Below are 121320 nucleotides of genomic sequence, written 5' to 3' on the forward strand. Positions count from 1 at the left end.
ATATCATTGACAAAACCCCATGACCTGCCCTGGCAGCATGTCTGCATTGCTCAGAAAACTTCATATCTGACTGCAAAATTACTCCCAGTCTTTTTCATTTTCTACCACCTTAAGTGTAGTACCACACAGTTGGTACGTTTCTCTGGGGTTACTTCTATCCATACGCAGTACTTTGCATTTGTCAAGGTTAAACTTCAGTTGCCAGTTCTTAGCCCATCTGCCCAAGTTATCTAGATCCTGTTGCAGTAGCACACTGCCATTACTGTCATTAACAACCCTGCCAACCTTTGTATCATCTGCAAACTTCGACACTAAGCCTGATATACCTTCATCAATATCATTGATAAATATACAAAACAACAGAAGACCCAACACCGAACCCTGTGGGACTCCACTAATAACATAAGTTCACGAAGAGCAGCACCCACTGATTACCACCCTCTGTCTTCTCCCACTCAACCATCCTTTTATCAATTGTAGCAACTTACCCTTAATACCATTCTGCTCCAATTTGTACAATAGTCTTTCATGCGAAACAGTGTCAAAAGCTCTCCTGAAATCCTAATATATGATATCAAAATTATTTTTTGCATCCCGTTCCTTTGTAACCACATCATAATATCCTATCAAATTTGTCAGACAAGACTTTCCCTTAACAAACCCATGCTGTGTCTGAATTATTGCTGCAGTCTTGTCTAGAGGACCCTGCAATGCATCTTTAACCAGTGACTCTATTATTTTACCCGGAACAGAAGTTAAACTAATTGGTCTGTAATTACTCGTGTCACCCTTCGATCCCCCTTTGTGAATTGGGGATACATTTGCATATCTCCAGTCCGTGGGAACCTCCTCTGATGCTCTCACAATTATGGCTAAAGGTTTGCTTAGTTGATTTGCCGCCTCCTTTAATATAACTGGATATATCTCATCCACCCCAGGTGTCTTTCTTATGTTTAACTTCAACAATTTCTCCTCCACTTTGCTCTCAGTTATTACAAAATCAAGCACCCTGCTACAATTTGATACCCTTTTGCCATTTTCAAACCTTACTAACTCCTCATGTGTGAATGTAGATGCAAAATACTTATTCAGTTTGTTTGCGATCTGATCAGGATCATCAACAGTCGAACCACCGATATCAAGTGGACCAATCAGATTCATTCCCTTCCTTTTAGAGTTTATATAAGTAAAGAAATCCTTGATGTTTTTCTTAGCATCTTTTGCCAAAGATTTCTCGTAATCTGCCATCGCCTGCCTAACCTCTTTTGTGACCTGATTACAGACCAGCTTATATCTGCCATAGGCTTTTCAGTCGCTTGATAATCTACAAATGCATCCCATGCATTTTTCTTCTCTGTCACGAGTCTCATTAGGAATACTTAACTTAGAATTAGATTTTAATATCAGAACTTGGAAATCTACAGATATTGTTCTATGTGCTTTCCTACACTTGAAATTAAGTTAAATTCCGTTTATTAGCTCTCGGTCACGAGTTCCTACAATGCAGAGAGGCAACAAGTCCAGACATGCCAGTGGTTGCAGGTTTGTCCAAAAGGCATTCTGGACAAAGTGCCGGACCAGTGTGGTCGTATAGAGAAATACCATCAACAGGATGTCTCAAAAATATTGGTACAAACGTTTAAGGGAGGTAGGTAACATCTAAAGGAATGTGAATCGCATAGGAACCCATAACCGGAAACGTCACAGTAAGTCGGTACACGGCGTTGTTCATCAGTTCGCCAGAGGGAAGATGTCTGGTTTACTAATTCAAGCAGTAGTCACGGCACGAAGAGCATGCCATCGATATACGAACTGTGAGCTGCCAGACATGCACCTAGTGTATGGATTAGCAGAGGGGGAATGGACGAGCCGGTCAACAAATTTATGGAGAGCGCTTCCCAGACAGACATGTACCAGACCACCGTTTGTTTGCGCGTGTGAATCAAAATTTTGCGATTATGGGTCATTTAGACGTAACAGGAGTAGTGCGGGCAGACCACGTTCGACGCGAACTCCCGCCATGGAAGAAAGTGTGTTGTATGCCGTCCAGAATAATCCTACTACCAGCACACGTGCCGTTGCCTCTGCCTTAGGAGTGTCTCGTTGCAGTGTACAGCACGTCTGGTACGACGATTCCTTACACCCCTTTCATCTCCAAAGGGTTCAGTTACTGCTCCGCCAAGATCATCCTGTACGTGTGACTTTTGCGCAATAGTTTCTCCAAGAAAGTGTTCAAGTCTTGAATTTTCCAGCCTATGTTTTGTTCACGGATGAGGCTTATTTCACTCGGGAAGGCTTATTCAATCAGCACAATGCTCATGTGTGGGCTCACGACAACCCACACGGTGTGCGCCCCCAAGAGGGACAACATCGCTTCGCAATAAATGTGTGGGCAGGTATGGTCGGTGACTGCTTAGTCGGCCTATACCTGTTACCATCCCGCATGAACTCCGCTAAATATCAGATCTTTCTTGAACAATTTCTACCAGGGTTACTTGACGATGTTCCAGCAAATGTGAGATGCAACATTTGGTTTCAACATGACGGGGGCGCCTACCCATTATGGAAGGTGTGTTCGTGACCATTTGAACAGGTGTTTTGGGCGACGATGGATTGGCCATGTTGAACCCGTTGCCTGGCCCCCACGCTAACCTGATTTATCGGGCCTTGATTTCTTTCTGTGGGGAGTCCTCAAATCTATCATATATGAATCGCCTGTGGAGACGGAAATGGATCTCGTGGCGAGACTCGCTGCGCTGCTGCTACTGTCAAAGAAACTCCAGGTGTGTTCGACCATGTCCGCTAATCCAAGCTGCGTCGGTGTCACGCATGCATCGTGTCTCATGGTGGTACCTTCGAGCATCTGTTGTAACATCATGAGATGCAGCCATCTCCTACTCCATTGTTAATTTTATGTCAAATAAATGTTTGCCACTAATTACTGTCTTGTGTCATTTCTGCTTCTTGTGCCTCTGCTACTACTTTTCCTTGACGTTTCCGGTTATGGGTTCCTTTGCGATTCACATTCCTTCAGATGTTACCTACCTCCCCTAAACGTTTGTACCAATATTTTTGAGACACCCTGTATACAGTTCAGAAAACATGCTGACAATGCTGAGCTTCTCCCGGGACAACTGATGCAACAACTATAGGGGCTTACATTAAAGCCTAAAGACACATATTTAGAATAGAATTTAATTAATAGAAAAGACAAATTATTGACACCTGTTGTCTAAATTAAATACACATAACTGGTGTGACTTGGTTATTACTAAATTCTCAAGATTAGCTAATGCATGAGAAACCGCAGTTCATACATAAAGACCGGAGGTAACTGATGTGGTATGCGCTCCTCTATACTGTAAATTCAGGGTGAAATGAGAGGAAGGATGTAACGTTGTGGTTATATTTAGTTCGGTGATTCATTAGTACTGTATGAGTTTAGCCATCCTGAGTATATTTCTCGGCCGTTATGAGTCTATGACATTCTGAAAACAGAGGACTGCATGCGACAGTTTTGCATAGCATTTCATTGGGGATGTTGGCTACATGCTGTTTAATGCTTGCTTTCAAATCGACAAACGTCTGTATGCCGACACGGTTAACTGTCTTTCAGGTATCCCCATAGCCAGAAATCACAGGGATGGAGATCTGGTGATCGGGCTAGCCAGAACTACGGAGTCTCTAGAAATGGTGCGATCATTTCCGAATGTCGAACGGAGCAGTTCCTTCACTTGTCGAATAACGTGGGGAGGGGCACCATCTTGCATGAACACTACCGTCTTCAAGCATTGCCTTTCTTGCAGATGGGAACAATGTGATCTCTTAGAAGAGTGTACCGCATACCAGTTACCAAAGACCTTATGGGGGTGGCCATGAGGTGTAGACTCTTCAAAGAAAAATGGTCCGATTATAAACTTTGCTGTGAATCCACGCCATACTGTAACGTATGGACTTTGTAGTGGCCTTTCATGCAGAGCAGATGGATGAGAACTTCCCCATATTCGGCAGTTTTGTGCATTCATTTACAGCCCCATGAAGAGTGAAATGTGCCTCGTCAGACCTTTCGAGCCCATGTATCAAGTTCCACCCGAGCCAGAAATTGTAGAGCAAAATCTATTCGTTGTTGCTGATCACAAGGCTCTTGTGATCAGCAACAAGATTCTTGCACTACTTGAATCTTGTACAGGAACCAGAATAAAATTATTCAAAGCACTTTACGTACAGTAGACCAAGGAAGGTTCAAGTCTCTTGACTCACCTCTGGCAGGCACTACTGACTGGTAGTGTTTAGCATTCTGACCATTGCAACCGCTACTTCATCCACTATCTCCATTCCGATACATGGTCGTCCCTGCCTGGAATTAAGCCTAACTACTAGGTCGCTTCAAATTTCTTTATTAGTTTTCGAAACGCCACTGACGTCAAAGGTCCTTTACGCAAACCTTTAAGTTTCCGATATCCACATAGTGCTGCGTTAGCGTTTGTGTGTGTGTGTGGGGGGGGGGGGTTCTGTTTTTGTTTCCTCGTTTTTCAGACCTCCACCCTACTGAAGTCTGAAACAGCCCACAAATTGCAAATCTAACTGCGAATCACAGAAAATTCTAGATTCTAGGGTGTGTAAAGCGGGTGTTAGCAGAACATTAAAGACATGTTTTTCAATAAAAATCTCAAACCTTTAATGAACATTACATACATTTACATAAAAAACAAATACTGTAATTACATACAAGCATACCAAAAATCCATATATTTGAACAATACACCGATACAATACACGATCTCTCCCTCATCAACTATGCTCAAGGCCGTCCTCCTTCCTTTACAAATTATTAACATCAGTTTGTATAAGTTGTATCTTACTTATGAATCATCAATGATCACTCAATCATTCTCTTCCATTACCAATTTTTATCACTTACATCAGTAAAACTCATTTCAACTCTTATTGCTCTTTCTGTATATATATATATATATTTTTTTTTTTTTCTAACCTTTAATACATGTGAAGTGTATTGCAACTGATGTCCTCTTACCTCAGTAATGTTCACTGCAAATCACTCATTCTACCTTAGTTACTCTCTAGTTACCATCTTAGTCATCCCTCTTTACTCATGAGGTTTCTCTATTAATAAAATTTCTTTCTCTTTACACCTCATCTGATATGTTTTGTGTTGGACTGACCTAAACAATAACATTTATTACAATTTATCTCAACTTCAGTAACTAACTTACCTAATTCAATAGGAATGCTCTTTTTTAAAAGGACTACCACTCAATTCCTTACAGAGCTAGATTACGAATCCTTGAGTTGAGGATTCAAGAAAAAAAACAGGAACAGACTTATGTTCCAGATTTGCCGCTACTTCCACATTCCTTGCAGATTTTCTTTGGGCAGACAGGCTTACGTTAATTTCTGGGGCACTCTTGACACGAGACACCTTCTTGTGTAGACAATATATGCACAGTACATACTTGGCTCATTCTCTGTAGTTGGAAGTAGAACCCATGTGCAGTTCCTTCACGAGTTTCCTTTCACTCTTTACAAGGGCCTACATTACTAAGCTCTCCTATCTGTCCCCACACTAAAAAACCACAATACACTCTCCCACGTATCTTCAAGAACTCCCTCTACCACACTTAACTCTCCTTTCAAACCTTTTCTTCTCTGAAGTTTGGAATGCCTCCTCAGGACTTGCAACCAATCCTCATACTCTGCTTAATTTTCCATTCCTTTCTATTTGCTAAAACCTCAGACCACAGCTGTCTCCCTAGTGCACAAACCAACCCTTCTCTAGAAATTTATTTTTTTCACATGGCAGTATGGCCCTTTCATGTGTGCTGGTCACCTCCAAAGCACCCAGTTTCGTGTTGAGACCTTTTCGCTAAATATTTCGAACTCACCCAAATATCAGTCACCCTGATGCTGTTTTTTTTTTTTTGACACGAACACCCACTAATTTCCTGTTTACTTCCTAATGGTAGGAAGTAAACAGATGCTTCATAATTGTTTCATGGTCCTATTGTTTTTGCCCTCAGCAACCCTTTTCTCGCCCATTTGCAAATGGCATGCACTCCCTAGTCCTGGCGGCTGTGTCCCTGTTAGCTTTTATATCATTTGAAATTACTTGTTTCCTTTTAGCCACTATTTCAACACACATCTATAACTTTCCCATCCCCAAATCCAGTGTTTCTTCAAACTTTAACCTTATTTACATTAAAACTAAATATCCAATCTTAATACTTACTATTTTTAAACTTAATACTCCCTTTCCATCACCCTTGCTGGATTTATTCTAACTAAAATAAATATTTCTATTATATTTGTAAGATCTAGGTCTTACATGTTGCTATTATTCTGGTAGAACAGTTTTACTAAAAGAACATGTTCCTTTTTTGTAACATTTTCACAGCGCTCTCTAACCATTTTGATGCTAGGGTCTCCTGAATAGGGAAACTGATTTTATAAGCACCCGGTATACACACACAGGTATACCTGCTGGAATTTGATCAATAAGCACAGTATACTCTTTGCATTTGTAGCATTCACAGAGTATACCTTCTGCTAATTTTATGACTACAGCACTGGGAGAAGATATTCCAAATTATGATGGTGTTTGCACCCCAATCAGCTGACTTAAACCCAATAGTTTTTATGGGATCATCTAGAGCATCAAGGCTGTGAAGTCTGCCCATCTCCACAAAATTTATGAGAAACCTTGCAGATTACTTGGAATGTTAGTCGAGATGCTATAATAAAATTATTTGCCAGAATGCCACTTCTGCATAAGACAGTGATAAAATCTTGTGCAGGATATTTTAATGAACAACCAGTAGAATTGTTAATATTAATAATATCCAAATTTTTTGCTGTACATTTTTCAATGTAATCGTTGCTAATTTCAAAAAAATTAATAAAAAACTGTTTTCATGCACTGTCATTCCAAACTTTTAGGCAGGAATGTACGTCATACAGCCATTACAAAAACTATTTTCACAGCAGTTGTTTCCATTATATGGAAACAACTGCTGTCCATCCCTGTATGTGTTGCCCAAATTTTGTCTGGATTATCAATCATGCAACCAAAGTACGAAGAATGTCCATTTATTAATATTGTAGATTTTCATGCTATTTTTGTTGTAAATTATCCACATCTAGCAGAAATTATCAAGGTGATTCAGACACTTCGTTTCTGCTTAAACATTTTAATTATACAACGTGAATCAAAGTTTTGCTTAGCATTGTATTATTAAAACACAGAATTGAATATACAATAGATATGCAGATAAACTACATGCTTCCACTGAAACTGTATTTTCATTAGAGGTGAGAGGGAGACAAATGAGATTGAACATGTTAACCCATCCCAACATCTCTGCCATCTGTGAGCACATGCAAACAATTATTTCATGTAATACAACAGATCAGTGTAATATCTACATCTGAATCGTAGTAAGATGTATGAGGTGGAGGGGAGGGGTTAGCCCAATATAGATTGCAAAGGGCATACATTTACACATTCATTTAAAGGGAATGTGGCTGAAATTCAGGACATGCAGCAAAGATTAGGGGAATCCTGTCCTCCATGCACCATGGTCAAAAACTGAGTTCCAGAATTTCAGTGTGGATGAGACAGGGCTGAAGATGCACCCTGCAATGGGAGGCCTGTCAGTGAATCAACATGTGAAAGTGTGGATGCCATTTATGACTGATCATACAAGACAGCAGAATAAGATTGAAGCACATTGAGACAACATTGAACATCTCCCTCGAGCAAAGCTCATGATATTGTAATGAATGTTTTAGGAATAAGATTTCTTCAAGGTGGATTCCTAAAGTGCTGAATGCAGATCAGAAGGAAGAAAGCATAAGGTGTTGTTACAAGATTGTGAACCATTTTGAAACTAGCTTTTCAGGGAGGTATGTCAATATGGAAGAAATACGTGTGCACCAATTCAGTCCTGAAACAAAAGCTCTGCTCCCAATCCTACAAAGTTTCGTGTGCAGCAGTCAGCTGGGAAAATTAGGGCATCCATATTCTGAGATGCAGAAGGTAGTGATTATGGTTGACTTCCTGGAATGAGGTGCCACTATTAATGTCGAGTATTATACTAACCTACTGAACCATTTCTGTGAGAAATTCATGCTCAAGAGGCATGGAAAATTTGCCAGAGCAGTGATTTTGCATAAAGACAATGCACTGATGTACACAGCATTTGTGACTCAGGCAACACTATGTGACTGTGGGGTTGAGTTATTACAACCTCCACCCTACTCATCAGATTTGGCTTCAGACTATTTTCTATTTCAAAATCTCCAAAACGGACTTGAAAGGACAGAAATGTTAGTGTATTACAGTATCCAATCAGTTTGGTTATACAAGATCACCACTTAACAAATCCATGCTGTGCCAAAGTATAATTGCACTGCTATGCAGATGGTCCTGTATTGCTTCCTTTAACCAGGGATTGCACTATTTTCCCTGGAACAGAAGTTAAGCTAACAGGTATGTAATTATATGTCACATTTTGATCCTCCTTTGTGAAGTGGAAATACATTCCCACATCTTCAGTCCATAGGGACCTCCTCTGAATCTAAAGAGGCCCTCATAATTATGGCTAAGAATTTGCTTACTTACTTTGCTGCCTCCCTTCTTAATTGGATAGATCCCGTCCACCCCAGGAGCTTTTTTTTTTTTTTTATGTTTAGCTTCAACAATTTCTCTTCCACTTTCTCTCAGTTATCACATAATTATTTCTCCCTGTTATAATTTGATAAACTTCTGTCATCCTCTTACCTAAAGAATTCCTCATGTGTGAATGTAGATTCAAAATACCTATTCAGTTTGTAAGCAACCTGAACAGGATCATCAATAGTTAAACCATCAACATAAAAGTGGACCAATGTCATTCAATCTCCTCCTTCTATTGCCAATAAAAATAAAGTCTTTGTTGCTTTTCTTTGCCAGTGACTTCTTGTAATGTGCATTATCTTGCCCAACCTCCTTTGTGACATGATTACTGACTAGCACATATATATATATATACACCATAGGCTTCTGTATAACCTGATAATTTATAGGAATCCCATGCATTTTTTTTTATCTCTGACTGAAGTCTCATCAGGTCATCTGACAACCATTTAGGCTTAAGCCTTGCACAGTGTCTTTTAATCAATATGAGAAGCTTAGTAGCTTCTGATTACTTTCCTGAATGCTTCCCATTAGAAATAAGCAATGTTCTGAGGAATCACTGATCTTTAATCATGTGCCAATAAAAAAATGCAAATTTTATCATGAAGGGGGGGGGGGGAGTTGCAGCCCATTTAGGATTCACAATTGATTAGGATGAGCTGTATCCAGGCATGTTGAAGATGTGCATTGCATTGCATGCTGTGATGTTTGGTTTGTGCATTGCAGCTCTTCTGTAAAATCAGACTCTATGCAGCTCCCTAAATACAATCTTCCATTGCTGAATAACTCTCCTTCACACATCCTATGATGCGGAGATGGGGGAAACCCCTGGTGCCATCTGAAAACTAACACATCCTATGATTTTTTGTGAAATGCCTGCTCTTTGAAGACATTTTTGGAAAGTGGGAATCAGACTGAAGTTATTCTTAGCCAGAAATTGTCATGCATTCAGACTACTATGAGCAGGAACAGCTCTGATGTAATAACCAATTTCCAGCATGCCATTTGAAGTTTTTGTAGAAAGAGTGAGTGACAGTTTAACTCAGCAAAAAATTCTTAATGCCTGATTCCATCAGGATCAAAAGAACACAATCACTGGTCCCGTAATTCAAATATTCCTGTTCACACCATGTGTAACAAATTCTGGTCAAGAGAAACAAGGCCATTTTCCTTCACTCTATATTTTGCAGATCTAATTCTCTGTAATTTTTTTTTTTGTTATTTATACCATGATACTAAAGTTTGCACCAAAAGGGTGATCTCATCATGTTTAAGAAATACATTAAGTCACAGGATTTGCTGAAGGAATATCAAAAAATACAAGGCTCAAATGTATGTCCAACTATGGCAGAATTACTGCATTTGCTATATTAAGTCTGAAGTGACAACATTGAGGGGCACAGGACTGTGGGGTTTTAGGTGCATCAGTGATAAAGAACATATTGCAACATTGTATATTATATCTATATGACTGTGTGTTTGTGGGCTAATTTGCATGTTATATGCAGGCAGGCTGAAAAATCCAGAATAACTCATTAGAGGAATCCTACCCATTATTTCTAAGAATGGCTAATTACAACCTCAATTGAAGAGGGATTTAGAAAGTCCTCCAGTCACAGATAGGAATCAAACCCAAACAAGCCACAGCACAAAACCACTATACTGTCATGGAGGATGGGGAGAGGAGTGGAATGAGAGCATAGTATATGAGATGACAGTTTTTTTTTTTTTTTTTTTCAAAAAACACTCCAGGAACACATTTTGTGTAAAGAGTGAGGGAACAGCATTTAGGCCTAATCTTTACAGGAGAAAAAGAGTGCAAAATATGCAAAGAGCCCTCTAGCCACACAAATTATAAACAAAGCTTTTTTTTTTTTTATTGAATGGAACACTGGCGGCTGTGACCAGAGGTGTTTTGACGGGGTGTAAATGGAAAGTTACTTGTATTGAATGAAGGACAATCTGGCATAAGCAGTTAAAATATTGGAAATGAAAAATAGAACACCACCACATGAAGATACAGATGTGTATTGTTGCAAAAACTGCAGTTCCTGGTGGATTACAGTAGATGCTGACAGACAGCATAGCAAAATATATATATATATATAATAAGAGGTAAATAATTTCTTCAATACATTTATCAATGATATTGATGATCACTGATGATCAAGGATCTGGAAAAGTTGGGCAGATGGGCTGAGAAGTGGCAACTGAAGTTTAACATTGACAAATGCAAAGTATTTTATATGGGTAGCAGTAACCTCAGATAAATGTACCAACTGGGTGGTGTTACGCTCAGGGTAGTGGAGAATGAAAGAGACCTGGGGATAATTGTGCAGTCAGATATGAAGTTGTGAGCAGTGCAGACAGGCTGCCAGAGTAGGTCATGGGGCCTTGTCAATGATATACAGGAATTTTGCGAACAGGGATAAGGAGGTGATTATATATTGCCTTGTATAAGGCAATGGTCAGGCCACACCTTGAGTACTGCGTACAGGTCTGGAAACCTCATTTTAGGGATTTGAAGGATGTAGAGTTGCTAGAACGAGTACAGAGAAGGGCAACAAGGCTGGTGAGGGGAACAATGGGGGTGCTCTTACGAAGAAAGAGCTTAAGTTCTGCAAACTGCAGCTTCTGGAGACTAGGCACCTGCAAAGCGATCTGATTGAGGTATATAAGGCTTTGAATGGATCAAGTAGGCTCAATACTGATGGGATACTTCTGCTTGCTCAGATAAAGAACCTGAGGGAACATAGATTCAAACTGAAGAAAGACAGTTGTAGAACAGATGTGCAGAAATTTACCTTCAGCCAATGGATAGTTGATTGCTGGAACAGACTTCCATCTGTTGTGGCACGTGATAGCTTAAATAAATTCAAGGCAGAACTAGACAAACATTTGGAATTAATGGATCAGTGAAATGGGAAGGTTTTTTTTTTTTTTTTTTTTTGGCTGATGCTGTATAAGTTAGCTTTCTTGCATCATATGTCTCTACTAATGCTAATTGATAGGAAAATAAGAACAAACTAAAATAAAACACTAAAATAACACAATAAATGCTACAAAAAGTAGTTAATATAACGCCATAGCAAAAGTCATTCTATTCCCCATCCTTTTTCTACATATAGTATTATAACTATTCATAGCATTTATTGTGCTTATTTTATTTCAGTCTGTTTTACTTTCCTGTCCAAATGAATGGAAGAAATTATTTACCAATTATTGTAGTATTTTGTGTTGGGCTGCCTATCAACACAAGCTTTGCAACTCAACAGGAATGGCCTACTAGGTGCCACACAATAAATATATCTTTACCTTCGTACAGTGGTGTTACATTTTTTCTTATAAAAGAAAAAAATATATTTTTTTAAAAATTTATTTGCTCTGTGTGTGCATGTGTGTGTGTGTGCGCTCGCATGCACTTCACATCCTACATACTGAATGGTATTATCCTGAAGGCAGAATATTCAAAAAGCCAGTCATGTTTAAGATTTTGATAGATAGTGAACTGGTTCTCAAAATACAATTAGAGGAAATCAATTCACCATCAATGTATATACACACTTGAAAAAAATCATTTAGCAGCTTGCTTTTACACTATTCACTCAATATTTAAGGGAGTGAATCCTATTTAGTGTTACAGGTCTAATTTTATCATCAGTATTATAGGCCTAATGAATCTGATGAGTATAATGAGCAATTATGCAGAGAAATCGAGTGGACCAGTAATCAGAATGTCTTATAATGGAGGATTTTAACTTTCCAGATATTGACTGGAACTTGTGGATTGGTCACTTGCGAACTAGCAAGACTTTTGTGGATTTATTGGATGACTGTTTTCTACAGCAACATGTTTGAGAGGCAATCAGAGGGAGTAATACTCTTGATCTGATTATCAGTAGTGATTATTCATGCATTAAGAATTTGCAGATAAAGGAACTACTGGGTGACAGTGATCACAATGATGTGGGAATTACTTAAGGATGTAACTACCATCAAGGCTAAAGGGAAGGGTTTTTGCTTTTGTAAAGGTGACTATAGGGGTCTCAGACAGTTTTTAAATTCTGTATAGTGGGATCAACTGATCAGATTTTTAAATACTGTATAGTGGGATCAACTGATGAGTTATTCAATGAGGAGAGTGCCAGAAGTTTATCAAACTGTAATAGGGAGCAAAGTGGAGGAGAAATTGTTGAAGTTAAACATAAAAAAGGCACCTGGGGTGGATGGGATCTATCCAGTTATATTAAAGGAGGCAGCAAAGAAAGTAAGCAAATCCTTAGCAATAATTATGAGGGCTTCCTTGGACTCAGGGGACATCCCGATGGACCGGAGGTGTGCAAATGAATCATTAATTCACAAAGGGGGTTGAAAAGGTGAGCCAGGTAACTAGAGACCTGTTAGTTTAGCTTGTGTTCTGGGGAAAATAATGGAATCACTGGTTAAAGAAGCATTGCAGGATCATCTAGACAAGACTGCAGTAACAGTTAAGACACACCAAGGGTTTGTTAAAGAGGACCAATTTGATTATATACTATGATATGGCCACAAAGGAACTGAATCTCAAAAATAATTTTGATATCTATATACTTGGATTTCAGGAAAGCTTTTGATACTGTTGCATATGGAAGACTGCTGTGCAAATTGGAGAGGTATGGCATTAAGGGTAAGTTGCTACAATGGATAAAGGGATGGTTGAGTGGGAGACCACAGAGAGTGGTAATCAATGGACACTGCTCTTCGTGGACAAATGTTATTAGTGGAGTTTTCCAGGATTCGGTGTTTGGCCCATTGTTGTTTTGTATATTTATCAATGATATTGATAAAGGTATATCAGGTTTAATGTCCAAGTTTGCAGATGATACAAAGGTTGGTAGGGTTGTTAACAACAGTAAAGACAGTATGCTACTCCAACTGGATCTAGATAAGTTGGGAAAATGGGCTGAGAAGTGGCAACTGAAGTTTAACAGTGACAAATGCAAAGTAGTACATATGAGTAGCAATAACCTAAGAGAAACATACCAACTGTGTGGTACTACACTTAAGGAAGTGAAAAATGAAAAAGACCTGGGGGTAATTGTGCAGAGGGGCTAACAGGGCAGGGCATGGAGTCTTATCAATGATATACAGGAATTTTGCTAGCAGGGACAGGGAGGTGATTATCCCATTATACAAGGCAATGGTCAGGCCACACCTAGAGTACTGTGTACAGGTCTGAAGGCCTCATTTTAGAAGGATGAGGAGTTGCTAGAAAGAGTACAAAAAAGGGCAACAAGATTGGTTAGGGAAACTATGGGGTGCTCTTACCAAGAAAGCTTAAGTTCTGCAAATTGCAGCACCTGGAGAGTAGGCACCTAAGAGGTGATCTGATTGAAGTGTATAAGGCCTTGAATGGGTTGAGCAAGCTGAATTCATGAGATTCTTCCTCTTGCTCAGATTAAGAACCTGAGGGGGGGCACAGATTCAAATTGAGGAAAGACAGTTGTAGAATAGATGTGCAGAAATTTGCCTTTAGCCACCAGGTAGTTGATTGATGGAACAGACTTTTGAAGAACAGATATTTTGTTGTGGAAGTTGATAGCCTAAATAAAGTTAAGGCTGATGTGGACAGGCATTTGGAATGAATGGAGGGGGTGAAATGGGAGGGGTTTTTTTTTTTTTTGACTGATGCTGCATAAGCTTTCTTTCTTGCATCATATGCCTCTACTAATACTAATGCTATTTTTGGTGGCCAGCTAATTTTTGACCACTGTAAGGAAATGCTCCAATTTAAAAGATCACAACAGAAAACCACTGACCACAAAAATGTGTTCATTTGCTCACTGAGTGCATAATAGAGAAATATCATCAGCAGTCCAGCCCCAACCAGATCTTCAACTCCTAATTACTTACAGCAAGGAAATTAAGAAACTTATATTATGTATATTTCATCAGTACTTAAGGAGTAAAATAAAAATACAATTTTGTGAGTAAATAAAACTGTTACTAAAATTTTCATACTGTATTTAACATTGTATTTCATATTGTATTTAACATTGTTCATACAGCTTATTATACCCAAACCTCCCAAACAATTGATAAGCTGTATGAAGAGCATTAACTGGTAAGATATGTAAAAAAGAAAACATCAGTAGCCTGCTTTGCTGACAGCAGAACTTGTCAATATGTTACTTTCCCATATATGGGATGTGTTGTCAGTAAAATAAGGGATTGAGAAGTTCACAATTGAGAAAGATTGACAGAACTTAGTCTTCATATGACAAACTGAAATCAACAGAACTTGATTTTTTTTAATGGAACTTTATCAAAGTGATTTTATAGGCCATCACTTGGCAATTCTGTTGTGCCCAAGTTTCTCTATTACAAGCTTCTAATTTCAAAATTTAAACCAGTAACCAAAGGGGATAAAAGAATAAATATGAATAAAATATTTACAGTTAATAAATAAGTTAATCATCTAGATAAATAGGCACCCAATGCTACTGACATAGCAAGCCACTGACAGAGCCTCTATTTACATGGATTCTTTGGATTTTTACCAATCATGTTTTTTAAAATCTGGACAAAACTCAAAGCGGACAAATGCCAAGTCCAGAGGTTGCTGGTTTGGATATTTTACGTTGGTTCTTTGGATCAATGTAGTAAATTGTAATAATAATGCTGCTAAAAAATAATATTAGTACCCTTATTATGAGAAGAGGTTAAGTGTGCACATGTATGTATCTTGAGGAACAAATGTTCATATACTAATATTCAAGAATATTCAAATACAATACAGGAGTTCAAGATAGTTCACACTGCCACTACTACTATATTAATTATTATATTTCAGTGAGAAAAATTGTAATTATTTACACATTTGTTTACACACATTAAATTAATATGATACCAAAAAAAGTTTCTTTAGTTGACAGACTGTTTTTGTCCAAATAAGTACGCTTCATTTAAATAAAAACGTGGATAACAACGGTTTTATAACATTATAATACATAAATAAATTAATGAAAAAACATGTAATTGGTGGTATTTAAGATATATATACAGGAGTTTAAAGTTAACGAATTGCTTGAGACATGTGAAGTGGTGTAAGCATTAGTTCAAATGCGGTATCCTTAAGGTTGGCACCACGGAGATTTGCTTCATGTAAATCACTTCCAGATAAGTCACAATTCTGAAAAAAGAAAGTGAAACCATGAAAAATTTTCAAACCAGTTTTAAGCCATGTGCACACTAATTTATGATGCATATTTTTAGATTCATAGGATAAGATAAAACTAAAATGAATAAAAATATAATTACTCATATAGATAACTTCATAAGAGAAAATATGAATACAACGGTAAACTTCTCACTAGTTAAATATACCAAAACTGTGCTTAATTTGATAACTTGTATAAATCACAATGCAAAAAAAAAAAAAAAAAAAAAGTTTTGAATGTTTTCTAATCCTTTTAATTTTTAAAAAACACAAAGAAAAAAAAATAATGAAGTAATATTTCCAAAACAATATTAATCATAAAATCATTCAGAAGTGAAATATTTTTCTTAGTAAAGTTATAGTTTGTAGATAGTTATCTCTATTAAAAGGTTTTGGGCAGTGATAACTATCTACAAACTTTACTAAGAAAAAATGTGGATATGTCACTAAGACTATTGTAGAAAAAAATAACACTAATTTTACCCTGAAATTAAAGCAGCAAATTAATGAGGTAATCAGGTTTGTACTTGGCAAGATGTGATTCTGATACTTAAGTACCAAGCCACCCTACAATAAATTAAAAAAAGAATCATAAAAACAAAAACAAAGTAAAGTGTCACTGATACTTTACTTTGTTTGTGCAAATACACAATTGTCCACCTAGAGAGACAGCACTTTCACAAACAGAATAAACAAAATAAAACAAAGATAGAGAACCCACAAGCACTACTTCTTCAGTGAAAATTAGTGCTGGTGAATTCTAAAAGGATCATATTTCCAACTTTGACATTTTGTTTTCCACCGAAATGTCAAAGGATGTCCCTATATGATCCAAATACAAAATAGAAGGTAAGAAACAAGTAGTTGTTTGTTATTTTTTATTTTGTATCTGGACATTTATGGACATCTAAAAGAAGTGCTCTTCTTTAAAATATTGTTAGCAAGAGGTATTGTTTTACATGGTTGGAAAACAACTAGTATTAGGAGTGGGGGATACACAGATTAATTGTTTAATGGCAGCCATAAAAAGAAGTAAAACTGATTCTTGAAGCACTTCCATTGGAATATACAGCTGCCTGGAAAACAAGGTGTGGAGTGATTACAAGGCCTGCTGGATGTCCTAATGGGACAGGAAAATATATGGGCTGTAATAGAGTTACTAAGAGCACAAAGAAGCACACTTATACCTGCTTATACACAGTAAATAAATTTGATGACATTGGTTGTCTTGGTTATGTTGATGATGTTGATTAAGTCTTGAAACACAGATATTATAGGATTATCAGAAACTTTATGCTATTCAGACAGAGAGGACATAGAATTTGAATATGGTGAGTCAAACATATATACAGGAAGCACAGAGAGCAGAAGGGGAGAGGGAGTTATGCTTTTTGGTAACACTTTTTCTGCTGACTTTTCTAATGACCTTTTTGGCCTAAAATTGAAACCCATGGGATTGAGTTAATCTGAATTGAAAAGGGCAGAGACATTTTTGGGCTTTCTTCTTACTATGACTGAATTAATCAATCTCCGGTGAAGGTTACTGAACAAAAATATCCAGTTTTTCTTCTGTAAAACCAAAATAAAAAGTAGGGTGGTTCCCCCTCCATGTCATATTTGCGTGAGGAAGCAATGAATGTATCAAGAAGCAAATAGAATCTAAAACAGTAACACTGAATTGACAATGGGCTGCTAATGTAATACTGAGTCAATCTCTATGATGTAAACACTGGGAAAATAAAAATGAGAGTGGGAATATGTTACAGGCTGAATGCTTGTGATGAGTATAGTGAACAGACAAATAAATATAGTATACAGACAAAGAGACTGAACCAACAAATCAGAATGCCTCATGGGGAATTTTAACTTTCCAGATAGTGATTGGAACTTGTGGGTTGGTTGCTTACACAGCAGCAGAACACGTCTAGATTTTATATGCTAGCATGTCATAGAGAGCAACAAGAAAAGGCAATACTTTTGATCTGATTAAGAGCAGTGACTCTTCGTGCATTAAGAATTTTCAGGTAAAAGGAACCATCAAGTGGCAAGGTCACAGAGCAATGATTTCGGATGTAAAGATATAACTATTGTCAACAAAAACAGGGAAGGAATTTTGATTTCAATGCTCTTAATTTTTAAATTCTTTTCAGTGGGACCAACTGATGTTCACAAATGAAAATACTAAACAGGAGGTGTTCAGGGAAGTACTGAAGCCACTAAGTTTTTTATACAACTAAGAGATTTTGTTCAAAATTTAAACCAAAATATATGTCAGACAAACTGATGAATCTTAGTGGCAGTGAAAAAAAAATGCATTAGATGATTATAGAGGCCAGAAAAGCCTACAATAAGTATAAACTGGTTTAAAATCAAGTTACTAAGGGGGGGGGGGGTCGGGCATGTTAAGGCAGATTACAAGAAGTCTTTTTTTAAGGATGTGAAGAAAAGTGGCAAAGATATCTTTCCTTTTCTTATGCTAACACTAAAAGGAAAGGGAAGAACCACATTGGTCCTCTCGATATGAATGGAATAACTATAAAGATCCTGTTCAGGTTGATGAGAGTCTGAATAATTATTTTGCATTTATATTTACATGTAAAGAAATTTAAACACGTGGGGATGGATGTACACTTAATTCTAACTGAGAGCTAAATGATTTCATGCTGCTAGAGGGGGAGAGTAGAAATTTCTGAAGCTAAAGGTAACTAAAACACCTAATGCTGATGGAATCTAACAAATTATATTAAAAAAAGCAGCAAAAGAGGTAAGCAAACCCTAATCCTTAGGCATAAGTATGACCTTACATTCAGATTAGGTCCTACGAGACAGGAGATTAGGATATTCATGTAAGGTAGTAGTAGTAGTGGCATGTGATGCAAGAAAGCAAGTGTATGAGCTTAGGCAGCATCAGCCAAAAAAAAATTCACACAACCATTCCCTCTAAATGTTTGTCCAGTTTCTCCTTAAATTTATTTAACCTATCAACTTCCACAACGACAGATGGAAGTTTGTTCCAGCAATTAACCATGCGCTGGCTAAAGGCAAATTTCCACACATCTGTTCTACATCTGTCTTTTCTTAATTTGAATTTATGCCCTCTTAGGTTCGTAATCTGAACAAGTGGAAGAATCCCATAAGAATTCAGCATGCTCAACCCATTCAAGGCCTTACAACCTCAATCAGATCACCAGGCAGGTGCCTAGTCTCCAGCCACTGCAATTTGCAGAACTTAAGCCCCTCTTGGTAAGAGGAGCCCTTCATTCCCCTCTCCAATCTTGTTGCCCTTCTCTGTACATGCTGAAGCAAATCTACATCCTTCCTAAAATGAGGCCTCAAGACCTGTAAGCAGTACTTAAGGTGTGGCCTGACCATTGCCTTATACAGAGGGACAATCACCTCCTTTTCCCTGATAGCAAAATTCCTATATATCAATGACAAAACCCCATGACCTGCCCTGGCAGCATGTCTGCATTGCTCAGAAAACTTCATATCTGACTGCACAATTACTCCCAGGTCTTTTTCATTTTCTACCACCTTAAGTGTAGTACCCCACAGTTGGTACTTTTCTCTGGGGTTACTTCTACCCATATGCAGTACTTTGCATTTGTCAAGGTTAGTTGCCACTTCTCAGCCCATCTTCCCAAATTTTCTAGATCCTGTTGCAGTAGCACACTGCCATTACTGTCATTAACAACTCTGCCAACCTTTGTATTATCTGCACCCTTCAACACTAAGCCTGATATACCTTCATCAATATCATTGATAAATATACAAAACAACAGTGGACCAACACCAAATCCTGTGGGACTCCACTAATAACATTAGTCCATGAAGAGCAGCACCCATTGATTACCACCCTCTGTCTTCTCCCACTCAACCATCCTTTTATCCATTGTAGCAATTTACCCTTAATACCATTCTGCTCCAATTTGCACAGTAGTCTTCCATGCGCAACAGTGTCGAAAGCTTTCCTGAAATCCAAGTATATGATATCAAAATTATTTTTTGCATTCAGTTCATTTGTAACCACATCATAATAACCAATCAAAATTTGTCAGACAAGACTTTCCCTTAACAAACATTTCACCAATGCTGTGTCTGAATTATTGCTGCAGTCTTGTCTAGATGATCCTGCAATGCAACTTTAACCAGTGACTATTATTTTACCTGGAACAGAAGTTAAACTAACTGGTCTGTAATTACTCGTGTCACCCTTCGATCCCCCTTTGTGAATTGGGGATACATTTGCACATCTCCAGTCCATGGGAACCTCCCCTGATCTCTCATAATTATGGCTAAGGGTTTGCTTAGTTGATTTGTCACCTCCTTTAATATAACTGGATAGATCCCATCCACCCCAGGTGCCTTTCTTATGTTTAACTTCAACAATTGCTTCTCCACTTTGCTCTCAATTATTACAAAATCATTAAGCACCCTGATACAATTTTATAACCTTCTGTCATTTTCAAATCTTAATAACTCCTCCTGTGTGAATGTAGATGCAAAATACTCATTCAGTTTCTTTGCTGAATGAGTATTTTGCATCAACAACAGTCGATCATCAACAGTCAAACCATCGATATCAAGTGGACCAATCAGATTCATTCCCTTTCTTTTAGAGTTTATATAAGTAAAGAAATCCTTGCTGTTTTTCTTAGCATCCTTTGCCAAAGGTTTCTGGTAATCTGCCTTCGCCTGCCTAACCTCCTTTGTGACTTAATTAAAGACTAGCTTATATCTGCCATAGGCTTCTGTGTCGCCTGATAATTTATATGCATCCCATGCATTTTTCTTCTCTGTCACGAGTCTCATCAGTTCATTTGATAATCATTTAGGCCTAAACCTTGAACAATATTTCTTAATAGGTATGAAAGTTTTAGTAGCTTCCATGATTAATTCCTTGAATGCTTTCCACTTAGAATTTGCTGTTGGTAACATCATCAGTTGATACCACTGTACAGAATTTAAAAAAACTGTCTGAGACCACTGTACTCACCTTTATGGAAGCAAAAACCCTTTCCTTTGCCCCTGATGGTAATTATATCTTTAAGTAAATCTCACATCAGTACACTGTGATCACTGCCACCTAGTGGTTCCTTTATCTGCAAATTCTTAATACACAAATGATCACTGCTGATAACCAGATCAAGAGTATTACCCTCTCTGGTTGTGTCTCAAACATGATGCTGCAGAAAACAATTATCCAATAAATCCACTAAAGTCTTACTAGTGTGCGAGTGACCAATCTACAAGTTCCAGTCAATATCTGGGAAGTTAAAATCCCCTATTATAAGACATTCTGAAATACTAGTCCACTCTATTTTTCTGTACAATTGTGCATTGTACTCATTCAAGTCATTAGGCCTATAACACACTCCTACTCTTATTTTTGCTTTCGCAGTGCTTATGTCACACCAAACTGACTCAACAGTGCACTGCTGTTCATCTATATCAACTGGATGGACTTCTTTTGATTTTATGTTTTTCTTAATTAACAGCATAACATCTCCTTCCTTTCTATCCTGTCTATCCTTTCTGTACAGATTGTACTCTCCAATTCTGCATTCCTAATATCTGTGTGACACTACGTCTCTGATATCCCAACAATATCTGCCTTTGATGAATTGACCAACACTTCAAATTCATCAAATTTATTTACTATACTTCTAGCATTTGTATACGTGCACCCATTCTCATTCTTAGTTACCCTAACACATCCCATATACCCACCTGTTTCACGACTGCCATCAGTCCCTGAAACCCCCAGTACCCCTTGCTCTAGGCCGCTGCTTATTCTAATAGAAGTAATGCAAGAATCACCTTCACCTCTGCCTGCAGCTACTTTTAACCTTTCAGTCTGTGAATCCTCCAAGCTAGCAGTTTTCCAACCCACCTAACACTGCCTCAATAGCATCAGCAAATATGCTTGCACCCTTTCTATTTAAGTGTATCCCTTCCCTGTAGAAGCAGTCTCTCCTGTTAACAAGCACAGACCACACTGAAAAAAAATTCTATCCCTTGCCAAATTGATTGACAAGGCTCTCATCATTTACTTCCTCTTATCATGTCTGGGCAGAATTGCAGACACTTTCAAATTTAACCCTAACTCACAACTTTTTTGCAACATTGACCTGTACTTGTTAAGTAAATCTGCAGATCTCCTACTCTTAATGTCATTGGTGCAAATGTGTACAACAATATCACCTTTTGTGCCCTTAAAAGATGATATATGCTTTACAACATCATCAACTTTTGCCCCTGGCAGACATATCCTGGTCCTATTCCATCTATCCTTTTTACACAATATATTCCCCGTCTCCCTGACAACAGAGTCACCAACAATAACTAACTCCTGTGGGACCAGCACATTCTGCCTTGGAGATTACTGCTGTGTTGCCTGATGCCCACGAGTGAGCTCTGGCATTGAGTCCTGATAGATTAGATGATCTAGTTGATCCTGCAATGCTTCTTTAGCCAGTGATTCCATTATTTTCCCCAGAACACAAGTTAAACTAACATGTCTATAGTGATGTCCTACTAGATAATAGAATAGGATATATATGTATATATATATATATATATATACAGCAATACCCCACATAACACTGATAATTAGTACCAAAACTATTCCATGTAATGTGAAACTGTGCTAATTTAGGTATAATTATAATGACTTTTAACTGAATGCATACCAGAGAAACAGTCTATAAATAAACCTATAAACAATTTGCTTGATAGCCAATTAAAAGATTTTAAATAAAAAAAAATTGCAAAAATTTTTTTAATGAAAAGGTAACATCATGAGAGACGAGAAAAAAAGCTTTAAAAAAGGTGGTTCTTAATTTAGGTATTTCAATAATGAAGTCTGGTGAAGTTGTCTTTTCTTTTTCTTGGCGTTCAAGTCTTTGTAGCATCAAATCCCATCTTGTAAAATTTGCCATATCTTGATGGGTTCAACATTCGAATCTCCATTCATAATCGCCTCGCAGGCCATGTCAACCCCCCGAAAAACTTTCTCCAATCTTCTGTTGAAAATACTTTTTATGCCAATTCAGAATTGTTTTTCTCTTCTTCACATGCAGTTTGCTCATCAGTTTCGAGGAGTTGCACCATCTAAGTCACTTGCATGCAAGTCAATGCAGTCACACACACTGTGTCCAAAGTTTTGAATCTCAAGTCTTTTCCAATCTTCACAATGTCATTGGCAGTTGTCTGAACTTGCGATTCAAAACCAGTGAAATCATTTACCAAATGGGGCAAAACATGCTGCCAAAAGAATACATGTTGTTGGCAGTGATTTCTAGCCAAGATGCAGATATATTTTCGATCGTATTTAAAGGGGTAAAAAAAATGTGAAGTGAAAGGTTTGAAAAGCTGTCATGTCTTCTCAAAAACAAGATGAAATTAAGAATACTAAACACTGTTGCACGTTGCAGCTGACTGCCTGAGGGGAGCTATTGTCACATGTGCATGTGAGACAATAGAGTTGGCACCGCAGCATATTGTACCGTACCTAGGCTACGACAATGCAGCATATATATAGAGTATGTGTCTAGGCTATTGAATGAGTTTTAATAAGTACAGTAAATTTTTGACTTAAAAACTTAATTGAAAAGTGTGTTATAGTGAAACCCATGCTGTTTGAAGCCATGCTAAGCGAGGTATTGCTGTATAAAGAGAAAAGAGACTTAAAAGTATATCAGATGTGCAAATGGTTCTTCTATTCATTAAGGAGATCAAAGGGCACAGCAAGTAATTACAACAAGTAAGTATCTGCAAGTTTCATATCTGCAACAGAGAAAAATAATGGAGTGATTAACAAATTAATGCAGGATCATCTTAAAAGTAATGCATTTATATGGCAATCAGAGATTGGATTTGTTAAAAAGGGAGGTCTTTTCTGACCAATTTGATTAGCCTGATAAGGTTGCTGCCATGGCTAACTATGAAGCAGTCATAAAGGAATTGAATGTGAAAAATAATTTTGACATCATATACTTACATTTCAGTAAAGTCTATAATACCAGTACACTGCTGAACAACTGCTGTACAAATTGGGGCAAGTCACTGCTATGACTAAAGGGATGGTTGAGTGGCACAAGACAGAGTGATTATTAATGGTCACTACTCTTCATAGACTAATATTATGAGTGGGTTCCTCAGAGTTAGTGTGGTTTCCCTTAATTTTTCAATATTTATTAATGATATTAATGAAGGCATAAGGTTTAATACCTAATTCTGCTGATAATAGAAAGCTGGGTATAGTAGTCAAGTACAGTAATCAGGGTATACTACTCCAACAAGACCTGGATAAATTAGGCATATGGGCTGAAGGGCAGCAATTGAGGTTTAATAATAAATGCAAGATACTGCATTTCGATAGAATAATAAAACAACACAGAATAACAAACCATCTGTGTGGTATCACACACTCAAGGTTAAAAGTGAAAAAGACCTAGGGGTAACTGTACTGTACTGCCCAAGATGAATTTTTCTGAGCAGCACAAACTGGCTGCTAGGACAGCTCTTATGGGGGTTCTGTCAGAATCCCATAAGAACTGTCCTTAATATACAAGAATTTTGCCAACAGGGACAAGGAGGTGATTATTCTGTTGTACAAGAAAATGGTTAGGCTGCATCTTGAGTACTTTGTATTAGGTATGGAAGCCTCATTTTATTGAAATAGGTGCAGGTGGATTCATTGAAACAGGTGCAGAGAAGAGCAACACAATCAGTCAGGGAAACAAAAAAGAAGGGTACTCTTAGCAAGAAAGAGTTCAGTTTTGGAAATTAAATGGTCTAGAAACTTGGCACCTACTAGAAGACTTGATTAAAGTGTTTAAAACTTTAAATGGGTTAAGTAAATTAAATTCTGATAGCACATATACATAAGAGGACAAAAATTAAATTGGAAAAGGATAGTTGCAGGATAGTTGTCAGAAATCAGCTAGAGATTAATTGATTGCTGGAACAAATTTACATCTGGGGTTGTGGAAGTGGGTAGCCCAAATAAATTTAAAGGAGGATTGGACCAATATTTAAAAGGAATGGGCAAATGAAGCAGATAGCGTTTTTTTTTTTTTTTTTTTTTTTTTTTTTACGTGCATATGAACTTATTGTCTTCGCTGCCCGCTTGTCTGTCGGTAGGTAACAGAGAGACTCTCAGTGGACAAATTTTCAAGAAATGTTATGTTTAGGCATTTTAAAAGTATTTGTCAACCCACTCCAAATTTCATTCAAATTGGACTAATAGAAATCCAATAATTATTATTTCTTTTTTTCATACAATTTGTATGGAAAAAATAAATACATAGATTGTTATGTAAGACTCAAACACTATGTCACTAAGCAAGGTACAGCAATACCTCACTTAGCATGGCTTCAAACAGCACAGGTTTCACTATAACACGGTTTTCAGTTAAGTTTAAGTCGAAAATTTACTGTATGTATTAAAACTCATTCAATATCCTAGACATGTACTCTACAGATATTCTGCATTGTTGTAGCTAAGGTACATGTACATATATGCTTCAGTGCCAACTCTATTGTATCACATGCACCTGTGCCAATAGCTCCCCTCAGGCAGTCAGCGGCAATGTGCAAGTGTTCAGTATTTTTAATTCCATCCTGACGAGACGATGTGATAGCTTTTCAAACTTTTCATTTCACAATTTATTTTTTACTCCTTAAAATACAATCAAAAATATATTTGTCTTGGCTAGAAATCACTGCCAACAACATGTGTTCTGTTTGGCAGTATATTTTATCCCATTTGGCAAATGATTTCATTGGTTTTTAATCACAAATTCAGACAATTGCTAAAGACATTGTGAAGATTGGAAAATACTTGGGACACTGCCAAATGTATATGACTGTACTGACTCACATGCAAATGACTTAGATGATTCAACTCTCCTTGAAATTGACAAGCAAACTGAATATGAAGAGGAAACAGTTGTGAAGTGGATAATGCTTAAGTGGCACCAAAAGAATTTTAAACAGAAGAATTGGAGAAAGTTGAGTAGCTGACGAGGCTAGTAGGGGCCAGACGTGTTCAAAGCCGCTAAGTGGATTTTTATTATTTATTGATTTGAAATTATTGTTTTTCTAAAACTTTTGATTTTAATTTAGTAGTATAGCATTATTTTGTGATTTTCTGATTAATTTGGTGTACTTATTCTTTACTCGGCCTTGCAATTGCATAAAAGTATCGGTAAGGGTCATCATCATCATCAGCCATTTTCAATCCACTGCAGGATGAAGGCCTCTCCAGCAACTTTCCAGTTCCTTCTGTTTTGAGCACTGGCCATCCATTTACTACTCAAAAACTCATGAATTTCATCTATCCATCTCCGCCTTTGTCTTCCAGGTTTTCTTCTAGCTCCTCTTGGGTACCATTCTGTTATTTTCTTAGTCCATCTGTCATCATGTCTTCGAGCTATGTGTCCTGCCCAAGACCATTTTAGTCTTTAGTTTTGATAAGAATGTCCTTTACTTGAGTTTGCTGCCTAATCCATGTGTTTCTCTTCTTATCTAACAGTCTGATTCCCAATATAATTCGTTCCATTCTTCGCTGTGTAGTTCTTAGCTTCTCTTCCATTCTTTTGGTGAGTGCCCAAGTTTCACTTCCATAAGTCATGGTGGGGAGTATACATTGATTCATTATTTTACGTTTCAGACAAACTGGGATATTGCTCTTCAGTATGTGACTATATTTCCTGAATGCTATCCATCCAAAATTTATTCTTCTCTTGACTTCCAGCCATTTATCATTATTACAGCTAATAACTTGTCCCAGATAAGTATATGACTCCACCTTTTCAATTACTGCTCCTTCAATCATTATTTCCCTTTCTGTGGCATACTTGTTCATCATTACTTTTGTTTTAGCCATATTCATCTTTAGTCCAAAATCCTTACTAACTGTGCATAACTGATTAAGATTTTCCTCTAATTCTTTGGGATCGTGGCTTATGACCACAATGTCATCTGCAAATCGTAAATGGTTTAGGTACTCTCCGTTCACATTGACTCCTTTCTGCGACCAGTGTAATCTTCTGAAAGCTTCCTCAAGGGCAGCAGTAAACAGCTTCGGAGATATTGTGTCTCCTTGTCGAACTCCTTTCTCGATTTTAAATTTCCTACTGTCTTTGTCTAGTCTAATAAAGGATGTAGCACTCTCATATATTTTCTTCAAAATCATAATATATGGAGTATCTATGCCTTGTCTTTCTAGTGCCCGAAACATTGCCTTATGCTGTATGGAGTCAAATGCCTTTTCATAATCCACAAATGCCAGGCATAATGGTGTTTTATATTCATTTGCTTTCTCCATTAGCTGTGATATTACGTGAAGGTGATCCATAGTTGAGAATCCTGTCCTAAAGCCAGCTTGCTCTTTCGGTTGATTCTCATCAAGTATTCTTTCTAATCTGTTAGTAATGACCCTTGTGAACAACTTGTAGATTTGGGATAACAAGCTAATTGGTCTATAATTTCCAATTTCTGATTTATCTCCTTTCTTATGCAGCAAAACTATGATTGCATTATTCCACTGCTTAGGCATCACACCTTTTCGAATGCACTTTGTGAAGAGCCTTGCCAGTTTTTGTGTTATGTCTCTTCCTCCCAATTTTAACAATTCTACAGTAACTTCATCTTCCTCCGGGGCTTTCTGATTCTTCATTTTCTTCAATGCATGTTCTACCTCATCAGGAAGAATATGGGGTATGTCATATGTGTTGCTAATTTCCAATCCATCTTCCCCACTGCTGGCATCATTCCCTTGCTCCTTGTATAATTCTCTATAGTAGTCTTCTGCTATTTGAATTATGCCTTCTCTGCTGTTTATAAGTACACCATTGCTATTCTTCAGTTTCAGTATCATTTGTCTTTCTATATTACTGCTCATGGTTGCTGATTTAAATCCTTTGTTTTCCCTTAATGCTTGTTCTACTTTTCTTGTGTTAAATCTTCTTATGTCCTCTCTGAGTCTCTTTCTAATGGCTTTGCATAACTCAATATACTCAATTTTCTCCCTGTCAGTGTTTTTCTTGCTCTTCATTTGTCGTCTTTGGTTCATCATGACAAGTGTTTCTTGACTAATTTTTTCTTCTTTGGATTTCTGTTTCCCTATAGGTTTCTTGGGCTTTATCACTTTCAGAAAGTTGTAATATTCCTCGTCGATATCTTGGTCCTGAGCAGTCTGCAGAAGCTCAAACTTGTTCTTAAGTTCCAGTACATACTGCCTTTTCTCCTCCTCTGTTATTTCAAAGACCTTTGTATTATTTACTCGAGTCAGTTTTTTCCTTTACTACATCTATATCAAGTGTACATCTTACCATTCTGTGATCACTTCCAACTTTTTTTTTTTTTTTTTTTTTTTGATTTGGTAGTTGTTGGCGCATCGGCTTCTGTGGCCATATTGCACCTCCCAAGGTTTTTGCAGTACTTTGATCCAAGCCCGAGGCGGGAATCGAACCCGCGACCTTTGGGTTGCCGGGCAGGTACTTTACCCACTCGGCTAGCCCGGTCGGCATCACTTCCAACATTTACCTTATTCAGGACGGTAACATCATTCACAATATATATTCTGTTAGTGAGGATGAAGTCGATTTCATTAGTTGTTAATCCATTTGGACTCTTCCATGTCCACTTTCTGTTCACCCTTTTCTTGAAAAAAGTGTTCATTACTGACATTCCTTGAGATTCTGCAAATTCCACAAGTCTTTCACCTCTTTTATTTCTTTCACCAATTCCAAAATTTCCTATAGTTCCTCTTTCTGCACTGTTTTGCCTTTTTCCAACCTTAGCATTGAAGTCCCCCATAATAATAGTGTAGTGGGTTTTCTGCTCATCTAGAAGACTCTCAATTTCAGTGTACATTTCTTCAACCTCTTCATCATCATGGCTCGATGTTGGTGCATAAATCATTATAATCTTTAGCTTGTACCTCTTAGAAATCTTGAGTATTAATCTTGACACCATTGGTGATGTACTTTTGAATTCCAAAATGTTGTTTTTAAAATCTTTATGGACCAGAAACCCAACTCCACCTTCACTCCTTTCACTGTTTCCATTGGTGTACAGCAGATTTCCACTTGATAAACTTATAAGTGATTCATTTCTTCTTCTTGTTTCAGCCAATCGGTAAGGGTATCCACATGTTACAAGTCGCAACTCCGCTGAACGAGAAGTTTTTTTTTAGCCATATTTAGCCGCTTATTGAATAATTTTTACATCAAATTATTTTTTGTAAGTAGCTTATAGACCTAGTAAGGATCGTTAGTTTATTCTGAATTGAGACAGCGAGATTTGAAAGTTAATTAATACTTAAGTGTCCACAGATTACCGTTCGTAACTTACCGTCTTTGTCTTTGTCATACGATCGTTATATATCGAACCTAGATAGCGTTAGTATAGTATAGGTTATAATATTTTCAGTGATCGGTAAAATCTATTAAACCTGTTGAACTTCGTTGGCATTTAAATCGTACTTTTAACTAAATACATATACCGACTTATATTACAAACGTAACATAATTAATTAATACATAACTGATACGGAAGTTATATAAAGGGAACTCGGAGATAATTAATACTTGACACTAAAAAATATATATCCCGTTATAACTGTGTTGGGAGATAAGTTAGGGTTATAAACTGAAATTGAAATTTTATTTAAATTAAAAGAAATCATGACTCAGACCAGAGCAGCAAAACAAAAGGCTCAGGCTAATGGAAGTGCTGTGGCTCAGAGGAGAACCGAGGGGGGCAATTGCCTTCTGAATCACAGCCTTCTAAAATGCACAGCTTGCATAATGTTTGTCCCATTCAGGTACGGGATATGATATTGCCATGGGAGATGTCTTTGTGTGTGCGCGATACAAGGAGTGTATCGAAATCAGGCAACAACTCAGCATTCTTATGAGCCTATATGAGAGCTTGAAGGACAGGGTGGATGCCCTCGAAGGAACTAAATTGAGGGGCCCATCAATCTCTCAGCTGCCCACATCAACGCCAGAGCTTGCACTTGGTCGTCGCGCAACACAGCGGCAACCCCCAAGGCAGAATGCGCTGGTCCCAAAGGAACTAGTAATTGTTGGTGACTCTATTGTCAGGGAAACGGGGAACATGCTTTGTAAAAAGGATAGGTGGAACAGGACCAGGGTATGTCTGCCAGGGGCAAAGGTTGATGACGTTGTAGAGCAGATATCATCTTTTAAGGGCACAAAAGTTGATATAGTTGTACACATTGGCACTAATGATATCAAGAGTAGGAGACCGGCAGAATTGCTTAACAAGTACAGGTCACTGTTGAAAAAAAGCCGTGAAATACGGTTGAATTTGAAAGTGTCTGCAATTCTGCCCAGACATGATAGGAGGGAGTATATGATGAGAGCCTTGTCGATCAATTCGGCCCTGGAAAGATTGTGCAAGGCTCAAGGGGTAAAATTTTTTTCAGCCTGGACTGTACTTGTTAACCGGAGAGATTGCTTCTACAGGGATGGGATACACTTAAATAGAAAGGGTGCAAGAATATTTGCTGATGCTATCGAGGCAGTGTTAGGTGGGTCGGAAAACTGCTAGCTTGGGGGGAGACAAAGACGAATAGATTAACAGTAGCCACTGGCAGAGGTGAAAGAGATTCTTGCACTGCTTCTATTGGAATGAGCAGAAGCCTAAAAAACAAGATGCAGGATATTTCAGAGACTGCCGGGAGTCATTGCGGTACAAGTAAACACATGGGTTGTGTTAGGGTAGCTAAGAATAGAAATAGGTGCATGTATACTTGCGTGTACACCAATGATAGGAGTTTAGTAAATAAATTTGATGAATTTGAGGTATTGCTCAAAACATCAAAGGCAGATATTGTTGGGATATCAGAGACTTGGTGCCACACAGATATAAGGAATGCAGAACTGGAATTTGGGGAGTACAACGTCTACAGAAAGGATAGACTGGATAGGAAGGGAGGAGGGGTTATGCTATTAGTTAAGAAATACATAAAATCCAAGGAAGTGAAGCCAGTGGACATCGCTGGACAGTGCAGTGTCAAGTCAGTTTGGTGTGACATAAGCATTGGGAGATCAACATTGAGAGTAGGAGTGTGCTATAGGCCTAATGACTCTGATGAGTATAATAAGAAACTGTACAAGGAAATAGAGTGGGCCAGTAAATCAGAGAGTCTTATAATGGGAGATTTTAATTTCCCAGATATTGACTGGAATTTGGGGGCTGGTCATTCACACACTAGCAAGGCTTTTGTGGATTTATTGGATGATTGTTTTCTACATCAGCATGTTCAGGAGGCAACTAGAGGGAGGAATACTCTTGGTTTGATTATCAGCAGTGATTCTTCATGCATTAAGAATCTGCAGATAAATGAACCACTAGGTGGCAGTGATCACAGGGTGCTGAAGTGGGATTTACTCAAAGAGGTAACTACCATTAGGGGTAAAGGGAAGGGTTATTGCTTTCGTAAAGGCGACTATGATAGACTGAGACAGTATTTAAATTCTATACAGTGGGACCAACTGATGATGTTACCAGCAGCAAATGCAAAATGGGAAGCATTCAAAGAACTTATCTTGGAAGCTACTAGGCTTTACATACCAACTAAGAAATATTGTTCAAGGTTTCGGCCTAAATGGATGTCAGATGAACTGATGAGGCATATGGCAGAGAAGAAACATGCATGGGATTTATTCAAAGATTTACATACAAATTAACACATGACATAGAAGCCTATGATAGATACAAGTTGATCTGTAACCAAGTTACAAAGGAGGTTAGGCAGGCGAAGGCAGATTATGAGAAATCTTTGGCAAGGGATGCAAAGAAAAACAGCAAAGAGTTCTTTACTTATGTAAACTCTAGAAGGAAGGGGATGAATCAGATTGGTCCACTTGATATCGATGGGTCAACTGTTGATGATCCTGCTCAGGTAGCTAACAAACTAAATGAATATTTTGCATCGACATTCACACATGAGGAGTTATTTAGCAAGGGGAAAGCCAGAGGTGTATTCAACTCTAGCAGTAAGCTAGAGAATCTTGTAATAACTGAGAGTAAAGTGGAGGAGAAATTGTTGAAGATAAACACAAGAAAGGCACCCGGGGTGGATGGGATCTATCCAGTTATATTAAAGGAGGCAGCAAAGGAAGTAAGCAAACCCTTAGCCATAATTATGAGAGCTTCCTTGGACTCAGGGGAGGTACTCACAGACTGGAGATGTGCAAATGTCACCCCAATTCACAAAGGAGGATCAAAGGCTGACACAAGTAATTATAGACCTGTGAGTTTAACTTCTGTTCCAGGAAAATTAATGGAGGCACAGATTAAAGAAGCACTGCAGGATCATTTAGACAAGACTTCAGCTATAGCTCGGACACAGCATTGTTTTGTTAAGGGGAAGTCATGCCTGACCAATTTGATTGGATACTATGATGCAGTCACAAAGGAACTGGATGCAGGGAATAACTTTGATATTATATACTTGGATCTTAGAAAGGCTTTTGATACTGTTGCACATGGACGACTGCTGCACAAATTGGAGCAGTGTGGCATTGGAGGCAAATTGCTGCTGTGGATAAAGGGGTGGCTGAGGGGGTAAAGACAGAGAGTGGTAATCAATGGACACTGCTCATCGTGGACTAATGTTATTAGTGGAGTCCCTCAGGGTTCAGTGTTGGGTCCATTATTGTTTTCTGTATTCATAAATGATATTGATGAGGGTATATCAAGCTTAACGTCGAAGTTTGCAGACGATACAAAGGTAGGCAGGGTTGTCAAGGACACTACTGACACTATGCTGCTGCAACAGGATCTGGAAAGGTTGAGCAGATGGGCTGAGAGGTGGCAAATGAAGTTTAACATTGACAAATGTAAAGTACTACACATGGGAAACAGCAACCACAGAGCAACGTATCAACTCTGTGGTACTACACTGACAGTGGTAGAGAATGAAAGGGACCTGGGGGTGGTTGTGCAGGCAGATATGAAGTTCTCTGAGCAGTGCAGACGGGCTGCAAGAGTAGCTCATGGTGTATTGTCAATGATATATAGGAATTTTTCTAGCAGGGATAAGGAGGTGATTATTCCATTGTATAAGGCAATGGTCAGGCCACACCTAGAGTACTGTATACAGGTCTGGAGGTCTCATTTCAAGAAGGATGTAGAGCTGCTGGAACGAGTACAGAGAAGGGCAACAAGATTAGTGAATGGAACAAAGGGGTGCTCTTACGAAGAAAGGCTTAAGTTTTGCAAATTACAGTGTCTGGAGACTAGGCACCAGCGAGGTGATCTGATAGAGGTTTATAAGGCCTTGAATGGTTTGAGCATGCTCAATGCTGATGGGATTCTTCCTCTCACTCAGAATAATCACCTGAGAGGGCATAAATTCAAACTGAGGAAAGACAGATGTAGGATAGACGTGCGGAAATTTGCCTTTAGCCAGCGGGTGGTTGGTTGGTGGAACAGACTTACATCCCTTGTCGTGGAAGTTGATAGCCTAAATAAGTTTAAGGCTCAGCTGGACAGGTATTTTGAACGAACAGAGGAGGAGTGAAGTGGAAGTGGTTTTTTTTTTTTTTTTTTTTTGGCTGATGCTGCATAAGCTTGCTTTCTTGCATCAAATGCCTCTACTAATGCTAATGCTAAAGTTTTCTGAGGGACTGACATGGCCTGCGAAGCGATTATGAATGGAGATCTGAATGTTGAATTAACATCAAGATATGGCAAATTTTACAAGATGGGATTTGATGCTACAAAGACTGTACCCCGAGAAAAAGGAAAAAAAAACGACTTCACCAAACATTATTATTGAAATACCTAAATAAACAATAAAGCTGGTTTCTCATCTCTCATGATGTTACCTTTTCATTAATAAAATTTTTGTGATATTTTTTATTTCAAATCTTTTAATTGGCTATCAAGTGCAAAATTGTTTATAGATTTATTATAATTTGTTTATAGACTGTTTCTCTGGTACGTATTCAATTAAAACACCCATTATAATTATACCTCAATCAGCTTGTTTGTTATTTGGTTTTTAGGAGCATTAGCAACTAAGGCCATATTGCTCCGAGAATATGCGGTGGTCATTGCCTGACCTTTCTGCATCCTCCGTATTTGGTGGTTACGGGATCGAACACCGGTCTAATCAAGAAGCGTGTGTTACGAACTGATGCTCCCCTTCCCACCCGGCTACAGAGGCACCACCAAAGCACGGTTTCACATAACATGGAACAGTTTCGGTACCAATTATCAGTGCTATGTGGGGTATTGCTGTGTGTGTGTGTATATATATATATATAAAGAGAAAAGAGACTTAAAAGTACATCAGAAGAGTAATGACTATTATACATTAAGTAACTTTTTTTTTGGCAGATGCTGAATAAGCTTGCTTTCTTGAATCATTTGTCACTACTAATAATGATAATAACAAGTCTGTTAAAATGAATCATTTCGTTTTAATGAATATCACCAGATATTATTTCCATAGAATCATTATTTGTTTAAATAAATTCTGCCACACTCTTATAATGTACAGAGATAGGGATTTCTGGTTTATTTTACTTAAAAAACAACTTTAAAACCAATAATAAATAAAATGATTAAATATGTATACTATAAGGGTGAAAATATTTTGTTTACAGAGTATCATTTTGAAAGAATTATAAGATACCGTACATTGAGAATTATGGTACAGCAGACAGAATCTATTTCTACATTTTACATATTAATATGTCAATTTTTATTTTTGATGTTTAACTCAAATGATGTTTAACCCTTCGTCCCTCTGCATCAATATGAAAATTCAGCTTTAGTTCATTTGAAAGTGCGTTGTTTCAGATTACACTATGTTCAATTTTATTACTAGTTCTGCCATTATTTCTTCTGATTGAATGAGCTGCTTACGGAATATTTCTAGAACAAAATACTTAAATATTTATACTTATTTTTTTCTTCTATTTGATGATTTTTAAAATTGTTTTTTTATAAAAAAAAAAAAAAAAGCAAATACTAATACTGAAATTTACCATCACATATCTTAAATATTTCCAAAAAAGTGCAAAACACAGTATAGTATGTGATAGTGAACTCTGCTGCTGCATCTTAATATTTTATTTTTTTGTTTCAAGCAAATGCTCCTACTGGTGTATTTACAATATGGGCTACACAGTGCTATTCATAAATTTTCAATAAAGTTTTTTCATTGTAAACCAATGCATTTTAGGAATAGATGGAGTTTGAAAAAATTCAGTGTTGAATTTTTTGTCAAAACTATTTCATTCAAATAAGACTGACAAAGCACTACTAATAAGGGAAGTCAACTGAGACAGAAAAATTTTCATTGCAGCAAAATTTTTGTTAAAAAGATAAAAAGATAGTAACAAGATTTTACTGTATTAATCATTATCCTGCACACCATCCAACTTACACATCTCAGAATCATTTACAGAAACAGAACTATTCATAAAGCAAATCAGTATGAGATCATTAGAAACCTTCACACTACAGAATAGCTTACCTTCCTTATTATCACCTGCAGACTAAAACTTTAATCCCAAATGGCTAGCATTTAAAACTTGATGCATTTGCTGACCTCATATGAAAATTCCATGTACAAGCATATTTACCTAAATGTCAGTTGATCAACAGACTGACCTCCAGAATAAGAGATTTCATAAAACATTTTTTGCTTTTTGTAAGTGCCACCTTAGAAAAATAAACTTACAGCTCATAACTCATTATAAACTACTTTTATAATAAATTATCATATATCAAAAATTGAAGCATCTACCTTTTTTCATTGCATCTACCTCTTATTAAAAACAAAATATGCTGTAGTTTGTGTCCAAGTACAGTAATACACTGATTTTGTTGTTATGAAGTGTGTAAACCTGCAATGAAAATTACTTTTTTATTTTTAAAGAATTAGTAGTAAACTTTTAGATTGGAAGAAAAACACTGCTCTGTGTGCTAAATACTTCATTTATTAAAAGAAAGCTAATTGCTCATAGGAGCCTTACAAATTTGGAGTCAGTTTTGGGGAAAATTCAGATAACATAAATATTAAGAAAATATATATTTTAGAAAATAATTAGTTCTATGTTCCATTCTATCCTTCTTTGGTGAAAGGGTTAAACAAAGAACTTACATAAGTGTCGCCATGTACTTTCCAGTCCCATGCACTCAATATGTATCTGTTCTGTGCAAGGTCAGAGAAAGGAATAATTGTAGTGTGAAATAACTGTAGTGCAATCTGAGTGATCCAAACTCAGATGATATATGCATTGTGAATGGAAAATCTGGCAGTAGCAACAATCCTTATGGCTACTATCGATTCAGATCTGCATAATCCTGTAGCAGTTGGAGGGAATGTTGTTACTTCCAATTCTTGTGGCTGCATCCAGAAGTTAATGGAAAAAACCATGAAAAACAGACCCAGGCCATCACATCATCCATTTTCAGGATGATCTGCCTTACTATATCATTCTGAAAACTTCATTTTCTGGATGACATAGTAAGGCAGATAGCTTTCTATGGGCATCCATTGCACCCAGGTACAACTGTCAAATTGGCAGACCATGTACCAATTTGACTTTTCACTTCAAAGCAAAGTTTTCCATTGGTCTACCTGTCTAAGAATAGTGAGCCTTAAACCAAGCTAGATGGTATCTAGCATTAGCTGGGATGTTTAGTGGTTTGTGCACAACTTCATGACCATGATAACCCACATCATGCATACTTTACTGATGCTGACATGTGTCCCAATTGTCTCAATGAGGGCCTGTGTGCTGTGAGAATGTTGACTTGTGTTTCAAGCATTCCTTGCAGGTTCTCCTGTCACATTCCAGCAGCTTTGGAGGTTTTTTGTGTATTTTTTTTTTTTTTTTACCACTGCAGCACTAGTATTTTTCCATTTGCAGATCACATACCAATTCCCAACCTAGGGTTCTTCAGTGGCACAGAAATATCATGTACATATCAATTACTTATGTGGCACCCTATTACTGTACCATGCTGGAAGTCTGTTAACTCCATCAATTGCAGCAGCTTGCATTCAAAGTCATACTATTGTCTCCTTGAGGGCCTATTATATATTCCTAGTTGTATCTGATACATGGTGCTTGGATAGGATGCGACTATCAATAGAGGGATGTCCTGATATTAATGTTAGGGTGTATTCCCTGAATATATATGTTTTCAGATCATGTTCCCTGAAGGTACAATAATATTGTTTACCACATGATACAGGCTGGCCTCAATTAACACGATTTGTCCCTCGAGCACATCGTGCAAAATGGAAATACGTTAATGGAATATAATAATCAATAGGAAAAATTGGTCCTTGACCTTCTGGAATGTCCATAAAGAATTTTAAAAATAACTTTTTAACTGTATACAATATTAAAGATAATGAAAATAATTATGGAATTAAATGTTTATTGCATAAAACAGCGGTTCCCAAACTGTGCACCATGGAATATTTTAAATTTTCGAGGGAAACACACCGATACTCGACACCACGCGAACTATTAGCTTGAGGTAGTTCACAGTTTCAACATTTCTTATTAAGTTGTTTGGACCTAACTACTTAATAAATGGAACTGTTAGGTATTTCTTTTGGTCTAAGTGCACCGTGAAAAAATTACTGAGACACTAAGGGCACTGTGAATCGAGAAAGTTTGGGAACCTCTGACATAAAATATACAATGAAGGATTGACCGTTGAGGAAATATTTGAATGGTGGTGACTTTCTCTTTTCATCAAACAATTTTCGATAGCTGACAACAATCTTCTCTGGGCCCTGGCAAAATAAATATTGCAGAGAACCTCAAACCTTTTGTTTGAGATTCTCTGCGATACGAAAGATTTCATCTAGTTCTTTTATAGTTATCTCCTTCATGGTAACATTTTCATCTGGCTTATTTAAAAATTTGAATTTTTAGATGCAAGTCTGCATTGATTTTATTAGCGGGAGACAAACAAGTAAGAAGTCTTCTTCTGATTGTTGATGGAACACTCTGAGGCGGGCAGCAGGCAAACATTTGTTTATTGCCCGTCCAACGTGCGGTAAGCTTATGTGCCATTCAAATCTTTTTCAATTATTGCATAAAAAAAAAGATTGTGTTAACTGGAAATTTGCATTGTGTAAAGCGAAAAGTGGTATAATTTTTTCAAATAGCGATAACTGAAAAACGCGTTAATCGAACTCACGTTATGCGAGGCCTGGCTGTATTCCAATTTTTTTTTTTTTTTTCAGGGAGCATGGTTTGACCTACAGTAATTCGAAGGTGATGTGGCAAGTCACTTATTCTGAGATTGCACTGGATATAAACAACATGATTTCAAAAATGCATAAAAGCAAGTACAATCGGAAGATTTAGAACAATAGTCAAAATGAGGAAAACAGGTACTGAAATTATGCATATCAGTAACACTTGGTACCATTGTAATGCCAAACAAAAATAAACTGAGAATGTCCAGATATCAACTGTATTTCTAGAATGTTTGGTTAAGGAAAGATCAAAAGTGGAGATTAAGATAACTTTGTATTTTATATAAAAGATGATATTAACCCATTTGGAAATAAAATAATCAGGCAATGTTTAGACAAAACCTAAAAATACTAAGCTGTGAGGGGTCACCCTGTGGGATGAAAGGTTTGGCTGATGTAAGTAAATATTATTCTTTTGGAATGATGCAAGATGGTGGAATGATAAATGAAGTGCACTTCTGTAAGAATGAAAATATATGTGGGCTTGGACAAATATCACTAATAAACATTAGTGATATTTATCCAGGCCCACAGATTACAGTTGCTCAGATGTTCCTGATATCCATCTCTATCAGATAGGAAAGCAGGAAAAGGCATAAAAAGTTTGGAAAAGGCATAAAAGGTCTCGTAATGCTACATAGTATGATTCATGCCCACAATTACTTTTTCCGATGGCAAAATTTAATTAAGGACTACAGAAATTTATCTAACTTACCTCTAAGTCTGCTCCTGCTAAAACTGCTGTACGCAAATCACAGTTCTGCAAATTTGCATTTTTCAGTGTAGCAACACGAAGGTTTACACCTGCCATTTGACTTCCTTCTAAATTAGCTCCTTTCAAATTGACTCCTACAAATAAAATTTATATAATTTTGACAAAAATAATATTTCATGCAACTCTACCCTCAAAAATTTTCTCCACAAGAACAGAACTAGATAAACATGCACCACATCACCAAATAAAAGATACAATCTTTTATATATATATATATATATATATATATATATACATACACACACCCGTATGACCAGCGAGTCATTATGCAAATCGAAGCAACTGCAGATGAACTACGGTGCGTGCGTGAGTCGGAACATGTTATAAAAAACGCTTGATACTCAGCACCATTAATCAGTGTTACTCTTTGTTCTTCAGATGGGAAAGGCAGCGGACTTAAGCGAGTTTGACAAAGGCCAAATTGTAATGGCCAGACGACTGGGGTCAGAGAATATCTGAAACAGCATGGCTGGTGGGATGCTCATGGTCAGCCATGGTTAGTAACTATGGAAAGTGGTCCGAGGAGAGGAAACCCACGAACTACTGGCGAGGTGTTGGACGACCACGGCTCATTGATGCTCAAGGTGAGAAGGCTCTCCCAGATGGTACGTGGCAACAGAAGGGTGACTGTGGCACAACTCGCCAGCAATTGGATTGCCGGTGACGGGAGTAACATGTCACAACACACAGTACATCGAACCCTGCTGAAAATGGGGCTGCGTAGCCACAGGCCACTCTGAGTGCCCATGCTAACCATGGTTCACCAGCAACAGCATCTAAATGGGCACACGAGCATCAAAACTGGAATTCATTGAAGAGGCCTCTGGAGTCAGGAACTCTATGATTCATCTACGATGCTACTAAAACACTGACTCAAATTGATAAAATTCCTTTATTAAACAAAAACAAAAAATAAAATAAAAATATACACATACTGACAGTATAAACTCTGTATTAAAATAAAATTAAAATGAGATAAAATGGTATATAAGAAGAATAAAATGTGATAAAATATAAAATTAAAAGCACTAAAAAGATGTTTAAAATCACTAAAAACCACTAAAATATGGACCTTTGGGCAGCAGCTGCCGCCTTCATCAGCAATAATGTTTGCAGGTTATCCGACAATCTATATATGTACATATATATGCCCCAGCAGGTCTGCAACATGAACTATGGCACCTGCGCACGGTCCACTTCTCGTGCGTTGGAACCGGAAATGGAACGAACCACTCTAAACCATTCGTCTCTCCTTAGGATAAGAGCTTCAAAGAGTGGATGAATGCGACAGCCCTTATCCCTATTAAGACTATAGCATCCAGATGAACATATCATTAAACTCTCTACCCATTTCCAGTTCCAAAAGCCTTGTGCTCTATCCACGATCATGGCTTCTTTAGCTGTAATGCCATGCCCAGTTTCTCAGGCATGTCCAGCCATGGCTGAACCCACGTAATTGGCTGTCTTGGGGGCCCTATTGTATTATCCCAGGCAATCACGCAGCCTACGTTTAATTTCCCCCACAATCCAGACATTCAATTTCATATATGATCCCACTAGTATCATTACCCGCAATATGATTGCGGACACCACTGTGTGCAGCTCCGACCCGGCAGCTGCACACATCATATCTTACACGAACGTAAAATATGGGAAATGGGTTCTGAAATGCCTGGATAGTAGAGAATGCACGCGGTGGCAACAGGTGTATAAACATCCCTGTGACTGCTACTCATCTCTCTTAAATACCCCTCAATAATGCTCTGGAGGTAACCGCACGTTACTAGGTCAGCCATAAGCTGTTTAGTCTCATCGCCCCTCTCCTCATATGAAGAGCAGTGGGACCCCACCCTTCCCATTAAGGCCTTAACCACACTATTTTTGTGGCATCCAGGCACCATCACTGGGGAAGTGATGGTGCCTGGATGCACCATGGGATGAAACGGCGGTGGCGGTGTCATGCTCTGCTGGGATACCCTGGGTCCAGTCAACCTTGTGCCTGGCACTCTGACGTCTATCACCTACCTAAACATCATTGCTGACCAGGTACACCCTTCTTGGCAACGGTCTTCCCCTCTGGCAGTGCCTTCTTTCATCAGGATAATGTGCCATTCCACACCGCCCGGATTGTTCGAGACTGGTTTGTGGAACATGAGGAAGATTTCCAGGTATTGCCCTGGCCTCCAAATTCCAGAAAAAAATCAATCCCATCAAGCAAATGTGGTTTGTGTTGTAACAGCAACTCTGATCTGCGGTGTCTCAACCACGGACCTTACAGGAGTTAAAGGAACTGCTGGTTACGTGTTTGTATCAGATACCACAAGACACATTTAGAAATCTTGTAGCACCCATGCCTCGCCAGTTACAAGCTGTTTTGGCTGCATGTGGAGGACCAACATCATATTAGGTAGGTGGTCATAATGTTTTGGCTCATCGGTGTATATACAGTCGGACCTCTGTTTAACAAACTTCCATATACCGAAATTTTCTATGTAGCAAACTTTTTTGATTTCCCCCTGGTCATTACATTGAAAATAGTTTCCGTATAAAGAACTGATTACGAGAAACCTCGGTATGCACTGTTCGCACCTTTGGTCTTTAAGTAATAAAGCTGATGCTGTAGAAAGCACGGATTAAGAGCTAAAACATTTTACAATTTAATGGTGCCTGTAAAACCCTGCAGGAAGAAACTGGCCAACCACAACGCGAGATAGAAAAAGATGGAAAAGTTTGGGAGAGGCCTTTGCCCAGCAATGGCTACAAAGAAGCAAAACCTATACAACTTATACATTACTATGCCAAGAAGTCTTGCTGGTCAGCTATCCACAGCCATTGGCAAAGATTAAGGCATATTAGCATTAGCATTAGCATTAGCATTAGTAGAGGCATTTGATGCAAGAAAGCAAGCTTATGCAGCATCAGCCAAAAAAAAAAAAAAAAAAAAGTAACATAAATAAATAAAAATAACCACTTCCACTTCACCCCTCTGTTCGTTCGAAATACCTGTCCAGCTGAGCCTTAAACTTATTTAGGCTATCAACTTCCACGACAGGGGATGGAAGTCTGTTCCACCCACCAACCACCCGCTGGCTAAAGGCAAATTTCCGCACATCTATCCTACATCTGTCTTTCCTCAATTTGAATTTATGCCCTCTCAGGTGATTTTTCTGAGCTAGAGGAAGAATCCCATCAGCATTGAGCATGCTCAAACCATTCAAGGCTTTGTACACCTCTATCAGATCACCCCGCTGGTGCCTAGTTTCCAGACACTGTAATTTGCAAAACTTAAGCCTTTCTTCGTAAGAGAACCCCTTTGTCCCATTCACCAATCTAGTTGCCCTTCTCTGTACTCGTTCCAGCAGCTCTACATCCTTCCTGAAATGAGGCCTCCAGGCCTGTATACAGTACTCTAGGTGTGGCCTGACCATTGCCTTATACAAGGGAATAATCACCTCCTTATCCCTGCTAGAAAAATTCCTATATATCATTGACAATACACCATGAGCTACTCTCGCAGCTCGTCTGCACTGCTCAGAGAACTTCATATCTGCCTGCACCACCACCCCCAGGTCCCTTTCATTCTCTACCACTGTCAGTGTAGTACCACAGAGTTGATACGTTGCTCTGGGGTTGCTGTTTCCCATATGTAGTACTTTACATTTGTCAATGTTAAACTTCATTTGCCACCTCTCAGCCCATCTGCTCAACCTTTCCAAATCCTGTTGCAGCAGCATAGTGTCAGTAGTGTCCTTGACAACCCTGCCAACCTTCGTATCGTCTGCAAACTTGGACATTAAGCCTGATATACCATCATCAATATCATTTATAAATACAGAAAACAATAAAGGCCCCAATACTGAACCCTGAGGGACTCCACTAATAACATTAGTCCACGATGAGCAGTGTCCATTGATTACCACTCTCTGTCTTCTCCCCCTCAACCACCCCTTTATCCATAGCAGCAACTTGCCTCCAATGCCACACTGCTCCAATTTGTGCAGCAGTCTTCCATGTGCAACAGTATCAAAAGCCTTTCTAAGATCCAAGTATATAATATCAAAGTTATTCCCTGCATCCAGTTCTTGTGTGACTGCATCATAGTATCCAATCAAATTGGTCAGGCAAGACTTCCCCTTAACAAAACCATGCTGTGTCCTAGCTATAACTGAAGTCTTGTCTAGATGATCCTGCAGTGCTTCTTTCACCAGTGCCTCCATTAATTTTCCGGGAACAGAAGTTAAACTCAGAGGTCTATAATTACTTGTGTCAGCCTTTGATCCCCCTTTGTGAATTGGGGTCACATTTGCACATCTCCAGTCAATGGGTACCTCCCCTGAGTCCAAGGAAGCTCTCATAATTATGGCTAAGGGTTTGCTTACCTCCTTTGCTGCCTCCTTTAATATAACAGGATAGATCCCATCCACCCCAGGTGCCTTTCTTGTGTTTATCTTCAACAATTTCTCCTCCACTTTGCTCTCAGTTATTACAAGATTCTCTAGCTTACTGCTAGAGTTGAATACACCTCTGGCATTCCCCTCGCTGAATAACTCCTCGTGTGTGAATGTCGATGCAAAATATTCATTTAGTTTGTTAGCTACCCGAGCAGGGTCATCAACAGTTGACCCATCGATCTCAAGTGGACCAATCTGATTCATCCCCTTCCTTCTAGAGTTTACATAAGTAAAGAACTCTTTGCTGTTTTTCTTCGCATCCCTTGCCAAGGATCTCTCGTAATCTGCCTTCGCCTGCCTAACCTCCTTTGTAACTTGGTTACAGATCAACTTGTATCTATCATAGGCATCCGTGTCACGTGTTAATTTGTATGTATCCCATGCATTTTTCTTCTCTGCCATATGCCTCATTAGTTCATCTGACAACCATTTAGGCCTAAACCTTGAACAATATTTCTTAGTTGGTATGTAAAGCCTAGTAGCTTCCACGATAAGTTCTTTGAATGCTTCCCATTTTGAATTTGCTGTTGGCAATATCATCAGTTGATCCCACTGTATAGAATTTAAATACTGTCTCAGTCCATTGTAGTCGCCTTTACGAAAGCAATACCCCTTCCCTTTACCCCTAATGGTAGTTACCTCTTTGAGTAACTCCCACTTCAGCACACTGTGATCACTGCCACCAAGTGGTTCATTTATCTGCAGATTCTTAATGCATGAAGAATCACTACTGATAATCAAATCAAGAGTATTACTCCCTCTAGTTGCCTCCCGAACATGCTGATGTAGAAAACAATCATCCAATAAATCCACAAAAGCCTTGCTACTGTGTGAGTGACCAGCCCCCAAATTCCAGTCAATATCTGGGAAATTAAAATCCCCCATTATAAGACTCTCTGATTTACTGGCCCACTCTATTTCTCCGAACAGTTTCTTATTATACTCATCAGAGTCATTAGGCCTATAGCACACTCCTACTCTCAATTTTGATCTCCCAATGCTTATGTCACACCAAACTGACTCGACACTGCACTGTCCAGCGATGTCGACTGGCTTCACTTCCTTGGATTTTATGTGTTTCTTAATTAATAGCATAACCCCTCCTCCCTTCCTATCCTGTCTATCCTTTCTGTACACATTGTACTCCCCAAATTCCAGTTCTGCATTTCTTATATCTGTGTGACACCACGTCTCTGAAATCCCCACAATATCTGCCTTTGATGTTTTGAGCAATACCTCAAATTCATCATATTCCAGATGCGGGCATTGGCTCTGGTCAACCTATATTCTACTGTAAGCATCCTATTAGAGAATTAGGAGAAAGTGATTTTCCTTTATCTTGGAAATTCATCTGTTGTTTCGAAGAAATGAGTCATCCACACTTTCATTAAATTTCACCTGTCTCTGTTTATATGGTAGCTACAAGTGGTCCCTAATTTCAGCTTTTTTTTTACTGTTGTGCAAGTAACCTTACAGTTGCTAAGAGGAAATCCTTGAATGTAGTGTGAAAAAGTGGGGGTGCTTAATAATGTAGATCGCAGTGTTAAAAAAAAAAAAAAAAAAAAAAACGCTTTAAAATTTGACGTTCCTGCAGTAGTGTGTCAACCATTCTGAAAAACCCTGTTTCGATTCTCAAACTGTTTGAGGAAATGGGACCTAGTGGGAAGTGAGCAAAATTATGCCTTTGGGAAGATGTAGATGAAGCAGTTTTTAAGTGGATGGAGTTGATTCAAGACCAAAACATGCCAATATCAGGGTTATTAATAAAAGAAAAGGCTATGCATCTTTGTCGGGACACAAAACATTCCAAGCCAGTTCTGGTTGGCTGGACAAATTTAAAGAGCATCATGGCTTAATTGAAAAAGTTATTTCTGATGAAAGTGGGGTTGCAATCGAAGAAGACTACAACCCATTGGGAAGAAACAGTTTTGAAAAAAATTAATGAGGACTACGAGTCCAAAGACATATTCAACGTTGATGAAACATGTCTATTTTTTAAACGTTTGCCGAACAAGACACTGACTTTTAAAGGTGATAAATGTTTAAGTGGTAAAAATAATAGGGAGAGAATTACACTCTTGGTTGCAAATATGGCTGGTAATGAAAAACTGAAGCTTTTGTTAATAGGCAAAAGTAAATAACCACGATGTTTCAGAGGAGTAAAGTCACAAAAAAACCTTGAATGACAAGTGAAATTTTTGAGCAGTGGATTTTAAATTTCGATAGAAAGATGACGAAAGAAAACAGAAAAATTGCTTTGATTGTCAACAATTGCCCTGCCCACCTTCACTCAGTAATTTCGAAACTTACAAGTGTGAAGCTTGTTTCCTTCCTTATGAATAATTAGTCTTAACTGCAGCCAATGGACCAAGGCATTATCAAGAATTTGAAAATGCACTACCGAAGGTGCATACTGAAAAAAATTATACTGAGAATAGAAGCCAACAAACCTACAGATTCTGTTAGAGATTTGTGGACGTGCATATCAGAGTTGGCAAACGAATGGAGTCAAGATGTGACGGAAACAATGATTAAGAATTGTTTCGCAAAAGCAGGTTTTGCTAAAATGCTAATTAACAGAGATGAGAGGGATGAACAGTGGAGAAATTGTTCTTGAAGAATTTTTAGGAGTTGATAATGATGTCATAGCTGAATATCCGAGTGACTCCAACATTTTGGAGTGTACTTTTGGAGCCAATTTTTTTGGAGTGTAAGAACTAGTGACAATATCAACTCCCCTGACTTCTGGGATATATGTCAGTGGCATGTTCCACTTCCTTCCTTATGAGCCGCCCCTCTTCTTCAGCTACAACGGAACAGGCTGAAGTTCTTACAACACAAGCCCTGCTAATGATCGGAGTTGATCTCCTGAAATTCGTTTCGGATTGCAATTACAGGCGCTCGTTGGCCGAACTTGTTCCCCTTTTGTTTGGCCCCCTGATGTCGACTGTTACTGATATCTCCACTTGCTATCTCCTATGAGGCGCAGAACGGCACGTCACAGGCAAATCGATGAACTGTTTCACAAGAAAATGCTATACCGAACATCAATTTGGCACTGTGAAATATTCTGACTTGTGTTCTGAAATATGTGCTCTGTACATATGAATCAAGATATGTGTACATATCTTGGTGTATATCTGCCTTATACTCATATCTATTGAATAGTTAATGCTACATTTTTAAGTTAATTTAATGTTATGTTATTTTTTTGTTATACTGTACATATTTTTATATTACCCTATATCTTTGTCAAGCCCCTGGCCTCCTAGCTGTGGCGGGCACATTATTGTATCTATAGTATACAATAAAGATTTTCTTTAATATCGACGATGAGTTGGATGAAAATGAGGGCAATATTAAACTTTCCAAACAAATGTTGGCAGGATTTGAAACTTTGCATCAAGGTCTTCAGTGGGAAGAAAATGTAACAGAAAATATATCTGACAGTGTTTAAAGTTTAAACAAATGTGAATATTTTTATGAACAGTGTACAGTAGAATCCAGTGTACAACAAAAAATAAACAAATATTTTACGACATAATTCTTAAAAGTATACTAATAAATTGTGAGCATCATGTAAGTAGTCATTTCTTAATATGCATCTATTAATAAATTGTTTTAAAATGTTAGAAAATTTATTCATTCCCACTTCTTTCCCATCTTTTACTATATTTCTGAATTTACAGTATTTTTCATTGTTGAAAAGGTTATATTTCTTTATAATGAAATTTCTGTATAACAAATGTTTTCAAGGGAATGATTGATTTTGTTATATAGTGGTCCGACTGCATATAATAAATCTGTGGCATTTTTGTAGATAAACAAATATTCTTTGCTGAGACTTATTTAAGTACAAGATCATTTAACTAGTATCAAGATGCTTTTAACCATGTCTTTAGTAGATACGTTTGTGCAAAGTGGTCACATTTGTGACTGTAAGCAAGCAAGAGACCAATGCTAATTCCTTGAGGTGGAACAAAAAAAAAAAAAAAAAAAAAAACAGTGGCGTGACGAATGAGTTGCCTTCTAAAACCTCAAAAGTTAAGTAGACACGTAATTGTTATAAAAAAAGACTATATGAAGACATCTAGACAGATGTCAGTGTTGCAAGGGTAACTTCTATCTGATAAATGAAAAACTTCATCATTGGTTTCTGAGAACCATTCACTAGACAGACATGTTACATGAAACAGGGTTTCATCTATTTGGCTATTTCAAAACTCATATGCAATATAAAGATTTATTTTGATTTGAGGAAACCCTCAATATTGAATGTTATGAAAACACCAATTATAGTTAGTAAAACTGCTATGATTTACTAAATGGGCTTAGCATACTGTACTATACGACAAGAGAATTTCTAAAAACATTTCAGAAGACAGTGAAATAAAATCATTTTATCACTTCAAAATATCACAGCTGTAGCCACTCTGATCACTTCAAAATATCACAGCTGTAGCCACTCTGATCACTTCACATAAATTCTCCAGATTTTCACCTTGTATATTTGGTAAAAGATGTGTATTTTATGTAGTGCAGTGAGAGTAAACTTTTTTGTCCTACATGCCAAAAATAAGCTGAAACAAAAATATGACAATTTTCATGTGCCATAAATAGCATACTATAATACTGTTCAGTTATAGCCTAGTTTTGGCACTGCCTTTAAGACCGCATAATTACATTTTCATATGAGAAAGAAATAAAATAAGGAAGAAAAAATTACTAAGAAGACATTACCTATTTTGAAATATATTTCAGATAAGGTTGTTGATATTTTTTGTGTGTGTTAAAAACATGCATTAAAAAATAAAATCAAAAAGAAAGTTGGCATGTAATTATAATGTAAAAAAGCAAACTTTTAAATGTTCCATTTTGGAAAGGATAGGCAAGCGGGCTGAGGCATATGTATCAAATTGAGTAAAATGCACAGCAGTAAGCATTCCGTGTCTTTCAATTCATTTTAATGCATGACTCTGTCTGCTCGCCTAGCCTTTCTGAAATGGAGCATTTACAAGTTTGCCTTTACATGTTATAATTATTTGTCATCTTTCTTTCTGATTTTATTCTTTCATGCAAGTTTTTTTCTATATTTTAAACTGACAACCTATCATTAAAAATGGATGTCTTAGTAAATTTACTTTTTTTTTTTTTGTTTTTTTTTTTGTCTGCCTTATTTTAATCCATCTTTCTCATATGAAAACACATAATCACGCAGTCTTAGAAGTGAGTTGCTTTCAAATAAAAGCTTTGCTATTTATAATAAAACACTATCACAACTGTAAATGTTTTAATGAAATTGTGCTGCAATGACAGGTATGTACAGAAACTGAATTGTACATCCAGGAAAATGGATTTTTTTTTAGTTATTAATCCTAATCAGGAAGAATGTAGAATCCTTCTGTTGATGAACAATTACATTGCTTTACACTGTTCAGAAATAAAGTTTGAAATAAATTATGTTACAGAAGTAATGACAGTTTACACACCTTCCATATTAGCTCTATTTCCAGCAGGATCTTCCATATTACATGAACGGAGGTTTGCACCCTCAAGATTGGCACATAACATTTTCACACCTTGCAGTACTGCACCCTGCAATATGACAAGAAGAAAAAAAAGTATGGTTACATTCAATAACACATTAAAATAAATTTTAATATATTCAAATGATTTAAAAATGTTCAAAAACTATTTCTGCCAATAATGTTTCAAAAATTTATTGCATATTTTAAAAATAAGCATTATTTGGACTGAAGCAAACATACAAGTGAATGAAGTAATATGAACTTATTACTCGTGAGTTACTGTAAAAAAAGAGCCCTATTAAACCATCAAATTAGTATAACATACTAATGCAACAAGTTAAGGTTATACTTGGCAAGGGTCGATTCTGCTATCTGTGTACCAAGATACTTTAACATTCAAAATAAAATCATAAAATGAAAGAACAAACTAAAGTAACACTTACTTTTCTTCTCAGACGGGGAGTCGCCATCTGAGGAGACACGCACTCATACTCACCAAAGGAAGAGTATCACATCTTTCACAATAATTAAAATAAAGACAGGAAACTCAGAAAGTCTACTTCTTCCGGGGAAGATCAAGCCTTGATCTTCCCCGGAAGAAGTTATTCATGAGAAGTTATTCAGGAAAGGGTGAATTCACCAGAGGTGAATTAAACTCTGGCAATGAGCTAGATGATTTTGTAATAACTGAGAGGAAAGTGGAGGAGAAATTGTTCAAGATAAACATAAAAAAGGCACCCGGGGTGGATGGAATCTATCCAGTTATATTAAAGGAGGCAGCAAAGGAAGTAAGCAAACCCTTAGCCATAATTATGAGAGCTTCCTTGGACTCAGGGGAGGTACCCATGGACTGGAGATGTGCAAACGTGACCCCAATTCACAAAGGATGATCAAAGGGCGGCACAAGTAATTATAGACCTGTTAGTTTAACTTCTGTTACAGGGAAATTAATGGAGGCACTGGTTAAAGAAACACTGCAGGATCATCTAGACAAGACTTCAGTTATAGCTTGGACACAGTATGGTTTTGTTAAGGGGAAGTCTTGTCTGACCAATTTGATTGGATACTATGATGTGGTCACAAAGGAACTGAATGCAGGGAATAACTTTGATATCATATATTTGGATCTTAGAAAAGCTTTTGATACTGTTGCACATGGAAGACTGCTACACAAATTGGAGTAGTGTGGCATTGGAGGCAAATTGCTGCTATGGATAAAGGGATTGTTGAGTGGGAGAAGACAGAGAGTGGTAATCAATCGACACTGCTCTTCATGGACTAATGTTATTAGTGGAGTCCATCACGGTTCAGTGTTTGGTCCATTGTTGTTTTCTGTATTTATAAATGATATTGATGATGGTATATCAGGCTTAATGTCCAAGTTTGCAGAAGATACGAAGGTTGGCAGGGTTGTTAAGGACACTAATGAGTACGCTACAGAAATACACTGCTGCAACAGGATCTAGAAAAGTTGAGCTGATGGGCAAATGAAGTTTAACATTGACAAAAGTAAAGTACTACATATGGGAAGCAGTAATCCCAGAGTAACATATCAATTCTGTGGTACCATACTGACAGTGGTAGAGAATGAAAAGGACCTGGGGGTAAATGTGCAGGCAGATATGAAGTTTTCTGAGCAGTGCAGATGGTCTGCAAGAGTAGCTCATGGTGTCTTGTCAGTGATATACAGGAATTTTTCTAGCAGGGATAAGGAGCCGATTATCCCCTTATATAAGGCAATGGTCAGGCTACACCTCGAGTACTGTATAAAGACTGGTCTGGAGGCCTCATTTTAAGAAGGATGTAGAACTGTTGGAACGATTAGTGAATGGAACAAAGGGTTGCTCTTATGAAGAAAGGCTTAAGTTTTGCAAATTACAGTGTCTGGAGACTAGGCACCTGCGAGGTGATCTGATTGAGGTGTATAAAGCCTTGAATGGTTTGTGCATGCTCAGTGCGTATGGGATTCTTCCTCTTGCTCAGAATAATCGTCTGAGAGGGCATAAATTCAAATTGAGGAAAGACGGTTGTAGGACAGATGTGCAGAAGTTTGCCTTTAGTCAGCGGGTGGTTGATTGGTGGAACAAATTTCCATCTGTATAAGGCAATGGTCAGGCTACACCTCGAGTACTGTATAAGGACTCGTCTGGAGGCCTCATTTTAAGAAGGATGTAGATGGTCAGATCTACAACTGTCGCTGTAGACAAATATTTGGAGCGAGTGGATGGGTGAAATAAGGTTTTTTTTTTTTTTTTTGTTGTGGAAGTTGATAGCCTAAATAAATTTAAGGCTAAGCTGAACAGGTATTTGGAATGAAGGGAGGGGTGAAGTGGAAACAGTTTTTTTTTGGCTGATACTGCATAAGCTTGCTTTGTTGCATCGTATGCCTCTACTAATGCTAATGTCCATATATGATCCACATATATAGAACAAAAAGTAACAAACAAACTGAGCTTCAAAATGTAAACCTAACATATACCATGGCCACTGCCCTGTATAATTTAAAATGAACAAATTATATATAAAAAAAAAAAAAAAAAAAAAAAAGATATTTTCACATTGACTCCACCAATCAATAGGACTAAAACAAATGCATTAACCTTAAATTAATTCACAATCAATTGGATGAGCAAATAAAATTAATCAATTATAATGAAGTTCATTAAATCAAATCAAATGACAGAATGAATTAAGTCATAATGAATAAAATGAGGTGCAGAGTGGACATGGCATATGTTATGTTTATGTTTTTAAGTTCAATTTTTCATTACTTTTTGTTCTGTATCTAGATTGTATAGGAACATCTGTTGATATCTGTTCTATATCTGATCATATAGAGGCATTTCTATATGAGAGCATGCATATATGTACACACACAGTTGACATCAGTAACAACAATGGGATTGAGACCAGCAAAATATTGTTATTATAACTGAAACTGAGATTAAGAGTGAAAAAAACTTAAGAAATATTTTATGTAATTTTCAGCATAATGTATAGGAATACCTTGACAGGTGCAGGTGATATGATCCTCAAAAATATGTGGTTGGCAAGGCTAAGAAAATTTCTATGGTTGGCCCATAGAAAATAGGAGTTTAGGTGGAAACAATAAATGTACCAATACAAAAAAATATGGTAACAGGTATCAAATATATATATATATAAAAAAAAAACCATAGTGAACTCCATTTTTGATTTACACAACATTAAAATGATAAAGTTTATCAAGTAAGTACTTTTATCTTTTGTACCAGTGTTATTATTTTCCTGGCTCTTTTCACACATTCACTTTCCACACTTCTTGAACATTTAGAGGCCATAATAAAGATAAAATATATGTTATTTTACAACAAAAAAAAGTACACCAACATTGAAAGAGTTATGAAAACAAATCAAAAATACATCCAGAAAAATACATATTAGTAAAAAATACAAAAATCAAGAGAGGTAGCAACATTTCAAACCACAACACTGCATTTATAGTACTGAAGAGTGAGTCATTTAGAAGATAGTGTAAACAAATTCTGTCCCTCTGCAATACCCACAATCTGCAGGAGGTAAGAGCAATAATTATCATGATCTTTTGTTTAAGGAGACTGAACCAAACACAAAACAAATTGTAAAATTTTGGTATGCGAAAATAAAACTATTATCTCTAATCTACAATTGATAAAACTATTATCTCAAATCTACATTTTTTAACATAAAGTACATCAATAATGTACTTTATGTTAAAAAATGCAATTTATTCAAAATTTATTATTAATATATAGTTAAAAGTGAAAAAAACATCAGAGAAACCATACAGTATGTTAACTGTATGAAAATCTGTATTCAAAAGTTTGATTAATATGCATTTGCAGGCATATTAATTATTTGTTAAAAAAAAAAAAAAAAAAAAAAATCACCTTCCACATGTTTTTCAGCTGACTTCCAATTCCATTTTTCTTACAGGTGATGTTATCAAAATAAATAAATTTCCTTATGTTTACAACATTTAGCACTTCTTTTACAGTTCACAAGTTGATCTCTGGATCACCCTCTTCTTCTTCATTACCTTCGTTATTTCCCATCTGTTTTGTCGAACCATCTATAATTTCTTCATCTGCTGGCTCTTCCAAAGCTTCGTGTCATCTCATCTACATCAATAAAATTATTAACTTCATCAACCTTCATAATATCTTCCACACTGCTGAAGCATTTAATCAATTTCTGACAGATAAATTACATCATCTTCAATAGGAATTGTCCATATGATTTCCTGGGAAAGGTCGAGTCATGGCAGGCAAAAACCTTACATGCTTAAAGAAATCAACATTTTATGGGTAATGCTCTCCTAAAATTTTTAGATTATGAGAATAACCTCAAAAATTTGGTAGAGCATTACCCCAAATGGTTTAATATTTCTCTCCTGCATCCAGAAGAGAAATATTAAACCATTTAACTCTTGGTTGCTTGTTTGGTGGCTAGTGCTACTGAAATTATTTTACTTCAACTTAACTGTTTTTCACAGTGCCTCTAAAAGGTGCTGAAAGCCATCACTTTATTGGATGATCCATTTTTTTTTTTTTTTTGGTAATATCAAAAACCATCAAGTTGTTTTTGACCACCTGCAAGCAACCACTGGCAGATTAAGCTTTATTCAGCTGGATGTTTGATAAACACTACTCTCTCGTACCATAGTTATTTAAAAGATGTTTTACACAATGCAAGTTTTAGGGTATCATTTTCTTTGTATAATAAACCAGAAACTTTACTTAAAGGAGAGGGCAAGCATAAATTCATACATTAAATGCAGTTTATATTAACTAGTGTCACGAAAATTGCGTGACAGCAAATATACTGTGTATTTCCTTCGGAATGAGGTTACATTACCATCAGTTTAGTTTTAAAGGAAATTACTTGCAGATAAAGTTAAGTGCTCATTCAAAGCAAGCAAATCACTTCCTGAGGTTAAAGAAAGATTGCTTTATCAAAAACTTAATCTTCTTATAATTGGAGATAAATCATTCACAATGGAAGTTTCTGGGATTATTCAAATTTTAACTTTTACAGGGAGGTAAAAATTAAATGTACACCTTAATACAATGTACATTTATGATATCACAAAAAAAAAAAAAAAAAATCAATCCTTTCTGGTCAATGAATTTCCCAAAGCCTTGTTTTTTTTTTTTATATGAAAACCCCAAACATGAAAGGCATCAAAACCTATAATACTAGTACCATGCATGGGTTGAAGATGGGGAGGGAAGGGATGCCGGAAACTTTGCTCTGGTGACTAAACACGGGTTTCACCACTTCAAGCCTCCAATAAGCAAAGTGAAATTACACAACTTATTAAGTGATTCACAACTTTGCTGGCCAGAGAAAAACTTCTACAATCCAGTCTATAACTCTTTCCTCTTTAGATTTAATTCATGCTCCTTTGTGATATTAATATCATAAAAATTTCATCTTCATTCAATTTATTATCTCCCTCCCCACCCAAGCCTTCTATAAACCTCAAACAGATCTCTTCTAAAGTACCTAGTTACCACGTTTATAGCACACATAATCAGAATCTCTCTCTCATATGGATGCCTCTTTTCGAATCTTACTAGACACAATGCCAATGTTTCAAGAAGCTCAAGTTTTTAGGTGTAGCCTACACACCTAGAAGCAGAATGCAATTGTACAATTGGCTTTTTGCCATATACAGTGAAATCATAATCTCTACATGCAGCAAGCTGTTGTTTGTTTGGAGTATTAGCAACTAAGGCCATATTGCTCCGGGATATGGGTAGTCATTCCCTGACCTTTCTGCATCCTCCGTATTTGGTGGTGATGGGCTCGAACCCTGGCCTAATCAAGAAGCGTGTGCCATGCACTGCTGCTCCTTCCCACCTGGCTATGGAGGCGCCATGCAGCAAGCAGCTGTTTGATAATTCATCAGTATGAGTGTCCTCCCCCCTCACCAGCTGCCAGCATTGCATGGAAAACTTCATTTGCCTGGTTCCACAAACCTCAAATCCTTTTATAATCTCTGCCCCTGTAAAACCCCTGCATTTTGCATTAAAATGTAGCTGCCAGTCATCTGACCAATACTGAAGTTTATCCATGCAGCAGCCCACCAAAGGAGCACTGTTTGCCATTGTTTTAATGGGTATTTTTATTCTTTCTATTTAATTTAATTAATCTCTTCAGTACATTAAATAAACATTGATAAGATTATTTGCTATAAAAAAGAGGTTATTTTACCATAAAAGAAGGTTTAAACTTATTTTTAGAAATAAAGACATAATGGAAGCAGATTCTACATTCTTTTACACTCTGTTTAAGCTAGGTTCAAAACTGACTTCACTATTTTAAAATTTATTCAACATTAAGTATCATTATATCTTTACAAAAAAATAAGAAAAATAGTAAATAAAAATATACCTCCAGATTTGCATGTGAAAGATCAGCACGCTCCAGGCAGCAGTAACTGAGGTTAGCACCAGTCAGTTTTGCTTGATGAAGGTTGGCATATTTAAAATTAATGTGCCTTAAGTCTAAACGAGATAAGTCTGCTCCTGCCAAGTTTACTCCCTAAATAAGATATAATAATTATAGTATACATGCATAAAAATTACTTCAAAAAATAAAAAGAGAAATCACTAAAATGTGTATATTCTCACTCACTCACTCACACACACACACACACAAGAAAATTCCTAATTCTTTGTTCAACTCTTTTATCAGAGATGTCAGCATAGAGTGCCTGTTGTCTTCACATCTGTCTGTCTGTCTACATGTGATAAATCGATTCCCAGCAGATGGATTTTCATGAAATTTTATATTTGGCTCTTTCAGAAATATTTGTCAAGCTATCCTAAATTTTGTTAAAATTTGGAATGTCTTGACAAAGAAAAGAAAAGAAATCTGGTAATTATTGATTTCTTTGTCCGTCCATCCATCTGCATGTAACAACTTGACCCCCAGTGGATAGATTTTCATGAAATTTTATATTTGGCTCTTCTAGAAAGATTTGTAGAATCTTCCCAAAATTATGCTAATAAATATCCTGCAATTATTTCTTTCTTTCTTTTTTTCTTTTCATTTTTTCATGTATTTTGTATTGAAGCATTGGATATTATGTTTGTTGCCACATGCTTTTGCTTTACCTGGGGGCAATATAATAGATACAGAGAAATGAAATAAATGTTCTCCATTCCCACACAAAAGTCATTGCTTTTGCTCATACTTGCTCATACTTGCACATTATGATGAAAGCTGTTGTTGCACCAAAAAATAAAAAAATAATAAAAAATCCCCAAAACTGATAATAATTAGCATAGGCACATGATGCAAGAAAGCAAGCTTATATAGCATCAGCAAAAAAAACAAAAAAACAAACCAAATCTAATTTCACCCATCCACTCACTTCAGATGTTTGTCTAATTCTGCCTTAAATCTATTTAAGCTATCAACTTCTACAACGACAGACGGAAGTTTGTTCCAGCAATCAACCATATACCAGCTAAAGGCAAACTTCCACACATCTACCCAACTGTTTTTCCTCAATTTGAATTTATGCCCTCTCAGGTGATTATTCTGAGCAAGAGAAAGAATCCCATCAGCATTGAGCATGCTCAAACCATTCAAGGCTTTATACACCTCAATCAGATCACCCCGCAGGTGCCTAGTCTCCAGGCACTGTAATTTGCAAAACTTAAGCCTTTCTTCGTAAGACCAACCCTTTGTTCCATTCATTAATCTTCTTGTCCTTCTCTGCACTCGCTCAGTAGCTCTACATCCTTCCTAATATGAGGCCTCCAGACCAATATACAATACTGAAAGTGTGGCCTCATTGCCTTATACAAGGGGATAATCACCTCCTTATCCTTGCTAGAAAAATTGCTGTATATCATTGACAAGACACCATGAGCTATTCTTGCAGACCGTCTGCACTGCTCAGAAAACTTCGTATCTGCTTGCACAATTACCCCCGGGTCATTTTCATTTTCTACTACTGTCAGTGTAGTACCACACAGTTGATACGTTACTCTAGGGTTACTGCTTCCCATTTGCAGTACTTTACATTTGTAAATGTTAAACCTCAATTGCCACCTCTCAGCCCATCTGCTCAACTTTTCTAGATCCTGTCACAGCAGTGTACTGTCATGAGTGTAATTAACAACCCTTCCAACCTTCGTATCATCTGGAAACTTTGACATTAAGCCTGATATACCATCATCAATATTATTAATAAATAAGAAAACAACAATGGACCCAACACTGAACCCTGAGGGATTCCACTAATAACATTAGTCCACAAAGAGCAGTGTCCATTGATTACCACTCTCTGTCTTCTCCCATTCAATCATCCCTTTATCCATAGCAGCAATTTGCCTCCAATGCCAACACTGCTCCAATTTGTGCAGCAGTCTTCCATGTGCAACAGTATCAAAAGCCTTTCTAAGATGGATTATATATGATATCAAAGTTATTCCCTGCATCCAGTTCGTTTGTGACCGCATCATAGTATCCAATTAAATTGGACAGACAAGATTTCCCCGTAACAAAACCATGCTGTGTCCGAGCTATAACTGAACTCTTGTCTAGATGATCCTGCAGTGCTTCTTTAACAAGTGCCGCCATTAATTTCCCTGGAACAGAAGTTAAACTAACAGGTCTATAATTACTTTTGTCACCCTTTGATCCTCCTTTGTGAATTGGGGTCACATTTGCACATCTCCAGTCCATGGGTACCTCCCCCAAGTCCAAGGAAGCTCTCATATTTATGGCTAAGGGTTTGCTTACTTCCTTTGCTGTCTCTTTTAATATAACTGGATAGATCCCATCCACCCCAGGTGCCTTTCTTATGTTTATATTCAACAATTTCTCTTCAACTTTGCTCAGTTATTACAAAATCATCTAGCTTACTGCCAGAGTTTAATTCACCTCCGGCATTCCCCCTCCCTGAATAACTCCTCATGTGTGAATGTAGATGCAAAATACTCATTTAGTTTGTTAGCTACCTGAGCAGGATTATCAACAGTCGAACCATCGAATCCAGTGGACCAATCTGATTCATCTCCTTCCTTCTGGTTATTGGAGTGTACATATGTAAAGAAATCTTTGCTGTTTTTCTTTGCATCCTTTGCTAAAGATTTCTCATAATTTGGCTTTGCCTGCCTACCTTGTCTCATTAGTTCATCTGACATCCATTTAGGCCTAAACCTTTAACAATATTTTTTAGTTGGTATGAAAAGCCTAGTAGCTTCCAAGATTAATTCTTGGAGTGCTTCCCATTTTGAATTTGCTGTTGGTAACATCATCAGTTAGTCCCATTGTAATTTAAATACTGTCTCAGACCTCCGTAGTCACCTTTACGAAAGCAAAAACCCTTCTTTACCCCTGATGGTAGTTAAGTCTTTGAGTAAATCCCACTTCAGCACACTGTGATCACTGCTATCTAGTGGTTCCTTTATCTGCAGATTCTTAATGCACGAAGAATCACTACTGATAATCAAATCAAGAGTATTACTCCCTCTAGTTGCCTCCTGAACATGCTGCTGTAGAAAACAATCATCAAATAAATCCAGTGAGTGACCAAACCACAAATTCAGTCTATATCCAGGAAATTAAAATCCCCCATTATAAGACTCTCTGATTTACTGGCCCACTCTATTTCCCCGTACAGTTGTTTATTATACTCATCACTCATTAGGCCTATAACACACTGCTATTCTCAATTTTGATTTCCCAGTGCTTATGCAACACCAAACTGACTCCATACTGCACTGTCCAGCTACGTCGACTGGCTGTATTTCCTTGGATTTTATGTGTTGTTGTTGTTATTTGGTTTTTAGGAGCATTAGCAACTAAGGCCATATTGCTCCGGGATATGCGGTGGTCATTCCTGACCTTTCCGCATCCTCCGTATTTGGTGGTGACGGGCTCGAACCCCGGTCTAATCAAGAGGCGTGTGCTATGCACTGCTGCTCCTTCCCACCTGGCTACGGAGGCGAGGGGATTTTATGTGTTTCTTAATTAATAGCATAACCCCTCCTCCCTTCCTATCCTGGCTATCCTTCTTGTACACATTGTACTCCCCAGATTCCATTTCTGCATTCCTTATATCTGTGTGACACCACATCTCTGATGTCCCAACAATATCTGCCTTTGATGTTTTCATCAACATAATACCAACATTCTACCTAACTTTCTTGTTTGGTAAACTCTGTACTTTTGTACAACAAAACCTGCCTAAAACAGTTCCTGCAAGAAAGTGAAAACTGTCTTAAATGGAAAAATTTCCCATTCCTGTGGAAAAACTTGACTAACACATGTAAAACTATTACTATTAAACAGAACCTGTCAAATGCAGAAAGAAAAAAAAGACATAAATTGAAGAATACCATGACATAAATTCAAGTTTCATTGCAAATACGTTGCTCGTTGATCATAATGCATGCCCTAAACTTACCAGCATTAAAAATTGGAATGCTATTGTATTGCACACTGCAGTCATTATAATTTCCTTGAGCTACTTGACTGCAGCCTCCTCAATCAATGTCATCTGTGCACTACATAAGGATTAGAAATCATTAAGGCTAACAAGTCACCCCTCGAGAAAAACCATGCAACTCGTATGTTTTAAAATATGGGGTATTCACAGGTACTACCAGGTGCTTTTGTTTGAATGTTGTATGACTTAAAATTCAGTTACACTTAAAATTCAGTTTCATAGGTTCCATGAACCCCCTGTCAGATTGGACTTTTTAGACTGCAACATATTACAGTACCCTACTATGGAACTGGCATACGATGATCAAAGCAGTTGCTGCTCTGAACTCTATAATTCATTTGTACTGTAGCAAAAGGATTGTTTATTCAATAAAAATATTAACTACTGTAGTCCTCTAGGTTGAAATTCATCACTCCAAAAACCCCTACAGCCTGTGTTTTTATACTTGTGCCATTATGGTGAAGTATTTTTATTTCTCAAGTACAAACTGAGGTTGTGCCCTACCTGTATAATTATCATGATAATTTAATATTTAACGCAATATTAGAGTAATGAGCATGTATCAGATTAATGAATAATGTATTAGAGTAATCAGTTCTAAGAAACATCAATTAATGGACAAAAAATAAATTAATTAATTAATTGAAGCTAGTGAAAAGGAGAAACTGAATGCAAAGACAATGATAAAGAAATTCAGTACTGGGAAACATGGAAATAAAAAATGAGCAGCTTAATAGTAATGGCTCTGTCAAAATGAAACTGAGAAAGAGAGGCAATGAAGACAGAAATAATACAGTGTGGGAGTGGTTTGAACTTTTGTAAACATGAGAACTAAAAATTGCTTATTTCAGGGACAATTCTTCAAGGGTAAGCAAATTCAGTGTCATAAAAGAAATGAATAGAGATTAAAGAAATGTTAATAAAGAAACTATTTCAAACTAGACTATAAAGTCTTCCTATTTTGGAAGATATGAATATAAAAAAAAAAAAAAAAAAAAAAAAAGTTGTTTTTTCATGTAGTTGCAAGTAAAATTCTCTGCATGAAAGGTGAAAAAGTGTATTAGGAATAAACGTTCCAAGAATAATGCATTTCTTCTGTGGTTTTATAGCCACATAAATGAAAAAGCCTCTAATTATAAGGAAGTTGAAAGAACTTCCTGTTGTTTGAAAATAAAAAAGGCACAGATAACAAACAGTTAATGGAGGACCAGCTAACAGAATTTAATATAAGGATAAAACAACAAAACAGGAAAATTCTTTTATTTTCAGACAATAGAATATATAACACTGAGTTTGTTCCAATGTTAAACTCACAATGTTTCCTCTAAATACTATTAGCATCCTTCAGTCAACAGACTAAGGAATTATCTGTGCCTTTTTTTTTTTTTTTTATTTCCAAATACACTAATGTACTATTAAAACATTGTTTTCTTCTAATTAACACTGTCTAAAATAGAAATTTCTCTTGGTTCCATGAAATAATTGGCCACTAATGTGGAATCCTTGTTCCCTGTTACATGCCACTGTACAACTGTAGAAGCAATAAAGCAAGTTTTGCTGGAGATAGCAAGATTATGTTTTCAGAAAGTAGTTTCCAACATGTAGCTAGGCAGAGAATGATGTAAATGAGGCAGCAATGATAATCTATGAGATGTGCTCAATCAGATCAACTCTAGGAATATTAAAGTTGAAGATTATGTTAATATTAATGCTATCAAAACAGTAACTTACTCCTACCCAAAAACTGAATGAAACTGTTGACACCACCAATGATATGCAGAAAGCTGATGAGGAAAAATTATACAAGAATTCATTCACTTGCATAATTACCATGAAGCAATAAAACATATTAAAGTATTACAGGCCTTTGCGCTCGCTCTCTCTCTCTCTCTCTCTCTCTCTCTCTCTCTCTCTCTCTCTCTCTCTCTCTCTCTCTCTCTCTCTCTCAGATTGACTATAAGTTGTTTGGACTGGAGAGAAGTACTCAGATGTTTATGGAGAACTATGCTACAACCCCAAGAAAGTTATGTGCAAAATACACTAATGTACTATTGGACAAGATAAGAAAAAATGGAAACATTCTGTGTTTTCTTTTAGTCAACAAAATTAATGAATTGTAATGAAAATCTAGGTTATGGTATTGCCAAATTTGTCATAAATACTGAATACACACCATGAATGGGGAGTACTGTATAAGCATTTTTTGCTCTGTAGTAAATTTCTAGTAATGCCTTGTTATAGTTAGAACTTTGTGAAATGTAATAAAGTGGAATAAATGAAATAGTGTGGAAGTGGTTTATAAGCATGAGGGCTAGAAAATTTCATATTTCAGGGATGATTCTTCAAGGACAAGCAAAGCAAGTCACAGAGCAACATATTAAAAGAAATTAATGGAGAAGCAGGAAATATTAAAGAGGAAATTGTTGCAGACTGGACTGTCTTTCATTATGTGCAAAACATGCAAATGCACTACTGGGCAAAGTAAGAATAAAAGGTAGAAGCATTGTGTTTTCTTCTAATCAACACTATCTAAAATAGAAATTTCTCTTGGTCCCTTGAAATTTTGTCTTTGACAGGTGTATAAGTAAATCTGTAAATTACTGTATAAGTAAAACCTATCCAAGACAGATTTCACAAAATAACTAAAACTCTAGGATACCAACCTATACTCTATATTCTATCCTTTATAGTACATTCATTTTTATTGTCCTTGTTCTTTCCATGGATATTTCAATAAGTTCTGTTGTCCAAAATAGCATCTATAATTCTTTCAATCTTCTTCTTCTTAGCCTGTCTGATTAAGCAAGCAAACAATAAAAAAAAAAAAAAAAAACTCCACTTCAACTCCATTTCATCAACTGAGTTCCAAACTAACCAAATTCACTTTTATTCTTCTTTCCCCACCCCCCACCATAGCTACCTCAATTCTTTGGAACAACTTTCCTTCACATGAATTTCCAGAAAAACCACAAAAGTTATATGAAAATTTGATTTGGATGAATGTTTTAATCAGACAATAAGCAAAATACATTTTGCCCTGCAGTGTAGTCTCTGTTATATTTTACATAGTTCCTCTGGTTGCAAACCAATGAATGTATTCAAGAGAAGAATTCTTGAGTCCATATTCAGTGGCTAGAAAAGAACAATCACTCACCACTAAGTTTGGTAAGGGATGGAAAGTGAAACTAAATTATTCAAACTGAATTTCCTATATCATCAGCACAGAATGCATACTACGAGGGCAGGTACAGTCAAGCTATTGGTACACAACACTTTGACAATACTTTCTAATAATTCTTGAATTTCTTACTTTGATTAGCCTCTAGCTAGCATTAATAATGAAATTCTGAATCCCAACATAATGGCTTTTATAACACAAATAAGCATCAAGGATTACCCAGAGAAAACCAACTGTCAATCTTTTTAATGCAAGAGGAGCCAATCCCAATATTTAAATCAATCAAACTGAGATAAGTTAATCTAATCAGATTTATCTGGATTGATTTCCAGATTAAACTAACTGCTTTTATATAATAGTTGAGAATTGAGACAGCAGAAATATCAGTAGGCTTTAAGGCCAACTAAGACTCCGAGCTATCACAAACCATATTTGAAAGAGTGGAAGACAGGTTTTCACCCTGAATGATATGTGAATCAAAAATCAAATTCCAGTCAACTAAGTTACTAGTTGACTGGAATCTCCATTTGAAGACATGATTCTATGGAAATTAGTTTTGGCTTCTCATTTCAGGCATACAGGACATTATCTTCTTGGTGAAACTATCTTTCCCAGAACATTATCCATTAATTTTTATGAAATGAGAAAAAATTTAAACTGTATTTTGTCAAAGAATACATTCTAATCTTTGAATTCTTGCAAAGTGTGAGCAAAAAATTCCTTTACCATTCACATGTGGCAAAACAGCCAAAAGCATCAACACCAACTGAATTAAAGAAAAACATAAATTTCAATCTATAATTATGACAGCCTATTTCAACGAAATCATTAAATGACTTTTCAACAGGCACTTTTCTTAGCTAGTTGAAAATTCTGTGTGTAGGTAATTCTAATTTGGTATACCAAAATTTGCAATCATTGGATTTGCCTCTTGCAAATCCACTCCTGATTTATAAATAGGGGAACGATATCTTATATAACACGAACCAAATTCGCTTATGCACGATTCACCTTTGTGTTTACAAGAAATGGCAGTCGAACGCAGAATCACCCCAACCGAACGCAACACGATAGGAATGAAGAGAAGATTCTGAAAATGTATTTATGTTTTTATATCAGTGAAGGGGAAACACATTTCACCATAATAACATAAAAACCCACACAATTCCAGCTATCGGTATAATCGCAAATGCAATTAGATCGAGTTTACTATCAGTTTATAACAGATTCCACTAACAGAAACGTAAATGGAAATTGTTTTTATTGTTTTATGGTAGTAACCCCTAGAAATGTGCTTTAGTAAAATGTGAGGTGTTAATAGTGTATCTCAGCCTTTACGGTGTTGTTTATTCAGTTGCTACACGCGCGCAGCTTTGTTTATGTATATCAAGCGTGCCTCCTCGTTTTGTAATTGTTCTTTCTTCCCTAAAAATGAGTAAAATACTTAAAAGGTGTGAAAAGGAAGCATCCTGGTGAAGACACTGCAGATTCAGAGAGAAAAAGAAAAGCAATATCGATAAACAGAGGTGGACTGGATCAAAAATTGTTACCCGGGAAAATTTAGTGGCCTCATACTATGGTTTATGGCCAAAATCACACCGGCCTCCGCCCACCGGGGTTTCCCCGGTAAGGCTTATAGCCAGTCCCCCTCTGTCGATAGAGAAAAAATATGAAATTGTGAAACACTTTGAGCGAAATGAAAGACCATGTGATATTGCACGTGCTACAGACCTAAATGAGGCAACCCCAAGAATTACAAAGAATGCAGAGAAAATAAAAACAACTTTAATAGCAGGAACAACTCAAAGTGTAATTAAAATCCATTAGATTAAGACACAAAGAATTGGAAGAGATGGAACAGCTGTCATCTGTTTGGACAGAAAAAAATCAAACAAAAAACAAGTTTGCTCACGATAGAAGCAAAAGCATTACCAATATTTTATTACGTAATAGTCGTAATAAAATGCGTAAGTATTTTATTACGATTATTTATTGTGTTTGGTAATGTTTTGGTTACAAATGTGTGTTCAATCTTGGGTGGTCGGCACCTAACCCCATTTTTCCCATAGGGCCTGTTGTTTATTGCACGATTTTGCATTGCACGATTGTTTCTAGGAACGCAACTATCGTGCTATACGAGGACTGACTGTACTCTTTATCATACAGGTTACTAGTATTAGCCATATGATGCAAGAAAGCTCCAGTCTTTTGCTGCACCAGCCAAAAAATAAATATATAATAAATTATATAATAATAAATTTTTCCTGTCTATGGACAAAAATTAAACCTCAAAACTTTTCCAAATGAACTGCAGGATATCAATAATCACTGTGCTACCAAAGAAATATACACATTTCATCCAAAATATTACTAATTATAACTTAGTTTTTTTATAAATTCTGAAGAATATAAAATATATATAAAATACATCCTATCAAGTAGAAGGCATAGGGAAGCTCAGAGAAAAAAAGAACCTTTTTGAATATAAGTTTCAAAAAAATATGAGTAGATTTCTACCCCACACACACACCAACCATAGGTTAAGTACATGTCCTCTGGTTTATGCCACCTACAAAAGCAAAAAAAAAAAAAAAAAAAGAAATCCATTTTTTTTTTTTTGGTGTTTCAGCACTTACCCTCCTCATGGGTCTTTGGTAATACCGGTGCAGTTTGTGCTTACATTCTTAGAAGATAGTAAGCGACGTTAATATTGCATTATTTTTAGATTGTACTTCATTCCAGGTCAAGTGAGCACTTTGTTTTGTAACTTTTTTTCTTCTCTCTCTCTCTCTCTCTCTCTCTCTCTTTTTTTTTATTTATTTTTTTTTAACTACTTTCCTGTACACACCTCTGATTATACTGAAGTAGCCTTTCTTTATGTATTTTATTTGGCATTCATCATCATATCATCAGCCATTTTCAATTCACTGAAGGATGGAGGCCTCTCCAGCAACTTTCCAGTTCCTTATGTTTTGTGCAATGTCCATCCTTTTACTACCCACAAATTCATGAATTTCACTGTCCATCTCCGTTGTCTTCTAGGTTTTCTCTTAGCTCCTTTTGGTACCATTCTGTTATTTTCTTAGTCCATCTGTCATCATGTCTTCAAGCTATGTGTCTTGCCCAAGACCATTTTAGTTCTTTAGTTTTGATAAGAATGTCCTTTACTGGAGTTTGCTGCCTAATCCATGTTTCTCTTCTTATCTAACAGTCTGATTCCCAATAGGATTCGTTCCATTCTTCGCTGTGAAGTTCTCAGCTTCTCTTCCATTCTTTTGGTGAGTGCCCAAGTTTCACTTCCACAAGTCATGGTGGGGAGTATACATTGGTTCATTATTTTACGTTTCAGACAAATTGGGATATTGCTCCTCAGTTTGTGATTATATTTCCTGAATGCTATCCATCCAAAATTTATTCTTCTCTTGACTTCCATCCATTTATCATTATTACAGCTAATGACTTGCCCCAGATAAGTATATGACTCCACCTTTTCAATTACTGCTCCTTCAATCATTATATCCCTTTCTGTGGCATACTTGTTTATCATTCTCTGCATAACTGATTAAGATTTTCCTCTAATTCTTTGGGATTGTGGCTTATGACCACAATGTCATCTGCAAATCGTAAATGGTTTAGATACTCTCCATTCACATTGACTCCTATCTGCAACCAGTCTAATCTTCTGAAAGCTTCCTCAAGGGCAGCAGTAAATAACTTTGGAGATATTGTGTCTCCTTGTTGAACTCCTTTCTCAATTTTAAATTTATTACTGTCTTTGTCTAGTCTAATAAAGGAGGTAGCATTCTCATATATTTTCTTTAAAATCATAATATATGGGGTATCTATGCCTTGCCTTTCCAGTGCCCGAAACATTGCCTTATGCTGTACGGAGTCAAATGCCTTTTCATAATCCACAAATGCTAGGCATAGTGGTGTTTTATATTCATTTCCTTTCTCCATTAGCTGTGACATTACGTGAAGGTGATCCATAGTTGAGAACCCTGTCCTAAAGCCAACTTGCTCTTTCATTTGATTCTCATCAAGTATTCTTTTTAATCTGTTAGTAATGACCCTTGTGAACAACTTGTAGATGTGGGATAACAAGCTAATTGTTCTATAATTTCCAATTTCTGATTTATCTCCTTTCTTATGCAGCAAAACTATGATTGCATTATTCCACTCTTTAGGCACGACACCTTTTCTAATGCATTTTGTGAAGAGTCTTGCCAGTTTTTGTGTCATGTCTCTTTCTCCCAATTTTAACAGCTCTACAGTAACTTCATCTTTCCCCGGGGCTTTCTGATTCTTCATTTTCTGCAATGCATGTTCTACCTCATCAGGAAGATTATCAGGTACGTTGTATGTGTTACTAATTTGCGATCCATCTTCACCACTGCTGGAATCATTCCCTCACTCCTTGTATAACTCTTTATAGTAGTCTTCTGTTATTTGAATTATGCCTTCTCTGCTATTCATAAGTTTGCTATTCTTCAGTTTCAGTATAATTTATCTTTCTGTATTACTGCTCATGACTGCTGATTTAAATCCTTTGTTTTCCCTTAATGCTTGTTCTACTTTTCTTGTGTTAAATTTTTTTATGTATTCTCTCTTAGTTCTAATGGCTCTCTCTTTCTAGTGGCTTTGCATTACTCAGTATACTCAATTTTCTCCCCATCAGTGTTTTTCTTGCTCTTCATTTGTCGTCTTCAGTTCATCATGACAAGTGTTTCTTGATTGATTTTTTCTTCTTTGGATTTCTTTTTACCTATAGGTTTCTTGGGCTTTATCACTTTCAGAAAGTTATACTATTCCTAGTTGATATCTTGGTCCTGAACAGTCTGCAGAAGCTCAAACTTGTTCTTAAGTTACAGTACATACTGCGTTTTTGCCTCTTCTGTTATCTCAAAGACATTTGTATTATTTACTCGAGTCAGTTTTTTTCCTTTCTTTTCTTACATCTATATCAAGTGTGCACCTTACCATTCTGTGATCACTTCCAACATTTACCTTATTCAGGACGGTAACATCATTCACGGTATATCTTCTGTTAGTGCGGATGAAGTTGATTTTATTAGTTGTTAATCCATTTAGGCTCTTCCATGTCCACTTTCTGTTCACCCTTTTCTTGAAAAAATGTTCATTACTGACATTCCTCTAGATTCTGCAAATTCCACAAGTCTTTCGCCTCTTTCATTTCTTTCACCAACACCAAAATTTCCTACAGTTCCCCTTTCTGCACTGTTTTGTCTCTTTCCAACCTTAGCATTGAAGTCCCACATAATGATAGTGTAGTGAGTTTTCTGTTCATCTAGAAGACTCTCAATTTCAGTTTACATTTCTTCATCATCATGGCTCGATGTTGGTGCATAAATTATTATAACCTTTAGCTTATATCTCTTAGAAATCCTGAAAAGTAGTCTTGACACCCTTGGTGATGTACTTTTGAATTCTAAAATTTTGTTTTTTATATCTTTATGGACCAGAAAGCCAACTCCTCAATTTACATTTTCTAATTCCTTTTCCAGCTCTAGTATCCTGTCTTCACTGATGAGCGATCTTACATTGTAAGAGGCCAAGTTCAGTTTCCGTGCATGCCAGCCTGATCGTACTCAGAGATTCTTAGCACACTCTGCTTCCACTCTGATCCTCTTGCTGCCGTAAGAGGTGGAGTGAAAGCTGCTGGGGACTGATGGCCATTTGTTTTGTCTTACTGTCATGTGTTGGAGGGTTTGGTCTTTTCCTTTTCATGCTGACCAGGCATCTTGAAGAGAACCACTCTACACATTTGTTGCCACCTAAGTGATGTAACAGGGCTTACCATCGAGGTGTGCATGGGTGGATTTTAGGGAGGCAGGCCAACCGGACTTCTAAACCTTCCGAAATAGGAAGATATTGGATCCATCAGTGTTTTAGACTGAGTGTCATTAGGTGAGCATTAGTTTTAGACTGAGTGTCATTAGGTGAGCATTAGTTTTAGACTGAGTGTCATTAGGTGAGATTAAATGTGTTTATATTCATTCAAGCCTTAAATACCTTGATCTAATTCCCACATAGAGAGACACCTTATCTTGCGAATTTGCAACCCAAAAAAAGTTGCGTGTATTCACACACACACACACACACACACACACACACACACACACACACACACACACACACACACACACACACACTTCTTTTCATTCTCCTCCTCCTCCTCCTCCTCTATAGGAATACCCTTTTATAACAATAGCTAACTCGTTTCACTTATTTTGATTCTATGGTACATATAAATATCATAAACTACATTTGACAGTAACTGATTTTCTAACAACTGCTTTGTAAAATAATCAGCAAGCAAATATGAGATATACTGACCTGGAATCTTAACTCTGCAGTGTGAGATGTAGAAATCAGGACATTCACAACTTCTCTGCGAGTCAAAGGTGTGTGGTCAGATGAACCCTGTTCTTCCTGTAACAAATATATTCACATATCAGTGTTAACCAGACAGTGCAAAGAAACAAGAGCTTTTGTTGCACTAGTTGGAAAACAAAAAAAAAAAAAAAAAAAGCCAACAATTGTTAATGTGTTAAACATTGAAACATTGAATAAATAAATTCAATGATAAAAAAAAAAAAAAACACAGCTGGAATGTGAAGAAAATTACAGAACTTATTATAATTTTCGAACATTCAAATCTTTTTTGGAGAAGATTGCTTAAACTGAATAGTAGCCAGAACAATAACACTAACCAACAATTTTAAACTTTTTTTTTCGATAACATGAATGAAATCAATTAATTTTGACTAAGTAGTGGCTTCGTGCTCCTTTTTTTCTAAAAATTGTGAATTTTTACTTATCTAAATGTGCTTGACTACTTTTCTTGAAAATTAATTGCTTGATATAGATGACAACTAGTAAACATTCCAAATGATAAAAAAATAACATATTTAAACTTTATAAGTACCTATTTGGATTTAAGTAAGCAATTAACCCACAAAAGTGGAGGCAAAAATAGGAAATCTTACTACTTAGTCATTTTTAACTCTTATGAATAGAATGGTCCTCCCTTATCACAAACCAGCTATAGTCACCCATCATTGCTGGATCCCATCATCCTTGATACCTCTGCTCCATAGTGTGGATATCTTGGTGGAATCATTCCCCCTGCTCTTCACTGACAGATCCCAAGTGCATCGTCAGCAATATTTGGAATCCTAACTTTTGATAGTTATGCAACAATTCTTCCATCAACTCTTTATAGTTCTCTACATTTTTATTCCCTAAAAACCCACTAACAACAGCTCTGAAGGATTTCCATGCAGCTAATTCAATGGCATTAAGTTTAGTTTCAAAGATTTCATCCTTTAAAAGCCACCTAATTTGTGGGCCTACGAATATACCCTCCCTCAACTTTGCACCACTAATTTTTGGAAACTGGCTTTTAAGTACTCAAAACCTTCACTATTTTTATCCACAGCTTTTAAAAAAATTTTCATGAGCCCAACTTAATGTGCAAAGAATGCAGAAGAACAATTTCAGGTTTCACTAAAGGTGTGCATTTTATGACGATTTTTCTGGAAATATATTCTTCTCTGATGGACGATTCTTTTCACAATATAATGTTATTCTACTGCTTGACTATCCCATAAACACAGGAAACAACAATACTTAGTAAAACCACCCTGTAGTCCAAGCAACAAAGTAATTACTTTTAAATCACCACAGATTTTCCAACAATATTTCTTATAGTTTAAGGCATTTAATAGCAATGACATACTAACGTAGGTGTTTCTTTCATAGTCACTGAATGAGTCACTGGGACCGACGGCTTGATATTACCATTGTGTAGCAAAACTGCTTTTAAACTGAGTTTAGAAAAATCAGTGAATAATCTCCATTCTTCAGGATTGCATTCAAACCCTAGTTCATCCATCAATCTGTTTACATCTTTGCAGACACAAAGAGAACCTTCCATTTGATAATAACCCACAAACTTTTCATTTCAGTTTCTAAACACAGAAATCTTCATGGTTTATGCCAGCAAATTCCACGTTATAACCTAGATCCTAATAGCTCAGCCTATTGCTTTGAAAGATTTAAATCCCTAACCAAATCATTAAGTTCACTTTGCTCAATTAAATGTGGGGTTTGTCATTTTCAGGATTGTAACTAGGATCGGCAGACATTGAGGAGGCAGGTATGGGCTCTAGTGACTCTTGCTCTTCTTCTTCCAGAATAGTGATTTCTTCACAACTAGGTGGAGGAATAGGAATGAGGAGTTTCGGTGTGTGTGGCACTGATCTTATGAATGGAAGGTTGGGGTATTTTATTTTAACTCTATTTTTCCTTGAAAACCCTTTAGTATTTGTGAAGCAGAAATAACAATTTTCAAGGTGACTTGTTGGTTCTCGCCAGATCACTGGAACAGCAAAAGGCATTTCGGAATTGTTCCCTTTCATCCATTCAGTCAGATTTACATAGCATACTATACAGCACATATGTGGCGCCCACCTTTCATCCCGATCACCCACATGACAACCAAAATAAAAATAATAAGCTTGTTTCACTTTGTATGTGATTGATCAACATTGCAACTTCACTGTAAATTGTCCAAAAACATAACAAAAACTGTTTGGCAAATTAATGCATGCATGGCATTTTCACTCCACTTCACGTTTTCACAAGGCTGATGGAACTTTAAAACACCACATGTTTTAATTCGATCTTACAAATCGAAACTAAATGTACATTTAAGGGCTAAAGATAGCTTGTAAACAAGTTATCTTTCACAGAGCGTCTGGCAGCTGTAAATATAGTAGGGTCCAAACATGCTACCACATAATAAGGATTATAGCAATATAACTCAGAGTGGCCACTCGTCAGGGCCATAAAACTAAAAAGAGGTATTAGTATACCATTAAACAACACAGATATGTCTCTTTTCTTACAATAAATTCGACCAGGAAAGGTACAGAGTGCGATGTTGGATGGTTTTGTTGATTTAGCCAATTGCAAGCTACTGATTTACATGAGTATTATAAACATATACATAACAAAACTACTAATGAGGTAAGACAGACAAAAGCTAAGAACAAGAAAATCACTAAAAAAGAGAGGTAAGAATAGGTACTTTGCAACAATTTTTACAATTTTCTAATAAATTTATATGCTTATAAATTTATTAGAAATTTATATGCTTATTAATTTATATATTAAAGACCATACAGACTACTAAGTGATTAGTGGCAAGAGTCAGACTGCTGTAAATTAAGTGACACAGTCGAAGCTCTATAAGTCTTTTTCTCATTCCCCACAGGGAAATGAGAAAAATGGTTGTTATATCAGAAGGACATTATATTGATTGTTCATAAAATCATCAGCAACAAAACAAGTGAAAGTTTGAACGTTGAATGTAATTCTATTAATACAATATAGTATAATCTTATTTATAATATATACTACAGTATGATTACAATTAAATTGCAAATTTCACTACATAGGCTACATACCTATCAAGAGAATTGTTTCAAACAGCGTGTTTCAAAACACGCTGTTTAAATGGTACAGCATGTTTTAAAAGAGAATTATGAAGGTGCATGATAGCAGTTATTTCACTTTCAGTTAGGCTGCGCTTGAAAAAAAAAATCAATGAACAAGTTCTAATTCTTGATGAGAATTTTTCACTGAAACTTCTTGTTCAACCACAGTAGGTTCCTCATTTTCATCACTACAAATTTCAGAAGATTCCATTACATCTGCATTGAGTTTCCTCTTCATTCATTTATATCTTGAAATGTTCAATGTCTGCATCCACTTCTGCATAATCTTTGAAGCTTAAGTTTTCCTGTAAGTTTAGGTGATGATGCACATGCTCAAATATTTCTTCCCTATTATCGGACTGTCTTTGCAATTAATAAAGGAAGAAGCATGTGAAACTTCACACACTGCATCACAGGATCAACTGGTCAGTTTTACTTCACTGGTAGGAAAAATCATGAAAGCAATGATCAAGAGTGCAGTACAGAATCATTTATATTGAAATGAAATTCTATCACAGCATGGTTTTGTAAAAAGAAAAATCATGTTTAAACAAGCTTTCTGACTATTTTGACACTGTTTTCATTGTTTTCAACATTGTTTACCTGGATTACAGCAAAGCATTTTACTCAGTCCTGTACAGGATGTTACTGTATAAGTAGGTTATTGTTGGAATCACAGGAAAAATCCTTATATGGATCACAAGATAGGTGCAAGGCAGGAGACAGAGGACTGTGATTAATGGTTATTCTTTAGATTGGGTTAAGGTAAGAAGTGGGGGGGTTCCCCAAGGATCAATACAGGGACCACTGTTGTTTTTGATTTTCTTATGTGATATTCACAAAAAGATATGAGGCATGATATCAAAATTTTTAGATTATGTCAAGACTGGTAGAGTAGTTAATGAACAGTACCAAGCAACATTCTTCGGGATGACTCAGGGATGGTCAGAAATGTGGCATCTGTGTTTTCACATTGTAAAATGCACAGTCTTACACTTGGGGAATAGCAAATCCAAAATAACTTATATAAACTTGGTGGAGCTAGGATATGTTGGACATGAAGTTCAGCATAGGCAGGCAGCAAGGAAGGCCCATGGTGTCCTATGAATGATTTATCAAACATATGCTTGTAGAGATAGGGAGGTCATAATCTCACTGTATAAGGTAATTGTAAAATTGCACTTGAAATACTGTGTTCAAGTATAGAAATCATTTAAAAAAAAAAAAATATATATATATATATATATATATATATATATATATCAACAGAGATATATATATATATTATATTATGTCCTCAGCGAAAGAGCATCCACATGATGAAAAACTTCAAACATGTGGGATACAGAGCTTGGTAACTAGGCACCTTAGAGGAGGCCTGAGGTGTAATAAGGCTATGAGAGAAAAAGTAAAACGAATGAGGGTGAAATTTTTAAATATTATAAACTATCCAGAACTAGGGACCATAAATTAAAATTGCAAAGAACGAGATCTAAACTGAATTTCAAGAAGTTTTCTTTTAGCCAGCAAGTTGTAAATAAATTACTGGAATAAGTCACCTCCATGGGTAGTTGAGGCTGACAGCTTAGGGGAATTCAAAGGCTAGCTGGATAAGTAAAGGTACCTATGTGAAGAGGGAGTCCAACAGGCTGTTTGTTTTATTTTATTATTATTTTTTATTAGTGTATTTCCTGCCATATAAGATGCACTTTTTTTTTTTTAACAGAAATCCTCAAAAAACCACCCTGCATTTGATAAGGTGATGGTCATGGCTATCATAAACAAGCATGTTGTTATGTCTTGTCTTGCCAATGTTTCTGAGTTTTTACCAATATACTGGTAATTTTATGAGAATCTTGCTAAAATGTTAAAAACATCTAAATAAATTACTGGTAATGACCTTTGGAGGAGAACACCTTGCTGGATCTGTTAAGGTACCATAATGAATATTTTCATGATACAGCTGTAATGAATGTTTTTGTGGTGTAGCTGTAATGAATGTTTTTGTGGTGTAGCTGTAATGAATCTTTTCATGGTGTAGGCTACTGTGCCACTGCATGTGTAGTGGCTATGGCTATATACACAAATTTCAGACTACAAATTTCATGACATCAAAAAAGAAAAGGCTAGGATACACAATTGGTTGCAAATTACAAGTCTTCAGTCATGCAAAGGAACATAGAAATCAAAGACATTTTGGGCACACCACCAACAGAGAAGATGAGCTGGGAGTAGTGGAAACAAAAGGATAAACTAAGTATGAAAATCAAAAACAAGCATAACTGTCATTGACAAACAGCAAAATGGGTTGTTGTTGTTGTTTGTTATTTAGGAGCATTAGCAGCTAAGGCCATATTGCTCCGGGATATGCGGTGGTCATTCCCTGACCTTTCCGCATCCTCCGTATTTGGTGGTGAAGGGCTCGAACCCCGGTCTAATCAAGAAGCGTGTGCTACGCACTGCTGCTCCTTCCCACCTGGCTATGGAAGCGCCTTGCAAAATGGGTGGGACTTGAGAAAGAACTGAATAGCCAAGTAACAGAGCAGACGAACTGTGGTACATCTGTGTCAACAAACGCAATCATTTTTTAAGGAAAAAGTCAGAACAGCAGAAAAGGGACTTGATGATGCTGGTGGCACAAGTTGGTGTTATAGATTTATGAAGTAAAATGGCTTAGCTATGAGTACAAGGATAGCCCAGAAAATACAGAACAACATGAAAACCAAACCCTGGAATTTCACAGATTTAAAAATAATGCTAGGAAGCACACAAACTAAAAGCTTGACCACATTTGTAATACAGATGCAGATGAAGTAACTTTAACATTTGATGTATCCTCAAATAAAAGTGTGGATATTAAAGGTACAAAATCAGTAATTGAGAAGACATCAGGTCATAAAAAGATGCCTATAATTCTGTTTTGGCTCATTGTGCTGAATGAACCAAATTTCGCCCTTGCCTTGTATTCAAGAGAAACTCTACCAAACAAAAAAAAAAAAAAAAAAGGGTATTTTTGATTCCATCTTCATCCATCCACTCTTAATTGGATGGATGAAGATAAAGTCAAACTATGGCTAAAAAAAAGTGTGGTCACTGCATCCTGGTGGCCTTCTCAAGAAAACAGGCCTACTCGTATGGAAACCAATTCTGTGCATGTAAAACAGAGGCCACAAAGAGGAAAAGTTAAAAACACATGTTGCTGTAATTCCAGGTGGACTTACTGGCCAACTACAACCACTGAATGTTTCTATTAACAAGACTTTTAAAACTTTCATGAAAGGTTGTTGTTGTTGTTGTTATTTGGTTTTAAGGAGCATTAGCAACTAAGGCCATACTGCTCCGGAGATATGCAGTGGTCCCCTGACCTTTCCGCATCCTCCGTATTTGGTGGTCATGGGCTCGAACCCAGGTCTAATCAAGACGCGGGTGCTACACACTGCTGCTCCTGCCCATCTGGCTATGGAGGCACCTTCATGAAAGAAGAATGAACTACAACCATTTAGTTCATGAAAGAAGAATGAATTAAATGGTTGTAGGCACCACAACACAACTTAATACCTACTCATCATATGAAGAGACCAACAATTTCTCAGGTGTGCCAATGGGTAAAAAATTCTTGGGCGCAGTAAAAACCGACAGTTGTGAAGTCATTTAAGAAGTGTGGCACAGTTAACACCTTGGACAGCATAAAATATGATATTCTGTTTGATGAGAATGACAGTTCACTATCAGAGAGCAACTGTGACTGTGAGAATGAGAGGTGTGATGAGCATCGTGATGAGAATGATAGCAGTGATGGATTTTCAGGTTTTGATGATGAATAAAAACTTGATTTTTTCTTTTATTGCCCCATATTCTTAATGTGATATATACAATAAAATAAATTAGTTTCTCAAAAATGTTATTTTTTTTCCTAAATAAACTTTGCTAAATTGTGGGTGCATCTTATATGGCAAGAAATATGGTAATTAGTTAATTTTTTTTTTCTTTAGCTGATGCAGCAAAAGCCTATGACTTCCTAGCACCATATGGCTAATACTAAATTTCTTGAAGAATAGTAAGCACATACAAATCGAGAATAAAAAAGTCACAGTCCTGGGGTTCATATTCATCACACGTTGGCATTCGAGGTGAGCGGACGAGCTTAGACAGGGTTCCTCAGTTAAGTGGTTTACTTTTGGATAGTGCTTTTAAATATTTGATTTATTTAGATATTGTTGGATTATTTTGTTATAGGTTTTCCTGTAACTGTTTGATTTTAATAATATTATAGATATAATTTTTTAAAGTTACTTTTATTGATATTTATTTAATTTTATAATGGTAGTTACGAGATCTGCCTTAAACACGTCACAGGGTATCGTGACTCACACGGAAATAGCAGATGGCGATTTACGGGTGAGTCATGATTTAATCCGTTGTGGAACCTGTGGAATGTTTTCCAAGGTCGACCTGGTGACTAATCGTACCTCACCTGGGGATTCTTTTCTTTGTGATCGATGTAAGGAGTGCACCGATCTTAAATTACAATTTGGTAATTGTAATTTAAGATCGTAATTGTAATTTAAGATCAATTAAAATTTGGTGCACTGATGGAACAATTTGAGTCCCTGAAAAAACGAGTGCTTGCCCTCGAAAATAATGCATCTGGGAGCTCGTCAGGGACTCAAAACTCCAGCAATCTACCAAGTGATGCACACCTGATTCGAGCCTCAAAACAGAAAAACCAAGTGCAAACTACTCTGGTTAAAAAGGACATTGTTTTATTAGGAGACTCCACTGTCAGGGAAACGGGGAATATTTTTTGTAATAAGGATAGGTGGAGCAGAACCAGGGTATGTCTGCCGGGAGCAACTATTGATGATGTCACCAACAGATTGTCAGATTTTAAAGGGGGTAAAGAAAATATTATTATTCATGTGGGGACAAATGATATTAAATGTACACGATTTGACGATTTGTTGGAAAAATACAGGACCATGCTGAGGAAATGTCGCGAGCTAGGCCATAATGTCTATGTGCCAGCCATTCTGCCCAGACACGATAGGAGGGATTATACGTTAAGAGCCTTGTGGATTAACTCAAGACTTGAAGGAATCTGCAAGGCTTTAGGGGGTAAATTTCTGTCAGCATGGCCCATACTTGTAGGTAGAAGGAATTTGTTTTGTAGAGACGGGATACACTTAAACAAAGGTGGTGCAAAAGTTTTTGCCAGTATTATTGAGGATACCTTAAAGGTTCAGGGAAACTGCTAGTTAGGGGGGGATGTGGGTAATACTGACACACGTTTATCTGATAATATTGGTCAATGTAACTCTTGCACATACCTTAAGAGTTCTTATCTGTTACCCCAACTGGACGTATTATCTAGATGTTCTGGGGGCAAAGATGTTTCACGTGAGCGGGTAGCTAATATCAGGAAGAGAGCCTAAAAAACTTCAAGGGTTGTGTTAGGGTTGTTAAATATACAAGAACAGTAAATCTTAATTGTTTATACAGTAACGTTAGAAGTGTCGTCAATAAAATGAGCAAATTCGAACTGCTGGTTAAAACAAGTAATGCGGACATAATAGGGCTTACAGAGACGTGGTGCCACCCGGAAATTGGGGATGATGAGTTTCAGTACGGCTTGTATAATGTATTTAGGAAGGATAGGTTAGATAGAAGGGGTGGTGGGGTAATGCTTCTTATCAGAAGCAGCCTGAGTGCGATGATAGCTTTCCCGGATTCAGATATTTCACATGCTAGTATAGAGTCTGTATGGTGTGAGATAGTTGGAAACAAAGGTATAATGCGAGTAGGAGTAATCTACAGACCAGGTGATTGTGAAGATTATGACAAAAGCCTCTACATGCAAATGGAATGGGCAAGTAAGCGTCAATGCCTTATTATGAGTGATTTCAATTCGCCTCTAATTGATTGGAGTAAATGGGAAGGAAACTCGACATGGGGAACAAAATTTTTAAATCAACTTGATGACTGTTATTTGTATCAACATGTCAGGGAAAGTACTAGAGAAAAGAATATCCTAGACCTCATCATCACACATGAATCAGATGACATAACAGGGCTGAGAGTAGAGGAACCAGTAGCAGGAAGTGATCACGGAGTTCTACGGTGGATGATGACGAGAGAGGTAGCAGAAGTAAAAGGCAAAGGAATGGGTTTTAATTTCAGAAAAGGAAATTACGATGCCTTAAGGTACTACATGGCCTCTATTAACTGGGTAGATATCGCGCAGAGAATGAATACAATTGAACTGTGGTACGCTTTTAAAACATTAATCACAGATGCCTTGAATGCATATATACCATTAAAAAAATACTCCACGAGAAGGGTTCCAAGTTGGATGAATAGTGAAGTTGCCGCATTACTTGAGCAGAAAAAGGTGGCATGGAAAGGTTACAGAGCAATAAAAAGTACTGAAGCCTATAACAGCTACAAGGCGATGTGTAATAGAGCCACAGAAAAGGTTCGACAGGCAAAGGCAGTTTATGAGAAATCACTAGCAAACAGAGCAAAGAGGGGGGGATAAAGAATTCACATATATAAATGCCAGGAAGAGCAGGACAAACCAGATCGGACGTTTACGTAAGGGAAAGGGGATAGTAATAAATACACCAGCTGCCGTTGCAGATGAACTCAACAGTTATTTTGCATCGATATTTACAAATGAAAAGCCTTTTGTGGCAATGGGAAATTGTGGGAGCGAAGTTAAAAAATATGTAATTAATGATATTGAAATTTCGCAAGGTTATTTAATGAAAAAACTTTCGAGCCTACAGACCAGTAAGGCTCCTGGAGTTGATGGAATATACCCTATAATCTTAAGAGAGGCGGCAAGCGAGTGCATTGAACCAGAGGCTAATTATGCGAGCATCACTAGACTCTGGGGAGATTCCCTTGGATTGGAAAAGTGCAAATGTATCTCCCATACATAAGGGTGGCTCTAAAAGTGAAGTTGGAAATTATCGACCTGTCAGTCTGACTTCAGTAGTAGGGAAAATCATGGAGGCAATGATCAAGGGTGGAATTCAGGATCATTTGGATAGAACTGAAATTCTCAAGGATACTCAGCATGGTTTTGTAAAGGGAAAATCATGTTTAACAAATCTGGTTCGCTATTTCGAAAGGGTCACTCACAAGCTGGATTTAGGGAATAATTTCGACATTGTTTATTTAGATTTCAGCAAAGCTTTTGACTCAGTCCCACATGAGCGGTTGCTTTATAAGCTGGAACAGGTTGGAATCACTGGGAAAATCCTTAGATGGATAGAAGGATGGCTTCAGGGCAGGAGGCAGAGGGTTGTGATAAATGGCTATTCCTCAGATTGGGTTGATGTAAGAAGTGGGGTTCCCAAGGATCAGTATTAGGACCACTGTTGTTTTTAATTTTCATAAACGACATCGATGAAGGGATAGAGGGCGTGATGTCTAAATTTGCAGATGATGTTAAAATTGGTAGAGTAGTTAATGATCACTGTCAAGCTGAGCTTCTTCAGAGAGACCTAGATAGACTTCAAGAATGGTCAGAAAAATGGCAGCTGTGCTTTAATCCAACAAAGTGTAAGGTATTACTCCTGGGAAACGGTAATCCCAAAAAAACTTATTCACTTGGTGGAGTTCAACTAAACCCAGTACTGGAGGAAAGGCACTTGGGTGTTACGATACGGTCAGACATGAAATTCTCTGAGCATTATAAACAGGTTGCAATGAAGGCCCATGGTGTCCTATCGATGATCTATCAAACTTTTGAAAGTAGAGATAGGGACGTGATAAATCCCATTATATAAGGCTCATGTTAGACCACACTTGGAATACTGTGTTCAAGTATGGAGACCGCACCTAAAGAAAGACATCGAGCTTCTTCTTGATAGGGTGCAAAGAAGGGTAACTCGCCTGGTGAGATCGGCAAAAGGGCGTCCTTATGAAGAAAGACTTCGAATATGTGGGTTGCAGAGTTTGGAAACTAGACACCTTAGAGGAGATTTGATTGAGGTGTTTAAGGCTCTGAGAGGCATTAGTAAAATGAATGAGGACAATATTTTCAAGATTATAAATGATGCTAGAACTAGGGGACATAAATTCAAGTTACGGGGGGAAATGTTTAGATTGGACTGCAGGAAGTTTCATTTTAGCCAGCGAGTTATAAATTACTGGAATAAGTTGCCTTCATGGGTGGTAGAGGCCGACAGTTTGGGGAAATTCAAAGGTCATCTGGATAGTACTTTCGGGTAAGGGAAGCGCATAGGATGATAGGTTTAATTTCCTTTTTATTTATTTTTTATTTTATTTTTTTTATTTATTAATTATTATTATTTAGTTATTTATTTTATTTATTTATTTTTTTTTTTGTTTTTATCATTGTTTTGTTCGGATTTTTTTTTGGCTGGTGCAGCATAAGTCATAGGCTTTCTTGCACCATGCGGCCGTTACTAATACTAATCACCTAAATCATGTTCAAAAACATTTTACTTCCTCATACAGCAGAGCTGATCACCACAACATAATTATTCATTTCAGAAATGTTAATTTAAATTAGGTTTCCATATTCTCCATATTTGAATTTAAGTTTCCATATTTGAATTTAAATTAGGTTTCCATATTCTCCACTGCAAATAAATCTAGTGTACATTTTAGAGCATTACCTGTATTGCAGCTTCTAGTACTGGTATCAAAGATTCTATTCCAAAGAACTTTGCTTCCTCTAGGATACCTGAAAAAATTATATAACATATATTAAAAAATATATACTGGTATAAATCTGCAATAAATTTCACTATCATGGAAATGAAAAATAATGGGAAGTGGGGTAGAGCAGCTGTTTAACACGTGCCTAAAGAGAACATGGAAGTAATTCATAAAGTAACTGTTCGATAATAAATGTCCATGTAGTTATGTGACATTAGAAAGGCTGAACTAAAAGAAAGATACTTCTATTACTATTAGGAATTTTGCTGAACAGAACAAAATCAGAATTATCGGTTAAGCGTGTGATCAAGGGTGGAATTCAGGATCACTTATATAGAAATGGAATTCTGAAGGATACTCAGCATGGTTTTGTAAGGAAAATAATGTTTAATTAATGGTTAGCTATTTTGACAGGGTCACTCAAGAACTGGACTTAGGGAATAATTTTGACATTGTTTATTTGGATTTCAGCAAAGAATTTGACTCAGTCCCACATGAGCGGTTACTTTATAAGCTGGAACAGTTGGAATTACAGGGAAAATCCATAGATGGACAGCAGGGTGGCTTCAGGGCAGGAGGCAGAGGGTTGTAATAAATGGTTATTCCTCAGATTGGGTTGATGCAAGAAGTGGGGTTCCCCAAGGATCAGTATTAGGACCATTGTTGTTTTTGATTTTCATAAATGACATCGATGAAGGGATGGAGGGCGTGATGTCTAAATTTGCAGATGATGTAAAGATTGGTAGAGTAGTTAGTGATTGCCACCAATCAGAGCTTCTTCAGAATGACCTAGAGAGACTTCAGAGATGGTCAGAAAAATGGCAGCTATGCTTTAGCTGCCATTTTTCCCAAAGTAACCCCAAAATAACGTATGCTCTTGGCAGAGTTGATCTAAAGCCAGTAATGGAGGAAAGGGACTTGGGTATTACGATATGGTCAGATATGAAGTTCTCTGAGCATTCTAGACTGGTTGCAAGGAGGACCCATGGTGTCCTATCAATGATTTATTGAACAATCGCTAGCAGAGACAATGACATCATAATTCCATTATATAAGGCTATTGTTAGACCACACTTGGAATACTGTGTTCAAGTATGGAGACTGCACCTAAAGAAAGACACTGTTCTTTTTGAAAGGGTCCAAAGATGGGTAACTCCCCTGGTGAGATCGGCAAAAGGTAGTCCATATGAGGAAAGACTTTGAATATGTGGGTTGCAGAGCTTGGAAACTAGGCACCTTAGAGGAGACCTGATTGAGGTGTTTAAGGCTCTGAGAGGCATAAGCAAAATGAATAAGGATGAAATTTTCACAGTTATAAATGATTCTAAAACTAGGGGCCATAATTTCAAGTTACGGACGGAGTTGTTCAGACTGGATTGCAGGAAGTTTTATTTTAACCAGCGAGTTATAAATTACTGGAATAAGTTACCTACATGGGTGGTAGAGGCTGACAGTCTGGGGAAATTCAAAGCTCAGCTGGATAATTACCTAAGGGAGGAGGGAAATGCATAGGTTGTCCATTTCCTTTTCTCTTATTAAATTTTATTATTATTTTTTTAAATTTTCTTTTTTATTATTATTAATTTGTTTTTATTCTTATTATTTTATTTTATGTATTTTTTGTTGTTTTATTTTATTATTATTTATTTATTTTTTTGGCTGGTGCAGCATGCTTCCTTGCACCATGTGGCCATTTTAATACTAATACTCTTAGTTACCTTAACACTGCCCATATATTTGCTTGATACATGAGGTCCCCCCACCAACAACCCTTGAAATGCTCAACACCTTGCTTTTCAGGTTGCTGCATATTCCAATAGAAACAGTATAAGAATCACTTACACTTCTGCCTGTGGCTGTTGTTAACCTATTAGTCTGTGCATCCTCCCTAAGCTAACAGTTTTCCAACCCACCTAACGCTGCCTCGATAGCATCAACAAATATCCCATCCCTGTAAAAACAGTCTCTCCCGATAACAAGCACAAAACTGTAATACAGAACAAGGGAAAAAAAAAAAAAATTAAGCACACAGGAAGCTCATACAAAAGGCAAAGGATGATCTTCTTTTCCTACTTCAGAATAAATTTATATCATATGTTATAAACAACTAAAATTTTATGTATTTAACTATATCAAAGTGAACTGGCAAAAAAAAACAGCAGGCAAAGAGATACTATAACAACATTTCTGAGACCATGTAATCTGGCACATGATTTAAGATGTTGTGCCATAAAATACCCAACCAACACTAATCAACTTCTTTGTGTGTGCATGCATGTGTATGTTAAAACATTAAAATTCAAAAAATCATTCTCTATTTACTAAAAAAAAAAGATCACACACACTTCTTACCTTGAGGATTGATATTTTTGTCCAATACAAGCTGCCCATGGCGCAAATAATTTAAAATAGGCTCAAAATATACAGGACTCCGATCAATAAGAAAAGCACCCTGTCTATCAGTTATACTAGGCCATAAAGTTGATCCATCAGAAGCAGCAAACATACAGGCAAGCATGGAATTAGGTTCTTTTGTCACCAAGGTACTTCTAAGGGATGGAATAAATAAATAAATAAATATTGCATTTGTATTGCCTTATTGTTTTACATATTTAAATAAAACAAGAACACAAATCTTAAATTAATGGCTTTTTGATGTAAAATTTGAATTAACATTTGTATTTGGTGGAAAAATTTATTCCACGTGCCCTAACAAAATGCATTCACTAATGCATCTTATTTAGTAATGCAATTGGGCACTTAATTACAAAGCAGTAATTAGTAGGAACCTAATTACAAAGCAGTAATATACAACTAATCCTGAGGTAAATGCACCATCATGCAGATTTCTTATACATTTCAAAATTTTAAACATTTAAATAAAAGATCAAATATATACATCGGAAAAAGATAGGTTAGAATGAAGGCTTAATATTAATTAACATTTTTATGAATACAGATGTAGATCTACACTCAGTGATCACTGAATTATAACCACCTACCTAATACTGTGCGCTGGGCTGCCATTCACATGGATAACAGCCATTATTCATCTAGGCCTACCTACTAGATGTCTGAAGACAGCCATAGGGATCTGCAGCCATGCTGTCTACAAGGCTTTCCACAGTTTCGGAATAGTTGACAGTTGTGTGTCCACACACCTCACTTCCTGTTCCAAAACATCCCACAGTATTCAACTGTGTTGAGGGTAGGTGAATTTGGAGGCCAATCAAGATGGGTGATATCTTCACTGTGCTCTTCAAACCAATTGTCCACAGTGCAGGCCCGATGACATGCAGCATTATCACCTTGGAAGATCATGTTTCAGTCCACAAAAAAATGCAACGTGGCAGGGTGCTCATGGTCATCTAAGAGCTGCCAGTAGACCTCACCAGTGAAATGTTGATCCATACTCACCAGTGGTATAACAAGCAAATACTGCAACCTGCCTGTAGAGTGGGCACCATGCACGATGAGTCTATTGTTGCTTGCACCACATACAAAGACATCCATCAGCACGTGTTTGGATGCATCCAACCACACTCATTTCCAGTCCTACAGTGTCCAACCAGCATGCTGTTGACATCACAGCATTTGCTGTTAGTTATTTAGTTATTTTGGTTTTTTAGGAGCATTAGCAACTAAGGCCATATTGCTCCGGGATATGCGGTGGTCATTCCCTGACCTTTCCACATCCTCCGTATTTGGTGGTGACAGGCATTTGCTGTGAAGGTTGATTAGCAGTGAGAGAGGGTGCCACTTGGGTTGTCTGCTGTGAAACGACATATGTCTGCACGTGCAGCACATCATTATTTGGAATATTGTTCTTGCATTCCACACATTGTATTGCACATCAACTATCACACAGTGACCTGCACTTGAGCTTGTACAACATGCTCCACCCTTCACTCACCACAAACATCCAACTTGCATAATCCTTTAGCGTTCTGTCGGAGGGAGATGGTTTAACTCATTCAACACCATTCTTTGAATATCTTAACCACAGTGGGATGTAAGCAATCAACAACACATACCGTTTCCAATTTAGAAGCAGCCAACGCATCAGTGGGACCCACTGATGATTTTACCAACAGCAAATTCTAAATGAGAAATATTCAGGAAAGTATACAAATAAGCTACTAGGCTTTTCATACCAAAGAGAAATACTGTTCAAGGCATAGACAGAAAAGTTCATGGGATGCATATAAATTATCAGGTGATACAGAAGCCTATGGTAGATATAAATTAGTCTGTAATCAAGTCACAAAGGTGGTTAGGCAAGCTAAGGCAGATTATGAGATGTTTCTGGCAAAGAATGCAAAGAAAAACAGCAAAAACTTCTATGCTTATATTAACAATAGAAGGAAAGGGTTGCATCACATCATGCCACTTGATGTCCAAGGGTTAACTGTTGAAGACCATGCTCAGGTTGAGAACAAACTGAATAGGTATTTTGCATCCACATTCACACGAAGAATTCTTTAGGGAAGAGGATGCCAGAAGTTTCTCAAACTCTAATGAGGAACTAAATTACTTATTGATAAATGAAAGGAAAGTGGAGGAGAAATTGAGGATGGACATAAAAACAACACCTGGGATGGATGGAATCTCTCCAATTATATTAAGAGAGGCAGCAAAGGAAGTAAGTAAACCCTTAGCTATAATTATGAGAGCATCCTTGAATTCAGGGGAGGTCCCTATGGACTAGAGATGTGCAATTATATCCCCAATTCATAAAGGGAGATCAAAAGGGACATGAGTAATTACAGACCTGTTAGCTTAATGATTGTACCAGGGAAAATAATGGAATCACTGGTTAAAGAAGTGATGCAGGACCACTTAGACAGGCATTCAATTATACTGCAATCACTGCATGGATTTGTCAAGGAGCAATCTTGTCTAACAATCTGATAGGTTATCATGATGCAGTGACCAAGGAACTGGATGCAAAAAATAATTTTGACATCATATACTTGGATTCCAGGAAGGACTTTGATACTGCTGCACATAAAAAACTGCTGTACAAACTGGAGCAGTGTGGCATTAAGGGCAAGTTACTGCCAGGGCTGCTGTGACCCTATGTGCCACCAGTAAGCGAAATCAAATTTGCAGCCCCAAAATATTTGGATTAAAATATAAAATAAGGCGTAAATAATTATTAATTTATTGAAAAAGAAAAGAAAACATATCTCACATATAATATAATAAAACAACAAACAAAAATATAAAAAAAAAGCATTGTGAAATTCTGGAAATAAACTTTAAATTCTAAATCACAGTAATTGTACCTGCAATAATAAAATAAAAGGAAAATTATACAAATTTATGTTTCCTTGCTTTAAGATGTTCAAATTTATTTCATTTATTTAAAATAAATTTATTTTATTTTGTTTATTTTAATTTATTTCATATATTTGTTCCAAAAGATCATTTTCTATTGAAATTATTGCCAAATTAGAGATTCTTTATTGTGACGCTGTCGATCGTAAATAATTTGTGATTAATTTTAAGTTTGAAAAACTCCATTCACCTGAGGATACTGAAACTGGTAAAGTTAGAAAAATTCTTAATGCAACTGCTACATTTGGAAAAGTATCTGTAAAATCGTTTTTAAAAATATATTGTAAAACTTCAAATGGAGTAATATTGCCTTTAATATAAATTTGAAGTACTCTTTAAGTTCTTCAGATAATGCTAAACCGCCAATATCGGACTCAATACAATCAATGTCACTTAACTTAATATGTAAATCTTTGCAATGATTTAATAAATTGTCATCTGATCATTTTTTAATTCCAAAATATAAAACATTTTAAATATTTCTACATGTTCTTTCATATTTGTAAATCTTTCAGTTAATGAGAAAATTGTTGTGTCCATAATTTGAAAGAAAAAATTAATTTTGAAATTTTGTTGCAGATTCTGAATAGCTTCATTTCTGCTTTCATAATCGAAATGACTGAATTTTTGCAATCTTTACCTCACAGTGCTTACTTCTGGAAACAAAGCTTTAATGGCAATGATAGTAGACATATTATTAGCCAAATCAAGAATTTTTTGGAATGCTTCCTCTGTTCTATTTTCTTTAAAATATTCCGTGATATTTTGTAGACATTCAAGAGCTTCATGTATATCAGAATCCATTTTTTCTTTTTTTTTGGAGCATTTTATTCATCGACTTCACCCTCACTAATAGAAGATATATTGTGAATGATGTTACTGTCCTGAACAAGGTAAATGTTAGAAGTGATCACAGAATGGTAAGATGTGCACTTGATATAGATGTAAGAAAAGAAAGGAAAAAACTGACTTGAGTAAATAACACAAAGATCTTTGAGATAACAGAAGAGGAGAAAAAGCAGTATATACTGGAACTTAAGAATAAGTTTGAGTTTCTGCAGACTGTTCAGGACCAAGATATCGATGAGGAATATTACAACTTTCTGAAAGTGATAAAGCCCAAGAAACCTATAGGTAAAAAGAAATCCAAAGACAAAAAAATTAGTCAAGAAACACTTGTTATGATGAACCGAAGACGACAAATGAAGAGCAAGAAAAACACTGACAAGGAGAAAATTGAGTATACTGAGTTATGCAAAGCCATTAGAAAGAGATTCAGAGAGGACATAAGAAAATTTAACACAAGAAAAGTAGAACAAGCATTAAAGGAAAACAAAGGATTTAAATCAGCAGCCATGAGCAGTAATACAGAAAGATAAATGATACTGAAACTGAAGAATAGTGAACTTATAAATAGCAGAGAAGGCATAATTCAAATAACAGAAGACTACTATAAAGAGTTATACAAGGAGTGAGGGAATGATGCCAGCAGTGGTGAAGATGGATCGCAAATTAGTAACACATACAACATACCTGATAATCTTCCTGATGAGGTAGAACGTGCGTTGCAGAAAATGAAGAATCAGAAAGTCCCGGGGAAAGATGAAGTTACTGTAGAGTTGTTAAAATTGGGAGGAAGAGACATGGCACAAAAACTGGCAAGACTCTTCACAAAAATGCATTAGAAAAGGTGTCGTGCCTAAAGAGTGGAATAATGCAATCATAGTTTTGCTGCATAAGAAAGGAGATAAATCAGAAATTGGAAATTATAGAACAATTAGCTTGTTATTTCACATCTACAAGCTGTTCACAAGGGTCATTACTAACAGATTAGAAAGAATACTTGATGAGAATCAACCTAAAGAGCAAGCTGGCTTTAAGACAGGATTCTCAACTATGGATCACCTTCACGCAATGTCACAGTTAATGGAAAAAGGAAATGAATATAAAACACCATTATGCCTGGCATTTGTGGATTATGAAAAGACATTTGACTCCATACAGCATAAGGCAATGTTTCGGGCACTGGAAAGACAAGGCATAGATACCCCATATATATTATGATTTTGAAGAAAATATATGAGAATGCTACCTCTTTTATTAGACTAGACAAAGACAGTAATAAATTTAAAATTGAGAAAGGAGTTCAACAAGGAGACACAATATCTCCAAAGTCGTTTACTGCTGCCCTTGAGGAAGCTTTCAGAAGATTAGACTGGTTGCAGATAGGAGTCAATGTGAATGGAGAGTATCTAAACCATTTACGATTTGTAGATGACATTGTGATCATAAGCCAAAATATTCCCAAAGAATTAGAGAAAAATCTGAGCAGTAATTATTATTATTATTATTAGCCATATAGTACAGGGAAGCCTGAGGCTTATGCTGTACTAGGCGAGAGAGAGAGAGAGAGAGAGAGAGAGAGAGAGAGAGAGAGAGAGAGAGAGAGAGAGAGAGAGAGAGAGAGAGAGTCAGAAGTAAAAGGGAATCGCCAAGAAAGAGAAGAATGATGACATCCAGCTCAGGACCTTGGGTGTGCCAAGCCCATACTCACCAGATGTGAGCCCCTGGGGTTAATTGAAAAGGTGGAGTCATATACTTATCTGGGACAAGTCATTAGCTGTAATAATGATAAATGGATGGAAGTCAAGAGAAGAATAAATTTTGGATGGATAGCATTCAGGAAATATAATCACAAACTGAGGAGCAATATCCCAATTTGTCTGAAACGTAAAATAATGAACCAATGTATACTTCCCACCATGACTTATGGAAGTGAAACTTGGGCACTCACCAAAAGAATGGAAGAGAAGCTGAGAACTACGCAGCGAAGAATGGAATGAATTATATTGGGAATCAGACTGTTAGATAAGAAGAGAAACACATGGATTAAACTCAAGTAAAGGACATTCTTATCAAAACTAAAGAACTAAAATGGCCTCGAGCAGGACACATAGCTTGAAGACATGATGACGGAAGAAAATAACAGAATGGTACCCAAGAGGAGCTAAGAGAAAACCTGGAAGACAACAATGGAGATGGACAGATGAAATTCATGAGTTTGCGGGTAGTAAATGGATGGCCATTGCACAAAACAGAAGGAACTTGAAAGTTGCTGGAGAGGTCTTCATCCTGCAGTGGATTGAAAATGGCTGATGATGATTTACTTGCAGGATTCATTTTATTTAAAATATCATGCCAAATCATAAGTGAAGAAAGAAACTTATACGATGTTATTTTTAAGGATATTGATTTAGTATGATTCCTTGTATCCATATCTTTATTTTCATCTTCAGTGATTATAGCAAAATATTTAGCTTCTCTAGTCATTTCTAGTATTTTATCTATAATATTTTGTGAAATTATTTCAATAATTTCATCTTGTTTTTGATCACCCAAATAATGCACAATAATTTTCAATTCAGGTTTCTGAATATGGCAAATATGTTCTGCCATAACTGAATCAAATTTAGCAATTGTTTCAGTAAATTTTAAAAAGTTACCATCATCATTTTCATATAAATCATTTGAAGATCCCCTGAATGCTATACATTGCCTTGCTAAAAATAGTATCATATATTATTCTGGCTGAACTCCAGAACATGGGTATCTCTGTTGCGGGCGTGGCCAAAGAATGGAGTAATTGCCTGGTCGAGTTCTATGACTGGCTGGATATTGGGAATGTGCAATTTACCTCATTTTGTGTTTCTGATTGTTGATTTTATGCAAATTCGCTTCTGACTTTAGCAGGAAATGTGAAATTATCATTTTATTGTGTTGTTGTTATTGCATTTATTGTGTGTTATTGTTATTACATTTGCAAAAGGGCCGGCCGGGCTAGCCGGGTGGGTAAAGTGCCTGCCTGGCAACCCAAAGGTCGCGGGTTCGATTCCCGCCTAGGGCTTGGATCAAAGTACTGCAAAAATCTTGGGAGGTGCATTATGGCCACAGAAGCCGATGTGCCAACAACTACCAAAAAAAAAAAAAAAATTTGCAAAAGGATGGAGGTAAGACTGTAACTGAATGATGTTTGAGTGTGAATTTGATAGTTTCGGAATTAAGTGTTTTCAGTGTGGATGTTTGATGAAATGTACCAGCCGGCGTGGGTGAACTGATGAGATGAGTTTTTTTTTTTGTTTTCAAGTTGTTTCTTGACAATTTGATGTTTTTTTGCAGTAATCATATGAGTTGTTAGTATCAGATTCTCTTTATATCCATGGGGGTGTGGGGGCAGCAGCCCCCAAAACAACAACAACAAAAAAAGAAGCATTTCTCATTGTTAATGCACGTGAAATCATCTAGTAATGTACGAGTGAGAAGAATCAGTGGTTGTATGTGGGGTTAATTTTTGTTAGCTGTTTAAAAAAAAAAAATGCCGTTTCTTTTTCTTCATTTCAGCTCCACCATATTGTGATGTCATGTGTCATTCCCCAGTAACATGCAGGTGAGGAGGAGAGTGGGGACAACATGAGTGGGAGGTGCTTCACGTCCTATCACTGCCTTCTTTCTCGCTGAAGTACGGGGTTGTACCCATGTTCTGGAGTATTATCCTGCAAAATATAAATATGAAACACGGATCCTGATAATAAGCAAATTAACATAAGTCTGTAATTTCAAGTACTGTATTTATTTCAAATGAATTATATGCCTGCCATGTTAATACTGGTAAACGTTAACCAATCAGATTATCAGCGGAACTTATGGGTATATGGGAGAGGCAGTTGAATAGGTTTTAATGACTACCACTAAGTTGCAGAATAGTTTAATCCCTTTGACTCTTAATTTTTGCTTAGTAGCAGCACTAATTGCCTGAAGGCTGGAGGTGCAAATAATGCATTCCCAGTTAAGTCTTTCATAATACTTTTGTTATGGAAATTTTCTTCGTTCTATGGAAACTATTTTAAATGTAATTATCAATGGGGATTCAAAAATATATACATGGCTATATTCTTCAAAATTGAATAGATGTACAGAACTTTGCCTTTAGCCAGTGGGTAGTTGATTGCTGGAACAGACTTCCATTGTTGTTGTGGAAGTTGATAGCTTAAATAAATTTAAGGCTGAACTAGACAAACATTTGGAGTGATCGGATGGGTGAAATGGGGAGGGTTTTTTTTTTTTTTTTTTTTTGGCTGATGCTCTATAAGCTTGCTTCCTTGCATCATATGCCTCAACTAATGCTAATATCTAAATTTTGAAGGTCACTTCAAATAGCATATTTGTTAATGTATAAATTGTCTTGAAATTTTTTTGGTTTGTGCTGCTATATCTTATCTGTGTTTCCAACTAACTGTAGATACATAATAGATGGCAGCATGAAAAAAAGCTTTGAAAATTCAAAAGGAGATCACACCTCTTAACCTCTTAACCTCAGTTGATTTGGGCTTACAAAAGCCAAAACTGAAAGGAAAAAACTCTGGAATTCAGATCCATTAGGTAATAAAACTGAATCAAATGATATAAAATAAATGAAGAGGATATCATTGCATAAAAAAAATATTTTTTTTTTTTCAAATTTGGTTAATGATTTTTTTGAAATTTTGATTTGAATTTTGACTATAATTTTGCTATGATGTTTGGCAATCAGTCAAAAATAAGAGTATATTAATATTTAGAAACATGTGATGGCAATTTTTAATCTAATATACTGATTTGTAAATAATTATTCATATTACAAATATACCTTGTGGTGGCAAAGTATTTTCCTCCAACATTAAGCAATATCCATTCTGAACTATTTGTGAGTGCTGTTGGAATGCTGGATGCCTCAGTAACAGATGATTTACATTGGCTACTGTTTTGTTGAATGCCTGAGCATTAGAAAAATACAAAATCATTAAGAGCATTTTAACTAAGTCATTAACAAAAAGAACTTTTAACATAATTATTAAGAGCTAAGTATGGAGTGTCATATTTAATGAACTTTTATTCATATAATTTATTATTTATATTTGCACATTTCTGCATTTCTGATTCATTTTCTAAAATTTATCACTTTTCTTTGGATTCAGGAAGGCTGATTTAACATTTAAATAACAAATCTTCCACCATTCAATTCTTCATACTGGCATAAGAAAAAAATGTTATTATCCAAGGCACATTCCTCTCTTCTAAATAATCGAAAGACTTTCTTAAATGCTAGCTGTTTCCTTTGTATACGTTCATATGGCCACTACTTTCTGCTCAGCCCAGATTATCTAGAGAAAGTACCAATGCTTTATTTCACCATTAATTTTGTCTAATGGGATCTGTCCTGCCTTTCTGTTGCATATTACAAAAGAGCATTCATTTTCAAGATTTACAGTGTTGTTTGTTTTTTTTTGCCTTTTAACTAAATTCTGATAATTAACTCTTGTGAAATACTTTTAATTGAACATTTTATTCCTAAATATTATCATCATATTATCTATTATCTTGTAAAGTGAAAATTTAAAGTACAATGTTTAACAAATTTTTCTCAAGATAGCAAATGTCTTTTTAAAGCATCCCTCAAAAACTTTAAATATCATTAATGTAGCCATTTTCAAAGGAAACCATTCACAAAACATGTTTTTTTTTTTTTTTTTTTTTTAATTTTTGATATATACCTGAATGTGCAAGAATATTATTCAGATCTCTTGACATAAGAGTTCCCAGTATGAACAACAGCTCCTTTAAATTCTGAAATACAGTTGAAAGAAACTTAACATTTATTAGAAAATTTTAAATGGCATTTAAAATTTTCTAATAAATTTTAGACTTAGTTGATCAGCTTTGTCGGTGATAGTGCACCAGTTAGTACAGTCTTTATCTCGTATATCATGAGTTATCAAAAAAAAAAATGGTTGCTAAGCTTCATCTCAAAATATGCACAACATGCCCTTTTTTAACAAATTCTGTAATGTTCTTCTGTTGTTGTTGTTTTATTTTTAATAACAAAATTACTAAAAATGCAGAAAAGGTATCAGGTTTACTTATATAGCTTCTAGTTTTTATACAGCCTTTAGTTCAGGTCACCATACATTTATACACAGTCTGACTTGAATTGTCCTGCATTAACTAAAACAGAAACAGTAGAGAGAATAATGCTTCCTAGCAAGACTGCCATCCACTTTATATTTTAACACCCTCTTGTGCTATACATGCTCAACACTTTTGGAAGGTTCACTATTCATAATCTTCATAGTATATAACAGAGCTAGATGCTCAATACATTATACGTTGATATCAATATTTGTAGAAGAATAAGAGAAGTTTACCTTAATATGATACATATATATAATTTACCTTAATATTTACCCTCAATTAGAACACTTCTGTATGATACTCTCCAGAAATTAAAACGAATAAAAGATTAATGCAAAGGAAGAAATATCGTTTTCCAAAATTTATGTTAAACTTTAATTAATTTTTGAATTGTTTTCAATTGATTTTTTACTGTAATCACTTGGCGTTAATCTTTTAGTCTTTTTAATCATCGCACGGAAGTGTTCTACATATCATATTGAGGTAAACTTCTCTTATTCTTCTCCAATTATTCATGATCATACTAGAAAAATGTATTCTTTTTATGTTTTTGAATAAAGTATGCAAAAATGGTAATGCATTTTTCATTTTTACAAGGTTGTTAACCACCTGATTTTTCTATTATGATCACAAACAGTGAACATCCACTGTTCATGATCATACTAGAAAAATGAAGTGGTCAAAAACCCTGTAAAAATGAAACGTGCATTATCATTTTTGGATACTTTATTTTCAAAACATAAAAAGAATACATTTTGAAAAAAATAATAAAAAAATCAGTATGTGATGAGGAAAAATGGATGCCATTTTTTTAAACTCAATATACTACTAAAATACTACACAAATTTTAACTAGGTATATATGTCCTTTATACTAAAGGATAAAAAACACATATATACTTGATCCCAAAAGTACTATAAGCCTGTGTTATCACTAATTATAATGCTGTGTCCATAAAGTTTCTTTACAATTTCAAATCTAAATAAAATATAACAAAAAAGACCTGCTGTTAAACAGTTTAATGCATTGTAAAGCTCACCTTATCATGCTCTATTCATAATAATTTGTAATATGGAGATTACAGAAACTCTGTATGTGGGTACCAATGCAGGACATCTGTTGATATCTCATTTTTTTCTGTGTTTGGTTTAATGTTTCAATATTTACAGTCGTCAATAGCTGAAATTCCTTTTTAGTCATCAGCATGGTTCATTTTTGTACAATGAGTAACTTGTATTATCATTACGTTTCTCTATTTCTGAATGGTCATTTTAAAATATTAAATATCTATATCAAAATTTTTCATCAAGCAAATCCTGCATAAAATTAACACGTTGACTGCTATGGCTTATTTGGGTGAACAGGTCTCCGACGCCAATCTGAGTTAGGCATGTTAAATTATTCAAAACCCAAATTATAATATATATTCATCACCAAAACTCTTAAAAAAAAAAAAAAAAAAAACTTATTGTTGATTAAAAAAAAAGCTTCTCGAATTATCTCGTAGATGCTGTGTGTAATAGAAAATTCCTCGCAGCAGCCAACTACAAGTTAACTCGAGATGTATTGTTACCTGTAGAATTCGCCGTATATGAGTCAGCGCTGTGTGTAAATCCCTAGTAGTGACATAGACTGTTCCGTGTATGTACGTTGTATTTACTAATTTGTTATGCGAAAATTTATTTTTATTTTGTTACACAGAGCATTAATAAACTACAATAAATAAATTAGCTTTCGGCTGGGTGGCAGCCTTCATCGGATTAAAATACTGAATGGCAGTTGGAATAGAGATGCACTGCCAGGATGGTGCGTGAGGCACGTGGTTAATTGTTTGTTGATGTTTGTGGCTGTGACATATGGTGGTGACGTGGCCAGCGTTTGTCTATGGATAGAATTACTGACTCTGTGATGGGGTTAACTTGACAACCACTGTTCCTGTTCAAAGCGGTGTCCGAGCATTTTATATTTAGCGATTCCAACCAGGTATGCCTCAGGTGATGGTGGAACCTGTCCACAACCACGACATCGTGGTGTGGGTCGATGTCGTGGTGGGTTGTCCAGACATGCTCGGCGATAGCTGAGTGTTCTACATCGGCCAAACGGATCGCCCTTTTATGTTCTGAGAGACGTTTCTCGAGTCGACGTCCAGTCTCTCCAAAGTAGCAGCTCGTGCAGTCACGGCAAGAGATGCGATAGACCAAACCACTCTGTAGAAGGGTGGGGACAGGTGTTTTTATGTTGGAAAGGAGAGAACGCAGTTTCTTGCCTGGGAGTTGGATGCACTTTATCCCATGCGATCTTAGGATTCTACCGATCTGCTGTGACAGGTTGGGGTAGTATGGGATGAATGCCCTCGTGGGTGACTCGTCACTGTTGGCGTTGCTGTTGGTCGTCACGTTGTCGCGTGCTTGTAGATCACACCTGTCAAGGACGTCGATGGGGTAGCCACACCTCGTAAGGTCTACTTTGACTCTGGTGATCTCTTTGCGTCTTTCATCTGCGGAGCTGGAGTGTGTCCAGGCGCGAGTTAGCAAGGTTCAGGCAGTTGAGAGGAGGTGGCCCCGTGCGTGTGCTGACTGGAAGTTGGTAAATTGGCCAGCACACATAGGCTTACGATAAACTGTCGTCTTCAAGCATGTGTCTTCGCGGCGGACAAGTGTATCTAGGTATGGTATAGAGTTGTTCGACTCCAGCTCAATCGCGAATTTTATGAAGGGCGATAGTGAGTTGAGGTGGGTTAGGAGTCGCTGACCTGAGTCTCTAGGGATGACTACGAACACATCGTCTACATAGCGACACCAAAAGGCGATGTGATCGGTGCGTGTGTAAACGCACGTCCCTCTAACTCCTCCATCACGATGTTTGCTGTGACCGAGCTGACAGGGGAACCCATGGCTGTGCCATGTATCTGCTGGTAGATCGAGTCATTAAACATGATTGCACCCCCTGTTAAGCACAGTCTGAGGGCGGCGGAAATGTCATCAGGCGTCAGTCTAGTTCTGCCGCTAAGGGTTCCATCATTATCTAAGAGTTGTTTTGCACAAGAGATGGCAAGTTCCACTGGGATGGAGGTAAAGAGTGATACGACATCGAACGATGCCATGACTTGATCTTGCGAGATGGATATAGTGCGGATCCTTTCTATGAACTCAACACTGTTGGAGACGGTGTAGGTGGTCTTGCCAACTAGAGGAGGCACAGCCATGGGTTCCCCTGTCAGCTCGGTCACAGCAAACATCGTGATGGAGGAGTTAGAGGGACGTGCGTTTACGCACGCACCAGATCACATCGCCTTTTGGTGTCGCTATGTAGATGATGTGTTCATAGTCATCCCTAGAGACTCAGGTCAGCGACTCCTAACCCACCTCAACTCACTATCGCCCTTCATAAAATTCGCGATTGAGCTGGAGTCGAACAACTCTATACCATACCTAGATACACTTGTCCGCCGCGAAGACACATGCTTGAAGACGACAGTTTATCGTAAGCCTATGTGTGCTGGCCAATTTACCAACTTCCAGTCAGCACACGCACGGGGCCACCTCCTCTCAACTGCCCGAACCTTGCTAACTCGCGCCTGGACACACTCCAGCTCCGCAGATGAAAGACGCAAAGAGATCACCAGAGTCAAAGTAGACCTTACGAGGTGTGGCTAACCCATCGACGTCCTTGACAGGTGTGATCTACAAGCACGCGACAACGTGACGACCAACAGCAACGAGTCATCCACGAGGGCATTCATCCCATACTACCCCAACCTGTCACAGCAGATCGGTAGAATCCTAAGATCGCATGGGATAAAGTGCATCCAACTCCCAGGCAAGAAACTGCGTTCTCTCCTTTCCAACATAAAAACACCTGTCCCCACCCTTCTACAGAGTGGTTTGGTCTATCGCATCTCTTGCCGTGACTGCACGAGCTGCTACTTTGGAGAGACTGGACGTCGACTCGAGAAACGTCTCTCAGAACATAAAAGGGCGATCCGTTTGGCCGATGTAGAACACTCAGCTATCGCCGAGCATGTCTGGACAACTCACCACGACATCGACCCACACCGCGATGTCGTGGTTGTGGACAGGTCCCACCATCACCTGAGGCGTACCTGGTTGGAATCGCTAAATATAAAATGCTCGGACACCGCTTTGAACAGGAACAGTGGTTGTCAAGTTAACCCCATCACAGAGTCAGTAATTCTATCCATAGACAAACGCTGGCCACGTCACCACCATACGTCACAGCCATAAACATCAACAAACAATTAACCACGTGCCTCACGCACCATCCTGGCAGTGCATCTCTATTCCAACTGCCATTCAGTATTTTAATCCGATGAAGGCTGCCACCCAGCCGAAAGCTAATTTATTTATTGTAGTTTATTAATGCTCTGTGTAACAAAATAAAAATAAATTTTCGCATTATGAATCCAGAGCACGTAGACCTGTTTTATTAATTTGTTATGTGTTTCTAAAAAAAAAAAACAAAAGAACCTAAAACATGGATAAGAAGAGACCACTGACTGAAGAAGAGCTTGAGCTGTATGCTAATATGAGTGACTCGGAATTTGAAGAGATTTTTGATGAGCCATACGGTTCTGGTTCCGACAGTAAAACTTATGAACCTTCTAACGATTCAAGTGAGGATAGCGAAGGCGAAACCAGCTCCCAGCCTGAAAATAATCCTACTTCTCTGCAGGCAAGTACGTCAAATAATGATAATAATTTGTGGAATGAAATAGTACAAGATCCTCCACAATTTATTTTTGAAGAGAACGTTGGTTTTAAAATGGACACAACAGAACTTAGTGTACAAAAATTGGTAGATCTATATTTTTCGGAAGAATTTCTAACATTATTAGTGGAACAAACTAATTTATACGCTAGTCAAGAAACTGAAAAATCTGGACAATCGTAAAAATATGCCAGGTCATCAAAATGGAAGGACACTGATATCTCAGAAATGAAAGTGTTTCTGACTTTTACTACAAATGGGTCCTTGTTCTTTTCCTTCAATAGAGCATTACTGGAGTACAAGTGCATTCTACAATGTTATGTTTTGGCAATCATTTATGAGTTGAAATAGATTCCAGTTGATATTACGATATTTTCACTTCACAGATAACTCATTACAATCTGATAACAGGCTATACAAGGCAAGACTGATTTTGAATCATTTCAATAATATTATGCGAATTAATTACATACCGAATAAAAACATCTGTATTGACGAGTCGATGATGTTGTGGCATGGGAGACTGAATTTCTGCCAGTACATAAAAATAAAAAGCACAAATATGGAATCAAACTTTACGAACCGTGCAGGTTCAACGGCCTTGTTATGAAAATAAAAATTTATTCAGGTAAATTAGAAGAAACTGAACAAAACATAGGTCATACTGCTGAAGTTGTTCTATACTTGCTTGAGGAGTACTCAGACAAGGGATATGTAGTGTATATGGACAACTTTTATAATTCTGTTGCTCTGACGAAATTGTTGTCTGCTCGAAAAACTTATGTATGTGGAACACATTACACACCAACAGAAAAGAAAATCCAAAAGATCTGGTGATGCGAAAATTGAAGAAAGGAGAAGTTGCATGGCAACGAAATGGCCCTGTTGTAGTTTGTAAGTGAAGGGATAAAAGGGAAGTTCTCACTATTTCTAACAAACACGTTGTTCAAATGATCGAGGTATGTAACCGGAATGGAAAAATTTTGATAAAACCCAACATAATTCGAGATTACAATAGCGGAATGTCCGGCATAGATCGATTGGATCAAATGCTCTCGTATTATTCAGTGTTAAGAAAAACCATAAGATGGCCGAAAAAAATTGCATTACATAATTTTAAAAATATATATACATAATGCATACATCCTTTTCCGTCAAGTTACAGGTTCCACTATAAAATCTCTAAAATTCAGAGAAACATTCATTGAATCTTTGATTGGAGAAAAAATTCTAAACATTTCAAAGAAGATTAGGTCTGAATGCGACATTCATTATTTAGAAGCTATACCACCAACTGAAAAAAAGCATGCCCGACTAAGCCTTGTCAAGTATGTACCAAAAATTAAAAATGCCAAGAAACATGCTATTATTGTCCAGTGTGCCAAGAAAAGCCTACTTTTTGTGTAGAAGAATGTTTCAAGAAATATTACTAGTAAACAATATTATTTTTGTAAGTCTTGTAATACACTTTTCTTTATGTATTTGTAAATAATTTTTTTTTTTTTTTGTGAATAAATTTTGTTTTCTGATGCTGTAGTTGATTTTTCATTCTTATCCCAGAAGGATTAATGTGGGCGTGCTGCCCCTGGAAGCGGAGATCAGTACATGCGTTCTGCTGCAGGAAAGAGATGTACTCGAGGAAGCTAGTTGGGAAGCCTTTTGCTTGGAGTGTGGAAAGGACTGCTGGGAAGGACACTTGGTCGAAGGCTTTCTTCAGGTCTAGAGATGCCAGGAAGAGTGGTTTTAAGTTTCTTTGGGATTCAGTTAGGAGGGCAGAGGAGATGAGTTCTTTAAGGTGGCAATGACCGTGGCTGTTGAGTGGAGGAGCTGATGCAGATTCTGTCATGGCTGTGAGAAGTGCATCTTTAAAGCTGTCATGAGGTGGCTGGCTAGGTGGTTGCAGCGGGAACTGGTCGGTTGAAGAAGGTTGACTTATTGGAGGCGTCTGAGGATGAGTGACCTGGACTCTGGATGTTTCAGGTTCCGGGCCTTGACTGGCCAAGGCGGCTTTGGGGACCCTCTTGGGGAACGTGAAGGTTGTGGTGGGGGTTTCTTACTGGGGGAGGCCCAATAAGCCCATTAAACAGAGAGTCGGGGAAATTATTGTTTGTACAAGGGAGGTCAGATTCAGAGTGAGAAGAAGCGAGGTCAATGTAACCTCGTTCCAGGAAAAAGAGCGATCTGGAAAGAGAAAGTCCTGCATGATGGAGATACAGGAAGAGCTGGAGCTAATGGACAGGTTAGGCTGGATTTTGGAAGGTGTGCTGGTCTGGGGCTGTACGGGAGACTGGTCCGTGGAGGCGACAGTTCTCGAAGGAGACTGTCGATAGACACAGAGTTGTTACTGGAATTAGCATAAGAGTTGGAAGAAGGTTGTTCTTCAGGTGGAGAAGGAGGATACAGAGCATGAAGAAGACGAACGAACTTTCTGGATTTGTTGGTAGAGGCCGAAGTTGAGCTCTTGGAGGCCAACGCCAACTTTGTTGATTTGAGGTTTGGAAGATCAGACTGTGCTTCAGGAACGGAGGAAGAATTTCTAGAACTGGTTGCTGGGTTCGACCCCAGTGTTTGTAGCAATTCCCCATATGCCTTCTGCTTTCTTCGGCCTTTGATGACCTCCAGCGTCCGGTGAGGGAAAATGCTTTGGAGTCAAACGTTGAGATTGCTAGGGCGTGCAGCACGGAGGTCCAGTTCGGCATGCACCAGGCAGAGGACTTCCTCCTCTGACTACCTGGCCTTCACACGTGCCACACAGGCCCCAGCATTGGCTATGGATGGGTGGGCCCCACCCGGTTTTGGTAGTGAAAGCTCATTCACACACCGCGCACACCCATCGGGCGACGCTGCTGGGACCACTGATGGGAGGACCACCATCCAGGACAGAGGAAGCTGAGGCCCTCTGCGGAGTCTCAGGATTGTCCCTATCATTCAGACAGAGGCCATCCTCTAATTCTTTATTCTTATTGGTACAGTGATCCTGACGGCACTGCGGGGGTGGTAGCCCCATAGCTTGTTTGTTTGTTTGTTATTTGGTTTTTAAGAGCACTAGCAACTAAGGCCATATTGCTCCGGGATATGCGGTGGTCATTCCCTGACCTTTCCGCATCCTCCGTATTTGGTGGTGACAGGTTCGAACCCCAGTCTAATCAAGAAGCATGTGCTACGCACTGCTGCTCCTTCCCACCTGGCTATGGAGGGTAGTCCCATAGCGCCCAATAGCGTATGCTCATTAGCCAGTTGGTGAGGGAGCTGCCCTGTTAAGGTCACATCTCTCCGGGTCAGCGGCACTTGATCGCCGGCAGTTCAGGGACAAGGTTGAAGGACCTTGGTCATAGGGACGGCCGGTAGCCTTACACTGGTAAGCTTATTGGCCACCCAGCCGTGTCTTTGGTTCCCCTTGTGTCTAGGGTCCCGCAGACTACCCATCTGACAACCCGTAATTGAGTCACCCCTCCCTGCCGGGTCTTTCGAGTGGCGACACACCAAACCTCAACCAACCACTTCCGGCCTGTACCACGAGGAGGTCAAGCATGCTGCACTTACTCACTGGGGGGGGGGGGACACAGGGCCCAGCAATACTTTTTAAATTAGTTTAAAATGGTTCTGTTCAATTGCAAAAATCAAATACAAAGTAGCATGTCCCTGAAAAGTTAACATAAAAAATACAAATAAATACATCTGATTATTAAATAAATATTACTGGTATTACTATTGTAACTTAAAAATTATTTTTAATAAATTTTCAAATGCTACAGTCAAAAAAAAACTTACAGATGAATGGTTCTCCAGAAGATACATACAAAATGTCTTCATCTCTAAAATATATTAAAGAAAATTATTTTATAAACAATTGGAATAGATATCTTAACTAATAGTCTTTTCTGAATATTTTCTGGAGCTTTTAATAATCAAGAATATTTCCGCCCTTTAAACCAGCATGCACAATATTATAAATGCAAAATACATGAATTACTTTGTCTACTATATAGTGACACTAGAATAAAATTTGTGAAATCGAGGTTTGGAGGCTAAAGATTTTCTTAAAACAATCAACTAAACATGTGAAAATTGGTTACTAGATTTTTCACTGCACTACAAGATAGTAAAAATAAAAATGGCATCCTTGTTTTTTCCATCTCCTGAATGCTGTGAAGAACAGCTCAATTTGCAGGTGACTCTTGCTAATCTGCTATGCTTTAAATGACAATTCCTTAATTCTTCTGCACATCATTTCCTCCTTCTATGTTAAATGGGAGAAAAAAAATTATTGAACTAAGCAGAAATAGAATTTCAGCTTCTTTAGCATGAGATTTGTGCAATCTCAGCTCTAATGGCTCCAAGTGCCAAGCATTTCTAGTGATCAGACTATTTCTCTGCGATTTCTATAGTGATACATATTTCTAGAGTTTAAAGCAAATTCTCTATTGTACATATATAGTTGCTGAAAAGTATTACACAAAGGTTCTTAAGAAAGGAAAGACACCTTTTTTTATTTATATCCGAGCCCTACTAACTACTAATCTATTTCCGCTTGGTGACTAGGTGCACCATTCCTGCCTCCCCGTGATGGGGCTGGAAACCTGGAAGGAAAAGCTCTCACTCCCAGGGCTAAAAGGAGCAAACATGAATGACCCAAATATCACAACTACGGATCCCAAAGATTAGACTAGTCCGAAAAATGAGGATAATGAGCCGAATGTAACCAAAAGACAAAAAAAAGGACATGACATTGCTTCATGCGCCTACTTTTGTAGTCCTTTGTTCAACATCAGAACAGCCATTAAGAAAATTGTTGCCATTTGTCCCAGAAATGTCTAGAAAGTGTGATACATTTAAAAATGTCAAGTGACTGAAATCAGGTGACATTCTAGTTGAGATAACTAATGCAAAACATGCAGAAAGACTGCTTCAAACGAGAACTTTTGGTGGGATCCCAGTAATGGTCTCTCCCCATAATAGCATAAACACATCAAAAGGAGTAATTTCTGAATGGGACCTTATCAGTGTCTCAGAAGCAGAAATTAAAAATGAGCTGGAAGATCAAGGTGTCATAGCTGTGAGAAGGATTAAAGTTACTAGAGATGGGATACTTACTCCAACCAGAAATCTCATACTGACTTTTAACACACTTAAACCACCTACATTGGTGAAGGCCGGATATCTAAATTATAACATCAAGCCATACATTTCAAATCCTCTCCGCTGCTTTAAATGGCAAAAGTATGGTCATTCACAAATGGCATGCCGTGGAGTTGCTATCTGTTCCAACTGTGGATCTCAGGATCACACCAATCAGAACTGTCCAAACTGTAAGGGGGACCATTCCACCTATTCCAAAAACTGTGAATATTGGAAAAGAGAAAAACAGATACAAAAATATAAAGTAGAACAATGTGTGATATACCAAGAAATCAAGAGAACCATACTCCTAGCAAAGACCCTGTTATGCACAGGTCATAAGAAATAGGTGTATGATGGAGACCCAGACATTTCACAATTCCTTCAAAGCAGTCTATTTCAGACTGGGCCTGAACACTACTTATAACATCTCAACCAAAATAAAAAGAGAAACTCACAAACACGCTACTACCATACCTCCCAATGCAAAACATTCAGAAACAAAAACTCCTAAAAAAAAATGTAATATAATAAGCCAGAAGTCAACTGAACTAATGGAAGTGAGCAATCAAGCAGATGAATCGGTACTAGAGATTTTTGAGGAAGAAGATATGGATACCGATAAACCATATTTTCAAAAGGAAAAATCTAAGTTTGAAAAGTTTAAAGCACTTTCTTGGAAACAGTCTGAAACCTTCTCCAAAACAAAATAATGAAAAATATAATTCAATGGAACTGCAGAGGATTCCGCACTGATACACATGACATATATGATCTGATTGAACAGCATGCCCCACTGTGTCTTTGCCTACAAGAAACCTATCTCAGACCTCAAGACTCTACCTCAATAAAGAACTACAAGGCATATGAAAAGATAGAGTAACAGATGGCACAACCCATGGTGGCATGGCAATACTAGTAAATTCTTGCATTCCTTCCCATACTGTAATGCACAACCCTTGAAGTGGTTGCAGTACACATAGCTACTAGATCCCTTATAACAGTAATAACAATTTATGCCCCACCAAACCAAGACTTACTACAACATGATTTAGATGATATAGTAATGCAGCTACCTCCTCCCATCTGCATACTGGGTGACTTTAATGGACATAGCCCTATGTGGGGTAACACAACCACAGACCAGAGAGGAAGACAAATTGAAAAGTGGATAGAAGAGAATGGTCTAAGCTTATTGAACAATGGCACATATACATATACACATCTTCCATTAGAAAATAGCAGAGCAATCAACCTGTCCATAGTTTCACCTATGTTATTTCCAATATACTAGATTGGTCAGTACACAGTTATCTTCTCAGTAGCGATCACTATACAATAATCATCACCATGGCGTTAGGAACCACATGTGAGTTACGTAGAAGTCCCAGATGGAAAATAAATCAAGCAGACTGGGAAATGTATAAATCTTTAGCAAAACTGAATACTGATGCTATCAAACAAAAACCATTAAGTGCAGCAGTACAATGTGTAACAAACAAACTAATCCAAGCTGCTGAGCAAATTATTCCAAAAACATCTTCACACCTCTCAACACATACAAATTCATGGTGGAATTAAGAATGTTTACAAGCTAAAAGAGAGAGAAATAAAATCTGGAATAATTTCTTAAAGTATCCCACTACAGAGAACCTCGTATTATTCAAAAAGGCAAGAGCCAGATATGTTAGACAAGCCAGCAAGAAAGTATCCTGGATAAAATTTGCATCTACATTAAAAAGTGCCACACCATCTCAAACTGTCTGGAATAAAATCAGCAAAATAAATGGCAGATACCAGAATAATCCACCCCAATCCTAAACTGGAATGGACAAGTCACTGCACAGCCTTCAGAAATAGCCAATGCACTGGGCAAAACCTTTGCCAAAACATCAGCAATCATCTCATATACTCCCAGTTTTCAATTATATAAGGCTGAATTTTTCCACAAGAAATGATGAACAGTACAACCTTCCTTTAACTTTCCATGAATTGAAAAGTGCTCTATCACATACAAAGTGCTGTAGGACCAGACCAAATTCACTATATGATGCTAAAGCAACTTGACGACCAATCTCAAATGGCATTACTTGAACTGTATAACAAAATCTTCCCAGAAAACCAGTTTCCAGATAGTTGGCATCATGCAATAATTCTAGCTTCCCAAAACTGGGAAAGGATCTTTCTAACCCAAACAACTACCATTCAATTGCTTTAACAAGTTGCCTAGGAAAAGTTATGGAAAAAATCATCAACACTCATTTAACATGGTATTTGAATGGTAATAATCTTCTCGATCCGGCACAGCATGGTTTCAGGAAAAATTGCCCAACACTAGACCTACTTATAAAATTGAAAAACAGTGTATAGAATGCCTTCATTCGAAAGGAACATCATGTCATGATTTGTTTTGATATAGAAAATGCTTATATGGCATGGCATTATGGAATCCTTCAAAACCTATACCTCCTTGGAGTATGCAGACATCTTCCTAAATATATCCAAAATTTCTTAACTTCCTAAATATATCCAAAATTTCTTAACTTCCTAAATATATCCAAAATTTCTTTTCTTAAAGAAAAGGGTAGCTGCAGTCTAACATTTTAAGTTAGGCTGCAGCTACCCTTTTCGTTATTAAAATAAATACCATAACGGAGCATATTCCAAGAACTGTTGATGCAGCGTTATATGTTGATTTCAGTATTTCCTATCACTCTCAGAATATGCGAAGTATAGAATGGCAGCTACAAAGAATAATAAACAAAATAAGCAAATGGGCTGAAACAAATTGCTTCCAGATTTCCACACAAAAAACTGCATGTATAAACTTCTGTAGAAAACAAAACCTACACCCTGAACTAAAACTTGACGGACATATGGTCCCAGTGGTACCAAGCATAAAATTTTTAGGACTTCTCTTGGATAAGAAACTAACATTCCTTGAACGCATTGAACAACTCAGACTTTCATGCCTCAAGAAATTAAATATACTCAAAAGTTCTTTCTGCAACAACTTGAGGAGCAGATCGATATACACTTCTTAAACTTTATCAAGCAATAATTCGTTCCAAGCTAGACTATGGAGCAGCTGTTTACAACTCAGTAAAACCAAGTGCACTGAGATGGTTAGACCCTATACACCACAGTGCTCTACATATAGCACTTGGAGCTTTCCGAACTTCACCTATACAAAACCTTTATGCAAAAGCCCATAAACTTTCACTACAGCTTAGACGACATAACTTGTTATTACACTATGCTGTCAAGATAAGATCCATTGCTGATCATCCAAATAGAGTTTCTGCTTTCATCTTACTGGGAAAACTTATACCAAGCCCACCCACAAATGAACCGACCTGCTAACATCTACCTAAAAGATTTACTGTTAAGCTGGGAGCTTAACTATGACAGCATAGCTAATACGACTACACAGATTATTCCACCATGGGTTATCGTTCAACCCGTATATGACCTGTATTTTCAATCCTGGGGGAAAACAACTTTCCCAAGAGAAAACTACCAGCAGCATACAAAGGACAATATGAACATCACACTTTCATATATATACAGATGGGTCAAAAACAGAAACTTTTTTTTACAAGCCATTTTGATGGCCATAAACCAAATTAAATGTTTCGTTTGGTTTGGATTTTATTGGCGCATTAGCAACTAAGGCTACAATGCGCCAAGACCAAATTAAATATAAACAGATAGCAAACAGCATAATTTTCACTGACTCACTTAGCTCTGTTATTGTCTTGCAGAATGCCAATACCAAAACACATCCCGTTCTACAACAATTCCAATATTCAGTATCAAAGCTGTTACAAAGAAATCACATTATCAGATTCTGCTGGATCCCAGGCCACACAGAAATAACTGGAAATGAAAGAGCAGAAAAAGTGGCAAGAGAAGCTGCCACCTCTGACAATGCCTTACGCTCAATACCATATACTGATTACAAGTCCTTAATCCACCAAAGCAGTTCAAAACAATGGTACCAACACTGACAAGATCAAACTAACAACAAACTTGGTGTAATTAAAAAAACACTTCGACCATGGACCATCCAATAGTCACGAAGAAGTGATCCTTGCCCGACTGCGAATCGGGCATACACATATGATTCATTCTTACCTACTCAGAGGTGAAGACCCTCCTCAATGCTAAAACTGTCAAGTTCTGCTTACTGTATATCATTTCCAAGATTTAACAGAGAATGTCAAAGAGCTTTTCAAACAATAATGATGCAATTTTAGATGACCAGCCAAATATTAACAACGTTTTCTTTTTCCTTAAGTTAATCGGATACTCCTGAAACATATAAAAATTAATAGTATACCATTCATGGAAAAGCTACATAAGTATAAAGCAAGATCTTGGCTTCCTTCTAAACCACATCAAGAAAAGTGAAAAATGTTGAAACAAGAAACTCTCCTTTTTTTTTTTTTTTTTTTTTTTTTGATTTGGAAGTTGTTGGCGCATCGGCTTCTGTGGCCATATTGCACCTCCCAAGGTTTTTGCAGTACTTTGATCCAAGCCCGAGGCGGGAATCGAACCCGCGACCTTTGGGTTGCCAGGCAGGTACTTTACCCACCCGGCTAGCCCGGTCGGCGAAACTCTCCTAACCTAGACTAGGTGCATTATTGTCTAAGCTGCTCTTGCGCCAATAGCCCTCAAACAACAACAACAACAACACTCATTAACATATTTTTAGAAAGGAAACTTTGATATCATATAGATATAAAGTCAAGCATTTTCTTACTGAAGGGAAGTACGTGGCAATTTTTCCTTTCCAATCTTTCTTTCTTACTAAAACTATCAACTACTTCCTAGTTGTTGGTAGTTTTGTAGCCAGTTTTAGTTCAGATTACCAACAACTTGAAAATAGCATATCCAATTAGCAAACTGCAATCATCCATTTAAACTTGTACTATCAATGATATATTTTACTATCAAAGAGAATTGAATGCAATACATGGATGAGATACTTACAGCTGAAGCACTGCTTTTCCATTTTACTCTTTGGGGATTGTCTGAATATACAATGCTCTGAATGCTCTTGTGTCTAGCTTTCATTTGCTGTGTATGGATTTTGAAATCATTCATGGCTTCAAGATATGTACTTTTTGGAGACGTAGAGGTGAGAAAGATAGTGCAGGGAAGGTTAATTGGTGTCGGTTTTCTTGTAGGTGTTTCAATGTAGTATTCTATCCATTATGGTAGGGTGTTTATGAGTGTTTTATCAGAATGCACACAGTTTGAAGAACAAACTTTCTTCCTTGGTCGAATTATCATCTATGGAAAGTTTTAATGTAACAGTGTGTTTGAAATGTGGTTGAAAAGAAAACTGTGATCTACTGTTACTGAGTGACATGTTTGGCTATGCTTTTTTTTGCTACTTCACAAGATTCTAAATTGGGCAGTGGCATTCATTTATTTTTATCTAATTTGTTGACTGTAGTGAGCATTGAAATGTTTATCAGATAAACTAGAAGGTTTGGCCCATTTCCATTCAATGGTTCTTTTTTAAAGTGGTTTCTTCACCTGTGGTTTTAGAAATTTTACAGTTTTTTAGGTGGGCTGTCAGCTATGGGCAATAAAGCACAGAATGTCTAAATTGTAGCCAATTTTAATTCATTGAGTTGTATTATTTCTGAGAATAAGATGGAGTAACTGAATCACTTCCATAAGGTTACATGGAATTTCCCCTATCCCTAAAATTTGACACTAGATTAGATGGTGTCTTTCCCAAAGATAATGCGAGATCTTTCCCAAATGTAATGGGCAGTGATTTTCAATTCAATTCTGATCACTTATCCCTTTGCTAGTGCCTGTTAGTGCCTTTTAAATGCTTCCTCTTCTAATTTGTTGCATGAGCAGGTTGTATTCAAAACTGTCTTTGCTCCCAGGTTTGTGAATTTGTAATTTAGTTATCTTTTCATTTGACTTATTTCCTTGAGATTTGCTATTGATTTGAAGTTTTTTGATAAGCTTCATATTAATGATGCTTCTGGCTACCTCAGTGGCTTTATTGCATGATATGTTATGATTATACAAAATTTCTGTATTCTCCAAATCTTGGTGGTCACAATCTCTTATCACTATTCAAGCTGAGGCAGTAGTTATTTAAATTATGTAAGAAGTTCTCATTATCCAGTACACAGAATCTGCTTTTGCTCACTTGTTCTAGGTTAGATGAAACAAAAAAAGGCATTTGGTAAGAGAATTTAATAACCAAACTGAATTTAATTATTAATTCTGACACTTTTTTTTTTGACAACTGAGTAAACTGCATATAAGAGTGTAAGAAGAACAGCTTGAAATTGTGAAAAAACAAGGCCTGTTTCATGACTGATCCTAATTTGTTTAGCATTTTTAAAAAAATTACTTTACACAATAAAAGGGGAAAAAAAAGTAACTACAGATGCCAAAACTTGCAATTACACATCATTCTTGAGAGAGAGAGAGAGAGAGAGAGAGAGAGAGAGAGAGAGAGAGAGAGAGAGAGAGAGAGAGAGAGAGAGAGAGAGAGAGAGAGAGAGAGAGAGAGAGAGAGAGAGAGAGAGAGTGTGTGTGTGTGTGTGTGTGTGTGTGTGTGTGTGTGTGTGTGTGTGTGTGTGTGTGTGTGTGTGTGTGTGTGTGTGTGTGTGTGTGTCAGAAATCCTTCAAAACATTCATAAGAGAACTTACCTGATTAATTTGATGTCTTCTATTTCTCCACCCTGTATTGTGTAAAGTTTTTTTGCCTTGAAACCAAATTTTGAAGTGGCTGCTGACAATAATTCTTCAATGGAATGAGTTAACAGTACAACCTAGAGATAATGACAAAGCAAATGCATTCAATATTTAAAAAAAAAAAAAAAAAAAATATATATATATATATATATATATATATATATATATATATATATATATATATATATATATATATATATATGGGAATATCTACATCAAAATAAACATCAAAGTTTTAGGAATAAAACTAGGTCCTCTCTCAGCCAATTTCTGGAAGTAACAATGTGGTCTATTTAGAAAGATCTGGTTTTGAGTACAATTGACTAGAGGAGCTCTTAAAAGACATTTTAACTGGAACCAAGTTAATGATTGCAGACAAGTGTAATGCTAGCTTGCTTTCTTGCATCATGTGCCTCTGCTAATGCTAATTTAATTTCACATATGAACCCGCAGTTGCCCAGTTTGCCATAGTAAATTGCCACCTACTGTAAGGTACCATCATGTTGGTGTTTTGCTGTTAGCAGTTTGCATCCCACAAACAGGTAACCCAGTCTGTGAGCAAAGTAGGTATTACAGGCAAAGGTATTAGAACCCAGCAAAATCATCATTTTCAAAAAGAAATGATTCATGGTGACAGCATGAATACCAATATAATTGTAGAAGAATATACTTACAATGACATCGTGTATTTTTTAGAATATAAAAGTTTCAGATGCAAAGAGTATACATCGGCTTTGGTAAAAATAATGAAAATCTTGTTCTTACACTTATTTATTCACAAAGAAGAAATTAATATCTACAGAAATCCTAAAGATTTCTATTACTTTGTTATCTATATAATTTCACTAGGTTCAGAAATATTTCACATTGCATTAGCCCCCTTCGTATATTTTATTATCTATGAGTTGCTGCACAAGCCACATTTTCAAAATACTTAAAATGAAAGCACTTCACTGTGTAAAGTTTATAATCTATTTATTTATGTTTATATTAATAAATAGTTAATTATTTATGTTTCTTGAATGTTTACTCCCCCACTTTTTCAGTGACTGCAATTAAAATAAAATGGTTTACCTATTAATTATTTTTATTATATTTTCACTTAAATTATTAATTTTATTATTTAATTTTAATATAAACAAAATTGCCAATTACCTTTATTTTTAATCTTTAATTTTTATTTTTAATCTAATATAAACAAATTTGTGAAAATATTTACTATGGGACTGCAATATTATTTCAGTACAACGGTTGAAATAAAATCAAAATTCATATGTATTACCTGTATCTGATTTTGATTGTGGAGAGACTTTCAACTAAAAGCCAAGTATACTCAGTGCTAAGACTCAGGCTTGTACCTTAGAGACAAATATGGTTTTGCCTGAGTTGCTAATGTCCTTCTAAATTGTATAGTATCACCTGAATTACTTGAATTCTGCTATAAATTTAAAAATCTAAGATACTGCCATTATTGTCAAGTTGAACATAAGCATGGAATGGAATAATCGTGGGATAGAAATGTCTGCTGCAGCTATCATTTGCTTTATAATGTAGGTGGTTACTTCATCGATAAGTTGGGACCACATAATATGCCAATTTAATTTCATGTGTAAACTGGAGGTTAGTTGGCCTCTGTAAACTATAACCTCTAGTAAGGTACATCATATGGGTGTTTAGTTATTGGAAGAGTTGTTGATTATTAGGAAGTGACCACTGTTTAATGAATTCTGGTGAACTGACCATTCAAAATTTGGCCAAAGCATGGGGAGAAGATGGAAAGATCAATTGGTGAGGATGATCCAGTGGGAAAGAGTGTGTACCGTCAAGAGAAATTTACATCTTCTGTAACTGCATATGGCAGCCAATAAACCAGTGCCACAGTTAATGATGGGCATTGCCCTTGATGTGGTGGTGTGTGAATTCTATTGCTCAATATGCACATTAGTAACAATATATGTTACCACACAACCAAGGCACATTATAGCCAAAGCAGCTTATGCACCATCAAATACCCCATAACGACAAGCAAGGCTGAATTAGCCTTGCTTGTCTATTAGCTAATTCTATTAGCCTGGTTCAAAAATTATATATTGCACATATATATTATATGATCAACACAAAAGAGGCTCAAGAAAGATGCAAAAAATATACCTTCATTAAAATACTGGATATATTTGCTTTTCACACTCTGACATCTTGAAATTCTTGAGGATGATATGATCTGAATTAAAAAAAAAAAAAAAAAAAAGTTAAGCCCGAGATGTATTCTTTGTTTTTATAGATCTTAAACAAATTTAATGTTTCATTTAGTTAAAGTAGGCACAACACATGCTGTGTGTTTTATACACAAACTATTCTGCCCCCCCTTCTAACTGTACTTTGTACCTGGATGTTGCTCTTGTCATATAAATTAAAAGAAACTGATGCAATAATTATCTGATGGCAGAAAAAACAATATATAATAATAATATTCTATATAATATTGGTGTAAATACACCACAGAAAACTCTTAAACGAAAAAATTACGTTTGTAGAGGCATCATTTTATCTGTATCTCGTATTGTGCTCCTCCTTCACAATGAGTTGCCATGTATTGCAACTCGTTGTGAAGGAGGAGCACAATAAGAGATACAGATAAAATGATGCCTCTTCAAACTACAAACGTAGTTTTTTCGTTTAAGAGTTTTCTATGGTGTATTTACACCAATATTATATAGAATATTTACACTCTTAAATATATGATGCTTTATTGCATCAATCTTCATTTTAGCATTATCATGCACACCTTCTGGCATCTCTCATATTGTGTGATTATCTTCACAACTGGATTGTCATGTCTGCAATACCAAGGTGCCTGCCTGCCCACCCACCCACCGACAAAGGGCCAACAAGCCGGCTGCAGGTAGTAAAAGGAGTGTGTAAGAGGGGGTTGACCCTAGAACCCATGTAGGGCAAGCCAACTCCAGGCGGCCGCCAACTTGGTGGTCACATGCACTGGGCCTTCCTCGGAGTGTGTCAGTGGACGAGTGAGCAGCCCAATTGGGTTGAGTCATATAGAGATGAGTGAATAAGGGCGACTGTCCCTTTTCGGGGTTTTTTTTTTTTTTTTTTTAAGCCATACAGACCACTAGATAGTCCCAAAACAGGACCAATAAAGGGTCCCTGAAGGGTTAATTCCATAGAAATATCCGGAAACTGGAAAGCACATCTGGTCTAACCAGTATGCCTATCTACCCACTGATGAAGGCTAAAGAGCCAGAAACAGCACCAGAGGAAGATCTTAATCATCTTTGCAGGACTCTGACTGGGTAACAACAGTCCCCGTCAGGGGGAACGCATTGCCCAGCCGGGGCATGGAGCTCTTGAGTTCATACGAATTATAACTAATTATCCCTTTCATTCGTCTACGGCATCTTCTTTTCCTCTCCCTCTCTTACTATCACTTTCCTACCTCTTTTTTTCTTTGCTCAGTCTTATAGGGATATTGAGGATAGCTGATATCTTTATCCCATACCATATTTCAGAACGGTGCCGTTTGGGGGGGGGGGACCTGATGGCCACTGAGTTTCCTTGAATAGGTAACAACAATCTTCTCTACTGGGGAAGCGTTGCCTATTCGAGGAATATATGAGCTTTGTGTGTGAGTCAAAGGAGCTGAGTTTCCTCGAATAGGTAACAACAGTCTTCTCTACTGGAGAAGTAGTGCCTATTCAAGGAATATATGAACTTTGAGTGTAAGTTGAAGGAGCAACTGTCCCTTTCTTCCTTCTACGGCATTTCCTTTCTCTACCTCTCCTACTATCACCTTCCTACATCTTTAACTCTTTTCTAAGTCTAATAGGGATAGTATGAGGATAACCGAGAACTTTATCTCATACCATATTTCAAAACGGTGCCGTCTGGGTGGTGATACTCACCAAGAATAAGTAACAATAGTCTTCTCTTTTGGTGAAGCATTGTCGAGGTAATGCAATACATGGCAACTCGTTGTGAAGGAGGAGCACAATATGAGATATAGATAAAATGATGCCTCTTCTAACTAAAACGTAGTTTTTTCATTTAAAAGTTTTCTATGGTGTATTTACACCAATATTATATAGAATATTACTGGTTAATTGAATAAATTTTTGCTATATTACTGGTTAATTGATTAAATTGCTTCGGTTTGGTCGATTTTTACATTTTCTGGTATTTATCTACTATCTGTATGGGTATTTAGGTGTATCGGGAACAGGAGATCCAGTCAGCCTGTGCAGTCTAACTTCTTCCTGGGAGTCTGTACATGTAATGGTAAATAATAATAACAATAATAATAATAATAATAAATGAAGTTAATATTTTGTATTTCAAACAAACTTCAAATAAACAACAAATAGATCAATGTCGACTAACATACCTGGTCATCTACCCGTTACTTCGTCCGGGGGCTTTGAGCGGGTCGATAGCCAGATTAAAGGAATGTCTCATACCTACCCATTTCTGTTATCCCTTTATCAGTTTTGCCTTTTTAGTGATATTTTTGTACATAATTACTTAATTACTTAATTTTGGATAATCTTTAATTAATTGATTTTAGATAATCTTTAATAAATTGATTTTAGATAATCTTTAATAAATTGATTTTAGATAATCTTTGATTAAGTAATTTTTGATAAACTTTATTTATATTGATTTTAGATAATCTAATTATAATTTTTAGAAATATTTTTAATCTTAGAATCGGAATCAGCAAACTGGTATAGGTGATACAAAGCCCAACGGGTGAGTATCTGAATAAGTGAGGAGGGTTTTACTTACAGTCAGTTGTCCTGTGGTGGTCTGTCGAAAAAAGGGGGTTAGTCCCGTTCTCTGTTTGTTTTGTTGACCGATCGGTTTTTAGTGCGCAGATGCGCCTATTGTTTGTTATGGTGTGATGTCGATATTGCTGTAGGGCGATATATTTGCAAGTCATGAGGGGGTTGATTTTTACGTATTGCCGGGGGGGGCTAAGGTTGGGGAAATTCTTCCGAGTTGAAATGATATGTTTTTCATATATACAAGCCCGATGTATTAGAAAATTACGTGGTGATTATTATTGATGATGAGGTTTTGAGGAAAAGGACGATTTTATGATGGAAGGATGTTGTCCATTTGCATTTTTTCATGAATTTGTTATTTACATGATTTTGCCATTGTTGTTTACATGAATTTATTATTTACATGAAGTTAGTTTGTTATTGCTATCCCTTCTTATATAGAATATTTACACTCTTAAACATATGATGCTTTATTGAATCAATCTTCATTTTAATAATAATAATTCCTAGGGATATACCGGTTTCATCTACTTAGACTCTAGATACATATGTACAGAGGTAGTTTAATTTTATCAACATTCTAATTTAGCAATGGAAAGTTAAAAAAGATTGTGTCAGAAACATTGAATTCAATAAACATTACATTTAAGTAATTAAATTAAATTGCTAGATCAAATAATAAAAATACTATGAAGAATCTACATGGTAAGGAGAAGCAATGCTTTCTTATCTTTTGTCTGGACCCATTTACACTTAAAAATGGGTGCAGACAACTTGTCCAGTTATAAAAATCTTTGAAAAAAACCTAGTAAAGTAGGTAGAAAATGCAATGGACAAGTGAATTATGAAAGTGAATTGCATTACGATTTCACTCAGCCTTGAAATGTAGTTCTGATATAAAAACAAACTGACAAAATTCCAGTGCAAATTGCATGTTTCTTTCAATGCATCTAAATATATCTACAATCCCTGTCTTCTGAATTAATTACTAAAATAGTACTGAAATTTAAATGTGATGGCTTAAGAAACTTCTGGCATTAATGCTGTTTATTGATAATATGGCAGAGTCAGCCATCCAGACAGCTGATACAATATTACCATTTCATCAGAACGGACGTAAAGCATTGGGGCAGTTAAACTCTGCTGAAATGTATGTGTAAGAAATGTCTGGTGCCAAAACGATATAATATATTACTGTTATCGCTTCAGTGGTGAAAATACAAATTCTGAGCACTGCGGTGAGATTCACTAACTCTCCTTCTCCATTCTCTTTAAACGATCATGCCATCCACAATTCGATCCGCCCCCCCCAGCGGTCTCTGAGCTGGCAGTATGGTAGTTTCGCTACTGTATAGGTAACAATATCACTAAAAAACTTACCTTGCCATCTACATCAGTTCCGTTGCGAAATAGTATTACTCTTTTCATTTCAAGAAAGCACGTTTTTTCACATATTGTAAATGATTATGAAGATTAGGTAAAAGGGTTGCACATGTTCCACGTTCTTGTGAAGAAATTCTGTCGATATTCACTGCATATCTAATAATTCACATAACATGGCCTGATGCACAAAACACCGGATTTGGTGGAGGGAAAAAGAGAGCGAGAGAGAGGGCAAAGAAGCGCTATGCATTCCATCAAAATAATAATAAAGAATTACAGCATATGATTCGCTTAAATTAAAAAAAAAATTAATGTTTAAATACACATCTATACCATGTATGTATATTTAAAAAGGAAAATAATTCGAATACACTGGAAAGAATTTAACAAAAATTACTGCAAAACAAATAGATGCAACTGTACAAAAACCTCAACAAACTCATCCGGTTTAAAATCATCTAAATATCAATTTTTTTTGTATTACACAAACAATGCAACATTTCATATAAATATTTATACTTTACAGTGCATCAGCCAGGAATACCTGCGATCTCAGCGCTGTAAATTTTATTAGTGGGAAAATGATAAACTATGACAGCATTACACAACATGATATTAACTTGACTTTTAATATGTGTAGATACACCATAGTTTACCCATAAATTTAAACTACGTATGTAGCATAAAAGACATCGTTTTAATTGTATCTCATATTGTATCTGTCTACACAACGAGATACCAGGTATTGTACTACTTTGAATAAGTAACACTTCTGTAGTAGGGAAGAATACTGTTATTTATTCTCAGTGGATACCACCACCCCAGACAGCACCGTTTCGAAGCTGTTGGCCTATCATCGGTGAGTGGGCAAGTACCCTAGTAATGCGACATGGCATCACAGTTGCGAAGTGATTCCACAGTATGAAAGATGCCAAATGGTGTACAGATAATGTATTTAAAGATGAAATGCACGCGGCATAATTATATATGATTTTTAAGTAATTAACTATATAATTGAATAAGTAACGCTTCTCTAGTTACTTATTCAATTAATTCAATCACATCCTTTATCTAAGGATGTGATTGAATCACATCCTTTATTTATTCTTTTTCCAACAAATTGTGCTAATGCCATTCAAGATGTAGAATTTTGAAATTGCTTGTATCGAAATCTTCAACTTCGTTTTCTGTCAACTTTAACGTTTGTACCAATTGGAAAACATTTAGTGTTATTTTTAGTATTAGTAGTCGAAAATGATTCAAGGAAGCGGGCTTATAAAGCATTATCCAAAAGAAAAAAAAAAAAAAAAAAGACGGCTCCCATCATCTGTCCGGCCACTCCAGTAATTAGCATTAGCATTACCATTAGCATTAGTAGAGGCATTTGATGCAAGAAAGCAAGCTTATGCAGCATCAGCCAAAAAAAAAAAAAAAAAAAAAAAAAAGTAACATAAATAAATAAAAATAACCACTTCCACATCACCCCTCTGTTCGTCCGAAATACCTGTCCAGCTGAGCCTTAAACTTATTTAGGCTATCAACTTCCACGACAAGGGATGGAAGTCTGTTCCACCCACCAACCACCCGCTGGCTAAAGGCAAATTTCCGCACATCTATCCTACATCTGTCTTTCCTCAATTTGAATTTATGCCCTCTCAGGTGATTTTTCTGAGCTAGAGGAAGAATCCCATCAGCATTGAGCATGCTCAAACCATGCAAGGCTTTGTACACCTCTATCAGATCACCCCGCTGGTGCCTAGTTTCCAGACACTGTAATTTGCAAAACTTAAGCCTTTCTTCGTAAGAGAACCCCTTTGTCCCATTCACCAATCTAGTTGCCCTTCTCTGTACTCGTTCCAGCAGCTCTACATCCTTCCTGAAATGAGGCCTCCAGGCCTGTATACAGTACTCTAGGTGTGGCCTGACCATTGCCTTATACAAGGGAATAATCACCTCCTTATCCCTGCTAGAAAAATTCCTATATATCATTGACAATACACCATGAGCTACTCTTGCAGCTCGTCTGCACTGCTCAGAGAACTTCATATCTGCCTGCACCACCACCCCCAGGTCCCAATTTGTCTAGTTCTTCCTTGAATTCATTCAAACTACCCACTTCCATGACAACAGGTGGAAGTTTGTTCTAATGATAAACCACCGCTGGCTGGAGGCCAACTTGCCCAATTATTAATGCGTCCAATTTTCGATTTTCAACAGGTAAGAGCGGAAATCTGCTTTTTGCTCAAACGACATTCGAGCATTCTGCTCTCTTAGTTGGCTACAACTTGTGTCCAATAATACTCCCACCTCCCTTTTAAACTTGAAGATTCTATTACATCCTCAGCTAGCATCCTATTTTCTTCTAGCATTTGTACAGACGATCTTTGTAAACTGCATCCACCTATTCTCAAACACATTGCCCTGGATTCTTCCCGTTATCTTCCGACAGAAGAATGTTAGAACAATTCTGAACAGTCTTGATGCCGAGAAAAAGCTCCAGTTCCTGACGTAATTTCTCTTTTTATTCTCACAACCTGTGTGCTGCTATTCTCTGTCGATCTTTCACTTTCTTATTTTACTGGTGTTTTTTCTTCTTCTTAGAAATTTGTTCAGATCCAGCCAGTTCTTGAAAAGGATGACAAATCTCTCTCTTCCGATTATTGCTCCACTGCACTTACTATCCTCTTTTCGAAGTAATGGAGAAATCCAGCAACTGTTAACTCTTAAACTATATCGAAACCTTCCATCTGATTAATGATCAATAATATGGATTCAGTCCGTATTGATTCACCGGTGATAGATAGTATATAGTTTATGTCTTGTTGATGATTTCAATACTAATTATAGTTGAGGAACACAGTATGTGTTTGTATACCCTACTGGTTGCCCTTAGGAAGGCGAAAGGCAAGGACGGTAAAAAAATGGTTAATGATGCCTCCTTTAATATAACTGGATAGATCCCATCCACCCCAGGTGCTTTTCTTACGTTAAACTTCAACAATTTCTCTTCCACTTTGCTCTCGGTTATTACAAGAGCAAGATGCCTCTTTTTAAATCATAATTTTGTTTCCTGTTTACGTCCAGTTTTCTCTTTTTCATTCCTCCTTTTTCGTTCACGATTTTTCATCAAACTGAAATTTAGTAACCTTACACAGTGGGCGGTGCAGTTGCTGTTTCCTAAACCTTTCCCTACCATAGCATTGACAAATGCAAAGTATTGCATATGGGTAGAAGTAACCCCAGAGGAACGTACCAACTGTGTGGTACTATACTTAGGGTGGTAGAAAATTAAAAAGATCGGTGAGTAATTGTGCAGTCAGATATGAAGTTTTCTGAGCAATGCAGACAGACAGACTGCAAGAGCAGGTCATGCGGTTTTGTTAATCATATACAGGAATTTTGCTAGCAGGGAAAAGGAGGTGATTATCCCTTTGTATAAGGCAATGGTCAGGCCACGCCTTAAGTACTGCATACAGGCCTGGAGGTCTCATTTTTGGAATGATGTAGATTTTCTTGAGCGTGTACAGTGAAGGGCAACAAGATTGGTGAGGGGAATGAAAGGATCCTCTTACCAAGAGAGGCTTAAGTTCTGCAAATTGCAGCGGCTGGAGACTAGGCACCTGCGAGGTGATCTGATTGAGGTGTATAAGGCCTCGAATGGGTTGAGCACGCTGAATTGTGATGGGATTCTTCCATCACAATTCAGATTACGAACCTAAGGTGGTATAAATTGAAATTGAGGAAAGACAATTGTAGAATAGATGTGCAGAAATTTGCCTTTAGCCAGCAGGTGGTTAATTTCTGGAACAAACTTCCATCTGTCGTTGTGGAAGTTAATAGCTTATATGAATTGAAGGAGGAACTGGACAAACATTTAGAGGGAGTAGTTGTGTGAATTTTTTATTTTTATTTTTTGGCTGATGGTACAGAAACTCAAACACTAGCTTTCTTTCATCATATGCCTCTATTACTATTACTACTATTGCTATTACTATAGCCTTAGTTGCCACTGCATATAAAACAGTGGTTCTCAATCTGAAACGTATCTCTGGATGCTGACGCTTTGCTATGAGCTTTGGCCTGTAGGTACGGTCAGAGTGAAATTATTAATTCTGAACTCTCTCACAAGATTGCCACATTATCTTTAACAACCATACCAGACTAGACGTTGAGCCCTTTGACTTCCTGCCCTTCTTCCACAGAGTTCAGACTTGGCGGTATGGTAGTTTCGCCATTGGTTTCAGTATATTACAATAAAAGGTTTGTTGGACCGTTCGAATTTTCCAGCGAACTTAAAGCTGTCTGTTGATCGTGATTGAGAAATACTATTTTAAGTCACCCAGTCCATAGGTTGAGACCTAATGATTGAGATACACTAACCTAGGTATTTTTAATTATTTGTTCTTCGAGTGGTCCTTGAGGAAGTCACAGACATTCTCTCAAATATGCCAGATAAGCTGTACAGGCTCCCTCGGAGTCTAAAACGCTGTTGGAACTGATATTCGGGTGATATTCAAGTCAAGTAGACCCAATCGCGGCGAAGCCTCCTGACGGTCTGTGATAGCCAAACCCTCTGCTTGCACCTTCACGATGGTGGGACTTAGTAATTCTGGGTATAACCCCCAGGCACAAGCACATGTGGGTGACCATCCAGATATGAACCAACGTAAGCAGGGGTCGAGGTGTGGCGCCCACACCACATGGAGGAATTGCGCCCCTTTGAGTTATCGGGCAATACTAGGTGGTAGATGACTCACATTAACCGGTGCAATACCACCACTTTCCTTATTGGAGGCTTGAAATGGTGGAACTCATGTTTAGTCTCCAGAGCGAAGTTCCGATCAACCCTTCCCTATCTCTTCCATGATGCAGTATGACTGATGACTTTTGAGGTTATGATGGATATCATGGCAAGATCCAATATTCCTTATATTTCGAGGGTACAGCTCTAAAACGGTGTTCGCAGGCGGGCCGCTAGTTAGTACACTGGACCGAACCTATTGGTAACTCTCTGGGAGGCTTCCGGATCAGCCAGTGTATAATCTTGCTACTCATACTCTGCCAGATAATGACCGGAGGGAGTCCGAGTAGTGTGTTTGCGGGGGGAATTGTCGAAGCCACGTTATGTCAAGGATCTGGGTATATTCTTACGATGTGTATGCCATATCCAAAAATTTCATTACTTCATACAGCATATCCCATTCACTTTTTCTTACTTTTGAATACGCCATGAATTGTCAAACAAATAGAGTAAGCTTATCAATGAAAAGATCTAAACCTCCAAAACATTTCCTAATACATTTCACAAATACACGTGGTCTCAATTATAATCTCTACGATGTCCATTTCCATTTGCAGTCGGCCAAACCCCATGTACTTTTTTTCAAAGAATCTC

At 36.9% G+C, this 121320-nt stretch overlaps 1 protein-coding gene across 2 annotated transcripts; it reads right to left on the reverse strand.

The window, feature by feature from the left end:
* Window positions 1-15630: 15630 nt before the first annotated feature.
* On the reverse strand, window positions 15631-116240 carry LOC150087408 (BTB/POZ domain-containing protein KCTD9). Of its 2 annotated transcripts, none has more exons than XM_090372048.1 (11): window positions 115923-116240; window positions 109702-109823; window positions 101662-101705; window positions 91841-91967; window positions 83170-83366; window positions 80775-80842; window positions 68960-69055; window positions 55350-55499; window positions 48894-48999; window positions 38894-39027; window positions 15631-15863 (listed from the first exon to the last, which is right to left on the reverse strand). In XM_090372048.1, exons 1-11 carry the CDS (start codon window positions 115968-115970, stop codon window positions 15747-15749), a joined length of 1209 nt encoding a protein of 402 aa, XP_090228174.1. In that variant the 5' UTR covers window positions 115971-116240; the 3' UTR covers window positions 15631-15746. The 2 variants fall into 2 exon arrangements, with proteins under 2 accessions (XP_090228174.1, XP_090228175.1); XM_090372049.1 differs by lacking the exon at window positions 115923-116240 and adding an exon at window positions 111898-111968.
* Window positions 116241-121320: the final 5080 nt, after the last annotated feature.

The sequence above is a fragment of the Mastigoproctus giganteus genome, chromosome 4 (genome assembly GCF_048544385.1).
Source record: "Mastigoproctus giganteus isolate SK-2022 chromosome 4, ASM4854438v1, whole genome shotgun sequence".
NCBI lineage: Eukaryota > Metazoa > Arthropoda > Arachnida > Uropygi > Thelyphonidae > Mastigoproctus > Mastigoproctus giganteus.

What these genes read in the sequence shown, in the direction of transcription:
- LOC150087408 (XM_090372048.1), bottom strand. Translation starts at nt 115,970, where the DNA reads ATGAAAAGAGTAATACTATTTCGCAACGGAACTGATGTAGATGGCAAG. An exon ending in GAACTGATGTAGATGGCAAG is followed by an intron (nt 109,824 to 115,922) that starts GTAAGTTTTTTA and finishes CATTATCTCTAG; the next exon opens with GTTGTACTGTTAACTCATTC. An exon ending in AAATACTTTGCCACCACAAG is followed by an intron (nt 83,367 to 91,840) that starts GTATATTTGTAA and finishes TCCATCCCTTAG; the next exon opens with AAGTACCTTGGTGACAAAAG.